General features: G+C 41.3%; 1 long non-coding RNA gene across 1 annotated transcript; it reads right to left on the minus strand.

The window, feature by feature from the left end:
* Nucleotides 1-31,272: 31,272 nt before the first annotated feature.
* On the minus strand, nucleotides 31,273-107,051 carry LOC140906228 (uncharacterized). The gene is made up of 3 exons (XR_012157048.1): nucleotides 106,820-107,051; nucleotides 32,583-32,671; nucleotides 31,273-31,344 (listed from the first exon to the last, which is right to left on the minus strand). It is a non-coding gene; the product is annotated as an uncharacterized lncRNA (long non-coding RNA).
* Nucleotides 107,052-144,179: the final 37,128 nt, after the last annotated feature.

A 144,179-nucleotide genomic window follows, 5' to 3' on the forward strand; every position in this document is an offset into this window, starting at 1 on the left:
TCCTGATGAAATGCCTGACACTCTCCTAACATCAGTGAGTGCAGGATCTAGCCATCAAAGGACGTTTCAGCCCTAACTCAGACTACCGTTGTAGATAATGAATGAATACTTTTACCCACATGCCTCCCAGCAATTTAGCCAACCCTAAGCATTCAAAATCGTATCAGGCTCAAATAAGTCATGAGATTGGCTTATCAATCAGGAGACTCTCAGCATGTAATGAAATCTGGGCATGGGGTTTTGGGGGTGGTTTTTTTTTCTTTGGTCTTTTGACCATTTAGGTCATACATTGGTCACATTTTCAAGTTTTCCTGCACAATCATAACAAATGCCAAGATTCAGAAAGTTCAGCAACTCCTTTTCTGGATAAATTTGGAGTTAAGAAGATGGAAATACCTGGGATGTGTGTTAAGAATGAAGCCAAAGCATCTGCTATGACAGGCATGTTATCAGGCAACTAGAGGAACATGGAAAAGGGGCTGACCAAAAGAATTCCTCTCTTGAACAGGTTTCAGAGTAACAGCTATGTTAGTCTGTATTCACAAAAAGAAAAGGAGTACTTGTGGCACCTTAGAGACTAACCAATTTATTTGAGCATGAGCTTTCGTGAGCTACAGTTCACTTCATCGGATGCATCTCTTCTCTTGAACAGTACTTCTAGAGAGGAATAACTTATGAGACTTAACAGAGAGGACATACAAAGAGCAGCTTAGGATAGACAAGGATGGCTGAGCCTCATTTATGCCCTAAGAAACGTGTGACAGCACAGAAAGGGATTCAGATGAGGGCTAGAAACTTACAATTATTATTATTAAAGCTGAGATTCTCTTGTCATTACTTGGCTTCAGAAGCTTAAGCTTAAGAAAATCATGACCTACAGTGAGAGTGATTTTTAGTCCCGTATACTCTCATCACGCCTTGAAATACACTCATACCACAAACACAGAGCACCATGGTTGGTAAAGATGTAGCAACAGGATCCTCCCTTGCAGCATTCAGCCCATCACTAATCATTTGAGATGAAGCACTGAGAAGACAAATGAAATACTATGACATATCCTGCGATATATTTTGCCCATTATTCTCTCGCCCATTTCAACGGGAAAAATTAAAACAAAATTTTCCTGCTTAATTCTTAAGAATTAAAAGATTAAATCCTGCCTTTAAGGGTGCTGCTAAGGCCAAACTCATACCTCAGCTGTGTGCTGATGATGCCCACAGTAGTCTGACTGTCAATTCTGCACAGGACTGAAGTAAATTGTAGTTGAGGGTGCTGAGCACCTTACAGGACTGGGGCCTTTATGAATAAAATACGGTTTTGAGGTCTGCTTCCATTGAAAGCAAAAGGAAAAATGCCTGCTCTTTACATTGAGGTAAATAGGACCAGGCTTTGGCCAATAGGCCAAGAATTTGAAAAGTGACTCATGATTTTGGTTGTCAAACTTGAAGCACTTTAAAGAAGCATGATTTCCAGGAAATGTTGAACTTCCGTCTTCTTAAAATCACTGGGCATCCGACATTGAAGGCACTCCAAATCACCGCCTTTGTTTCTAGTGGCAGGATTCTATCTGGTGCTCCAATTCTGTAGTGAGGGAATGAAATTAGCAGATGTAGCAGCAATCAGAAAGGTGTCTCTTCTGTCAAGAAGGGTTTTTTTTGGTTGGGTTTAGAGAGAAAAGAAAATGGTGGGGTTTAACAAATGAGATAGGACAGGAGGACAGCATCTACAAAGGTGCATACAAAAACCACTTGTGTTTGGACAAGAGATGGTAGAAAGCACTTGGCACAATAGCTCATTTCTTTTAACAGACTGGTTTGATCAGAGAAGATTCCAGTCTGTCAGATGAAAAAAATATGGTCCATGTGCCTTAAAATACCCGCTGATAACCTATTCTACATCTGAATGGGAATGATCAACAAACAGTACATCTACACTGGAGGTGGAGGTATAATTTCCATCTCAAGTAGACATACCCATTATAGCTCTGATTGAGCTAGTGTGCTCAAATTAGAAGTGTTGCTGCAGCAACTGGAAAAATACACCTTCAGCTTCCGGGTAAACATATCCACAGAGATAGGCTCATGCTGTAAAGTTCTTGGCCAAAGCACAACTTTTCTAAAGTTTGGTGGGGTTTTCGGTTTGTTTGTTTTTTAAGCTGAGGTTTGGCTTGAATCCATCTCTACAACTCAACTAGAAAAGATCTGAAGGGGAGATTAAAATTACAAGTTAAAAATGCAATAGTCTATATGAACTCCCGAGAAGTACTGTACATTTTGTGAAAAATCAAATTAAAGTGTTCACATGCTATAATTACAGCTATAAAGTTTACAGAGACCATTTGTTCGCTCAGCCAGTATTTTCTTCTTGTGTGTAAAAATATCATTGAAATTTAGCAGAAATTCTTCTAAAGTAACTTTCATTATTTATTAATATAATCTGATGTCAGTATATAATTAGAACTGCTGACGGATTGGCTATTGTATGACACTTCCCTATAATTAGTTCATCGCTGCAAACGTTTTTAGAATGCACCTCCCATCCCTAGTGGGAGGGGCACTGAACATATTAAAAACATGATGAAGTACAATTAGACCATTGTAATAAAAACACGCTCTTAAAATACAGAAGCAATGAGAAGGTTTCTAAGGGGGCAGGGGAGGGTCAAAGGAAAAGGAGCATGATTGTGTGGTTAAGGAATTGGACTTAGACTCAGGTGAGCTGGGTTCAATTACCCATCCAAACTTCCTGTGTAACCAAGGGCAAGTCACTTAATTTTTTTGCTTCAGTTCCCTACCTGTAAAATGATGATTCTTTTTCTGTTTAGACTAAGCTGCCAGGCAGGGACTGTCTTACCATATGTTTGTATGGCACCTCGTGTAATGGGGCCCTGATGATGGCAAGAGCCTCCTTGCACTCCTGTAATACAAATAATGAAGGCAATAAATACAAACCAGCAGGTAGTTATATTCCACACTAGAGAAGGGGAAGTTTTAAGGTGTATTCTGTAACCCTTCTGCCCGTCAGAGTTGGCAGCAACAAGGGCCGGGTTCAATATCTAGGGGTTCCATTCCAATAATACAATGCAAACCGGCTCGAGCCCCCACCCAGTGACCTGGGACAAATATATACCACCCCCGCTGGGCGCCTCCAAGAGGCAATACTTCCCCTCTCGCAAGCACATAGTCTGAGTGTAGCAAAAGTCTTTTAATAACAGAGAGAAACAATGTGGCATTATGTTGGGGAAACACCACCAACCGGATTCATAACACAACCCATGAGCAAAAACAACCCCACCCCAGGCAAATTGGGGCATGCCCTTTTCCCTTTGGTTCTTGAGTCCAGCAACCCCAAAAGTCCAATGCCCCAAAAGTCTCTGTCCCTGGTCAGGGCAGCCCCAGAGTTCGAAAGTTTATCGGCGGAGCTTTACCTCCCAACCTGGGTGGAAATGGGACGGGGGTAAGAGGCACCTTACGTGATCTGAAGCTGACCACCCCATAGCTCCATAGCGGCGCTCCGCTCCGCTCCGCCAGCTGCCCCACAAAACTCCTTCGCGCAGCTGCACTCCGCTCCACCAGCCGCCCCACGAACTCCTTCGCTCAGCTGCGCTCTGCTCCGCCAGCCGCCCCACGAACTCCTTCGCTCAGCTGTCCTCCGCTCCGCCAGCCGCCCCACGAACTCCTTCGCTCAGCTGCGCTCCGCTCCGCCAGCCGCCCCACGAACTCCTTCGCTCAGCTGCGCTCCGCTCCGCCAGCCGCCCCATGAACTCCTTCGCTCAGCTGCGCTCCGCTCCGCCAGCCACCCCACGAACTCCTTCGCTCAGCTGCGCTCTGCTCCGCCAGCCGCCCCACGAACTCCTTCGCTCAGCTGTCCTCCGCTCCGCCAGCCGCCCCACGAACTCCTTCGCTCAGCTGCGCTCCGCTCCGCCAGCCGCCCCACGAACTCCTTCGCTCAGCTGCGCTCCGCTCCGCCAGCCGCCCCACGAACTCCTTCGCTCAGCTGCGCTCCGCTCCGCCAGCCACCCCACGAACTCCTTCACTCAGCTCCACGGCCCACAAGCAGCTCCTGCCATCCACACACTGCTCCGTGTCGAACTGCTTCACCAGCCATCCCGCAAACTGCTCCACAATATATCTTCAGGCTCCCCCACTACTTAACACAACACTCAGTGATTTCAGCTCTTAGGTGAATTCAGCTTATAGTAGGGGAGCCCCAGTGCTGGTGCACTGTCAGCCCAAAGTGAGCTCAGCAGCCTATAACTAGACTTCTAATGAAATCAAAATTAGCTCTGATATTCCACAGTGGAGAGAGGAGGAAGTGCAATCAGCATGTAAGGCCCTCACTAAGGGGCCCATGCCACCAAGTATTAATACTTGTCCCCAGCCTCTCTCCATTCACACAGTTTTGGAACCCATGACCCTTGCCTAGTGAGTGCTACTTAGTTGATGGTGAATCCCTCCATCATAACAAAAGGCCACGTACAGTTCCAAGCACAGTTCCCATAATCAGGGTAATAACAATTTATTCTTCCTGCCCCAATAACAGAGACACTGGGGATCCCACAGCAGCCAAAGTGACCATTTGGGCAGCTATGGTCTCATTCTAGGCGTGGTGGGTGTGCCTATGCAAATGAGATTGGCCCCTGAAGTTCTTTTCCACAACTTGCCACACCTCACCCCCAGATGTCAGGGTGGAGCTCATCCTGACACTGCTTACAATTCTAAAACTGGAAAAAGACAAATCAACTGAGAGAAAGGGGAAGATGAACTAATGAAATAATACCATTTTAAGCTAAGCTAAGCACAGGACTCTTATGTGTTGGTATATTACAGAATAAGAAGAACAATAAAAGAATAAATAATCTCTTACACTTAAATAACACTTTTTATCCTCACTCAAATGGATAAATATCATCAGCATCTCATTTTTACAATGCGGAAACTGAGGCACAGTGCTGTTCAGTGACTGCACTGCAAAGATAGCCCAGTGAGTGAATGGCAGAGTCAGGAATAGGACCCCAGTCATTATCCAGTCTTGCAGTTCTCATTCACTCATAACTCTCCATGGATCTCAATGGGGAAAGCAATAATGAAGGAGTGCAGAATTGGTCACGTAATAGAGACAACTTGTTTTCATCTCTTACATGTGTTATATATGACGTCTTGCCATGCATATTTTTAAATAGGGCAAGGAGAAATGAATAGACAATGTATGATCCTTGCTGATGTCATTAACTATGGCCAATTCCTGGTGCATGAGGTGTTGATTGAAGTTTTGCAAGAACATTAAGATGCTGGTGCAGGGCAGCAAAACTTTCCTCTTTCCAGATGGAGCATTGTTAATATTCTGGATTTGTGGCATTGCACTATTTTGAAACAAATAAAATGAAGCAGTAAAAAGGAAGTTTGTTTGCCATATGGCTGTTTATTTCTCTGTGCTCCAGCCTTACTGTGAAATATATGGCTCCTCAATATGGGACACAAACACCAGGTGTGCTTAACATAATGCACCTAGCCCAACACAAGCCAACCTCCTTTTTGATTACATTGAACATGTGGCACCATGACTTAAGGGATATTTTACTGCATTTGGGTATGGGAAACATTTGACAGCCAGAAGGAGAATATGAGGAAGAGATACATTAAGGATTTAATACAAGCTCAAAAGGAAAAGCAGTAGGTGGGAAAGCTAAGAAGACAAGCCATGCGGCTGTTTATTCAACATTTTTTAGATTGGTGTTAAAATTTTCATCTGAATTTAGTGCTCATGAAATATGTCATCCTGACAGTCCAGGAAAGTGAAGCCTCTGTTTATAAAAAGGAAAAGGTGCAACACACCCAGCATCATTGCAAGCTTCCCACCCACCCCCAATGCATTTTAATAGATATGAACTTCAGAGCAGTTGTGCCAGACAGGACTAGACAGAGCATAGAAACATTTTAGATACACCCCTTAGATTTAGGGCTGCTACAAGGGGAGAGGGGTGCCATCAACCCAGCTATATTTGCTCTATGCAGTCCAAGCAAGGTCCTAGGCTACAGGTATTTTACAGTGGGGAGAGCTGTTGAATTTATGCCTCTGGAGTGGTGTAGAAGGACCAATTGGGCTACTTTTAAATTGGGTCCGAAATCCTCAATGACATGGTTGTCCTGCCTGGAGCTAGGTATAGTTTGTTGGCATTGCTTTCTCTTCTTTCTCTTCAATGTACTGCTTCCTCCTGTCATTAAGATATAAAACACCAACGGTTTTTATCTCATGAGTAACCACCTGAAAGATAGTTTTAAAAAAAGAGGGTAAAAACCTAGTAAATTTAGCAAGATGCAGGAAAAAAACGTGTTTTGGTTACTGAATTCCTCCTTAGTTTAAGATAAAGAATTAAGTGCAACTGGATAGCACAGGTTGTTAGTAATGGGTTACAAACCCACAGTTCCAGTCCAGCAGAGACTGCTAATACTGATTGTTTAATTACTCTTTGGTGTCCTCATGTGAAAGAATTTAACATTCCTCTGTCCAGGTTCTTAGACATCACAGAAGTTATCAAGCAACATTAATTGTCATGCCTTGTCTGCATACTCAGATGGCCAGAAACTGAATAATCCATGGAAACAGCCCTACGGGTCAGAGCTGTGAAACATGGGCAGTGTAGATTGAGTGAAGCTTGCTTTCCTACTACCAATGATGCACTTATTCTGAGGATATATAGAGAACATCACGCATCAACGTGATTATTCTGGTACTTTTTTAACAGCACTATGTTCACTTAAAATAAACAAACATTTAGGAGCAAAGTCACCAGTATAAAATAATATCCTTTAAAGACTTTTACAATCTGTTGAATGGCCTCAAATGCAGCCAACATGGAGAAATAGAAACAGATGGGTCCCAGCAAAAATATAATGAAAAAAATTGATTTCTTCCTGCAGAGATTGTTGTGATTGAGGCCCAATGTCAATGCAATCCTGCAGAATTGACTATGCAGGAGATTCTAGGGATGCATGAAGAGTAACTAAAAGAGAATGAGACAGAAGCATACCCACTTTAAATTAAGGATAAGGAGGGAGAAGTCTACCTCATGCTATGTAGCTATGCTGCATATAGGCCCCGATCAAGCAAAGCAATTAAGCGTGCTTTTAAATGTAAATACATACATAATCCCATTCAATTCACTGGGACTACACATGTGCTAAAAGTTGAGCACATGCTTAATTGCATTCTTGGTTAGGGGCCATAATTATATTGTGTGTGGAAGAGGAGATGATAATTTTGGATGGCTTTCTCAGGAAAACCTTTAGTTAACATACGTTTAACACACCCTGGAGTCATACAGGAATGTAATTTTTCTCCTCATAAAACCATAACCAGTACAAACTCATTTAATCGTTGGCAGGACAGAAAGTGCTGAAATGCTGTATGTCTTAATATGGTACTGTACTAGTATATTTTTTACTCTTGTGGTATACTCTGGGAAATCCATTGTGTAATGCCATCACAGATTAATCAAAACACACATTAGGTATGGAACTCTACCTATTTTACTGGATGAGATAAGGAATGTAGAAATCCTATAAACAAAAGAGTTTTTAAAAATCAGAATCATTCAAAAGAAGCTCAGGTAACTCCTTACCTAGGGAAACACATGCTTGGATGATGGAAGTATAAAAATAAAAGTCAATTCCAAAAAGATGTGGCGGCTATTTTAGTATCAGGTGCATGTAATCTAAAATGGACACTCTCAATTGTTTGATTATTCTGATCTATCTGCTGAAGCAGGCAGAAGCATGTCTAAACTCAGCTCGTGGAGTGGGTGAAGGTGAGACAAGGAGACAGGCTTGGTGAATCCATGGCAATGCAGACCTGCTGGCCATTCTCTTCCCCCAAAAGGCACTACAAACATCACCAAAATATTTATTACTCCAATAGGAGCAATAGTTATCCTGTATCAGCTACAAGAGTGCTTGGTGAATGCGGGTACAGATGGGACCACACATAGAGTGGAGACTGGGGGCCAGATCCTCAACTGGTGTAAATCAGCACTGTACCATTGGCTTCAGTTCAGCTACAGTGGGCTCTAAGACTGAAGTAGGAACCAGGAAGTGGCTCTGCTGAGGTTGGCTGGATTCTCAAGGCTAGATCCTCGGCTGGTGTAACATGATGTAGCTTCACTGAAGTCATTGAAGAAATATGGATTTACACCTGCTGAAATTCTGGCCCTATGTCCCCTCCCCACCCACATTCTCCAAGCATGGCTATTAAGTTATAACTGGCCCATGGTAGCTAGTTGCTTCTCTGATTAATAAATATTTTGTCACATATGATGGACAGCATTCATATAACTCACAGAATGTTGGAGAGAGCAATATGGACAATACTACATAGATTCTGATAAAAAAATAATTCTCAGAATGAAATAAACAGTCAGAAATATTTTGAATTACATAAACAAACAAACCAAACAAACAAAAGAACCAGCCAACTCTCATATCAATTTTGTAGGAATGTGTTAAGCTGATATTAAATGAAAAAGCAAAGTAGAACAAGATAAGTACAGTGGGGGTCCCTAATGTGTGCTTGCACTGTAGGAAAATGATCATTTACCATAAGGTAGACAATGAGGGTCTAACCTACTTGCCGTGGTAAACTGTAATTTTCCTGCAGCATGAACACACATTGAGTTGGATTCTCTGTAAGAGAATGGTAAAAATACATCATGCAAAATAAAAAAAATAAAATAAATACCTTCCAGTACAATGAACTCCTAGGGTTTACAAAGCAAGGATTTAGAGAACTATGTCAGTCAGGAAGCACTAACTTTAATGGTTGCATTCTGTTATTCTTACTCACACCAACTAGTATCTTGCGAGACAAGAGGTCCTGCTGGCTTTAAGGGGACAAGGACTATTCAAGGTGAAGAAACTGGCCCAAAACAATTAAACAAATACTATAAGACCAAACCAGTCCCTAAGAGGAAGACACCCCCAAACTTTGTGAAAGTTGTTCTCCTGATGGGAACTTTGTACCTCAAAGCTATTTCTAGTAATACAACTGGAAGTACCCCATACAAAACCCTTTAAGACTAGATTGTTCCTTTATGCACAGGACTGACCAAGAGGGAGTATGTAAGCAGAGGCACTCCAGGAGCAGCATTGTACCTTAGAGACATCTCTCTGAGGACCAGCTACCTCCCAGCTTTCCTGTTGCTCAGGGCAGGATGCATGTAGGAGGGAAGGCTGATCTATTGCAGCAGCAAAGTTATGACATACTTATTGAACACAAGAACAGCCATGCTGAGTCAGACCAAAAGTCCATCCATCCTTTCTTCCAACAGTGGCCAATGCCAGTGCGCCAGAGGGAATGAACAGAACAGATAATCATCAAGTGGTCCATCCCCTGTCATCCATTCCCAGCTTCTGGCAAACAGAGGCTAGGGACACCATCCCTGTCCATCCTGGCTATGGACCTATCCTCCATGAATTTAGCTAGTTCTTTTTTTTAACCCTGTTATAGTCTTGGCCTTCACAACATCCTACGACAATGATTTTCACCGGTTGACTGTGTGTTGTGTGAAGAAATACTTCCTTTTGTTTGTTTTAAACCTGATGCCTATTAATTTCATTTGGTGACCCCTAGTTCTTGTATTATGAGAAGGAGTAAATAACACTTCCTTATTTACTTTCTCCATACCAGTCCTGATTTTATAGACCTCTATCATATCCCCCCTTAGTCAACTCTTTTCCAAGCTCCAAAGTCCCAGTCTTATTAATTTTTCCTCCTATGGAAGCCATTCCATACCCCTAATAATTTTTGTTGCCCTTTTCTGTATCCTATTCTGTATTCTGTATCTATATTCCAATATATCTTATTTGAGATGGGGTGACCAGACCTCAGATCAGATCTGTGGTTCAGCTGTGCTGGCCCTCCCCACACAGTGAAGAAAGAATGAGTGTGCAACACCTGCTCCCATGTACTTAGACACAAAGTTCAGGTAGCCCATAAAGGGGTATAAGTGGGTTCTTACTCCCTATTATGGCCTTCATAGGTGTGCAGTCCAAGTCCCCATTCAACTCTTACTCACTATATTGTATACTGGAAAAGTGCTTTTTAAAGTTTCTTACAACATTCTGTGTTATTTATTCACCGATTATAAAAAGCAGCAATAAGTGTATTCAAAACAAACTTGAGTGAGTTGATTAAAATTTGGAGACTACTGTACATTTCAATACATTTTCAGTAGGAGCCTCCCAAATTGCCGACAAAGTTTGCCTGACCACACTTCTGCATGTGCAAACACTGATGGGTGCACACACTGCATTTGCCAGTGAAATTTGGATAGTCAGGTGTCTAACTACCCACATCTCATGTGCAAATGCATTCTGAATCCACAAATACAAGGTTTTCTAAATTCCAAACGTTGGGGTGTGGAAAACCATGTCCACCATTTTAGAAGTTCAGTTGATAAAATTGCCCCTAATCATGAATTTCCCCCCCCCGTACAGTAATAATATTGCTATATATTGTTGATCCTACTCCCATAGAAGTCAGTGACAGAACTCCCATTAATTTAAATGGTGCAGGATAAGATCCTGAATACACAGATCAATACCACCAAATACACCAGAATACACACCAAAAAGATCTGAACAAAAAAATCTAGATCTGAACAACCCTGAAACTGTGGTCTTTGAAACAGATTCAAAGTTTTGAGGATTGGGTCCATCTCTACCAATTCTCTATTAAAAGTGAGTAAAAACCCTGTAAGAATCCAGGCCATGATTCAGCAGTCACGTGCCTAAGCATATACTTAACTTTAAGCATATGTGAAGTCCCATCAATTTCAAGTCTTCATTTAGGGCTCACTTCAACAAGGTACAAGCAGTGCCTAACTTTAAGAACTGGTGCTATTTACATGGCTTAAAGTTAGGCATGGGCTTAAGACCATGATTGAATAATAACTGATTTATTCACATGCTTTAGATTTAGCTTGTACTTAAATACTTAGTTGAATTGGGCTTCAAGTGCTTTTCTGAATCTGTACCTGTGGAGTCATTGCTGGCATATCCCCTTAACACTGGGTGTGGTGCAGCAGCTTTTTCTGCTTTAGCACTGGTTACTGACAGTCACTCCAGTCCTGTGGTGGTCTTTCTTCTCATGACTCAGCCAGGGCACAGTTTCCTGAAGCCAGTGCTTAACACAACCTCTCCTGTGGTTCCCAGGCCTCTGGCTTGTCCCTAGGTCTTCCCAGCTCCATCTCTCTCTGCTGGAATGCCAGTCCCTCAGAACTGCCTCTCTGGGCTTTGCCCCTTTTCCAGAGCTCACCACAGGGATTAATTCCATCCTAGAGCCTGTCTGCCTTTCTGAGGCTCTCCCCAGCGAAAGCAAATTCACTACCTCCTTCTCAATGGGTCAGCCACTTCCTGAGCTCCCCCTCATGGCCTGGGTCACGCTGCTTCATTTGCATCACTTTTCAGGGCTCTCTCATAGGGTTTCCAAGTTTCTAATTGCACAAAACTGAACAACCTAGCCCCATCCCTTCCCTGAGACCCCACCCCAGTTCACTACATTCCCCCTCTTTCGGTGGCTTACTCTCCCCTACCCTCACTCACTTTCCCTGGGCTGGAGCAGGGGTACGGGAAGGGGTGAGGGCTCTAACTGGGGGGTGCTGGCTCTGGGGTGGGGCCAGAAATGAGGTGTTAAGGTTGTGGGAGGGGATGAGGGCTCAGCTGGGGGTGTGGGCTCTGGGGTAGGACTGGGGATGAGGGGTTTGGGGTGCAGGAGGGGACTCCAGTCTGAGGGATTGGGGCCAAGAGATTCGGAATATAGGAGGGGGCTGTGGGTTGAGGCAGGAGGTTGGAGTGTGGGAGTGGGTATGGGTTATGGGGTGGGGCCAGAGATGAAGAGTTTGGGGTACAGGAGGGGGCTCCAGGCTGGGGGGTGAGGCCAAGGGATTTGGAGTGTGGAAGTGGGCTGTGGGTTGAGCTGCAAGAGGCTGTACAGGTTCTGGGAGCGGGGTGCGGGCTCTGGGTTAGGGCTGGGGATGAGATGTTTGGAGTTCAGGAAGGAGCTCTGTGTTGGGGGGAAGCTCCGGACTGGGACAGTGGGCTTGGGGGTTGGGGCAGGCTTACCTCAGGCAGCTCCCAGTCAGCGGCACAGCTGTTCCTTCCCTCTCGGCACCCGGCATTGGCCACTGTCAGAAGACAGGATATTTGGCTAGATGGACCTTTGGTCTGACTCAGTATGGTTGTTCTTATGCAGGGCTTGCTTAAAAGATTGTATAAACCTCTCAACCAAGCTATTTGTGGCTGGGTGGTATAGTGTCAAGGTGATATATCCAATACCATGTTTCTTCATGAATGGCCAAAACTCACAACTTGTTCTGGCAGTCCAGTTCTGATAAACAAACTTCAAAGATATTCTACTGTCTGTGTAGCTGTAGTGGTTTTCATGCAAAAATCTTCCAGCCATTTGGAATGGGCATCCACCTCCACTAGAGACACCATTCCCCAAAATAATCCTGCAAAATTAACGTGCAGATCTTGCCAGGGAGCTGATGGTGTAAAGGCACACACTGTACCTGTTAGCAACCCAAACATTCCTAAGAAAGCTGCTGTATTTGTTGGTCAATACTAGCCCACTATACAAGACTTCTGGCGAGTGCCATCATTTTTACTATCCCTAGGTGACCTAAGTGGAGCTCTTCTAAAGCTCTTGTGAGCAGTCTACTAAGTAGAACACCACAAATCCCCACATCCTTGATGTATGATAAGCTCAGCTTTGTGTGTGTAAAAGAGTTGTCAGTATATTTCCAGCCCTTCAGAGTGGCTTCAGGAACATGAGCTAGTGTGGGATCCCTCGTTGCCTGATCCAGCTACAAGTCAATGGGGTGAACTCAACCTGAAACAAGTTGACAAATTTGATAGATTCTGTTGCTAGTACAGACTGTCCTTCAACAGGCACAGGCAGGTGTGGGAGAGTCCATCTGCATTTGCAAGCACCTCTGTTCCTTTGAATTCAATGTTACAGGTATAAGCAGCTAAGAAGAGAGCCCAGCATTGCATACCTGCTGCCCTTGTCATAGAAGCTCCCTTCCTCAGATGAAAGATTACTAGGGGTTAGCAGTCTGTGACAAGGATGATTTTCCTCCCATATAGATACTGTTTGACCTTCTTCATACCCCATACCAGACTTAAAGCATCCTTCTTTATTTGTGCATAGTTATGTTATGCCACTGTGAGAGATCTGGAGGCAAATGGTATGGGTCTCGCACTACCATCTGGCATGGCGTGCGATATAACCACCCCAATTCCACGTATGGAAGCATCACATGCTAACTCAATAGGCAAAGATGGGTTAAAGTGAGTAAGCACGCTGTTTGATGTGACCAATTGTTTTTGCTTTTCCAGAAAAGCTTTTTGTCACTCATGTGATCATATCCTCTTTTGACCAGTCTGCAATAAACAGTTCAGAGGCTGCAATACAGTTGCTAGGTTTGGTACAAATTGTCCATAGTAGTTTATAAATCCTAGAAATGATCTAAGTTTTGACACATTCTTTGGAGGTAGAGCTTTCAGGACTGCTTTAATCTTCTCCAGAGACTTATGTAGGCCTGGTGCATCAATAACATGCTCACAATAAGTTATTGAGTCCTTGAAAAATTCACATTTTATGTGATTGGCTCATAATCCATATTCTTCTAGATGTTTTAATACCCTTTTCAGGTTTCAAGATGTTCTTCATTACTTCCGCCAGTCACAATAATATCATCCAAATAACACTCTGTTCTTGGACTACTTTGCAAAACTTGGTCCACTGCCTGCTGCCATATAGCAGCAGCTGAAGCAATACCAAACACTAGCCTGTTGTACTGGAACAAACCCTTTTGTGTGTTGATTGTGAGGTATGCTTTAGACTATTCCTCAACTTCCATCTGTAGGTAAGCATGTGAGAAATCAATTTTGCTGAATAGTTATTCCCCTGCCAGTGCACAAAAATGTCTTCAATTTGAGGCAGTGGGTACTTTTCAACTTTCAGTAGAGGGTTTCAGTAGAGGGTTACTGCTTTTTCTAGTGTAAGTTGTGGTTCTAGAAGTAAGCATTCTCTTACACGAAGCATGGTTGTTTTCTCAATGAGCTGGTCTCTAATCATCTCATCTGCCATATTCTCAAAGTCACAAGTTCCAATCAGACTCCTCAGGGAAGCAATATACTGCATTATAGTGTCCCCTGTTTTCTGCTCACACTGGCGAAATCTGTAGCGATTAACTACTACATTCACTTTTGACACAAAAAAGTTATTTAATGCAGTGAGTGCAGTCTCATATTTATCATCTGCAAGGGGAAAAGTCTAAAGTATACACTGTCCTTCTGCTCCAAGGCAGTGGATTAGCAGAACACACTTTCTTACTTCAGAAATCTCTGTAGTACTGATTGCAAGCAGATAAGCCTCAAACATATGGATCCAGGCAGTAAAAGCAATTGGAGGCTCACCTGGGTTTTGAAGAAAGGGTAAAGATGGGTTCAGAGGCTGAAGATCCATCCTCGTCGCCAAAATGTTGTAGCAACCAGGCAAGGTACTAACAAACTTCAACAGGACTTTATTTTTAAAGTGGAAACCTCTTTATCAAGCTGCTGCTGCACCCTCGGTAGCTCTCACTCTGCCTCCTCAACTTCCCCCGCCTTTCCTGTTTTCTGTCCTTTCAGACTCCCAACAGCCAGTGCTCCCAGTTCTAATAATTACAAGCAGCATCTAAACACCACAAACATCTTTATAGATTTCCAATCCAGAGGAACCTTATATAATCATTTATGGCCCCACAGTGCCGCTCCCCCGTATTCAGTGACATATAAATCTAACAAACAGTGTTTATTGTTATACTCCACACTCACTCGCATGGCTCCAGTTGATAGGATGTTTTCTCCCATATATGTTTTTAGTAACATCAGCGTCTTCCTCACTCCCAGAGTGTCTCATATTCTCAGCGTGAGATAACAGATGCTGCAGAGCCTGTGTCCAATTCCATTTTTTTTGAGTGCTTTCCCCACCACCCAGAGTGTCAACCAGATTGCTGACACTTCACATATCCAGGCTGACTACTCCACTCTTCCAGTCTGTGTCACTACTGCCTCAGTCTACAAAACGTATGTTCATATTCCTTTTTCTATACCCTGATTTGGCCACTTCCTTATTTCTCTTAGTATGACAAACTGCTTGGATATGCTCTTTTTTTATTAAAGCCTCTGCAATATGCATCTTTAAATCAGCAATCAGAAAATGCATGGAATCCTTTCTTGCACCGACAACATGGTTCTGTCTTGCCTTGGGTCACAGATACTTTATGCAGTCCTACTTCTGTTTTAGCTCTGGTTTGCAATTCTATTGCATGCCTTGCTGCAGTCCCCATCACTACTCCAATTTCTACTGCGCGTTTAAAGGTAAAATTTGCCTCAGTGAAGAGCCTCTTCTCTATGCTTTCATTATGCAGTCAACACACAAATCTGTCTCTTAGGGCCTCATTAAGCTATTCTTAAAAGCACAGTGTTCTGCTAGTCTTTTTAACTCTGTCGCAAAGCAGGAAATAGATTCACCTTCAGGTTGATTCCTCTTATGAAACCTGAACCTTTCTGCTATAATCAGGGGCTTGGGTGCCAAGTGCTCTTGAACAATTTGCACTCTCTCTTTACAGGTTTTGCTTGCTGGCTTCTCTCTGGCAATCAGACAGCAAACTAAACTGTATGTTTTTCCTCCCATCATACTCAGTGATGCTGCTGCATGTTTTTCTGGCGGAATCTTATTTGCTCCAAAAGCCTATATATGTGGGCCAGCCCTCCATGACACTGTCAAAGGCTTCCATTTTTTCCAGCGTAGCCTGCCATTTCACCTTGCTGCTGTTAGTTTAGTATTTTGGAGTGCTTACAGTTGTAGCAGACCCTTCTCCTCCCAGGGAGCAGCAAGCAATGCCATATATGCTTCTGCTACTCTGATGCACTGAAGTAGAGCCCTGTGCAGCTGTGACGAAGTTCCTCCTCTGCCTTGGTGGGTCCTGCACTTATTGGTGGATTTGCTTGCCTCAGAGGTTCACGGCAGCCCTCAGTTTGGCCACTTTCATGGCTCAAATCTGCCGTTCACTCAGTTAGCCTCATCACTTGCCACCATAGGGAAAAGGAAGAAGTACAATCCCCGCAGTCTCTGCTGATCCACCTAGTGGATCGGGGAACAAGCCAGAGACCTTCCCCTCTGGTGGAACCCACAGTCCAGGTCAACTCCTCCGGTATCAAGTAGGGAGTTGGGGGGGATGGGGGGAACCTGGGCCTGCCCTCTACTCTGGGTTCCAGCCCAGGGCCCTGTGGATTGCAGCTGTCTACAGTGGCTCCTGTAACAGCTGCGTGACAGCTACAACTCCCTGGGCTACTTCCCCATGGCCTCCTCCCAACACCTTCTTTATTCTCACCACAGGACCTTCCTCCTGATGTCTGATAATGCTTGTATTTCTCAGTCTTCCAGTAGTATGCCTTCTCACTCTCAGCTTCTTTCACCTCTTGCTCCCAGCTCCTCGCACACACACCACAAATTGAAGTGAGCTCCATTTTAAACCCAGGTGCCCTGATTAGCCTGTCTTAATTGATTCTAGCAGCTTCTTGATTGGCTGCAGGTGTTCTAATCGGCCTGTTTGCCTTAATTGTTTCCAGAAAGTTCCTGATTGTTCTGGAACCTTCCCTGTTATCTTACCCAGGGAAAAGGGACCTACTTAACCTGGGGCTAATATATCTGCCTTCTATCACTCTCCTGTAGCCATCTGGCCTGACCCTGTCACAGCGGAAACAAATGTATATCCGTGGATGTGGAGATCTGTGGTTATAAATTGGTATCCGCAAAGCTGGAGGGCTCTACCGGGAACCACAAAGGAGCACATGTCGGCCCACTGCTCGCAGGAGCCAGTGCCCCTACGCTGGCAGCTCCTCCGGTGTGGCTGTACCGCCCCTAGTGCCTTCCACGCAGCAATCTGCATCTCCTGTCCGGGGGTGTGCACACCACTTGAACACACAAGCGTGACCAGGTGACAGCTGCTGGTGAGCCTGGTACCCACCCCAGTGGGCAGGGCTGGGGGTGGTACAGCCAAGCTGGAAGCACTGCCAGAATGGGGCACTGGCTCCTGCAAACAGTGGCACGACATGCTGCTCCTTCCTGGTTCCCGGTAGAGCCCTGCAGCTCCATGGATACCAATTTATATCCACAGATATACATTTGTATCCATGCAGGGCTCTACAAAGAAGATTCTAGAAATCCTCATCGCCAATTGCTGTGCAGAGCGGATATAGCACAAATCCCTGATTAGAAACACAGACATGTGCACATGGTTGGAGCCATGATGGTTGACTGACCTCTTGTATTGCAGAGAGAGAAGAAAAATACAGTAACTGGAATATAACAACAGATTTTACATAAGTAACTCTTAGGAAACTAGAACTGCAAACTTGTATGAACAGAATCAACTCTCTGTTCAATATATCCAAATATATGACAGCCATCTCCAGCCTTAAAGGATGGACAACCTCATTACCCTCCCTCTCTCCTGCATTTCTCTGGTTTGGGTCCTTTTCCTGAACCTCCCCTGTAACTTTCACTTCCTTCTTTTATGAAGGTCCAGCTCCGGCCCCCCTTCCGCCCCACACCCAACAAACCAAGCCTGACACACCCTCCAGGTGCAGTAAGGTAGACTAATTGATCTTTTAGACTCCTGTTAACACTTTGTTCACGTGTGGGGTAGTCGCCCCATCACAGGACCCTAGTTCTGGAGAGCTTTGAAAGTTCATGTGTGAATTCCACTGGAGAACACTGAGTTCCTGTTTTTAAAAAATATTTTTTTTTTGCTGGACAGATGGAATTTTAAAGCTCCCTGGCTGCAGCTCTTAGGGTATTTCAGAGTTTTTCCTCTCAATAAAACCAGTATGGGCAGAGACTGGCAAGCATTTCTTATTGCAGGCAAAATGTAAGCAAAGCATCTGGTTCCAAACATAACTGACATGGAAAGATCTATATAGACAAACTAACGTCTCTTTGTTGTGGTTACCTATAAAATGTTTCAAATACAAATAGGACACAACAGATTGCGAACAGATTTTCCAGATATTAAAAAAAAAAAGCCTACATATTGAAATGTACAGGATTCTCCCAGAATAAAGCCGATGGGTGAAATCTACTGCTAGCACCCTCTTGTGGTAGGACAGAAACATAGCATGTTCACAGTCACCAGTGCTTTTCAAATGAGAACAGTTATTGAATTTAGCTCATTCAGAAAAAAAAATCCAGCCCTTCCCCAATTACATAGATATCTATTAATCACAAATTATATACCGCATATTGGCCTGGAAAACTATTATTGATGGGTGTTAAAATAAGCAACAAGATGATTAATTTTGAAAGCTGGAGTTCGGGGGAGGGGTCCTATACTCTAAAAACACCTGTCTGACATGAATAACAAGTGTTCACAGATAGGGAAAATCGTAATTTAGGTTTCCTCACACATCTTCAAATAGAGTAGTTGCAATTCTCCACTATCATTATAATATAGGGGTGATTTTTAGCCAAATGTAAATTTAACAGTAACCAAGCAATGTGGAAATATCAATTGGGCCAGATCCTCTGCTGCAGTCAGTGGGAACTATTCATAAATCCTTCATTCCTGGTTTCTCTATGCCCAGGTGTATGTCATGATGTAGTGGCTCTTATAAATGAAGTAAGTATGTATCTGAAACTTTGGAATGGATTGGTGCAAACTTGGTGGCATGGCAAATTCTTTTGCTTTTTCAGACTGAGCAGAGAAGAAAACAGGTTAAGACTAGAATTGGGAAAATGTTTGGCCAAAATTTTTTTGGGGAAGGCAGACTTGGTGACACCAAAATGTCCTGCAAATGTGTCGGTTTTGCCAAATTGTTCATGTAGAAACTGCCCCCTCCACCCCAACTGAAAAAAAAAAGTTGAAATAATCTGTTTTGAAAGAGTCAGAACTAAACATTTCCAATTTTTGGTTTGAAAGAGTTTCTAAATGAAATTTTTTCTTCAAATTTATGTGAGGGTTGTCTTTTTTTCTTTTTTTTTTTAAATCGACCACTCAATATCTAAACACAATATTTCGTCTTGGGTTGAATAAAACTTTTGTTTGACTCAAAACATTTTTTTTAAAATTTGATTCACCAAAATATTTGGTTTTGGGTTGACCCAAAACTTTTTTTTTAATTTATTGGAACTGCAGATGAACCAAAAATCCATTATTCACCCAGCCCTAGCTAAAAGAAAAATAGGAGCTGTAATAAAAGAACATTCAGCATTCAGCCATAACAGGGAAGTTTTAGACTGGCCAAAAGCAAAGACTAAGAATGACTATGTTACCCTGTACTATCACCCCAAGTTTCCAAACCTTCCACAACTGAACCCTGGAAATAAGGAGTTCATAAATGTTAAATTAGAAAGATTTTGCTCTGTGATGCCAGCCATGGCTGTGACCTAAAGCAAAAATATACAATACCTTTCAGTTAGATAGTCTGTCACTCTCATTCTCTTTGATGCTCTTCCTTCACTTTCAGGAAGAGAGCACAGGGAGTTCAGGTTGGAGGCCTGCTCCCCTGTTGTCCCTCATTCTATAGGCACTGACAACCAGATGAAACCTCAAGTTGCACACAAAACACGCACACACAAAAACCCCCGTCTACTTTCATCAGTAACTTTTTCCTTTATGAAAGTTTCTATCAGAGAGCCAGTGAGCCTTATTATACAGTCATCCAGCGTTAGTCTCCGCATACTTGTTCAAGATGAAGCATTATAGAAACTCCCATGAAAGGTTTTTTCATGTGAATGAATCCTCAACCAAGTTCCTTTCTTCCTTACACTTTGTGGTGCTGTGGAACTGCATCATTCTCCATGGACACACTAGCTTCTACAGATCACAGGGCCTCTGTGGCCCCTTATAACTTTCCTGGGTTATTTGTATTATAGCAACAACATGACAGAAAGGTGAGTCAGCATTTTCATTCTATAAATGTTTAGTTGAAAAACTTGGCCATAAATATTTGCTTCAGGCTGAAACTTAGCATCCCAGTTTTACTTCTCTTTCTTCAAAATTATATATATTTAAAATTAGCCCAAGAGCTTTCTAAAATGCAGGGGTATAAAAAACCTGACATTGTGAGTATAATTACCCAAAAAAGTAACTGAATTTAGGTTTAGTGAGAGGAATCAGAAAAATGTGCCATTGAAAGCATCACCTCGGGGGATAGGAAGGCAGTTCACTCTCCTGTATCCCTCACTGAGTGCCACACAGATGGCCCCTGTATCTGAACAGAGGCCCATTTGGTTCCAGAAGGGTGCAAGACTGTGCACAGTGCAGGACTGCAGCCTTTGTTTGTTCACTGTTCACGTTCCGGATGAGCCTGTCATCCATGCTATCTAGACCTTGGAAACGGTTCCAAGAGCAAGGCTGACTTTTGTGACTTAAAGTAACATACCATAGGGTTACATGGTGTGTGGCCTGATCCCTGTCTATGATAAAGCCCCCATTGGCGTTACCAATAGGAAAAAGCTGCACTGATGGTGAATTATTTTTCCTAGTGGAGAGAGGGCTGATGTGCTTATATCATGGAGGTTAGAAAGAAATTAAACGAAATATTTAGGGATCTCGAGCGATTAAAAAATTAATTGCAATTAATCACAGGTTTAATTGCACTGTTAAACAATATTAGAATACCATTTATTTAAATGTTGGGGGGGGGTCCTATATTTTCAAATATAGGGTCAGGACTGGGGGATCTGGGATTCCGCTCCACTCAGGGCTTCAGCCTCCCTCGGGGTGAGGGCTTCAGCCCCGCTCAGGGCTCAGGCCGTCAGCCCCTCTAGGGGTGTGGGGCTTGGGGCGCAGGCTCCAGCTCCCCCACCCACTGCTCAAGCATCTGTGGTCTGGAGTTGCTCCAGTCCTCCTACAACCCAGGAAGCTGTGGGCTGGGGCTCCTCCAGCCAGTGGCAGATTAGCCACTGGGCCAACGGGGCGCGTGCCCAGGGGCCCTGGCCAATTGGGGGGCTCCAGAAAAATGGGCACCCCCACGCTCTGACCTGCTCCACCCACCCGGTGCTCCTGCTGGGGAGGGGGGAAGCCCCCATACCCCGACTCCACTCCCTTGCAGGAGTGCTGGGTGGGTGGAGTGGGGCAAGCCCTCACATCCCAACTCTGCTCCCTAGCAGGAGTGCCATAGGGGTCAAGGGGGGACTGCAGGTGGAAGGGGTAGGGAGAGGCCCCCCACTTGCTCTGGCCCAGGGACCCCCAAAATCCTAATCCACCTCTGCCTCCAGCCCCCACCCCTGCAGCCCAGGAAGCTGCAGACTGGGGCTCCTCCAGCCCCTCTGCCAGTTCCAGAGCTGTGGGCTAGGGCTGCTTCAGCTCTCCGCCACTCACAGAGCTGCTGTCTGAGGCTTCAGCCCCCTGCTGTGGATGCCTCCCATCTCACCCACAGGAATGCGATTAACACATTAATTTTGCTTTCAGTTAATCGCAGCATTAACAGCAATTAATTGACAGCCCTAAAAATATTGTTTCTGTTGTATTAAATTGTTTCATTAACTGTGATATGCTATGGCCTCAATTCAGCAAGGTACTTAAGCATGGCTTAACTTTAAGCATGCGATATGTCCCACTGAGGACAAAGGGATGACCCGTGCTTAAAGATATGCATGTGCTTAAGTACTTTGCTGAACTGAGGCCTAAATCAGGGCATAATTTACACCCTCTCTTTTATATTGCTTTCACTAATTACTAGAAATACTTTTCTCATTTCAATCATTATTCATGTGAATTTCACCCACTCTATCCTAATGGATGATCCACTTCTGAGGAATTAAAGCACCAGTCTTACTCTGGGTATGTTTACACTACAGACCACCACCTCTCCGAGCAGTGACGTTAGCTCAGCACAAGTGTTCTACACTGGTGTGGACGTTGGCATAGCTACGTCGGGCAGGGGTGTGGTTTGTTCATACTTCTGACTGATGTAGTTATGCCATATAACTTTTTAGTGTAGACCAGGCCTCTGTTCACAGAGGTAGTTTTCACTTTAACCTTTCACTTTGGTAATAGATTTTCTGAGAAATAATCAAATGCAGTAACATAGAATTTAAGAACAAAACAGAGGTGAACCTCTTCTCAACTGTACCTACCTCCACATCAACTTAAATAGATTATATAATACCATCTCATGTTTATATGAAACATTTCAAACCCAACCAGCCAAAGCTGCTTTCAAATGTAAGACTTATGGCCAGCAGCTCCAAAAATGCAAGAGTTCTCTACCCTGTCTATTGGTTAAAAGGAAAAAAACCCTACCATATTAAGCTTAGTTTGCATAGCCTACCTACCCACAATTCATTGAGTGACACTTGGGAAGTCACCATAAATGTACATGCGTTTGGATTCTGGGGGGAAGAATGGCAAAGAGTTTGTTTCTAAGTAGTCAGGACTCTGCTCAAGATTCTAAGGGCTCTTGGCTCTCCTTCCATGAGAACTTTGTTGTGAAAGGCAGTGAGATATGATACAGAAGACAGCAGTCGAGCTGAAAGGACTCTGGACAGGCCTTGCCTAGCTAGTGCCTTAATAAAGCTGAATCAATAAAATGGGTTAGATTGTGGTACCTCCAGTTGGGACTAGGCAAGCAGCTCCCTGGAGACTGACCTGAAAAACTACTGCTTGTCCAAACCATCAATGGGATTTGGTGGATAGCTGAGGAGGCATGGCTAAGGGATCATAATCTATGGGATGTTCTCGCCATCAGGGGGGAAGAGAGTTAGATGGACTACTGCCAAAGTTATAGGAAGGGGGAGAGTATTTTACTTTTCATTTGCACATATGTTCTGTTGCTGTGTTTTCCCAAGTTTGGCTATGTTCCCTTTCCCCTAATGAAAATTTGTCTTGTGCAGAGTCTTGGAGTTCCTGCAAGTGGGGATGTTCTGTTTGTTAAGATGACTCAGAGATGATGTGTTTAGTTTTCTCAGGTTTTGGGGGGTGAGGGGTTGAACTGATTTGGTGTTTGCCAAGAAAAATACTATGTGTATTGCACCCAACCCTTTTTGTTGCCAAGATCAATCTGACAGATGGGTTACACAAATGACTACAGTATAGGAATAGCTATACACACTAGAGATGGTCAGAGCCTGGAACTCCCATTCTATGGGAAATTCCAGAACTTAATTTTTCTGTTCATCCTGAATTGGAACAAAAAGATTAAATTTCAAAATTTCCCATGGAAAGAAATTGAAAAATTTTGTTTCAGAAAAACTGAAATGACATTTTGTTTTGATCTTATTGAATCATTTCATTTTGATAAGGTTGAAACCATGTAGTTTGCCTAAGGTCAAACGCATTTTGTTTAAACTGTATCAACTCAACTTTTTGTTATTATACTATAATTTATCATTCATTTATAACATCATAAAAAGTGAAAATATTTTGACTACCATGTCATGTCAAAACACAATGTTTTGAACCTATTTTGATAATTTTTCATTGAAAATGTTGACAAAATGTATATATTCCTGCATAATGTTTCAAGTTAGTCAAATGAGCATTTTCTGATTTTTTCATTATCACTCAGCTTTCACCCCACTGAAATGCAACCATCTCTGAAGAGGAACATGGCAGATAGTTAAAGACTTGAAACACTATGCATCAATTGATTGTGGGAAAAGGAAAGGAATACAATCCAACTGGGACTGCAGAGAGAATTTAAGGAGGTACAATTTAGGGAGAATTTAGAATGTAATTACCTAAATTGGAATTTGGCTGGGATACTGGGATCTCTACCCTTATTCTGGAAGATTGTAATGTGATCATTAATAACGACAAGTGGCTAGGATGACCTCAGTTTTATAGCTTATTATCTGAAAATACCACTCCATTAACACAGTGCCCCTTAGCCCTTTGAAACAGTGGGTGCATACTTCTTTAGGCTCAGATTCTGCAAAATGAGCCATAGGGGCAGATCCCTGCAAATTTTAACCAGATCACCTAGTCTAGGTTGTGATATCAGAAGGTATTTAGCCCTGAAAATATCTTTACTGGGCCATCTGTCTTTTTGATGCTTTAATAGACCCCAAGGATTTTAGAAATATGGGAGGAGTCCAGACACATAACCCAAAAAACTAGGCGATGTCTGTGAAATGCAAAACTGCAGACAAATATAAAGATGTGAATATGCTCAGTGTCTTGGAAGAAACAAAACATTGCACTTGGGTTTTCATCTGAAGATTATTCCTGAAAGCTACTTAATGAAAATTTATAAATGTTGATGTACAGAATAATGACTAGTGTTTAAAAAAAATCCAAAGGATAGCGCAGGAAACTAAGTTGGGGGTGGGGGGGAAGAGGGGGAAAATTACTTCTGTTTTGCAGAGAGCATTATGTAGCCAAGGCAATTTTATTAACATGGTGGGATAAAATACAAAGGGGGCTTCCTAATCTCAAAGACTTCAAAACAGACTTTTTTTAGAGACAATATCAATATCAAAGCCAGTTGTCTCTACTATTAAAATGTTCTCTGCTCTTCATTAGTCACAAACAATCCCCTCGACTCACAAAAAGGTACTCACTAAATTAAAAGCTTTTATGTAACACTCCAACAACAGTTGAATGACTCCAGAGTTAAAAGGGAACTCTGATGTTTGCCAGTATTCAGAGTGGTACCCAATTGCTTTCATTTTTACAACAGAGTTTCACTTAAGTTGTTTATTCATTTGTAGACCTATTGCTGGGCTGATTAGGAATGACCAGTTAATGAAATGCTCAATCTTTTCTGGTTTCTGTGGGCAGCAACCAAAGCCCTGATTCTGCAATATGGAGACAATGGGTCCATCCACATGGAACTCTTGTGGGATTGAAGCCCAAATTTTCTCTTTGTGCCTGGGCAGGATCTGGGATCTAGATCTCAGAGTGGTGGGTACTCCCTATACGGCAGTATATTGTTATTATCTTCAACTGTTAAAACTATGACCAGAATGGATCTCATCATTCACCCCCTCCCTCATGCCCTTTGAACTGCACTACGTGCTCCTTGGTTGCAGCGAAGGATTGGGATCGTACACCACTGCAGTCCATGGGAGCATCTCAACTTACTTGAATAGGAGGAAGATTACTTGCTATGGTATTTGGCTTGGGGATGGCATGATGAAAATACCACACAATGTGATAGTCATCATATTACGGCATTTGACTCTATCAGGGAGTGGGGGTATTTGTCTGAAACAGTAGCTACTGTATAGAGAGTTTCTAGGGCATGCTTTGTTCACAGGTTTCAGAGGAACAGCCGTGTTAGTCTGTATTCGCAAAAAGAAAAGGAGTACTTGTGGCACCTTAGAGACTAACCAATTTATTTGAGCATGAGCTTTCGTGAGCTACAGCTCACTTCATCAGATGTTTACCGTGGAAACTGCAGCAGACTTTATATACACACAGAAATCATGAAACAATACCTCCTCCCACCCCACTGTCCTGCTGGTAATAGCTTATCTAAAGTGATCAACAGGTGGGCCATTTCCAGCACAAATCCAGGTTTTCTCACCCTCCACCCCCCCACACAAATTCACTCTCCTGCTGGTGCTAGCCCATCCAAAGTGACAACTCTTTACATAATCAAGTCGGGCTATTTCCTGCATAGATCAAGGTTTTCTCACATCCCCCCCACCCCCATACACACACAAACTCACTCTCCTGCTGGTAATAGCTCATCTAAACTGACCATTCTCCAGGTTTAAATCCAAGTTAAACCAGAACATCTGGGGGGGGGGGGGGGTAGGAAAAAACAAGAGGAAACAGGCTACCTTGCATAATGACTTAGCCACTCCCAGTCTCTATTTAAGCCTAAATTAATAGTATCCAATTTGCAAATGAATTCCAATTCAGCAGTTTCTCGCTGGAGTCTGGATTTGAAGTTTTTTTGTTTTAAGATAGCGACCTTCATGTCTGTGATTGCGTGACCAGAGAGATTGAAGTGTTCTCCGACTGGTTTATGAATGTTATAATTCTTGACATCTGATTTGTGTCCATTTATTCTTTTACGTAGAGACTGTCCAGTTTGACCAATGTACATGGCAGAGGGGCATTGCTGGCACATGATGGCATAGATCACATTGGTGGATGTGCAGGTGAACGAGCCTCTGATAGTGTGGCTGATGTTATTAGGCCCTGTGATGGTGTCCCCTGAATAGATATGTGGGCACAATTGGCAACGGGCTTTGTTGCAAGGATAAGTTCCTGGGTTAGTGGTTCTGTTGTGTGGTATGTGGTTGTTGGTGAGTATTTGCTTCAGGTTGCGGGGCTGTCTGTAGGCAAGGACTGGCCTGTCTCCCAAGACTTGTGAGAGTGTTGGGTCATCCTTTAGGATAGGTTGTAGATCCTTAATAATGCGTTGGAGGGGTTTTAGTTGGGGGCTGAAGGTGACGGCTAGTGGCGTTCTGTTATTTTCTTTGTTAGGCCTGTCCTGTAGTAGGTAACTTCTGGGAACTCTTCTGGCTCTATCAATCTGTTTCTTTGCTTCTGCAGGTGGGTATTTTAGTTGTAAGAAAGCTTGACAGAGATCTTGTAGGTGTTTGTCTCTGTCTGAGGGGTTGGAGCAAATGCGGTTGTATCGCAGAGCTTGGCTGTAGACGATGGATCGTGTGGTGTGGTCAGGGTGAAAGCTGGAGGCATGCAGGTAGGAATAGCGGTCAGTAGGTTTACGGTATAGGGTGGTGTTTATGTGGCCATTGTTTATTAGCACTGTAGTGTCCAGGAAGTGGATCTCTTGTGTGGACTGGACCAGGCTGAGGTTGGTGGTGGGATGGAAATTGTTGAAATCATGGTGGAATTCCTCAAGGGCTTCTTTTCCATGGGTCCAGATGATGAAGATGTCATCAATATAGCGCAAGTAGAGTAGGGGCTTTAGGGGACGAGAGCTGAGGAAGCGTTGTTCTAAATCAGCCATAAAAATGTTGGCGTACTGTGGGGCCATGCGGGTACCCATAGCAGTGCCGCTGATCTGAAGGTATACATTGTCCCCAAATGTGAAATAGTTATGGGTAAGGACAAAGTCACAAAGTTCAGCCACCAGGTTAGCCGTGACATTATCGGGGATAGTGTTCTTGACGGCTTGTAGTCCATCTTTGTGTGGAATGTTGGTGTAGAGGGCTTCTACATCCATAGTAGCCAGGATGGTGTTATCAGGAAGATCACCGATGGATTGAAGTTTCCTCAGGAAGTCAGTGGTGTCTCGAAGGTAGCTGGGAGTGCTGGTAGCGTAGGGCCTGAGGAGGGAGTCTACATAGCCAGACAATCCTGCTGTCAGGGTGCCAATGCCTGAGATGATGGGGCGCCCAGGATTTCCAGGTTTATGGATCTTGGGTAGTAGATAGAATATCCCAGGTCGGGGTTCCAGGGGTGTGTCTGTGCGGATTTGATCTTGTGCTTTTTCAGGAAGTTTCTTGAGCAAATGCTGTAGTTGCTTTTGGTAACTCTCAGTGGGATCATAGGGTAATGGCTTGTAGAAACTCGTGTTGGAGAGCTGCCGAGCAGCCTCTTGTTCATATTCCGACCTATTCATGATGACAACAGCACCTCCTTTGTCAGCCTTTTTGATTATGATGTCAGAGTTGTTTCTGAGGCTGTGGATGGCATTGCGTTCCGCATGGCTGAGGTTATGGGGCAAGTGATGCTGCTTTTCCACAATTTCAGCCCGTGCACGTCGGCGGAAGCACTCTATGTAGAAGTCCAGTCTGCTGTTTCGACCTTCAGGAGGAGTCCATCTAGAATCCCTCTTTCTGTAGTGTTGGCAGGGAGACCTCTGTGGATTAGTATGTTGTTCAGAGGTATTTTGGAAATATTCCTTGAGACGGAGACGTCGAAAATAGGATTCTAGGTCACCACAGAACTGTATCATGTTCGTGGGGGTGGAGGGGCAGAAGGAGAGGCCCCGAGATAGAACAGCTGCTTCTGCTGGGCTGAGAGTATAGTTGGATAGGTTAACAATATTGCTAGGTGGGGTGAGGGAACCATTGCTGTGGCCCCTTGTAGCATGTAGTAGTTTAGAAAGTTTAGTGTCTTTTTTCTTTTGTAGAGAAGCAAAGTGTGCGTTGTAAATGGCTTGTCTAGTTTTAGTAAAATCCAGCCACGAGGAAGTTTGTGTGGAAGGTTGGTTCTTTATGAGAGTATCCATTTTTGAGAGCTCATTCTTAATCTTTCCCTGTTTGCTGTAGAGGATCTTGATCTTTCTTACAACTACAATACCCACCTACAGAAGTAAAGAAACAGATTGATAGAGCCAGAAGAGTTCCCAGAAGTTACCTACTACAGGACAGGCCTAACAAAGAAAATAACAGAACGCCACTAGCCGTCACCTTCAGCCCCCAACTAAAACCCCTCCAACGCATTATTAAGGATCTACAACCTATCCTAAAGGATGACCCAACACTCTCACAAGTCTTGGGAGACAGGCCAGTCCTTGCCTACAGACAGCCCCGCAACCTGAAGCAAATACTCACCAACAACCACATACCACACAACAGAACCACTAACCCAGGAACTTATCCTTGCAACAAAGCCCGTTGCCAATTGTGCCCACATATCTATTCAGGGGACACCATCACAGGGCCTAATAACATCAGCCACACTATCAGAGGCTCGTTCACCTGCACATCCACCAATGTGATCTATGCCATCATGTGCCAGCAATGCCCCTCTGCCATGTACATTGGTCAAACTGGACAGTCTCTACGTAAAAGAATAAATGGACACAAATCAGATGTCAAGAATTATAACATTCATAAACCAGTCGGAGAACACTTCAATCTCTCTGGTCACGCAATCACAGACATGAAGGTCGCTATCTTAAAACAAAAAAACTTCAAATCCAGACTCCAGCGAGAAACTGCTGAATTGGAATTCATTTGCAAATTGGATACTATTAATTTAGGCTTAAATAGAGACTGGGAGTGGCTAAGTCATTATGCAAGGTAGCCTGTTTCCTCTTGTTTTTTCCTACCCCCCCCCCCCCAGATGTTCTGGTTTAACTTGGATTTAAACCTGGAGAATGGTCAGTTTAGATGAGCTATTACCAGCAGGAGAGTGAGTTTGTGTGTGTATGGGGGTGGGGGGGATGTGAGAAAACCTTGATCTATGCAGGAAATAGCCCGACTTGATTATGTAAAGAGTTGTCACTTTGGATGGGCTAGCACCAGCAGGAGAGTGAATTTGTGTGGGGGGGTGGAGGGTGAGAAAACCTGGATTTGTGCTGGAAATGGCCCACCTGTTGATCACTTTAGATAAGCTATTACCAGCAGGACAGTGGGGTGGGAGGAGGTATTGTTTCATGATTTCTGTGTGTATATAAAGTCTGCTGCAGTTTCCACGGTAAACATCTGATGAAGTGAGCTGTAGCTCACGAAAGCTCATGCTCAAATAAATTGGTTAGTCTCTAAGGTGCCACAAGTACTCCTTTTCTTTGTTCACAGTGAGTCATTTGTCTTATTTCTTGGGGCTAGGATTTGTGGGGTGGAGGTTAACCCTAACCCAAACCCTGACTTTCATTTCAGTGACTGGTATTTCCATTTTGTGTTAGTCTTGTGGTGCTTGGGTCCTATTGTCGGTTTGTTTTGTAGCACTGCAGATACTGTAACAGTGACATCTAAATTGCAGGAATGGAAGTCAGGACTCCTAAGTTCTCTCCCTGCTCTGCCACCAATTTACTGTGACTCTGGGTAAGCTACATCACTTGGTGCCTCAGTTTCCCCATGCATAGAAGGAGGATAATAAAGGACGGTGTGAGCTGATTTAATATTAGTAATGCAAGACCCCGTTGTTAGCCCAGATGTTCCGACGTGCCCTGGCCAGATTCCTGTGTGTGTAACACATCCTTCCTGTCTAAATTCACTCTGCAGTTTCAAATGCTTGGATCAGATTCTCAGATGGTGGAAATTAAAGTCATGGAGCTACACTGATTAGTACAAGCTGAGGGTCTGGCCCGATATTCTTCCTCTAGTCCTGTCCTAAACAGTTGTGCCAAAATTCCCATTCACTTCAATTGTGCCAGTATTCCATCTAGAGTCCTACAAGGGTTCTGGGATCTTGCAGGTCCCGGCGGACCCACTGCCATAATAGCAGGAGCCAGTAAAATGTACTTTGTTGCGGGCAGAACTCGGTGGGCAAAGAAACAGACTGTGGTAATTTGCGGGAAAACATGAAGATTTAGTCAATTTGTCATAAATAGAATGTCAGCAATGTAAAGCAAGTTTCTTTTTTTTTAAATAAGGGTTTTAATACTTAAATTTAAGAAAGGGATAGAAAGAGATTTGATAGCTATTATAACAGGAGTTAAAGTATTTTTACATGGTTTAAGCAAGATTCGTTTTATTCTTTTAGTGGTAAAATTTGTGTCTGAATTCCATTTATATATATATATATATATATATATATATATAATATTTTAACCGTCCATTTTTATTTTATTTTATTTTATTTTATTTTTGTAGCATGGGGGAATCTGTCTTGCAGGATTTGTGGGACCAAAGGTTTTTGTGGGTGGGAGTAGGATAAAAATTAAAGAAACAATGTGGGATCGGGTGGGAGTGGATATTGCAGGGCGGGACAGGAGCTGGATTTAAAAAAAAAAAAAAAAGTCCCACGCAGGACTCGAATTCCATCCACTGTATATGTACAGACCCAAAGGACTAAATTCAGAGGGGCGTCTAAGATAGTGCAGCTTACACATTTATCTAGCTCCCAAAGAGAAACATACACGGCATAGCAATTCTTTTTATTTTTTCTCTTTGTATTAAGAATATGTACTGATGTTGTGGAACTATTGCCTCGAGTTGTGAATGATATATGAAATGAGAGCCCCTAAGCTAGTGTACAGACAGAGAATACAGACAGTGCTTTGCTGGCAATGCCAGGCTACAGTTATATTCAGCTTGTTGTGTCCTAGATCACTTCGAACCATGAATTAATATACGAAGACCTGTTACTAAGGTAAAAAACTAACCAACTTTATTAAACACTTCCACGTTGACTGGGTGTTTCTGTAGAATGGTCTGCATCTCCAAACTGGAGCAGGAACTAGATTCTTACTGTGTATTTGTACACCATGAGTTCTAGTAGTTGTATAATTGGATCCTGATCTTAGTTAGGACATCTAGGTGATACAACAATATAAATAATAATAAAAGTATCCTATCCCTGTAAACCCTGGGGCTTGGAGATAAACTCAGACAGTTTCCCCATTGAGGTTGTCTGTACTTTGTTTCTTTCAAGTTGCTGCTCAGGAATTTGGATGGGATTTTACCTGGAGATTTCCCTGTTTTGTGAGAAAAAAAGAGAGAAAGAGAGAGAGAGAGAGAGAGAGAGAGAGCGAGAGAGAGCGTAGTTTAGTGGCTAGAGCAGTGAACTGCAGGTCAAGAGAACTGGGCTCTATTCCCAGCCCTACCACTGACCTGCTGGGTGACTGTGGGCACGTCACTTCCCCTCTTTTTCCCCTGTCACTCTGTCCATCTTGTCTATTCACACTGTCTGCTCTTTGGGAGAGGGGCTGCCTCTTACAATACATTTATACAGAACCTAACACAAGGTGTCTTTGCACTCTGCTGGGACTTACAAGTGCTGTGGTAACACAAATAATTAATAACAACCTCTTGATTAAAAAAAATACTTCCCAAAATTATAACTTATTGCCACAACTGAAGACATTCGTAAAACATTAGGGGAACTGCCTGTAACGTGGGGGAGAGAAGGAGAGAACTGGAGTAGCTTGAGAGGCAAGCTTACAATGCTCTCTTCCGATGTTTTTCTACTGCAAATTCCCACAAACATTGCAGATGAACCCTCCCATCGTTTGGGTGGTTAAGTATTGCTGGAGTAGCAAAATCACCCCTGCTTCCTCCTACCCTGCAGTATTCAGTATCTGACAATACTCCAGTTGGTTCAGGCTATCTTGAGGTCTAATGAACATATCAAAGAAATAGCTCAGTGCTCCCCATATTTCCAAAAAGCATATGTTAAACAATGTAGGTAAAGAGAAACTGTAACAGGATTCACTTGTCCTAACAGTCCATCTGTTTTCTACTCCCTGCTGAGCAAATCTCTTTTCCTGGTTCCCTTTCAGGTGCACTCTTACCTTACGTAACGCTTTTTTTATTGGAGGTGCATGCTGTGACCCTGTCAGAATTGCTACAGCAGGGGTGACCTCAGTAATGACCATCCACAGCCTGCCAAGCTGAGTTGGTCAGTGTTAGCTGATTAAACTTTTAACAACATCCCCTGTGCGATAAAGGGCAAAATGACAACTTTGCCCATCGTCAAGGTGTCTGTATAATAAACTAATTAGTAAACTACACAGTCTGTGGAGCTTTTAATGAGTGCTATCGTCTGGCCTCTGTAATAAAAACCCAGTCTGCCCCCTTTTGGGATTCAATTAAGGCACAGACTGTCATATGCTTGGCCTAGCTGATCAATGAATCCATTCCGACCTCTGTCGGAGCTGTTTGCAAGGTCAGTGGCAGTAGTGAGGAAAGCCAGCTTGGTAATGGGGAGACATACCCAACGGCACCCGACAGGCACCAAAATCAGTTGTTAATGTCCTCCTGGTCATTTGACATCAGCAGAAGTTTCTCTCACTCAAAGGTTAGCTGAAAGAGAAGACAGCAATAATAAAAAAAAAGTATGGGTAGGTATATTGGTATTTCTAAGCAGAAAGGTCCCTCTGTTATTTAAAATCATCCTTAATTCTTTAACATCTGCTTATACCTAAGATAACTGTTTTTTTTCCCATGCAGCACAATATCCCATCAGGTGTTTTCTCTCTCAAATATGTTTACTGATTTGCTCCAGATGTAAAAATAAACACAAATCAAAAGTGAAGGGGTGACTCTTACTTAAACATACACACACACTTTTCAGTTCTTTGCATATGAATAATACTTAGCACTTTGTATCCAAAAGGTATTATGAACACTAAATTAACCCTCATGACACTGCAGCAAAACAAGTAATTTCATCCTTATTTTATGGATGGAAAACTGAGGCAGACCTCCTGTCTAGGCATGTAGGAGTAGATAGGGGCTATCATCCCATTTATTCCCCTATGCATAGTATAGCTCCTCCCCTCATCCCCACATGCACTGGCCAGTGTAGTTGAGATAATGCTGAGGGCATTGCAATTTGCTGCTGGTATAGGCCAGTGGCCAGTAACTACACTCACCCCAGAGCAATGAGGAAGCAGAGTAGGGATTATGACCCCAGAGGGTGTGTCTGAGTCACAATGCCTCCCAAGGCTATTGCTGGGAAAGTGCAGGTTATGCAACATCCCTGGAATAGGGCTATGTCTAAAGTCCCAAGTTAGCTCTATAGAAAACATTTGAGACTTGAAGAAGTTGGAATTAGATCTGCGATTAGAGGAGCTCCTGCTCTCCAGGTACACTGTTAGTGCTGAAACAATTATAAATGATCATTTGGAGGTTTTGTATATTTTTCAAAGTTTTAATTAAGGTTTTCAAAATGATTGTATTTCAAAAATGTTTAAAACAGGTTTTTTTAAAAGGTGATATGTATATAAAAGTAATGGTTTAGTGAAGGTAAGTCAGGAGCTTCTGTTCTCCCTTTCTCATAAAACAAGAAAAAAGGGGACAGTTAGGGAAATTAAAGAAAAGGAGTACTTGTGGCACCTCAGAGACTAACAAATTTATTTGAGCATAAGCTTTAGCTCACAAAAGCTTATACTCAAATAAATTTGTTAGTCTCTAAGGTGCCACAAGTACTCCTTTTCTTTTTGCGGATACAGACTAGCACGGCTGCAACTCTGAAACCAGAAATTAAAGACTGGTACATTCAAAACCGATTAAAGGAAATACTTCCCCCCCTTGGTGCCTAATTAGACTGTGGAACTCATTGCCACAGGATGTCACTGAGGCCAATACCTAGTAAGATTCTGAAACAGAATGGATGTTTATATGGATTATAAGAATATCCAGAATTACAACTCTAAATGCAAACAACACATTGTGGAAGGGATAAAAATCTCATGCTTCAGGGTTTAAATCAATCTATAGCTCATTGGGATTATGCTGAGACCTTCATGGTGAACAACTACACACATTTACCTACTATTGGTATCTTGTACCTTCCTGTTTGAACTCTGGCACTGGCCACTGTTGAAGACAGAGCATGGGTCTGAACCACTATGCCAGTATGGCAAATCTTATCTTCCTAAATGGATGTGCAGAGAGAAACAGAGGACTTGACAAGTCATAGTCTCATATGTGGATGTCAATAATTTTGGATGTGGAATAGGGACCAGATGCTATTCCTGTTGAAGTCAATAGGAATTTTAACATTATATCAGACCCCAAATTAACTGTTTAAATACAATTTGAAGATGGGTCCTAGTACACAAAGGATAGATCCCCTGGCAGAAGAGTAGACTAAATTTAGTAGGAGTCTATGCCAATTGGCATTCCTCATTTTTGTGATAAACATGCAATAGAATGCACTTTGTATTTACTACCTTTCTAGGGCAACTGTTTCTTTAAATGTGCAACAATTTTCATTTTTTTATAAAAAACTAGAAATGTTCATATACTGAACTTCACTCTTTACATGTTCCAATCTGGATATAAACTATATAAGACAAATCCTGCTCTTTGTGGTAAAGAGGCACTTCTCACTGACTTCCTATACTGTACCTGCACTGCAGTAGGACAGGATATCTACCGAGAACACAAGAATGGTAATTGGAAGACTCTTGTGCCTGCCATTGGTCCACAGTCTGAAGGGAAAGGGGCTCACAACCTTAGCTAGCACATAAAGAGTGGGGAAGAGTACACATGCTGGCAAGAGGAACACATTACTGCATTTGCAAGGAGCCTCACATAGTTATTATGTTCAAGCAATCCCGAACTTTTTCCTAGCCACTCTGTTCTGCACCAGCAGGATAGATCTGGTAACCAGTGTATACCTGGCTCCAGTGTTTTCTCCATCTTCCAGGTTTAGCTCTGGCAATTAATGGCATAATTTAGCCCCACAAAGTGTTTGGAAGTGCAATATATACATACACACAGGGTCACTGAAGAGGAAATTTATAAGAGAAAACAATTTCACAGAGGAAGATGTACTAAAAAGTAGGGCTGGTCAATTTTTTTGGCATATCATAATTCAAAGGGAGGGGGAGGCCAAACGTTCAACTAAATTTTTCCAGGGTTTTGACCATTCTGAGTCCATCAATTTTTAAAAGCTTTACATTGACCATTTCAAAATTTCAAATCCAAAACCAGGATTTTTTTTTTTATTACAAGGTTTCCATCCCCATTTTAAAGCTAGTTTTACTAAAAGTAATATGGTGAAATCTAGACCTAGATTTCAAATACCTCAAGTGTATGAGTGTCAAGGGGTTTGGTTCAGGCTCATCTCTATAGTTTACCATGCATCCCAATCTCTAATCCCCCCCCCCTTGAAATCTGTCCACTTTTCCTCATGGTGGTGCTCATTACCATGCCTCCTCTTAACATGGTTATTTGGTTACAAATATTTATTCCTTTCCATGCTATGGCTGTTCTCATGTGACAGGAATGCACATGACACAGACATGTTTTATATTTTGATAGTTCCTAGCATGTATCACTGTTTACTTGAAGTAAACCTGAAGGCTGTGGGACATTTTCTATTCAGTTATACCAATGCAACCCCACCAATTTCAAGACCCATGTTTAACTACCATGAGTGGCCAAATAGGTTTTGTGCCTGGGTGAGTAAACTTCTATGACAATTTTGCCAGGACAGGAAGCAGGGAAAAGTATAGGAAGATGTAACAAGATGTTATTTTCCAAGATCTTGTACCAAGATACAGAACAGATTTTGCTGGCTCATGCTGGCAACTAGATCAAGTATGTCCTATTAGCCATAAGGTGCACTAAAGTACCTAGAAACATCCAAACTTAGGAGCAAACTCTGCTAGGAAACTTATTTTTATTTAAGATAATAATAACAAAAGCCCCAGAGATAGGGGACTATATCTAGTCTATGTGTACTGTGCTGTGTTAGAGCAAGGTGAGAATGCCACTTACTTAAAGTAGATTATCATGTTCCCCACATCACATTATTGGCTGTAAAAAGAATTATTGAAAATAGGGGACAGAAAGTTGTGTGTGTGGTGAGAACCTATTTCCTCGATTAAAGCAGCATTCTGAATATTTTAAAGGGGTCTACCCTCTGACTCTGCTTAAAGTATTTAAAGAGGCTGGTTGTGGGAAGAAAGTCATGGAAAAAATAGCATACTTATGTGTTATGTCCTTAATTCCTGCCAAACATGAAAAATTGTTATGAAAATTCATCAGCCCAGGCACAAAACCTGCTCTCTCATTCTTCCCAAGGAGATGCCAATAGTGTAAAATCTACTGTTAGTTTTTAGCTCATCAGAAACATTCCTTGCCTCAGGTTAGTTGGTGGGTAGAATTTCACAAGGCTACACACTCAACCTCTGCCCAAATTCAAGTACATGTTTTGGTACATAAACTCAGAAATATAGAACTATTCAGGAATAAATCACAGAAATATTGCACATATGTTTGTTGGGCAATATAAAACGGTTTCTATGGAGGTCATTAAGCAATGCCATTGCACTGAAGAAGGTCATATTGCAAGCCAATCCACAACCTCTGGTCCACCCACAAGTGGAAGTGGATAGAAGATTTTGAGAGCACTGAAAATCTCCACAGTGCTTCATCATTATTTAGTGTAGTGTTTCTTCCCCAGTCTCATGAACTCCAGGCTCCTATTTACACCTATGGGGCCACCAGGTGGACCATCAAGTGATGATAAAAAACATTTAATTTAAGCTCTCTCTTCCTCCATCCTCTACAATAATGGAAGATATGAGGAAGCATGTAAATCTTGGCAAGCCTTGATTCTTTAGGGTCTAAACAGTGGGCACAGCAGCACGACTTTATGATCTAAATTCTTAATTATACTATTACTCCTTTATGTTGCTTTGGCTGAGAAAGGATGTGATTCTTGGGAAGGCCTTGTGGGAGTACACCCAGTATAAGGAGAGTGGGCATCCCCAGCTGGCATCATGGTGGGCTTTCTACTCCTCCTCCATTGTAGGAGATATGAGTCCTTTTCCTTTCCAACCTTAGTTTTTCTCTTTCCTATCTCTCTCTCCTTTTTCCTTTTGTCTAGTAAGAATCTGGTTTAGACAGCCAAGACTGCATATTTTGCAACACTGCTGTATGCCTGTGACCAGAAAGAGGCAGTTAAAAACAATACCCTAAATAGCCCAGTTCTGGTACAAGTTTCCCAGGTCTCAGAGTAGCTGGGAAAACAATTGCTGTGTCTGTGTTTTTACAGCAGTGAGGTTGCAAGTGAGAGTCAACACCAGACACAGAAGATATATTTTCTATCTTTGCTATTCTTTTCCCCTCCCTTTTTTGTATTTTTGTCTTGTTTTGGCTTCTGGGAAACAGGATCAGATTTTAACAACAACACAATAACAAGAGTTCCAGCCCAACTCAACTAACTTCTTCCCTTTTCCTCAAAAGGCCTTTAAATTACCATCTTTGATACCATCTAAGAGACTATGAAACAAGGAGGGGGAAGGGGCAGGTACATCTAAAAACTCTCTCTCGCTAAAGGAAAAGGGAATATGGGATCATGGGGCCACAGAAATATAGGGCTGGAAGGGACCTCAAGAGGTCATTTAGCCAAGCCCTGTGCACTGAGACAGGACTAAGTATCTGATCCCAGTAGATGATCCCTGACCCGTGTTCGTCTAACTTATTCTTTAAAACTTCCAGTGATGGAGATTCCACAACTTTTGTTGGAAGCCTATTCCAGATATAAAACTACTCTTTAAATTAGAAAGATTTTCTTAATATCTAATCTAAATCCTTCTTGCTGCAGATTACAGCCATTACTTCTTGTTCTAAACTTCAGTGGACCTGGAGAACAATTGATCACAGTCCTCTTTATAAAAGCACTTAATATATTTGAAGACTGGTATCAGATCCCCACTCAGTGTTCTTTTCTCAAGACTAAACATGTCCAGTTTTTTTAACCTTTCCTCAGGGGTTAAGTTTTCTAAACCTCTTATCGTTTGGTTGCTTTCCTCTGAACTCTCTCCAATCTTTTCTAAAATGTGGTGCCGAGAATTGGACACAGTACTCCAGCTGAGGCCCCAATACTCCCAAACAGAGTGGGACAGTTACCTACCATGTCTAACAATCCAGAATTAGATTAGCCTTTTGTGCAACTGCATCACATTGTGGTCCTTCTCAGCCCTCCTAACCAGTTATTCCCCATTTTGTAGTTGTGCATTTGATTTTTCCTTCCGAAGTGAAGTACTTTGCACTTATTTTTTATTGAATCTAATCTTGTTCATTTCAGACCAGTTCTCCAATTTGTCAAGGTTGTTTTGAATTCTAATCCTCCAAAGTGCTTGCAACCGCTCCCAGCTTTTGTCATTTGCAAATTTTATAAGGATATTCTCTACTCCATTATTCAAGTAATTAATGAGATATACTGAATATTGGACCCAGGACTGACCCCTGTGAGTCTCCACTAGATATGTCTCACCCAGATTGACAGTGAACCATTGATAACCACTCTTTGAGTATGGTCTTTCATCCAGTTGGGCACCTGCCTTATAGCAATTTCATCTAGACCACACTTCCCTCATTTATTTTTGAGAATACCATGTGGCACTATGTTAAAAGCCTTACTAAAGTCAAGATATATTCTGACTACTGCTTCCCACCTGTCCAGTAGGCCAGTAACCCTGTCAAAGAAGAAAATTAGGTTGGTTTGTCATGGTTAGTTCTTACAATTCCACGCTATCTGATCCTTATAACCCTATTATCCTCTAGGTGCTTACATATTGATTATTTAATAATTTGTTCCAGTATCTTTCCAGGTATCAAAGTGACGCTGACTGTCTAGAATTCCCCAGGTACTCTTTGGTTCCTTTTTTAAAGATAGGTACTATGCTTGCCCTTCTCCAGTCTTCCGGGTCCTCATCCCTCCTCCAGGAGTTCTCCAAAATAATTGCTAACATTTCCAATATAGCTTCAGATAGTTACTTTTGCCTGCATTCCTTCCCCCTCATTGATAATATTTATTGTGTTGAGTATCTGGTCACCATTAACCTTTTTAATAAAGACTGAAGGAAAATAGGCATTAAACACCTCAGCTTTGTGATGACATCAGTTATTAGCTCTCCTTCCCTGCTAAATAGAAGACCTACATTTCCCTTTATTTTTCTCTTGCTCCTAATGTATTTAAAGAACCTCTTATTACTACCTTTTCTGTCCCTTGCTAGGTGTAAATTATTTTGTGCCTTAGCCTTTCTGATTGTGTCCCAACATGTTGTTAAAATGAAAGCCTTATTTAATACTTTACATTGCTAATCCTTAAATTGTTTTTTCCCTTCTTTTCTGTATCTAAAAGGTCAAAAGGATTTTTAATGGTGTATTTGCTAGGGTAATAAGGAGGTGGAGGTCTCTGTAAACCAAATGACAAACCCTCTTTAAAACTGTTTAATGTTGGATGGTGACATGGTCCTGTCAACACCTTTGATTCTTTGGGCCTGTATATTCCATCTAAATTAATACAACAGTTTAGAAATATCCTTTGTGAGAGTGTATGTGTGTGTGTGTGTGTAAGTAATCAGTTGAAAATATCTGCTCAATGTGTAGCAACAGTCAAAAAAGCTAACACAATGTTAGGAACCGTTAGGAAAGGGATAGATAGTAAGAGAGAAAATATCATAATGCCACTATGTAAAGCCATGGTATGCCACACCTTGAATGCTGCATGCAGTTCTGGTCTCCCCATCTCAAAGAAAAAAAAAAGATATATTAGAACTGGAAAAGGACAACAAAAATGATTAGGGGTATGGAACAGCTTCCATATGAGGAGAGATTAAAAAGGCTGGGACTTTTCAGCTTGGGAAAGAGACAACTAAATGAGGATCTGATAGAGGTCTATAAAGTCATAAATGGTGTGGAGAAAGTGTTGTTTACTCCTTCACATAACACAAGAATCAGGGGTCACCCAATGAAATTTATAGGCAGAATGTTTAAAACAAACAAAAGGAAGTATGTCTTCACACAGTGCACAGTCAACCTGTGGAACTCATTGCCAGGGGATGCTCTAAAGAGAAAAAAAATAACTGGGTTTAAAAAAGAATTAGATACGTTCATAAGTCCATCAATGGCTAGTAGCCGAGATGGTCAGGGATGCAACCCCATGCTCTGGGTGTCCTAAGCCTCTAACTGCCAGAAACTGGGAGTGGATGACAGGGGATGGATCATGTGATAATTGCCCTGTTTTGTTCATTCCCTCTGAAGCATCTGACATTGGCCACTATTAGAAGAGAGGATACTGGGCAAATGGACAATTGGTTTGACCCAGTATGGCCGTTCTTATGTTCTGTGTTATCACCAAAATGCTTTATGAGAATTAACTAAATCAATATCACAGTGCCCCTATACTGAAGTGAGCTGAATATTGCCATGTTCAGATAGTGAAAATTCTGCCATTATTATCTTTATCTCCATTTTTTGTGTACTCGGGTTAAGGCACCTGGGCCCAGAGCCTCAAAGTTACTTCAGAGCCCAACTCCCATTGATTTTAGTGGGAGTTAAGTGGCTAGATACCTTTCAGGTTCCAATTGCTGTTATTTTTGTCTTCCCTTACTCTTTTCCTCCTATTGTGTAGTGCACTCACTTAAGGCATCTAGTCTCAGGCCCCTGTCCTGCAATATGCAGGCCGATCATTGGTGCCTCCATTGAGTTCAGCGGGACTCCCAGCAGGCACAATGACCTTCCCAGACAGAGCCAGTTGCAGGATCAGAGCCGTAAACCCCGATTACGGAAAGCATCCCATTTAACTCAATGGGACGTACGAAATGGTAAGTGCAGTCCTGAATAGGTTTAAGTGCTTTCCTGCACTGGGGCCTCAGTATGTAAACTCTGTGGAGTAGGGAAGATGCCTATGTGGTTGTATAGACAATGAGCCCCAGATTGGGCATTTGGGTGGTACCAGAAGAGAAATCATACAGATAATAAAATGTACCTCACAGGCAAAACTACCTAGGGCTTTTTGTCAATCACAGGTGACCTGCCACTGGGCAGGAAGATAACAGGTGAGCAGAAGGGAAAGACCAAGTTTTTGTATGAACGTAAGCAGGTCAAGTTTGTTTGAATCTCTGAGGAGTAGTTTACTGCAGAACTAAGCCCCATTTCAGGAAAACATTTAAGCACATGCTTAAATCCATCCTTATCCAGTTAAGCATATGTTTAAGTGCTTTCCTGAATTCAGGGAGATGATTGCTCTTTTCAAATTCTCCCAACTCCCGTTTTTGTCTCTAGTTGCTCCTGCTTTCTTCTCAACATGCTCTGGAGGCCTTTATCTTATTTGTCAATGTTTGATACTAAAATAAAAAGGTGTTAATCTTTGCAATGACCTTTCTGCTTTATTTCTACTAGAAAAGGGATGTTGTATCTTTTGTAAGTAACTTCAAGGTGAGATATTCTGCAGCTTTCAAACGTATGCTTTTATCCAGTTAATCATTGTGCATTACCTACTTTCATCAATGGTCGGAAGCTTAATTCCAGGATTACTCATCCACACGAAAAACCAAATAGAAAAATCAGAAGTATAGACCCAAACAATAGAACTTTTATACCAGGATAATTAGAAAAGGAACCTACTACCCAGGATTATAATTAGTGACTAACATATTAAATGACCTTTAACATTTACCTTAAGCCCCGGATTTCTAGAAAACCAGCAAGGTTATGAATGCCATATTAGTAATCTTTAATCTTTATTACTGCTGTGGACAGAATTTTAATGATTTTTAAATAGGCAGCGGTCACTAACATATCCCTATTAAAATAAAAAAAATCTCATAAAAAATTAAATGGATTAAGACTTCAAATGTACCATCATCAAAAGTATTATCTAATTATGGAGTTCAGTGAACAGGCCAAGTGAAATGGTTGGTAATATTAGTTACTTACCACATGGGAATGCCCAGGATTTATGCACAAATAGATTCTGCTTCTGTTGCAACATAGTAATTAAGAATTTGTCAGGGAAATTTGACCCTCTAGGGTAGAAATTACTTTGTAAAATAAGAATGGCAGAGCACTAGTCTCCTTGCTGCACATAATTTAACTTGATTATTTATACATCAAAGGGAGTCTGCAGTGACTGCAGTATAATATTTAAGTAGAGGGATATTAGAGAAAGAAGCATCTAGTGAAATCTTTTTTCCCAAATCTCCGTGAGAAAATAGAGGAAATTTTCATAAAGCATTTCATTTTGCATATAAATTGGTGCCTAGATTGTGCCTGTGAATTTACTGCTGTCAAATTTAATTTTTCTTTAATTCTTCAGGCCCAGATGTGAAAGGCTCTGTGTGCAGGATGCAATTTTCAATGCTTACAGGTAGCACCCAGATCAATAATGTGTCTTTATGAGAAATTACCGTTAATGTTATTGAGTATGCATTTTGCTTTATAGGATAATAAGGTAATATGAAATGCCAATTCATTCATTAGGAAAGAGCTAAGTGCTTAAATGAAATGGGTGACAGGTCTGAAAAAAGATGTAGTTGTGGGCAGGAAGTCAAGAATGGATTTTTAATGATCTAATACCAAAAGGTTTTAACCACTTATTTGCATTTGCTTCCTATAAACAATATTAACTTTAAAATAAAGCCCTTTGAATATTTAAATTGCAGTAAGCAATTCTACTTGCAAAGACTATTAAGAGATGTTAGATTTCCGGGAAGCTTTCAGGTTAGTGTTTTTTTAGAAACAATGAAATGAACTATTATCTGATATAAAAATTAAAACATGAATTTAAATTGACAGGGATACAGTGAGGCAAAATCAAAAGTTTACTTTGTGAAAAATTATTTAAATACAGTGTATTAAACATTTTGCACTCCCAGCTCAGTAATCTAAAGCAATAATCAACATTAAATTAGGATCCCGATGAACTGTTGAGGATAGAAATTGGAGCCTGTTCAAACCCAAACACCATGAGTTTTCTTTGGCAACATACTGCTGCCTTTTTAGACTCCTGTACTGTAATCCTTCATAAACCCAGGAATCAACTGTTCTCAACAGTAAGAGTAAAGCTTTTCTGAGAGAGTTTTCTCAGGGGCTAGTCTGAGGCTGTGGAATGATTTCCCTAAAGAAATAGGGTCATCACAAACCTCAGCACCTTTGGCTCCAAGGGCAAGGCACATTGCTTTGACCTTGCCTTCTCTAATATACACATAGCAACAGGTACATATTTTAAAACCAACCAACCAACCATCATATATTTCCAAAACAAGACACTCCACTGTGTACGCTTCTTCTGGGGAGAGGATGAGAGACCAAGCATCATGAGACAGATGTGTAATCACTTTGCTTAACATACTACTGAAAGGTACTCAGATATTACAGTAAAAAGAAAAGGAGTACTTGTGGCACCTTAGAGACTAACCAATTTATTTGAGCATGAGCTTTCGTGAGCTCACGAAAGCTCATGCTCAAATAAATTGGTTAGTCTCTAAGGTGCCACAAGTACTCCTTTTCTTTTTGCGAATACAGACTAACACAGCTGTTCCTCTGAAACCAGATATTACAGTGATTACTGAAGTATAACAACCTATATAGAACATAGAGTGAAGTTCATTAATCTTTTGGGAGACTTCAATGGGACCCTATTCTCAGTTGAGCCCAAACTCAGCTTTCAGTCTCTAGTTTTGCATGGTTTTCACTAAGTAGTGTTTCTCTTTGTTGGATCCCAGAAGTGCAACTCAGTGGGTAAAAACTGTGCCAGAAGGCAATAAGGCCCAGATCCTCAAAGGTATTTACACCCACCCGCACACCCCTCTTTGAGGATCTGGGCCCAGAGGATCTGGTCCAATGCACACTCAAGTCAATATTAGTTCTTTCATTTACTTCAATGAATACTGGATCAGACCTTGAAAGAATTAACACTGGGTGTCTCACTGTACTTAGAAGGAGTGCTGACTGTTCTGTATCACTTCTGGGTTATCTTTATTTAACCAGTTACCTTGTTAGAATCCTGCTCTTGCTGCTCCTTACTGTACCACAGCACTAGACAAGCCTCCATAAAGCAAACAAATTGTGTACAAACCCCTGGAACCTAAAAATGCAAAGTATCACCCAACCCTATTTATGAAATGCATAAATAGAAAATAGTCTTTGGAGAAAATAGTAGAACCCATATGTTCCAGAATTACTCCTAATTTAAAGCATTCTTTAAATGGATAGAAATTTTGTGTTCTAAAACTTTAGGCTGAGCTTTTCAAAGCTGCCCAAGGGGTTTGGATGCCTGTTTTCCATTATAAGTAAGGATCTCTTGGGCAGCTTTGAAAATATCACCTTACAGTTTACAATGGATGGCATTAAAACTCAATATTTGCCATCCCACAAGAATATAGTAAGATACCATAGTTATCGGAGGCACCTTGAGATGGATGAGCTTGGATGCCCAGCATTTTAATGGCTCACACTGTAAAAACAAAAGACAGCTACTAGAAGGACCATTAAACCTTGATTTGTATTTCAACTTTTCCTTTCCATGTCTGTGCCTGAAGTTTCTTCTTCTTTTTTTAACTTCTAAGTAGGACACTTCTGACTTTCTACAACTCAAACTATAAAGAGAGGACTTTCTCTGACATTGTTTGAGAATAGGCTGTACTTTTTTTTTAAGGAGCCTTCCATTGATTTTTAGCCTTCAGAAAACAATGGTGCCTTCAGTTGCATAATCTCACAAGCTGCAGTAAAAGGAGAGTGCCCCCATTTCTAGAGCAAAGCGTGTACCTGAAGTAGATAGCAGTAGATAGTGGATAGTCTCACCAAAGTAGATAGTGGATAGTCTCAACAAAGTCACAATGGCCAAAGGAAAGCTTTGGAGTATCTCAGCTGAAATCCCTCTCTTTGGGAGGTTGAAGGTGGAGGAGGAACTGTACTATTATTAATCTATATTACAGTAGTGCCTAACAGACCCAACTGAGTTTGAGGCACCATTAAAACAGGAATGGATAAACTGATTCAGATATGTGTGAAAACAGAATTAGCCTTTTCACCCCCCGGGTTTGGTAATCTAGACAGCTTTCCGTAATGACCATCTACAGAACTCCTGTTAAATTTACAAAGGGGAGTGGAGGGAGGAAACGGTAGAAAATTGAATAACTATTAAATAACACACTACTTATATACCTGCCTCATTGCCATGATGTCCTATTTTGTCGAATGTAAGCGTGTACTCAGTATGCTTAAACTGCCAATTCATACCTCATCTTATTCTTCTTGTGCTGCCATCTTCCCTAAGCTCCCTTTAGTGTTCTTTTGTAGCATTGCCTTTACTCCTCCTGCACTGTACTGAGGAAACCTTTTACCATTTTGCAGCACTCAGGAATAGATCAACTTGCCTGGGTTAACATACAAAGTGACACAAAGCCAGCCATTCAAGGATAAGGGGAAGCCTCTGAATAGGAGATCTGCAGAGAAACTACTCACTTTCGAGAGACAAAGATGACCAGTTTATAGTCCTGTGTCCACCAAAGAGGAATGACATAAAACTCCCAGCTCAGACATGAAAAATAAGGAAGTTGTCAACTAATAGCTAACTTGCTACAGTAGTTGTTTAGGTAACCTCCATGGATATTTCTGCTAGGCCACTTCCTGAAGGAAAACTGCCATTTCCAGCAGTAACTTCTACATTGTAAGTGTTCCAAAGACAAAGGGACCCTGGAGAAGCAACTGAGAGTTCCCAGCCAGCTCCCACTCTGACCTTTCATCTACAGCCTCCAGAGCATTTTAACTTCCAAAATCAGAGAGGTACTTAAAGTTGACTGATCATTTTGACAGAAGGGCAATGTACTTATATACAAACACTCACAGGTATTACAGGTGAGATAATGCCATCAGCCTTTCAGATTTGTTAGAACCGATATCAGAGTAGAAAAATTAGTAACTTAGATGCAAGTATAATAAAATCAAAAGGGTTTCAAAGGGGAGATGTGGTATATGTTTTGAGTAAGCACGCTTGCTATATTTGTAGCTGCACCTATAGCAACAGACATCATGAGAAGAGGTCTCTAATTTGTCTGACTGTTCCTAGGTACTGCCTATAGTACTTGGGCAAATTGCTTAACTTAGAAAAAGAACTACAGAACTACTGTTTCTCCTTCTTCATGGACCTTATCATTCTCTGCTCTCTTTCCTGATCTCACTGCTAGGCCATCACTCACCTGTCCTCTGTCTCTTCATAGTGGCACTGCTGTTGCATCAAAAGCATTTTCCTCTGCTGCTCCAGGCATCTGGACCATGCTTTCTGAGACGAGCACATTGACAATTTATATAGACCCTAGATCTCATAATTTCACTCTCCCTCTACCCCTTCTTTATTTACAATCAAAACATTTCTGAGCTACAGTTTATATAGTGTATACATGCTGTGTAACATGCACATTGTTAGTGAAGGCCAAATCTTGTGATCTTTTACATCTGCAAATAGTTTCTTTGAAATTAAAGGAACTTAGAACCTGATCCAAAGCCCAGTGAAGTCAGTGGGTATCTTTCCATAGACTTCTATGAACTTTAGATCAGGCTCTTAATAAGCTGTGCTCACATGCATCCATATGAGGATCTAGCTAAAAATCTGCAGGCTGGAGAAAGGCCTGCATCGGTCACTGGTGGTCCATGGACTGCAGTAGGAGAATCACTGAGATAAGATACTATTCACTGCTTACCCCAAATTTCTGTGTAGCATTGCTGTAGAATGTTAAACAGCTGCTGTGTTCCACAAAAGGTAGCTGCAGTTTAATGATTCCTTTTACTAATCTATAAAGTGCTTTGGGATCCATCTGAATAAATGAATTTCCATAGAATGTAAATGACCATTATAATTACTTATAATTTGCCTGAGCAATGTAACCCAGAACACAGATTCTCTGTTGATTTATCTCTGAAATAATATACATTCAGTTCAACCATGCATCTCAGTCATGTCAGGAAAAGTAGAGCACAATCTATTATATTAGTCAAATGAACAGTATATATACTATTTCCGGACTGAACAGCAAGTTATCACAAAAGTGAAAGTTGCTTTTTCCAGTTCCCTTCCACACTTGGTTTCACCAGTCATTTAGTGCTATAGGGACAGATTTTCGAACTAATAAGCACACTGTTGCATATGCAAATTCTAATTGCTCTTTTGTTTTATCATTACTGGTCAAGACTAGAAGTGGAAGTGTCAAAAGTCTGTGGTATTTGCATATATAAAGCAGGAAATATAAGCAAAATCAAACTAGAGTTGGCTGAAAACTGTAGAAACAATGTTCATGGATATTCAATTGAATTTTGAATGGCTGTTCAGTTTAAACTTTATACTGCTCCTATTTTTGCTATTTGCAAGCTTCCACACAAATCTGTGATTGCTAGCATGATCGGTTAGCAAACAGCTACTCATAATGGGTAAAATTCTCTTCTGCATAGAGAGCTAGCACAACAAAAGTTCCACTTAAGCCCTCAACATAGGTCTTAAGTGGAATTTATGCATGCATCAGCCTTATTCTGGCACTCTGTAGCAGGGTGAATTTCACCCCAGATGAAAACTCATATTTGCAGATGAAGTAGTGTGTTTGTGCATGACAAAGAGAATTGTTTGTCACTATTTGTTCTTCTGTTTAAAAGTTTACACTCATTCAGTGAAGGAGTAGATCAATACCATTCAACTTAGGTGACCAAGCACATACTGCCAATGCTCCAGCATGGAAGCTGAACAATAATAGTGAATGAGCAGGTAAAAGTGACAAAGAAAATACTTCTTAACTCTGCTCTGGATATACTCTCACGAACAGCTCCTGTATCACAATACAGATTAGCAAGTGGCATGTACTCCATACATGGAGTTGGGGCATACATAAACCTGTGTGTATCTGGCACATCGGTGTTTGGTTTTCATTTATTAGCTAGCTGCTTTTGAATGATTAATGAATTGTAACATAAATCTCTCCCCCCTGAATAATATAGACAGTGATAGGAGCACCCAGTGTACCAGAGCAATCCAGCCTTCCCCCCCCACACACACACACAAATGCTGGGACCCCAAGTCAAGATGGCTCAAAAAATTCTCTTCAGTCTTAAGGAGGAGATGGACAGAAAGGAGAGTTCTTGCCTCATCAACAAAACTTAGCACCCTTTCGCAAAAACATAGGCACCTGTTTGTCGAACTACTTGCGTGATTCTTTCACTCGACTTTGAAAGAAAGCTGCCCCTCTCACAGGCAGACTCAGAGTGACATCAGACATATTTAAAAAATAGTTCAAAGACAGATCTGGTCAGAAACTCTCCCTTTTCTCTTAGAGCCTCTATGTATAAAGGCTGTGCTCTCAGCTACGTGAACTAACATCGGCGTTATCAGTGAGTACCAACAACCGGTACAATTATTGCATTACTTATTGGTAAATTAACAGCTCTTTGTTAAGAGTTACCCATTTTTTTAAAAAAATCTGTTTCAGCCACACCTAAAATAAAGTAAAACACAAAATGAAACAGTTTCTCAGTTGTATCTGAGGGCTCGCAGCCTAACCTTCATAAGATTTAAACCCTATACTATAAATTAAATGTACATTAAATTGTAATCTTTTTAATTGGGGCCAATCCCATGCCGTGATTTCACAAGATCACGGTGGTGGGCACACTGCACAAGGCAAACAGTGAAAGAATGCAAAGAAAATTATACAAACACAACCAAGGTCAGTGTGACCTAAAGGCCGACCACCAACTAGATGGTAGAACATTGAATACAGGGATTTGACTAGGCTGGTCTTAATGGAGGGACAAGCCACAGACAGGAATGTATGGTGAGAGTGTACTGCTCCCACATCTGTAAAGGTGGGCTGAGCTAAAAGAAGATATTAAATTGTGGTGGCAAGAGGCTGAATGTGCAAACCAGGAAATGGTTCAGATCTGGACTCTCTTTCAGCCAAGCCTATATGTTTCAATTAAAAGGCATGGGGGCAGAAAGATCAAAAGTTGCCCAGTCTCTCTTATGCACTATTCAGGGCACCAGCTGTGAGGATTTGGGGGCAGTTACTGGAATTTTCACAGGAAGGCTTTGTGGCAGGATCTAAACACAAAGACAACTGAGAAAGCAGAAGGGTGGGGTCTGGTTGCAGATTTCTTTGTCATCTGGGCCAGGAGTAAGCATTAGGTGCTATAAGAAAGAGCTGGATGGAGGAAAGAGAGATGAGTTAGACAGGACAAATTTTATAGGAAAGGGATTCCTAGCAAAAGCAGGAAACCTTAAATGGTTTGGGATATTTCATTCAGATTAGATATTCAGAATTTAGCCAGTCTCTAGTGTCTAAGGGACATTATTTGTGAACAGACTTTCTCACAAGATCTTCAGTAACCTCTTTGTGTTTTGGCTGGGTGGTGCCACCGTCACCATTTTCCTTGCACAATTTTGGCACATCTACTTGATGCCAACTTGAACCCAGAAATGCAGAGACAAATGTGGAATGATTTTTTTTATTTTATTAAAAAAATAATAATAATAAAATAATCAGGTTTTGGGTCATCTCCCCTCCTTCAACCTTCTCATATTTTTTTCCATTCCTCTGCAAACGGTATCTTTTTACATCCCCCCAAGAAATGAGACACAGAGTTGGGACAGTGGTAAACATGCTGCTTGTACTCTATTACATTGAGAATGCTACCCTGGTTAGTCAAAGCTCAGCACCTCACTTAGACTGGGACAAAACATTAAAATGATCTTATCTGTCAACAGACACTCTAAAAAATTCTTCCTGATATGTTCTAAAACCTTTTTATTATAACTTCTCACCACCTGGATGTCACGATCTTGAGTTAGTCCATTTCAATGTGTATTTATTTTCTGTTAATGTTATAACTTAGATAATTCAAGAGGATGGAAAGGGTGTTTGGTTCTATCCCTAAATGTCAACCATTTAAGTGGTTTGACTTTTATTTTCTATTTGCTTTGGTCAGTGTAAATTTCTATGGGTTTTGCTGGTTGGGGGAAGGGGATTTGGAGATGTGTAGTTCTTGGTTATTAATATTTGACTTTGTTAGTGCTATCTGTTTACTGTATGGCTCCCGGAAAAAAGTACTTAAACACGTGATATGTAGGATCATTCCTTGTGCCTGAAAACTCTCTGCACTGTTTAGCCTCGGAATTGCCATTTGGATATTTTGTTTCTGTTTAACATTGGCTCAGTTTTACTTTATTATTTTATGCTTTACTACATTTAATATATTTGGGTGCTCAGGTGTATTGACAGAATGCCATATACTATGCTTTTGCTGAGCTTAAAGACAGGCTGTTATTGTGCAGCATATTACTGGAGTAGGACTTAGCTCTTTCCCTATGATCTATTTACACTTACAGGGACAGATTCTGCAAGTCATTGGAGCTCTGTCCTAGGGCACGGAGTATGCCAGTGTGGATCTAGTTGCAGGATCTGATCTTTAAAGCAGAAAGGACTGATTTTTAAACAGGCCAGTCTTGTAATCTTTAATCATAGCTCCTTTACTTTAGTAGGAATTTTGCCAGCGTAAAGACGGAGTAAGGACTCCAGGATTCAGCCCAAAGGAGAATATTGATATCAGCTTTAATATCTGGAGGTCAATACTTACACTTGACAGGGAGTGATATTTATTGCTATAGTAAAATTGCCTTATTTTATAGAGAACTGAAGCTGTTTGAAGTTTGTTGTTTTTTTAACAATACATGAAAACGTAGATTTGGGGAGTGGCGGTAATGGAGGCATTTTGTACTGTGAAAAATCAGTTTGTGGTCAACTGCTTTTTGCAATCACAAAACCATTCCTTCCTTACTTCCCCTCTCATGAAAAACGAAGAGATCTTCTCATCCCATCTTTTCATTTGGCCCATTTGCACATGATAGGTCTGGATCCAGATTCAAATGATCAAAGAGCTCCAAGGGGTTGGTTCCCGTATACTTCAAATGGGACGTTCCCCCCTTTTACTTGAGTGTTTGTTTACTGAAACAGGTGACTGAAGAAAAGAAGCACAGACATCCTCACTGCCAAGGGTCTTAGACTTCTTTGGAACTGCTGCTGTAGCTTTATTATTTCATTGGTAATGAGGACGTTGTACACTGCACAAAGTAGCGTGTAGTTATGCTGGGCAGCCACTGGGTGTCAGCATAAATGCAAAAGCACTGCAGGAATTCATTAACATGCTATGATTTAGTCTGTGGATGTTGCAACGATTCATAATGTGTTCATGACAACACTGAACAGAAGATATCAGATGGCACTTTGCTATTATGAAGAATAAATAGGTAAGTGAACACCTTTGAAACTATATAAAACTTCTAGGTCAGACGGGAGAATAAAACAAGACTCAAATCTTGTTCCTCTTTCTCCTCTCCCCTCCAGAACTGATTTTCAGTTAGCTGTTAAAAACAGATTAGCCTAATAATACAATGCTTGAGTCAACTTGTGGGGTTATTACTAGGGCTGTGTAAATTTTAGTAATGAAGACTGAAACTAGACAAAACTCATCTTTTTGCAAATCTGAAATTTGGGCCACATTCCCTGAGGTTTGCAATCCTTACCGTGAACTTGCATTAAGGTTGGTAGTTTTGACTGAGTTTCACTGGTTTATTTACACACATACGGACCAGGAATAGGTCCTACAGAGCTAGGTGCTGGGCCAAGACATAAGAGTCCTTGTGTTAACTTGAATTTCATAAATAAAAATAAATAAATCATTCAATCAATCCAAAGCTCAGGATGTTTTGTTTTGTTTGTGACACGATTAAGATAGATCTGCAATAGTGTACAGAGTGTAGATTCAGATTTAGGACCCTAACAAATATCAGGATTTTTTTATTTGGGGTTGCAGTTGTGCCTGTCTCTAAGTAAAAGGTCTGATAGCCTGTCTTCTGTCTTTAGAGTGGTGTTCTAGTCAAATCTTGGGATGGGCCAAGCTGGTTGAAATAAAGCAATGCATCCTCATGAACTCAAAGCAAACCCGGATCTTTGAGAATGTGAAATGAACATTGTAGATAAATATTTCTGAGCCCTGTAGAGATTACAGAGACCCAGAATATTGGTATCAGGATGGCAGGTTTCAGAGTAACAGCCGTGTTAGTCTGTATTCGCAAAAAGAAAAGGAGTACTTGTGGCACCTTAGAGACTAACCAATTTATTTGAGCATAAGCTATGCATCCGATGAAGTGAGCTCTAGCTCACGAAAGCTTATGCTCAAATAAATTGGTTAGTCTCTAAGGTGCCACAAGTACTCCTTTTCTTTTTGGTATCAGGATGAATGCCAAACTGCCTTTATTTCCTGTTTACACAGACCTTTATCTCCTTGTTATATAACCCCAGTGCTCCTCGGGACTAGTGGCTGAAAATCTTCACAACTAGTACGACAGGCCCCAGTGCATTTTTATGGTTTACACCAGAAATGGAAATAGTAAAATAAAGCAAGAAAGGGTATTCATGTGGCACTTGCAGCTGAGACAAAACTAGGACTGGAAAGGAGCAGACAAAATAGGTAAAATCAAAAAAGATCTCAAAGTTTTGATAATGTATTTTATTCTTTCATCCCAAAGCCAAAGCCAAACCAAAATACATTTGATAATGTATTTTATTCTTTCATCCCACAAAGTTGATAAAAACATAAATCAACACTGATGTGCAGCCACCTCTAGAACATCATGTGGCAGCTTCAAAAGGGCAAAATTCTGTGGGGAGCTAAGCTTCCTTTTAACTTGTATTGACTTGTATGAGAGCTGAGGGTAGAGAATGAATATTGGGATACATAGAGGAGTTTGTCTAGGGCACCTGCGACAACACCCTTACTCGTGGGAATTGTTCATTACTAGCAACAAAGTATTAACTCGTGTCTCATTCTGCACAGCAGTCTGATTAAAATAACAAAGAATAGGAATGTACCAATTTACTCTTTCTTTTCCCTTTCCTCTTTCCTCCTTCTCCACTGCCCTTTACAGTACAGGAGGTCATTTTAATTCTACTCAAAATTACTTTTCTACAAATGTTTGTAATTCTGACCAGAGCATCAGACTTTATTGTACAGACACCCAGTAAGCAACACTACAAAGGTTACAGGAGAGCAGCAGCTTTAACTCCGTTGTTTTGATTTGTACACAAATTGTCAGCCCAGAAGCAAACATTTTTTAACACTGAATTACGTAAAGTGTGTGATTTGGAAGGGCTTTTTTAAATCCACAGCAATTAAAATAGAATTATAAAACCTGCAGTTACTCAAGATAGTTTCTCCAAATGGCACAGTAGAAATGTTTATTATGAATTATTTGTATGACAGTAGCTTCTGGATTCCCCAATCAATGATCAGATCCACAGTGTGCTAGGTGCTGTACAAATAAGTGATAAAAAGACAACTCCTGGCCCAGAGAGCTCAAAATTAGATTAATAGATTCCAAGGCACTGGCACTCCTGTGTGTCATCTGAGGGGTCTGACACCACAAATCCACATGACCTGTCCCTCACTCCTCCCCCCCCCCCCCCAGCCACCTTCCACTCTGCCTTGGAGTGTGGTGCTCTGGCATAAGGTTCTGCAGTGCAGATACGTTAGCAGAGTCCTGCGCTCCCCACCCCACCTTGAGCAGCAGAGCTGCTATATTTGTTGTCTTGGCAATAAGTGGGCTGAGTTTGTATGTGCTCACAGGGGTAGAAAGCATAGGAGCATCATTTAACCCTTGGAATACATTGTGAACTGGTACACAGAAAACAGTAAAAGACAAACATATTCTGATGCCTACAATCAAGCAGTGTCCATAAATTAATTTTCAGCTCTAAAAAACTGACTATCTTCTATTATTGAAAAACAAGATATATTCCAATTAGGAAAGAGGACAAGAAAGAAAAGAAAGAAAGAAAGAAAAAAACCTTCACATAGTTTTGGACGGTCGGCCATCATGATATGGGACCAGGAAAGAACATCTTAGTAGCCTTCATTCCGAATGCCTTTGATTTGTCATTTTAAGTTACAGTTTTACTTTACAGAATTTCAGCACATAGCACAGTGCAGCCTGCCATGGATTTGGTCCTGGGATCAGTGCTTTATATCTCAGCAAGTGACATCAAACACTAAGGGGTACATTTTCAAAGCAATGAATGGGGATTTCACTGCATGGTTCCAACAGAAGTCAATACAGAATACATAGTTAAAACCTAAAAACTTAGTCTCTCTGCTAGACTCAGCCTCTGTGTTTTTAAAGGGTTGTACCGACACCTCATCTCTTTGTTCCTTTGCCTGGAGAAATTCCACTGCTCCAAACACACTGCATATAGTCAGATGTGGTCAAACTGGTCCCCAGGCTTCTGCCATCCTGTTGTCTTAAAGGGCTCACATTACAATGGAATTCATTCAGGTTAATGACTCTCTGGTTTCCCTGGTCTGGAAGAGATTTGTGCCAGCCTGCTACCATATGGCTGACTCCATATTCACTAAGGCATTCACTGATTCATCAATTTCTTAAAAATCAACTGGATTTCATAAGTTGTATGTGGACTGATTCCCCAAATCACTAAACTATGCATGGGTTTCCATGATCTTTTACCATCAGTTCTGGTTTTTATGATTTCATACCATTGGGACATTCCTTATGCTTAGGATGACCAAATGGAGTGCTGACAAATTCAGTGCAAAATTGGCAAAGTTTCGTTAAACTCTATTCATTGGTGAGAGAACAAAAAAAAAAAAAAATCAGAGCATGCATGCGCACACACAGAATGCAGTTTTATTTAGGTTTATAAAAGAGCTGGTCTCTGTGGAGAAATGCTGACATTTCAAAATTCGTTGTCATTCTGAATTAAAACAAAAAAACCCATAATATTTGGAAATTCCCACAAAATTTCCCATGTGATCCTGCTGCATCCAGGGCAGAGAAAAATCACATATGGTGATCTGCTACCTGCATCCACCAAAGCAGGGAGGCAAGGTATGACCTAGTGATGACGTCAGATTCTCCCTCTGGGGCAAGGATGAGAGAACAACCAACATGTGGCAGATGTGCAGTCACGTTGCTTAACACACTACCGGAAGGTGCTTCGCTACTACGGTGAACTTGGTATAAGAACCTATAATGAACAAGTTTTTAGTCCCAATTCTGTCATGGATTCAGTATGGGACCTTGGGCTAGTCACTGACTGCTTACCTATCATTATAAAATGGTTTGAGATTTTACTATGTCAAATTCTGTTTAAGTTCATATTATCGTCATCATCAGTAGTGTGCATAAAACTCTTTGGAAGTACCTCTCTACCATCTACAGACAAGAGAATAAGGGCTGTCACCAACAGCATGGTGGTGAGTGAGGGGCAAACTAACACCAATAGGTATGTATACAGCCAGTACAGCGAATGGAAGCAACTAGAGAATGGGCCCAGCTGCTGGGGGGGAAAAAAGGGTGCTGGAGCACGCCAGCCAGTGTGGATGGGCTACAGAATGGCAATAGGCTGTGGCTAAGATAAAGCAGAGCTTCAAGGCCCAAGGAAAGCAGCTGAAGGTGCAGTGCAATATATGACATACGAAGTTCTCAGGATCTAATTCAGGAAAGCACTTAAGCACATGGTAGCCATCTCTGTTCAGGAGAACAATTACGCAAATGTTAACTTTACACATGTGTAACCGCCCTAGTGAGCTGGGACCAAAATGCACAGGCCCCTTTAACTTAATTTGGTTTTCTGCAGTACTAGAACGATAGCCTGTAGCTGTGTTCTTATTGCAGCAAAGCCTCCCTAATTTGTCCTATAGACTGGGGGTAAAAATTTTAAAAGTAGTCTAAGGGTATGTCTATATTGCATTTTCAAACCTGAAGCAGTGAGTCCCAGAGCCCAGCTCTCTAGACTGAGGCTCACGATACGGCTCTAAAACATCTGCATAGACATATGGGTACGGGCTGGAGCTTGGTCTCTGAAGCCCAGGGAAAATGGTGGGCTTCAGAGCTCAAGCTCCAGCCCAAGCCACAACACCTACAGTGCTGTTGCTGGCATTGTAGCACAAGTCCAAGTCTGTAGACCCAGGCTCTCAGAGCTGCCGCGGGTTTTAAAACCACAGTGTAGCTGTACCTCAAGTCTCTTGAGAGCCTAAGTCATTTAGACACTTGTGAAAATTTTGCACTGGAAGATCCATTGTAGATGACAGAATTTGTTAAACTGAAGAACAAGCGAACACACACGTTGGCATACCATTAAAAGCAAACGAATACCAACGTTTAAAATGGAGTTACTCCTCAAAATGAATTCACAGGAAAACTTCTCATAGCGTTTCCTTGTGATGATTCACAAATAAAACTGGGCTTTGAATGAAAAACCCCCCTTTAAAGAAAATAAGAAATGTTGACATTACAGAATCATAGCGTTCTCTTCAAACACCCCTCCCCAAATAGATTAAGGGGATAACATATACTGATTTATGGCACTGAAATATAAAAATGAAGGATTGCTAAATGGTAAAATTAAAAGCTTTGTTAGTTACACTTTAATGATTTGTAATTGTAGACAGTGAGGAGTACAGATGAGGTAACACTTATGCCAAGGCCTTGCTGGCAGAAGTGTGGTCTTTTACATAGAATTACTGAGCTGCTTAAAATGATGTTATTGCTGACAGAACAAAGGTAACTTAGTGTGCTGGATGTTTTGAGGTAAAACAATAAATAACTTTTTCTGGGAAAACCCAGAGCTTGCGTGACGTAAAATGACATGATCCAGAAACTGCAAAACCGCTGCAAGCAAAATGCAGAAATTGGGTAATTGAAACTTGCACATGCATAATGTACAGGTTACAAAAAAACCAAAAGGGCTGATGTGTTAAAAGCAGGCCGGCCGACAGCAATTCTGGGCCCCAGGGCAGAAAGATCCATGGGCCGCCTAGAAAGGGATGGCTGAGGTTTGATTCGGGCAGGGTGGGCTGGAGCAGGGCCTCACACTGCTGCTGGCCCGGTGCGGTGTCACCACATGGGCACAGAGCTGGTGCAGGCACAAGCCATGGATGCGGTGCGCCGGATATTTGGGCAGTGCTGCCCCTGGGCAGGCTGGTGCCCAGCGAGCTGCTGCCAGCTGCGCTGCTGGGCGTGCTCTTCCGGCACAGCCAGGATAGGCGCCGACTCCGTGGGTGCTGTAGGGGTGGAGCATCCGTGGGAAAAAAAAAAAAAAAAAAAGGTGAGTGCTAAGCACCCACCAGCAGCCGCCCTATCAACGCCTCTCCCTCCTCCCCCTCCTCCCCAGCGCCTCCTGCCTGCTGGCCAGCCCCACTGATCAACGCCTCCCCCTCCCTCCCTCCCTCCCAGTGCCTACTGCAGATCAGCTGTTTCACAGCATCTGGAGGCCCTGGGTGTGTGTGTGTGTGGGGGGGGGGGGCGAGGAAGGAAGGGAGGGCGCAGCTTGCCTGGAGGAGGGGGTGGAACTGGGCAGGGAAGGGACGGGGCGGGAAGAGTTGGGGCAGATTGGGGGTGGGAAGAAACAGGGTTGGGGCGCGCCTTGGGGGTGGGGCTTGGGCAGAGCCAGGGGGAGCACTCCCCGGCAGATTAGAATCTCAGCGCCTCTGATGGCCAGGGCTTCCACATGCCCGCCCGGCTGCCTTCGCCACCACCAAGTGCATGCCTAGGAGCCCTGTTGCCCACCTGGGCCCTTTTAAATGCCCTGGGCCCCTGGGCAATTGCCCCTGTTGTGTCCCCATTGGCAGGCCTGCTTAAAAGCCAAATGAATAAAGATTACTTAATCTATAATGTAGCAATGTATAAAAGACCTAAGCGAACATGAGCCAAAACTGGAGAAACACTGGACCAGAAACCGAAGGATCGGACTGAAGGACCAGATCAAGGGATCGGAAAAGGTGACGACTGTTGTGGAAAGTGGAAGGACGGCTAGGTGCCCCAGAATGTGGTAACTTGGGCCCATATACCAATTGCATCTAATCTGTTATTACTTGTCTGGTGTAAATGTGTGTCCAGACATAGTAAGTGACAGTAATTCTGTCTGAAATTGTATAAATAAAGGCAATTGGGTGGACTTGTGACTCAGTTTCCCCAACACTCACAAAACCAAGGCTTCTGCATCACAAAACATTCATTTGACAAATACAGTTTAGATTTAATTATTTACACCCATACTTTACACTGCAGTATAATCGTAAATGTTCAGTAATATATTTTATAAAAGTAATTAAGTCTTAGTAACGTGAGACCTCACACAAGCACTGTGTCGGCTATTAAATCTTTGCTGAGAAATGAGAAAGAAACCATTGTTCTTAGTGTGAGAATTATAGGATATGCAGATAGGTGAAATGTAAATTAACGCAGTTTTATTATACTACTTACTGATTCAGGGAATATAATTTGAAGGATCAGGTGGTGGATTTGCATATATGTGTCTTGTTACGGAAACCAAGGGGAGATTTCTTGTAAATATCAAACAAAACCTGTTTGCAATACATTCCTGTGGCTGACAAAAAAGGGGTTTGTTAAGCATTCACAGATTCCACTTGTCAATGGTTAACAAAACAAAACCGCAACAGTTGTGCAGTAAAGTCATTTTAAACTGTGCTGTTAGTAGCCAATACTCTCTCAAGCCCTGCAGTCTTGTCAGTAGAAATTTTATAAGAAGTTGGTTCAGTGAAGGTCCTGTGCTTAAGAGAGCTCTTTGACTTCTAGTATGACCAAACACTTCATGAACTGTGCACTCCATTAGATAGACGGCCAGACATACAAACTTGTCAGAATGAACAGAATGCAGGGGGACAATACAGTTTTGTTATAAGCCTGGATACTTGACAATAGGAAGAATATCTTGTATGTTTTTTTTAATACCACTTTGTAAGTCATAGTATAGGTCATTTCTCCATGACTTATCACCTTCCCGCACAGTGTGCAGGGGTTAGAGAGACATGATCTCATTCACTGAATTTAAGAAAGAAAAACAAAAAGGATTAGAAAGGAAAAAAACAACAGTTTTTAACATTGGTAGTGTATTTTATGTTATTTATAAATAGAATAAGGGGAGGAAGTGGGGCTCTCCCCAAATCAAGCCATTTCAAGAAATACACAATTTGTCATAGCTGATCAGACACCTTGTCTTAACAATTTGCCTCCAGCTATGGCCAATACCTGATTTTACAGAGGAAGCAAAAACAGCCCTATAATCGATCTAAACCAACTTCAAAAAGGAAAAATAATCCTACATGACTTTATAGCCTGAAGTGAGGTCAAAACTCCCTTACTATTTTAGGTGGGAGTGTAACAAATGTTGAGTCCAATCTGGTATTTTTTCTTCCATTCAGTCTCTCCTGGTGAAGTCAGTGGGAATGTTGGGTTCACAATGAATGCAGGACTGGAGCTACGACGAGGGATCATGAAATTAGACTTCTTAAAAGTTCACTCAGCATTTAACTCTGTAGGCCCATCCCCTGAAAGAAATGCCATATGTTGACTAGGGGAAAGTACATTTTAAAAAATTAACTGGTTCTTTACTGATGCCTGTTGACCACCTAAGTTTTGGATTCTAGCTACAGGTCCTATAATTGAAAGCAACAGATCCTAAGCATTAGAAACTAAGAGGAATGAGTAGATGGAGTGCAGCTTGTCATCTTATTCACTGTGATTAATTTCACCCTTTTTTCTGCTTCTGAATTATCGAAACACTAGTTGCAAATTTTTATTTTTTTAGGTAGTCACAATTATTCAGTGAATAGTTGTGCAAACAAATGTTAGCCTATATTTTGTTTACAAACTGGTCACTGAGTACTTGCTATTCATTATTTGCACTGTGTGATCAGGCACCTGTGGTATGTATGTTAAGCTATGCAATATCATGTCTTAGTGGGACATGAAGGATCTTTTTCTGTTGGCATATTACTGTCAAACTGTTCCATGTGTTACCTAAAATTGTTCAGTTAAAGTCTTTTGCAAATAAAATTTGAAAAAAAAAGTTTTTTGTAATAGGCTGAAAGAACACTGCTGGTGAATATGATTACATAAATATTTTTGCTGGCATTTCTGATGCATTTGTTTTACAAAAACATTCTTGTGAATGAAAGCTGGCTTAGCTGAAAATTCCTGACAAACAATAAAATGGCTCACAAACACCAGCAACATGAATTGGTGGATTTTATTCACAAGACTAATGGTTTTTAGCTATATTCATTCATCTATATCTGCATATGCTAGTACTTTCTTCTGTCTTAAATACTTATATGACCCAATTACCATCTAAGCACCATACACTATTTAATAAATGTATTTCTCCGCCAAACCCCTGTGAGATAGGAAAGTAGTATGCCCATTATACATATGGAAAACTGAGACCCAGATTCTCAGAAGTATTTATGCGCCTAATTCCCATTGAAAGCAATCATCAGCATGAGACTCCTATAATACACTACCTCACCTCACCAATAGGTGAGAGCATGGTGCATCATAAGACATGGAGTGCTGGTCTATGCTACAAATCAATGTGAGTTCAGCACCTCAATACCTTTGAGGATCTGGGCCTAAGTGACTTGGTTAAGCAGACTTAAGGAGTCTATAGCAGTACAAGGAACTGAATGTGAGTTTCCCAAGTCCCAGGTTCGCACCTTAACAACTGGATTGTGTTTTGTCTGACAGAGTATTTTTCATTCTGTATTCGTGTAGCCCTTAGCACAGTGGGGTCCTGGCTCATGACTAGGGCTCTTATGCACTAAAGTAATGCAAAAAAAAAATGAGGTCTACCCCATACTGAACTGGAGCAAAATACTATGCAGAGCTGCAAACCTGCTGCTTGAATTAAGTGAGAAGCTAGAGGTAGCTGCAACACTTTCAAGTGTTTCAATGGTAATACATAACCTAAGATGATAAGCAAGGATGACATTAGGGTTAATTTGGGATAAAAAAACCCCATAGAAATATGTTTCAAACAGAAGATTCATGGATACGGTGAATGACTGTAAGAATAAAAACTGGAAAACAAAGTGCAATTCTACTCTGCAAAGTGACTGTTGAACAAGGTCTCTTTTTTTTCTTTAAATAGGTTCCTTTGTGCAATCAGGGTTATATCACTAGCAATTTTTAAAATGAAGATTGGATGTTTTTTCTAACAGATCTGCTCTAGAAAGTAATTTGGAGAAGTTCTATCGCCAGTGTCACGAAGGGAGACTAGACGATCACAGTGGGCCCTTCTGGCCTTAAAAAATCTATTAATATACTTAAAATAGTGAGACACAAGTCCGGACTGCCATCAGGGTTGTGAGAAGCATGTTTGTTTGTGGGCAGGGAGAGGTGAAGAGGACAGAGCATCCAGCTTTTTTCCCCCCTTCATATTTTGAACTTGTATGATGTTCTGAAGTGTCTGTGAACATAATAAGAAAAGGAGTACTTGTGGCACCTTAGAGACTAACCAATTTATTTGAGCATGAGCTTTCATGAGCTACAGCTCACTTCATTGGATGCATACTGTGGAAACTGCAGAAGACATTATATATACACAGAGATCATGAAACAATACCTCCTCCCACCCCACTCTCCTGCTGGTAATAGCTTATCTAAAGTGATCATCAAGTTGGGCCATTTCCAGCACAAATCCAGGTTCTCACCCTCCGCCCCCCCCCCAAACTCACTAACTCACTCTCCTTGGGGGGGGTGGAGGGTGAGAAAACCTGGATTTGTGCTGGAAATGGCCCAACTTGATGATCACTTTAGATAAGCTATTACCAGCAGGAGAGTGGGGTGGGAGGAGGTATTGTTTCATGGTCTCTGTGTGTATATAATGTCTTCTGTAGTTTCCACAGTATGCATCCAATGAAGTGAGCTGTAGCTCACGAAAGCTCATGCTCAAATAAATTGGTTAGTCTCTAAGGTGCCACAAGTACTCCTTTTCTTTTTGCGAATACAGACTAACACGGCTGTTACTCTGAAACCTGTGAACATAATGTATCTTTGAAAGGTTTTGATTCTAGAAACATTAGGCTCTTATTGCAATCTGTGAATGAAAACTAACTTTTAAAAAGTTGATTAAACATCAAGTGATTAAACATCAAGATTCTTGCTATGTCTGTTAAGAAATAAATTATAGCACCATGTAAAAGCCTACAGGGGAAAAGGAATGAGTTGAGCTACTGAAGAAAGGGGTAAATCTAGTAAGGGAATCACATTTCACTGGAAGCTGAAAGACTGGAATGACTAGGTGGATTCTCATTTCTAACAAGTTGTAAAGGTGATAGCTCCTAATTAAGGATGTCTAGAAAAGTTATACATTGATACTGGTTTTCCAATGGAAAATTGTGTTTTCAACTAAGCAGTTTTTCATGAAAAATATCTGTGGAAAGCAGGAAATTTTTGATTAATCAAAAAACTCAATGCCTGAAAACGCCGAAGTTTTCAGTTTGGGGCCAAACATCTGAGATATTTCCATTCAGATATGCCACCATAGTGCCCCCTGGTAGTAGTTCAGTTGCCTCATGTCCCCATTCTTCTGTATGGAGTGGGCTTGCACCTGATGCACTTCCTCTCCTCTCCCAAGACTCAAGACTATGGTGTATCATAGGAGATACAGTCGGACCAGGGAGTTAGGCCTATAGAGGAGATTTGGGAGCATGAGGCACCAAACTACAACTCCCACAAGGCACCGCAGCAGCATTTCCAAATCAAAACTTTTTTCGGTTAAAATATTTCAATTTGATTTCTCTCTCTCGCACACACAGAGAAAATTCTCGTGAAAATGAAGAAAACATTTTCCAGTCAGCTCTACTCCTAGTCACAATTCAAAAGGATGATTTGTGTTCAGGGATTTCCATATCTCAGTTTATTCACTCAACATGGTGTTTCTCAAAAGGGATGTTAAAAAACAGGCTATTGAGTGGACTGAAGTAAGGGAGAAGAGATAATTAATCTAAAGTAAAATGTAAGCATTATATATGGTTAAGTAACAAGAATAAAAGGATTCAGGCTCATTTAAAGAGCACAGAAAAGGACTTTCAGGTTCTTCAAAGTTAAATTGTCTATTGAATTAAATTTTCTTTATTGAAATGGAAGAGCAGAACATTGGCAAGTCTGGTGATTCTGCAAGTGAGACTTTTTGGTTCCACCATTGTGATTAAAATGTAATTACAATCATTTAAGTGCTTTCTTAATGCTACTGATTCTATGTTTGAAAAGAAAATTGGTAGTATATTGCATCTGAGGAGTTTGAAGATGCCATTCAAGAAGGAAGCAAAGAGCACAAAAAGAAGATCCTTGCTGTTTATGTAAACAATAAAAATAAAAAAAAGATGAGAGAATTTCTCAAATACAGTTATCCCAGACTTCAGCACATATAAACATTGCTGAGAAAGAAGCAACACTGAATACAGACTCTAAAGAACATTGTGGAAATACAAAAGTTCTTCCACAACCATCATCATCTAGTCTTATGATAGGTTGATTGAAAATGGATAATGGATGCCCCAAATACCGCACTCCTAAGGGTACTTGCTGGGTCCCTCAGGAAAATGTCTCTACATGTGCAATGGTTGAAATTTACACCAAGCATGTTAAGAACTTTGTCAAAACACAGCAGGCATTTTATCCAAGGGACTTTATAAAGAAGCACTAAACCTACAATCGCAATTGAAAGAGATTTTAGGGGGACTTGACAGATTGCAGGCTGCTGACACTACAGTTACAGTCTCACTGGAAAGCTGGCTTGATCTAATTAACAACAAAGAACTGAAACTGCACAAGAACAGTGAAAAATGACTCAGAAGGTATGGAACCTTTCCATTACTTTGCCAGCATGACTGATTCACATACAAACGTCATAGGCTGAGCCCAGAATTGGAAGCTGAAGTCAAAATATAGCTGATATGCAAGATCTAAAATTGAAGAACAAGATTTCTATCTCAAACCTATGCTTGAGGAGAGTATTTTATCATTAATCTTTGCATCAAAGTGATGCAAAATCATGGCAGAGAGCAAAATTTTGAATTCAGCCTTTCTAATTTTTCTAAGATCTACATACCTGTCCAGTAAACTAAGTGTAGTTAATTGTACTGTGTTTTTAAACTCCATTTACATTGGTTTTTCAGGTTTCAGAGTAGCAGCCATGTTAGTCTGTATTCGCAAAAAAAAAAAAAAAAAAAAAAAAAGAGGAGTACTTGTGGCACCTTAGAGACTAACAAATTTATTTGAGCATAAGCTTTCGTGAGCTACAGCTCACTTCATCGGTTTTTCAGAATCTGTTACAGTGCACTGACCAGTCAAGTTTGTAAAAGTGTATTGGTATCTGAATCCAGGTACAAATGAGTGGTAGGCCTAACTAGACACACTAGTATTGTATATTTGTTTTATTTAGAGAATGAGAAGCTTTTTGTTTTGTACAAAATGTGTGGCTTTTTTGTGGCTGAGGACTAGACATGTTTTCAAAGTGAACTGCACACTTTGTTGAGTGTTTCATTTAATAAAAGTCCTCTCATAGAATCATAGAAGATTAGGGTTGGAAAAAACCTCAGGAGGGCATCTAGTCCAACCCCCAGCTCAAAGCAGGGCCAACCCCACCTAAATCATCCCAGCCAGGGCTTTGACAAGCCTGACCTTAAAAACCTCTAAGGATGGAGATTCCACCACTTCCCTAGGTAACCCATTCCAGTGCTTCACCACCCTCCTAGTGAAATAGTGTTTCCTAATATCCAACCTAGACCTCCCACACTTCAACTTTGTTCTGTCATCTGCCACCACTGAGAACAGCCGAGCACTTGGGAACCCCCCCTTCAGGTAATTGAAGGCTGCTATCAAATCGCCCTCCTCACTCTTCTCTTCTGCAGACTAAATAAGGCCAGTTCCCTCAGCTTCTCCTCATAAGTCATGTGCCCCAGCCTCCTAATCTTTTCCGTTGCCCTCCACTGGACTCTCTCCAATTTGTCCACATCCTTTCTGTAGTGTGGGGGCCCAACACTGGACACAGTACTCCAGATGTGGCCTCACTAGTGCCGAATAGAGGGGAATAATCACATCCCTCGATCTGCTGGCAATACTCCTACTAATGCAGCCCAATATGACATTAACCTTCTTGGCAACAAGAGTACACTGTTGACTCATATCCAGCTTCTCATCTACTATAATCCCCAGGACCTTTTCTGCAGAACTCCCACTTAGCCAGTCAGTCCCCATCCCGTAACAGTGCATGGGATTCTTCTGTCCTAAGTGCAGGACTCTGCACTTGGCCTTGTTGAACCTCATCAGATTTCTTTTGGCCCAGTCCTCCAATTTGTCTAGGTCACTATCCCTATCCCCTACCCTCCAGCGTATCTACTTCTCCCTCCAGCTTAGTATCATCTGCAAATTTGCTGAGAGTGCAATCCATCCCATCATCCAGATCATTAATGAAGATGTTGAACAAACCCAGCCCCAGGACCAACCCCTGGGGCACTCCGCTTGATAGCAGTGGCCAACTAGACATCAAACTGTTGATCACTATCCGTTGAGCCCAACAATCTAGCCAGCTTTCTATACCCCTTATTGTCCATTCATCCAATCCATACTTCTTTAACTTGCTTGCCAGAATACTGTGGGAGATTGTATCAAAAGCTTTGCTAAAGTCAAGGTATATCACGTCCACCGCTTTCCCCATATCCACAGAGCCAGTTATCTCATCATAGAAGGCAATCAGATTGGTCAGGCATGACTTGCCCTTGGTGAATCCATGTTGACTGTTCCTGATCACCTTCCTCTCCTCCAAGTGCTTGAAAATGGATTCCGTGAGGACCTGCTCCATGATTTTTCCGGGGACTGAGGTGAGGCTGACTGGTCTAATTCCCTGGATTCTCCTTCTTCCCTTTTTTAAAGATGGGCACTATATTTGCCTTTTTCCAACCATCTGTGATCTCCCCCAATCACAAGTTTTCAAAGATAATGGCCAATAGCTCTGCAATCACATCAGCCAACTCCCTCAGCCCCCTCGGATGCATTGCATCCAGACCCATGGACTTGTGTATGTCCAGATTTTCTAAATAGTTCTTAACCTGTTCTTTCACCACTGAGAGCTGCTCACCTCCTCCCCATACTGTGCTGCCCAGAGCAGCAGTCTGGGAGTTTACTTTGTCTGAAGACTGAGGTAAAAAAAGCATTGAGTACTTCAGCTTTTTCCACATCATCTGTCACTAGGTTGCCCCCATTCAGTAAGGGGCCCACACTTTCCCTGGCCGCCTTCTTGTTGCTAACATACCTTTGGAAACTCTTCTTGTTACCCTTCACATCCCTTGCTAGCTGCAACTCCAATTGCGTTTTGGCCTTCCTGTTTACACCCCTGCATGCTCAAGCAATATATTTATAGTCCTCCCTAGTCATCTGTCCAAGTTTCTACTTCTTGTAAGCTTCCTTTTTGTATTTAAGCTCAACGAAGATTCCTCTGTTACGCTAAGCTGGTGGCCTGCCATATTTACTATTCTTTCTGCACATCAGGATGGTTTGTTCCTGTGCCCTCAATAAGGCTTCTTTAAAATACAGCCAGCTCTCCTGGACACCTTTCCCCATCATATTGGCATCCCAGGGGATCCTGCCCATCCTGGAGGGTGTCAAAGTCTGCTTTTCTTAAGTCCAGGGTCCATATTCTTCTGCTCTCTTTTCTTCCTTTTGTCAGGATCCTGAACTCAACCACCTCATGGTCACTGATGCCCAGGTTGCCACACACTTCTACTTCCCCTACCAATTCTTCCCAGTTTGTGAGCAGCAGGTCCGTAGGAGCCTGGCCCATAGTTGGTTCCTCCAACACTCGCACCAGGAAGTTATCCCCAACTGTGAAGTTCCCCTTGGTGTTGTTTGGACTGCAGATCTGCTAGGGCATGCCAATCCTTGACTCTGGGAGTCAGCCTTACCCTGCTCTGATGTGAGAACTCCCACTCCTGGGCTGTTCATGCACAGCCTCTGGCACGTAAGCTGCTCCTTGGATTGTGCAACTGAATGACACTAGCCAATATTTCCAGTCCCAGACACAACCCGAGGAACCTCCATCTTGCAGAGCTCAGTTATGCCCGCTGGACCCTGTAAGTTATGAGTTCATCAGTTTAACAAATAAATTGATATGTACCTGGCTTGTTATCCCAAGAGGAGTCTCTGACACGCTTCAAACCAAATGGGCTGCTTCAGGTAAAACAAACAAACAAATTTATTAGCTTTAAAGATTGACTTATAATCACTTAAAATCTAAGTATAAGTCAGATTTGGTCAAATGAAATAAAAGCAAAACACATTCTAAGCTGATCTTAAACACTTTCAATGCCCTTACAAACTCAGATGCTTCTCACCACCAGCTGGCTGGTTGCCCTTCAGCCAGGCTCTCCCCTTTGATCAGCGCTTCAGTCACTTGGTGTGGTGTCTGTAGATGTAGGGGGAAGAGAGAGGAAGAGCATGGCAAATGTCTCTCCCTTTTATCATGTCCTTTCTTCCCTCTTCACTTTGCCCACTCCTCCCCTTCAGAGTCAGGTGAGCATTACCTCATCACAGTTCCAAAGTGACCAAAGGAAGGGGGGTGACCCTCTCTTGAGCCTAACAGATCCTTTGTTGCTGCCTAGGCCAGCGTCCTTTGTTCCTGTGAGGCTGGGCTGGGTCTGTCCCATACCTGCCCTGATGAGGTGTGAACTGCCCCTCTGCTCTTGGAGAGTTTTTGCTTGGGCTTATATTAAGCCGTGAGGATAGATTTTCAGCCTCATAATTACATACATGAAATTATAACCTATAACATTACTGTAACAACAATGCTCAGTGCATCATGAGCCTTCCAAAGACACCCAATATGACAAATTTTGCATTGGATACCACACAATCATTTTATAAAGATGAACATGGGGGTGTAGGGTATTGCTCTGAGCATCACACCAACACACTCCAAAAACTTCCTGGGATTATCTGTGCACTGCTGTATTGCTCTTCCAGCAGATGCCAGTGTGATTGAAGTCCCCCATGAGAACCAGGGCCTCTGATCTGGAAACTTCTGTTAGTTGTCTGAAGAAAGTCTCGTCTCACTCATCATCTGGTCTGGTGGTCTATAGCAGACACCCATCACAACATCACCCTTGTTGCTCTTGCCTCTAAACTTAACCCAAAGACTCAACAGGCTTTTCTCCAGGTTCATACTGGAGCTCTGAGCAATCATACTGCTCTCTTACATACAGTGCAACTCCTCCACCTTTTCTCCCCTGCCTGGCCTTCCTGAACAGTTTATACCCATCCATGACAGTGCTCCAGTCACGCGAGTTACTCCATCAAGTCTCTGTTATTCCCATCACATCATAGTTCCTTGACTGTGCCAGGACTTCCAATTCTTCCTGCTCGTTTCCCAGGCTTCTTGTATTCATGTACAGGCACCTAAGCTAGCTAGCCTGTCTTGTTGTTCTTTTTTTCAGAAAAAAAATCCTTGGGCATTTATCAGATTGGGAATACTCCTTTTTAATCCTGCTAATACAGCAGAACCAGCTCATCTAGGACTGAATGAAGAAGCTGGATTCTGCTTCATGTTGGGCACCTTTGACAGCATGTTTTCAAATCTAGACCTCAATAAAACCATTGAATGCAAGGAGGTTAGCATGCTTCCACTAGTAATATTATAATGAAGCAGAAAATGGAATTATACAGGTGTCACTGGGGGCACAAATTAGCCTGTAGAACCTCATTGTTGATAGATGATTTGTAAAATGGAAAGAGCCTTTCAGAGTCCAGTTTGACTTTGTGGCACAGGCATTTGGGGTGGGGAGTTTGACTTGTAAACATTTTATACAGGGATAATTGTGAGAGAATAAACCTGCATCCTTATGCCTTTTAACAATGCCAGTTTTCAGAGTAGAATACTTTAAATGAGGCATGTGTCCCATAGAACCAGTCAACCAATGGTAAATTACATTCTAAATTAAATAAAGTACTGATAACAATGAGATACACAGCCATCTTCATTGTCAACAGAAGCCTGATTCTATTTCCACTGAAATAAATAGTTTTGTCATTGAGTGGAATAGTTCTGGGAGCAGGCCCCCATGGATCTTCAAGGCAACCTTCACGTGTTAATAGAGAGGTTTTTTACTATATATCTGGTCAGACAACCCCTATCCACTTGCAAAGATTTACCATCAGATGGAAACAATATTCAACCATGATCAACCAGATCTGGATCTGAACTAGTGTCGTAAGTGTATAACATTCCCCTGAAATGATTTAATATATCCTATGGCTACTTGCAACAGCTAAGGTTAAAAACCAAGATTGATAAACTGGATAAACAGGGCAATATGTTTGTGTTTAAGCAGTCTCCATCACCTTCTTGACATTACTGTTGATTCCTCTTTCAGAGGAGAACACAACTAGATGCATGACAAGCCACAAGAGAGGACTGCACATTTGAAATATCAATTGTAAAAACAACGATAAAGGTTTAAAGGGCTATGAAAATGTTAAGACCCCAAGACACTAAGAGCATTATTAATAGTCCCCATGGTAAAAATTAATGATTGAAATCATCACCAGAACAAAGAAACATGCAATGTGAATGAAGTGGCTGGAAAATAAACATTTAGGTATGTGAACAGAAAATCCAACTACAAGCAAAATCAGAGGCCCTATCTATACTAGGCAAAAATGTATTGAATGGAAGACCTGAAACTTACAACACATAATCAAAGTTTTGTTTGTGCTCGGATGCATCACCCTAGGTGCTTAACAAGCATTGCTTATTACCAATTGGTTGCAAAACCTGGGATGAGGCATTTAGCACCGATCTGCAGAAACCAAACCAAACTCTCCCTATCTTAGGTACTTATATGGTGCCCATTATCACTTTATTTAAGTGCCTCATGATCTCATTTATTCTCTGAACACCCTGAGAGGTAGGGAAGTGCTATTATCCCCATTTTATGGATGAGGGAACTGAGGCACAGAAATCCTAAGAGACTTGTCCAAGGTCACACAGAAATTCTGAGGTAGGGCAGGGACTTGAATCCAGGCCTCCCAAATTCTAGATTAGAACCCTAACCACAAGACCATCCCTCCTTACATTGGTACGTCACAGTGGACAAGAAAACAGTGATGTAGCTACACTGGTGCAGTTACTGCTACTATTAATTTTAAAGAAAGAGCAAATGAAGATTATGTGGACAAATTGTTTGACTTTTTTTCAGCAAAATGGAAATCTAAAAAATGTTTTGTTTGATCCAAAATGACCAGTTCTATCTCTAAATAGATACAGGTCCAAGCCAAAAATCTGGATCTGAAGAGCCTTGGACTGTGTGAAATTTTGGATCCACGTGTGCTCTTTGCAGCTCAGGCCCATTTTCAGTTTTTATTTACAATTATAAACACCAGGTAGCAGGTGAAGCAGTGTTGTAGAACAAGCTAAATACATCAAAACGAGCATTCACACACAGATTTTTTATTGCATCCAACCAGGAGGCAAGAACCATTGTGCTAGATTCACCTGCTAGTAAGTAAACTGGTGTAGCTCCACTGATTGTAATGCTGCCAGGTTTACACCAGCTGAGGATCTGGCCCACTGGGTCTATTTTACAAGAAACCTATTAAGTAACACAACTTATCAAACGTGGAGAACGCCTGCCATAAACATTGTAGCACCCACTCCCCTTCTGGCTTTGTCATCTTAAAAGGATTGGTCTCTTACACCTAGAGACAAAAAACTCTGGGGAATAAACTGAAATGAAAATCTTGAATCTGGTTCTGAACTTTTCCAAAGCTTGGGGGCTGCCAGTTAACACTGGGGCTGCATTACGAAACGTAATTTGAACCTCCTGTCTTCACAGAGTTTGGATTCTGGCCTGGTACCAAATTGTTATACATTCATCACCTATTTCAGAGTAACAGCCGTGTTAGTCTGTATTCGCAAAAAGAAAAGGAGTACTTGTGGCACCTTAGAGACTAACCAATTTATTTGAGCATAAGCTTTCGTGAGCTACAGCTCACTTCATCAGATGCATACGGATTCATCACCTAGAGAGGCCCAACCTGAAGTGGACTCAGGAATTCAATACCCTTTCCCCTGAAGTTTGGGAAAGTTCAGATATGGATTAGATCCTAGACTCAGAGACTCAGTCCTACTTCTTCTGAAGATAGATGGTGCCACAGTTCCTGGGAGGAGTTCAGGATTATTAGTTTGATTCTGAATTTTTCCCACCCCCATAAACCCATATTTGTCATGCACTGGAAATCAAGTTAATATTTATCTTCATTTCAATGGAATAATACCATTAAGGATAAACATTTTCCCTAATAATTTTACAAATTTTAAGAAAAACATAATGTAATACCCAGGGTGTCAAGCAGGAGAACCATCCTCATGCTTACAGGACATGTTTATATTGAATATGAAAGTTTAGATACGTAATAGGCAGCAGACAGCACAAGGAGTCTGGAATGACAGTCTCTTGGAAGGCAAGGTCCAAGTTCTCCCTTCAACTGCATGAGATAGTGGGGATTGGGAGAAGAGCAAAAATGTAGAGTATAGCAGGGTGATTTGCAGGAAAAATATAGCTAATGAGAAACAGCCTTCCTACTCCCTAGCCAGTGAGCAGAGATCTACTCCACCAGTGGGCTAGTATAGCTAGAAGGAGGTTGGTGAGAAGTCAGGGAACAGGTCTTCCCCTCTCATAGCAGCCTAATGCAATGGAATTTACTATTTCTCAGATTATTAATAGCCTCCTGTCTGTGGCACTAAACACTACAGGGGGTAATATCTGGGGGAATTCTGTGCCAAAAAATTAAAAATTCTACAGCAAAAAATTAAAAATTCTGCATATTTTATTTGTCAAAAATAACATAGTATAATCACACCAGTTTCAATTATTTCAGTAATTTATTTCAAAATACCAATCAGCACATATGCCTGTAACAATACAGACAATGAAAAAGATTCAGGAAATGTTTTTTGTCAAATAGATTCCTTACTATGCATATAAATATAGAACTTTGAGTAATTCATTTAAACTAAAATACAGAACCGTATTCCTCCCCCCACAGAAGTAGTGCAAAGGCTTGGGGGAGTCAGGGTAAAGGAGGAGCTGAAAGCGAGGGAAGGAGCCTGGGAGTGAACTTGGAGGGTTATTGGGTGTGGGTGGGAGAAATATTGAGCAGGTTTTTTGGGGGGAGCAGGGAGGGATTGTTAGGAAACTTCCCCATGTAGACCTGGCTGACCCCTAGCCTCTCCAATACAGTCAGCCCCTCTCCCCATGTGTCCTTGAACCTCCCATCCCCATGTGTCCCTCCACCCCCACTCAGACACCCACTCCTCCATCCCTATCTGTCCATGCATCCCATTCAGCCATCCCCATGTCCCTGCACCCCCTCAGCCAGCCCTCTGCCCCCATCCCCATGAGTTCCTGCACCCCCTCCCTGTCCCCATATATCTCCATGCCCCCACTCAGCCACCCTCCCTATCCCCCCATGTGGCCCTGCACTCCCTCCCCCGTCCTCATGTGGTCCAGCTCCTCCACTCCCATTCAGTCCCTGCCCCCGTCTGTCCTTCCCTAACAGCCCTTAGGAACCCCAGTCTGTGACCCCCTAGCCCCATGCTGTCTGTCCTCCCACATCCCCTGTCTCTTGACCTGGCCCCATAGGCACGGCACTGTCAGGCAAACAGCCTATCGGCAGCTGGGGAAGCTCCCCCTGGGAGCAGCTGCTCTGTTCTAGCACCACAGTGTCTGCTGGTGGCAAAAAGTAGAACTGCAGCAAGCTTTCCAGCAGAAGTGATTTTCTGCAGGGAAAAGAATTATGCGCGTGGCATATTAATTATGCACATGCCCAATGGCACAGAATTCTGCACAGGAATAGGGTATACATGTACAACTTGGAATGGCAGTCTTGCACAATTTTGCTGGAACTGTTATTGGGAAGAAAGGTCAGGGAGAACAACAAGACTGCATACCAATGGCCCAAGATCCACAAAACTGGACTTTGAATGTCCCATGGATCCACCATTAGGGTATTACCACTAAATTTTTCCACACTCCAACTAACTGCTCTCAACCCCCGCTCCCCCCTTGCCCCCAAAAAAACCCCAATAACACATGGACGATATGGCCACTTCTCTATTGCTTATACCTTCCATTTGGTGATTTTTTACATGTGAATGGCGGATTTGGCCTTAAGTCAACACCGCAGTTCAGTGAGAAAATTTCAGTAAATGCTGAACATCAGTGGACTGAAGGGGGTTACACTTTGCCATACACAAAGAATAAAAATACATATTTTTTCTTCATTTTAGATATATTTTGTTTCAGATTAAGGAAAAACAAGAAATAGAACTAATGATGAAATGTAATCTCTCTGTGAGGGGTTGTACACGTACGTGTGTGTTAGTTCTCAAGTGGTCTAAAAATTCAGCATAGCTGCAGTGAGCTCAGGAGGGCTGTGATAATTACCAAGGATTTGTCACTGGGGAAGGGGAGAGGGAAGAGAGAGTACAGTGACTAGTTCAGTAATATTTTCTATTTTATGATATGATACTCTAGGATACTGAAAGTGGCAGTAGGAATGGAGATCCTTTCCATTTGAAGGTACAGTACAGTTACTTTTATCTTACCTATACCTCCATCAGGTCAGAACATCTCCATCAAAGGAAATTTCAAAGGAAGACACAATTTTCCAACCCAACTCTACCTACACCACAGAGGGCTCTCAAGAGTACAAAAATGATGCAAGAAAGAAAAAAAATAGATGTCTCTTTGCATCTTGAGCGTTTGCTACAATAACAAAATGGCTACCACTGCTGCATAAGTATTTGCTGGAGTAAAAAAAAAAAAATCAGTTTCAATCCACTCTACATATGTGCTTATATCTGACAAAATTAGAGATGGGACACATCAAAAGCTTGGATCTCCAAAGCCCTAAACTTGGAAGGACTTCAGATCTCTGTCTAAACTTTCTAGTGGAAGATCATCTTTAGTCAGAACCACCACCACCAAAAACAAATGAAAAGAGAAAAAGATGGTTCTCCTGCAGGGGCAAAGAGAAAAGGGTGAACCCTCCACCTGCTGTGTCCATCAATCAAAGCAATCCAGAATTTTTAAAAAAAGCCTAAAACCACCCAAACAAACACCCTATAAAACCTAAAGTATATTTTAAAAGGTGTCTTCCACCAATACAGTGCAATTAGACATTTTAAAAGGCAGTTGATTTGTTCTTGTCAGCTATTGATATTCCTTGAGAAAACAAATCTCTATGCACAATGAATCATAGAATATCAGGGTTGGAAGGGACATCAGGAGGTCATCTAGTCCAACCCCCTGCTCAAAGCAGGACCAGTCCCCAATTTTTGCCCCCTCGAGGATTGAACTCACAACCCTGGGTTTAGCAGGCCAATGCTTGAACCACTGAGCTATGCCTCCCCCATGAGCCTGACTCTCCATCGCCTCACACTTTGCATCATCAATTACACCTGTGCAGAGTCAGCATAAAACATTACTACAGTATTTTGATTTGGTTGTATTTTACACAGGTGTGAATGACTACACAGGGTGTAATACAAGGGAGAATCAGTCTTGATTCTCCCCACCCCCAACTCTTAGTATTAGTAATTATTGACTATAGTTACCACTCAAACAATTTTGAATCACCAACCAAACAAGATCATAAAAATCTAAACCAAAACCCAAAGCACAGTCCCAGTGCCTATATATCTCCTTATAGAGGACTTCATTTCACCTAAGCAAGTTGGGAATTATTCTCCTAAGAAGACTCTGCCTGGCCTTTAAGGGATGCACAGTACAGGGGAGTAGTCTCCCCACCATTCATGGTCTATGAAAGGACAAAGCAGAGTTCCAGTCTTTCCACTCTAGAAGGGAAGGTATCACGCTCTCCCTATTCTCTTACAGGATCACGAGGCCTACACTAGAGTTGGTTGTAAATTTTCTGGTGGAATATTTTTCTGTTAGAAAATTACAAATCAAACTCGAGACATTCCACAGAAATGTGATGAGTTTGATGAAGCTTCCAATGGAAGCCAGGCAGATTCTGACACCTGCCTGGTTTCCTGCCAGAGAGCTCACCTCTGGCTCCTCAACAGCCTGCTTGCTGGAGAACCCACGCGGGCTCCCATGATCCTAGGGAGCATATTTCGTTTCAGAAACAGCAACACATTCCCCCTGCTAGAAAATTTCAGTGTTTCTGAAACTAAATATTATAGAATTTCAACTTCCAAGAAAAACGTAGATATTTTGGCTTTTCGTCTCAATTCAGGATGAATTTGTTTTCGTAGAAGTGGAATTCAGTTTCCTGGCCAGCTTATGTCTAAACCCACACCTGGTAGGTCTCCACAGATCCTGAGAAATTTGTGGGAGCCCACAGCCATATATGCAAGAGCACCTCTACCCCTGGCTCCCTCTTCTTCCGCACTCCCTTTCAGTTTGACTCCACTGGAGCTGCTCTACTAAGGCCTCCCCTCTACACAGAGCAGCCTATGAACTCATTGGGTGGAGCTCTGTGGAAAAGACAAAGCCTCAGAAATCTAAATGTTGCAGAAGGGGTGAACAATGCAAGCCCCTTCTAGCTTATCATTATCAGCCCCTGCCCTCCCCAGGGGCTGTGGACGCTGGAAGCAGTCTCTGCAGGATCTGGAGGAGGTGGGTTGGTGCTGTAGAGAGGAGAGAGATGAGCCCCTTCCATGCAGGGTGGAGAAGGAAATCCAAACATGGAGACTCTCCTTGATGTGCAAATCTTGGAAGAGACAGGCAGATAGCCATCTTTCACTTCTTCCCTAAGAAAGATTCTTTACTAGCCTTGGGTATAGTGTTTAGGTTCACATAATAAAACTAAGGCCCTGATCCTGAAAAGATTTTAGCCCGTGTCACTTTACACACAAGTAGCCCTAGTGTGCACAAGCCTTTGAGGCCTCACTTATTATCTGAAGTTCAACATAGGTATTATCTGAAGTTCAAGCACTGGTAGAGCCCCTCAGCCACAGTAAGTTCTAACCAAACTGAAACATTTGAAAATGGAAATAGCGGAGATATTAATATTTAAAACTGCACTGCTGCAGTGGACGTGTGCAATAACTTTTCAAAGAGATTTTCAGAAGGATATATATATATATATATTTAAATACTGAACACAGAGCACTTGTCCTAAATACATATTTACATGATGCACTGGAGAAACTCTTTTTAGAAACTTTCCAGTCTTCTGGGTAAACAATATCCCTTTTTAAAAATTATGAATACATGCAGTATTTAACTGATTTAACAGAATGGCTCTATTAGGTACATCAAAGTTTTTTTTTTTTTTTATAACAGCCTAGTGAATATTTACTGGTAGAGTGGAAGAGGAGACAGATTATTTAACCTGATCTTTAAAAAAAAAAATGCAATTTGTTGTTTGTTTTTTTTAAAGCCCTAAACAAGACAAACAGAAAACCCCAAGACAATGAAATACCAAGATTATTAAGCGAAATATTTAAAGGAATTCTGCTGGGGGCCAAAATGGTTTGTCAGAGTATATAATGAGGAACTTCTACATCATAAACCAATATTTTATTCTTAAAACAACAACAACAAAAAGCGCATGGTCCAGATTCTGCCCTCTGCTATGCAGATACATGGGTGAGGCTCTCCCCTCCCCCCTGGTCCCCAGAAAGAAGACAAGCAGAATTTCAACTTGGTGCTCAAGAGAATTGAACTTACTCTTATGCTAACCCAGCATGAAGGGAAAGTAGATTGAACACTATAAAGCCTAGCCAGTTTGCACATAGACTATCATCCTTACCATGTACTAACTACAGGATAGCATGTTTTGCAGTTTGTTGCATACATCAGGGACTCCTTGCATCCCTGTCCCCCCACTCCACTTCCTGTGTGCCATCTTCTCATTCAACTATTTCAGGGACTCCCTGCAACTCCACTCAATTCTCTCCATATCAAGGTCACCATTTTTCTTCTCCCCTATCAGCAGCTCTGTGTGCACCACCATTCTCACTTCCCTCCCATGCCATCCATTCCCCCTACTCCCATGGCACAGGCTTTGTGTGCCCCCAAATCCCATCTTTTCCCCATGCCAAGAGCTCTGCATGCCCCTCTGCCGGGATCCTTAAGTCTCCTCCTTGCTAAGGGTTCTGTGTGCGCCCCATTCTCTCCCCACTCCACACCAGGATCCACCATCTCTCCTCCAGCATTGGGGCTGTGTGCATGCCCCCATTCCCTCTTTCCATCACCACCATTATTATTTGTTTGGAATTTAACTCATTCAGGATATCACCATGTTAAAGTTTTGGAAGGATGAGCAGAGATGCAATGTGGTATTTTTATATCAGTTGTTTGATCTATAGACAATTGCAGAGGTGCTTGAGGCTCTGGCTGAGCTAAAGACCTGCTAGGGGCTTCATGGATTTCTCATTTTCTCCCTTTCAGTGTTCTGATTTCCCCCAGAATTAATAGGGCTTTGGCCATTGAGGCCTGGAACATTCTCTGAAGTTTTCAAATTGATTAGATGGGACATTCAGAATTTATAATGTTACACACAGAGAAATGTTACAGACTTGAATATAAGGCCTTTGCAAGCTTGGCAAACAGGGGTGCATGCTTCTTCTTTTCGAGCACCTGACCTTGCAAACGATTACACTAAAGCTTGGCCTTGCAAAATTACTTATGTGCAGGCATAATCAAGCCCCAAAGAACCAGAAGGCTGCAACCCACTGATTGTCCCTCCAGTCCAACTCCTCCTGTGTAATTCTGCTGTGACCAGCAGCATTTGTGGGTTTGCTGACCCTCACCAGCCACAATAGGTGAAGGGAAAAGGGAAAAGCTACAGAACGTTTTCTGCAACTATTTTTAAACAAATACACTTTGGCAGTGTTTACTTTCCATGTTTGTTGAAACAGCAAATTCTAAACTAATATTGCAGAATACTTGTGAATAGCAAATTCAAACTGGTACATGTGAGTATATGTACTGTAAACCTGGTTCAAGTACTGTTCTCATCCAGTGAGGAAACAATATATCGTGTGTGACCTCTGCATCCTATCCAAAAAGACTGAAATCTAAACACTGAAATCTTGCAAAGAGCTACAAGTCAGAGGCCAAAAATAGTACATAGAAATTATGTGACAAATAGCTTTTAAAAGCAAACAAACAGAGATGATTCAAACCATACCATTTTAAAGGGTTTTTAATTATTGAAAACTGAAAAAGTGTGTGTGTGTGGGGGGGGGGGTTGTTGGTAAAAAAAAATTGGTTTCTGAAAACCAGACATTTGAGTTTCACTTTTTGTGTGGAAGAACAGAAAGCATTATACTGTAAGAAAGTTAGGGATAAAATTCGAGGGAGGAGAAAAATGCCACCAAAAAATGACATGAGATGTAGAAAACCTGACCTACAATGAGAAGTTGAAAGAATTGGGCATGTATAATGTAGAGAAGAGAAGGCTGAGGAGGGACATGATAACAGTCTTCAAATACATAAAAGGCTGTTATAAAGATAATGGTTCACAATTGTTCTCCATGGCCACCCAGGGTAGAACAAGACGTTAACATCTTAGTTTGCAATAAGGGCAATTTAGGTTAGATTTTGGTAATAACTTCCTAATAATAAACACTGGGACAGGAGGCTGAGGAATCATCTTCATTGGAGATTTTAAGAACAAGTTAGACAAACGCTTGTCAGGGATGGTCTAGGTATATTTAATCCTGGTCTAGGTATACTTAAGAAGCATGGGAGGGGCTGGACAGGATGACCTCTTGAGGTCTCTTCCACCTCTACATTTCTAAGATACAAAAGATAGATTTTGAAAGAACTTTTTTATTTTTTGGTGTGGTCATAACCATACAGCTAAGGGTAGCCTAGAATTCCTCCTTACCTGTAATGGGTTAAGAAGCTCAAATAACCTGGTTGGTACCTGACCAAAAGGACCAATAGGGAAAGATGATACTTTCAACTCTGGGGGGATGGGAGAAGGCTTTGTTTTGTGTGTTCTCTTGGGAAGCAGAGAAGCATCAGGTCAGAAAACTCCTTCTCCTGTAAAGCATCCTAAAAGTCTCTCATATTACAAAAATTGTAAGTAAAAGCCAGGCAAGGCGTATTAGATTATCCTTTGTTCTGCCTGTGAATTTTTCCTTTGCTGGAGGGAGGTTTATTCCTGTTTTTTGTAACTTTGAAACTATGCCTAAAGGAAGTTCTGTTGTGTTTTTGAATCTTTTGTTACCTTGTAAAGTTATTTTTCATCCTGATTTTACAGAGGTGATTTTGACCTGTTTTTTTAAATAAAATCCTTCTTTTAAAGAACCTGACTGATTTCTCTATTGTCCTAAGACCTAGGGGTTTGGGTCTGTGATCACTTTGTAACCAATTGGTTAGGATATTATTCTCAAGCCTCCCCAGGAAACGGGGTATAAGGGCTTGGGGGGAATAGGAACTCCAAAAGGTCTTTTCCTTAATTCTTTGTTAAATCACTTGGTGGTGGCAGCGTACCCTCCAAGAGCTAAGAATTTGTGCCTTGGGGAAGTTTTAACTTAAGGGGGTAGAAATAAGCTTAGGGGGTCTTTCATGCGGGTCCCCACATCTGCACCCTGGAGTTCAGAGTGGGGTGGGAACCCTGACAGGTGTAAAAATCACTTAGAAAAAAAGAAGCGGTTTCTCAATTAAAAAAAAACAAACAAACCAGTTCTATAGATCATTCATAAACAGAAAAAGTTGAATAAAAAAATATTATTGCTAAATTATTTGCTCTGTTCTACCAACATCTGTTCTGCTACACACAACACAGTCTAGGTGCAAGATTTAACTCTATGACAAACCTGATCCTGCAACTGAGTTCAATAGGAATGCTTTGCAGAACAAACCCCACATAAGTTACCAACAAGGGCTGAACCCAGGGCCTTCAGCACCAAAGCACAGGTTTCTCCAACTCCAGCTACAGGTGATAGCAATAGAAGGACCTTAAGGTGGGTGGAAATGTAATTTGCATTCACAGTGTAAAAGGGGCCTTAATGTAAAATGTGAATCAGTCACTTTTCCCCTGTACAGGTTAGCTATTAGAAAGGGAAATGCCACACTTTTCCTGTGCATTTTTTGTATGGAACAATTGCATGATCGGGTCCTGTGAAAATAAAAATAATTACACTGTCTGTACTGCAGAAGAACAGGGTATTAGAGTTGGCCAACACCTGGAATTTCTGGTTCACAGGAAATTTTGACATCAGAATTTGGTTTTGGTCCATATCAGAGTGAAAACAAATATTTTGGAAATTTCCTGTTAATGGGAAATTTCTAAAACCAATTGTTTCAAAAATTTATTTTATGGCTTTTTCTTTAATTTTTGTATTAGTTTTTAAATTATTTCATAACATGACAGTGTCAATCTGTTTCATTACAATGCAAAAAGCAGAAACACTGAACCAAAAAAGATAAAGTGTCTCAATGAGTACTAAGTAACAGCTGCCCTTATTGACTTTTGAAATAGAAGTATTTCAACTTATCATCTTGTAATATGACATAATAATGTAAAAAAATATTCAGAACAAAATTTCAGAACTCCCCAAAACAAAAGTTTTCCAAATTCCCCCCATTTAGAATTTTTATTCCTACATTAATATTTGTTAAAAATCAATAGTTTTTGAAATGTTGTGATTTTGACAAAAATGGCATTTTAATCACAAAAACATGTTAATATAACATTACTCACCATCTATACACAGTAAGGTGGTGCATGAGTCAGAAATAAAATTTCTCTTTTGCTTGGCCTTCTGGGTACTTTTGGTATTGCTTTAATGGTGAACAGCAGCCCCACAAAAAATGAGTTTACCTCTCTTCTGTGAAGGCTAGAGGGTTTATATTCAAAGTAACACACAGGAAGTCAGTTTAATGGATCCTACAGATTTGAAATTACTTGAGTTGGAAATGGAAAATGTGGAAAAGGGACAAGTTATTTTTCCTTTATCAGACAGAGAGAACTTAACTCTCTTACCTGTACTCAGGTCTCTTGAAAACACACTGGCTCTTTAACAGCTTGTTTCCTAAGGGTATGTCTGCATTGCAAACAACAAACCAAGCCAAAAAAGACCCACAATAGTGAGTCTCAGAACCTGGGTCACCTGTTGGGGTTGCAGGGCCCCCAACATGGGCCTAAAAATAGCAATGTAGACATTCCTGCTTCGGCCGGAGCCCGGTCTCTGAATCCCAGCAAGGGTGAGGGGGTCTTAGAGCCCAAACAGGAATGTCTACACTGCTATTTTTAGCCCCATAGCATGACCATCAGCTGACCCAGGCTCTGAGATTTGAGATTGAGTTTGTGCAGCGTAGACATGCCTTTCAGCACAACTCTCCTTCTCCTCAAATCCTCCCCAGCATGGTAGCAGAACCCTAGGAAGACTGGACTCCAGCCCACTTAGGCTGTGGTTTCAGCTCCCTGCAATCTCACCTCAGTTCTCAGGGAACTTCAGGTCCTGCTCCTTGGCAGCTTCCTGATAGTGCTGCTAACTCAGCATAGACCTCAGCCTCTCTAGCAGCCACCCCTTTCTGCCTGGGCTGCAACCTCTTAACCTAGCTGTTGCTGGTCAACCAATTAACCACAGCTGGGGAGGTAGCGACTCTGTCCATTAATTCCCTAGTGGCTGTTGCTGAATAGGGTTTATTCACCCCATCACAGGTACAGGTTTCCCAAAGAGATCTAGGACAGTTTCCAAGTTCTCAGACCCCACAACTGGAGCCAGATTTCCAAAGGAGCCCCTGGCCCCTTGAGACACTGAAACAAATATTTTCAAAATTGCTCCTTAACCAGCACCTCTTTTTATGATACTTAGGACCAGATTTCCAAAAGATCTCAACATCCAAAAAACTTTTGAAAATCTGCCTCTGATTGGTGAGGATGGTAGGATGACCTATTTTGAAAATCTATCCGGCTTTGGTGCAACAGCACATGGAAACTTGCATTTAGTTCTGGGCATATAATTAGCAGAAAGTTATTGACAAACTGGATGGAGTTCAGAGAAGAGAAATAAAAATGGCCAGGGGACTAGAGAAATTTACATATGAGGAAAGATAAAAAGAGCTAAATATGTATGGTTCAACTAGGAGGTAATTAAAGGAGGATATATGCTAAAATCCATATGTATCCTTAGTCTTGTGTCAAGGATGGAGAGGAATGATATAGGGTGGGAGACAGGGGTTTAACTAGCAGTAATTAGATATAGACAAGCAAGAGAAAATTTAAGCTAAATTAATACCAAGAAAAATCTTCCTGACAGTGAGATCTGTAGGACTGCAGAACAAGTCCCCAAAGGGACGTGGAATGTACAGCATCCAATGGGTGGAAGTCCCATTGCTTGGGACATTTAAAACTAGTCCAAAGATGTGCTGCAGGGGGCTCTTGGGAGCCCCTTGTTACAAGTCTGCAACTCAAATGAAGAGAGATTTGGTGATTACTCTGCCTCTGATGGAGTGTACACCTCCCCTTGGAAACTGCTAAAGCAGCTGTGAGGGAGATGACATTGATCCCTGGAGATCATCAAATGAAGTGCAAACTTTTAGGATGTTGTGCCAAGTGTTGCACATTTTAAAAAGAATTTCCTATGGAGGACACTCCCATGCAAGTTCTTCATCACCAACCAATTCCTGTCACACAACTTATAACTGTACTACGTTATCAAGTCACTTTTCAGGTACACAATACAAGCAGATGCAGGGTGTTCCTTAGCAGCAGAACCAAGAGCATGGATGAGGGCAGAATTTGGGGGTCCTTGCACAGTCTGAGTATTGCAGAGCTCAGATCCTATAGTACCTCTCTCCTTGCATTTGAAGATGAGCCAGGCCTGCCTCATTCCCTGAAAACGTAGAACCCACTGGTCAGTCCATAGAGGATATGGGGCTGTCACAGCTATATGCAATCAATGGGATTTAGACTCCTAAAGCACTTTTGAAAATGAGATTTAGGCTCCTCGATCATCTAAGTATTGTGATGCTAAGTGCAGCAACTCCTAAATATCTTTAAAAATCTGGGTATTAGAGAATGCCTGTGAAAAACTGAGTCTAATTTTAGGTGTCCATTTTGAGACATCTTAGATATCTTAAATTGGACACTCTGAAAATGATGCACCCAAAGTCTGGTTTGAAAATTTGACTAAACACATTTTCATGGAAAATATGTCTGTTTTCTGTGGAAAAGTTCAATTTTTTGTTGAAAAACAGAATGCCCAGAAATGGAAATATTTAAACCAAACCCAAAATATTTTTATTTGGAAATGCCACTGTGATGCTCTATGGGACTTGCAGTTCAGTTGCCATATGTCCCCATTGTCCTCTCTGAGCCAAGCTCCCCAGCCAGATTACATCTGCCATGATGCACCATAGCTGGGGACTGTCATGATGCTCTGCATCTTCTCCATACAGGAGGTGAGATCATAGTGTATCATGGAAAATGTAATCCTACAGGGAGTCTGGCCTATAAAGGAGAATGGGAGCTTGAAGTACCCAAACTACAAATCCCAAGAGGCACTGCCGCACCATTTCCAAATTGAAAATTTTCAGTGAATTTTTCTAGTTTTCAAAGTTCCACGAAAAATATAATTTTTCCATGGAAAAAAATATTTTTGACCAGCCCCAACATTAACTTATGTGTGTCTCAGTTTGTTCATCTGCAATATGGGGATAATAACAATGTTCTGATTATTTCATTAATTTTTGTAAAGAGCTTTGAGATCTTTTGATGGAAACTATACGAATCAGAGACAGAAGTGTATCTCCATACATCCAATGAGGTAATTAGAAACAGCTATGTTCCTTCATACTCTAGTCTTCATGTGAATATGTTCAACAAGCAGAATTCACGTCTTATTACATTTTCTTAGTTCTTTTTTACTCAGTCCTTCATCTTGATGGTAAATACTGCATGAAACACTGTTGCTATTATTGCAATTCATTGAAAGTTATTATGTATCCTTCATTATTTAAATGCCAAATATACATGATTTAAAGAATACTATCACAGATATATTTCTGGTCATTTCATTTTCAAGTGTTCAGATTTTAAACATGTCAAGGAATGAACTCATTTGAGAAAACCACTGAAAAATGAAGCATTCCAAAGTCAAAAGTGATTGTGTGAGGAATTAGGGTTATTAGGCTTAATTCTGTCACTTTAAATGCAGTAATATGTAGTTACTTTGGTTCTCCTTACAAAAAGAAAGCACTACATTCTGAATATAAATTATATTTCAGGCTTATAAAACCTTGGAATAAAAAGTTCCTGAATAGTCATCTAATCAAATAAGCTTTGTTTGGGCACTAGAGAACTGCTGTGTGTTTAGGTGGGATGGTCGGTTTGTATGTGTGTGTGTCATATAGACAGATAGATAGATATTAATATCAGAGAGAGAGAAAGTTATATATAGATAATTTTACAAACACTAATTACTTTATGAATATACTCACGCCTATGAGGTAAGTAAGCATTATTAGCCCCAGTTAACAGCTAGAGAATCTAAGGCCGAAATGTTAAGTGATTTGACTAAGGCCACAGAGGAAGTTATTATCAGCACTAGGATTACAACATAACAGTCTCTTGTCCTAGTCCATTAGACAAGAGCACCACTGCTTCTCCTGCTTTTGAACTGTGCACCTCCTTGTGACCAGAAACCATACTGGCTGCTCAGCATGCAGTTGGCTCGTAGGGAGAACGTGGAACCTCTAGTGCTCTAAGTACAACCGGAACAGCACTGCTTTTTCATAGCCAACAACTGATATAGGGTCCTTTTAAATTAATAGAGAGATCTGTCCCCAAAAGCCACCCATGGGCAGCTTTTATCTGTAATCAGCATCAACCTTTCAGTTCTAGAGGTTGGTTTTCATAGGTTTGTATTACTTAACATTTTAAGGCTAACTTTGCAAAGAAATGGGCTAGAACCATTTTTTTTAAATGGAAGCCAAGATTCTCTTTTACCTTTCTAATCCTTATCTTAGGCTTGCTCATGTACATGGGCTCTCAAAGGACAGCTCCAAATGGAGATAATATTTTTTTTTACCTGCCTCTCAGGCTCTTAGGCTCCAGTCCTGCAAGAAGCTACACACATGTGGACCGTGCACTCGTGTGGTGTTCCCATGAAGTCAGTGAGGGTCTATGTGGATATAGGAGTCTGCCTGTGCAAAGCTCATTGGAGGTTCAGGGTCTTAGGGCTTGTCTACATGGTGGAGTAATGGGCTCTATGGGGGGAGGGAGAGTGATTTCGAAAGTGCACTAATGTGTTGCACATTAATTGGTCTGTGGAGCCCCTGTTGGTGCACAGTAACGGTTCTCTAGTGCACTTGAACATAGTGCTGGTTGAAACAAGTACCCCCAATGAAAAGTATGATGATGATGATTATTGCACTAGACTAGATTAACGTATTTAAAATAATGAAGAGCTAAATCAGACTCTCAATGGGCTCCAGATGCAATATTCAGATCTGGATCCAGATTTCAGACACTGAGTGCTTGGATGCAAGATTTTGATTTAACCTGTTTTAGAGGTAGGGAGCATTTTCCAAATCTGGATCTCGTTCCAGATTCACATTTATAACATCCCAGAGTGTGGGGTGCAGCATATGTCATAAGAATGTACATAGATTAGAGAACAGATAAGAGCAAGAGTGGGTTCAGGAATTTGTGGATGATGAGTTTTCATTCAACTCTCTCTCTTACAGTGGCTAAATTGATAACTTTTTCTTCTTCTTCTAGACTTAGTCCCATCTATGAGAGGTCGGTTCTTTGAAGACTTCTTCTCCATTCCAGTGCCACCAACATATCAGTTCCTCGGAAACTCTGCAACTAATCATTTCCTTTTGTATAACATCCATCCATCTAGTTTTGGGTCTTGTCTTACCCTCCACTTATAAATGTAACACTCTGTTTCCTGTATATTCTTCCATTCTTCCTTTCATGGGCCCAAACCATCTAAGCCTGGATTCCTTCAGCTATTCTACAATTGGTACCACTGTCACACTTCCCTTAATTCATGTATTCTGAACATGGTTCATCTTTGTAACTCCAAGCATCCATCTTAACAGTTTAATTTCCACTGTCATGATCTGCTCCTATCTCTTCTTCAGTGCCCAGCATTCAGAGTCATAAGAAAGTGCAAGCCTGATTACCGTCTTGTAGATTTTACTTTTACTAATAGGCATTCTCCTGTTGCAGATCACTCCACTCACTTCTTTCCATTTAATCCATGACTTTCCTGGTCTGCTTATAAGTTCATTGTTGGGTTCACCATTATTCTATATTATTGAACCTAGGTACCTGAACTTCTGCATCTTTGGTAGTGGCTGGCCCCTCAGATTCAGAGACTTGTCGTCTTTCTTCAAGACATAGTCGAATCTACATATGATATACTCTGATCTATTTCTACTGATTTTCATGCCATTTCTTTCAAGTATGTACCTCTATCCTGCTAAATCTTCTTCCTTTTCCCTCCTCCACACGAGCACTACGTCATCTGCAAAAAGCATGTACCGGGTCTCACTCGCTGAATGTTTTCTGTGAGTGCATCTAGGACCAATGTGAATGAAAAGGGGCGTAGTGCTAAGCCCCCTAGTACTTCGACTCTTACTAGAAACTGTTAATTTTCTCCACAAAGTCTTCTAACGGTGGTAACAGCACTCTTATACACATCCTGGATGAGTCTGATATAGCGTTCAGATATCTGTTTCATTCTCATACTCTGTCAAATGACTTTTTCTCAGAAAATGGTCATAAGCTTTCTCAACATCAATGAATACTATGCATAGGGTTTTCCTCTTTTCTCTATATTTTTTCCACAAGCAATTTTAATGTGAAGATTGCATCCATTGTTGATTTCCCTGGCAAGAATCCAGACCGATTGTCACTGACCTTAACTTCTCTTTGTAGTCTCTTATCAATAATTTTCTCCCAGATCTTCATAATGTGTCTCATGAGTTTAATACTGCAATAGTTACTACAGTCTTGTATGTCTCATTTTCTCTTAAATGTTGGTACTAATGTGTTCTTTCTCCAGGCATCTTCTCAGACCTTATGATGAAATTAAATAGTTGTGTTAACATGTACATATTTTCACGCCTACTTGCCCCAGGCACATCCATACGTCTGCTGGTATCAGGACTAAGAGGTTTCTTATTTATCATGTTGTTCAGTGCTTCTCCAACTTTTAGCACTGGTGCCTGCAAACCCTGATTTGATTTTATCAGATGGCATGATTCACTTGGATTCTCTTGATTCATAAGCCTTTCAAAGCAATCTGGCGTTTTCATTGGTTAACGTATTTCCACTTTCACTTTTAATGACTTTGATCCCACCAGTGTTTTTAGTTCTCTTATCACAGGTCTTTGCCAGGCTAAAATGATAACTAATAAAAGGAAATCTCTCTCACAAAATATAGCCAACCTGTGAAACTAACTGCTGCAGGAGGACATCAAATCAGATACTCGTGGCTGGATTTTAAAAAGGGCTGGATACATTTCATGACCAAACGACATCTGTACAGTCATCCAAGCTAAGATAATGGTGATGAAATGTCATGCTTGAGAGTGTAAAATGATTGCTATATAGTTTGGGAAGGAAATTTTCTTCCCAGGTACAAGATTGTGGCAGGTTTTTGTTTGTTTTTTTCTTGCCTTTCTCTGAAGACTTAAAGGCAAGATCCTGGATCTCAAGGATTGGTAATCTAGTCTGGTAAATCCTCTTTTCTTAAATATAAATAAGCACTTAAATTAGACATTTTATTTCTGGGAATCAAAATCTCTCTCTCTCCTCTAAGTGGTCTCACATTCAGGTAAAACAACTGAAGCAAATCTTAGCGGCTGACAGGTTTACTAATTCACCCTTCTGACCCTAACAGTTTAGAGACAGTGAGCTTGCAAGTGAGCCTGGAAAAGTCTGAATCCAATCTTTGATGCAATAACCTGTATTTACCTGAACATCTGGCTTCATTTAATTAGAAAACAAAACAAATAAATACAAGTGATCTACTTCAGGTAAGTCGCAACCTAAGGATAATTTTGACCATTCTCTCTCATTTCCATCAGCACAATTTCCTCTATAGAAGTTTAGCAAGCAGTTAATTAAATTGGGGAGTATCTATAGCTATCTAAAATTTTCAGTGCTATCTTGAGGCAGATTTAATTCACTGGCAACAGCAAGGATAGAACGGCTGCTGAAACACTTAAAACCTCATTACCACATATCCCCTCTTCACCCAGAGAGCCCACAGTCTGTCCATTATTGTCCTGCCTGTACTTTCTGTGGGATTTTGCAAAGAAAAGGTTCAAAGAGCAAGACTTTCATGCTCCCCTTTCCATGTCAAACACTTTCAACTCCTGATTTCAAAGTACCACTCGGTTGCTGTTCAAAGGCCTTTGGACTCATAGGGGGGTGAGATTGGAGTAAAAGGTTGCACTACAAAGCCCATTGCATTCAGAGAAATATCCAGCTTGGAGATACAAATAGTAATATAAACTCAAGAACCTATCAATAAAACTGCCAATATATGAAAGGAGGGACAGGAAAATTCTAAATGGCCTTTTTTCTCTCCTCTCTCCAAACTGGAATCATGCTGTTATTGGTTTGGATGAAAGCCTAATTGATATTTTGATGTGTTACTTTTCCTTATGTTTCTGTTATGACCAGGGGACCATAGAAGCAAGCGAGAGAAAGCCAAATCCCAATAAGTTAGATAAGAATACCTAAAGAAGTTCCTACCAACATCTAAAAAAACCTGCCTAGCTCTAGTTGAGTATTCATCTACCTCCCCTTCTCTCTCTGTATCCTTTTTATCTGCCTGCCCACAAGATTTGGAACACCATTAATTGGTCCTCAGGGAGGCTGACAGGCCTGTGCTTTTATGACTCGCTTCTTTGTATTGTACACATGTGGGCATCTCTCAGGAGATAAACAAAGGGAAAAATGTGTTGAAAAGGGGGCAGAATTTGTATAGGTCTAAACACAGAACAGACCACCTTCTCAGTTTACTGTTAATGCTCTATTTTACATGAATAAATCCATTCCCCCTTTATCCTCCCCCCGCCCCAAGTCTGCTTCACTTAATCTGAATTTCCTGATTGCTACAGGCTCATCTTCTAAGGAATTCTACCTGCTATTTGAAATAAAACATTCAAACTCCTTTTTTGGTCCCGCTTTCCACTCCCCCCCCCCTCCAACAAAAGACAGAGGTGGACTTATGGGAAGATAAAAAGAATAGTTGATCATAAGAGCTAACCTGGAGCCAACACCTTGGTCTTTCGTCCCTTCAGCAGTTTCTAAACTCTAAGTACCTGCAGCTAATCCTTGGTTTTGGATATGCCGAGACTGGGACACTTTTTGGAACAGCTTTCACTGCTTAGGAAAAATAAGTCCATCACCAAACAAAGAGTTTATCTTTTATATCTTCTATTAAGGCAATAATCTCATTAAAATGCGAATTAGAACCCTTTACTGATGAGCTAAGAATGCCATATTTGTAAGAATTTCCACTGGGCATTTCTACTTGCCAGAAAAATGTGTGTGTGAAATTGTTTCCCATAGCTGAACATTTGCAAATAAATTCAAAACCAAATCCTATGTGATGTACTCACATGAAATACATGAGTAAGGAGAGCAAGATTTGTCCATCCTAGACCTCAAAGGCACAAAAGAATAAGTCTTACAGGCTATTACCTCAAATATTCCTTTAACCAAAGCAAATAGTTATAAAAAGTGGTTATGAAAAGGATTTGAGAATCATAATGGCTAACTTCTATTCTTGTTCTAACTACTGACACACCCTGTGACAAGAGTATGCCTACGCAGCAAGTGTTGTGGATGGGCGAGCGCCAGCCTACCCAAACTAGCTTGAATCCAGCTCGCATGGATTACAGTAACAGTAAAACCAGTGTGGGCTTGAAAGCCGAGTATGTATCCAGGGTCTATGCTAGTCCTGTACAGCCTATGTTTTTGCTGTGTAGATATACCAGAACACAAGTCATTTAAGGCAACATTTTAAAAAATGTCTAGCTGACCTAGGATGCACTAAGGGACAGATTTTAAAAGATATTTAGGTGCCTAAAGATGTAAATAAGCTTCTCGTTGGATTTTCAAAAGCACCTAGGTGTGTAACTCCCTCTGTATTTTTGGGCACCTAAATAATTTGAAAATCTGGCTCCGTCGAGAATAGGACTTAGGCTCCTACATCACTTAGACACTTTTAAAAATTTTACCCATAACCTCGGTGTGCCTCAATTTTAACCACCTCTCCATGGATTATGTGTGTGTGTGTGTGTGTGGGGGAATTAATAAATAATTTACCATGCCTTGACACTCTCAAACAAAAGGTGCTGTCTCTTTGATAACATTTATAATGTCCCCCACAAGGCAGATTTTTTTTCAGATTGGGTTAAGTTTCCTTGAGAATGGATGTTAAAATTCCTTGAGGATGCTGGCCTTTGAGTGAATGCTCACCTTTAAGAAGCACATAGTTGAGTGGGGGAGAGTTATATTCGCTCAAAGGGCAACATCTTGGATAAGAAGGGCATCCCAATGAGCTGAGATCCTTTGTAGAGGCTCCCAGGATTAGACATTCCTTCAGGAGGACATGTTGAGAGAGTCAGGCTCTTCAGTGAGAACAGGTCCCAGCCAGAGCAAGTTCTTTGAAGGGACATGTCAAAGATTTGAAAATCTTTACTGACAGCCACAACTTCTTAATCATTGCCAATGTCTTTTGTTTGAGAACAAACTGACTGGAACTGATTTAGCACCAGGCTTAACCATGGCTGTGGACCCCCAGTAGTGGAAGATCCACCCAGAGGGGAGTTACAGTGTTGGAAGGCACCATAATTCCCACTCTGTTAGGACCCTGAAGCAAAACAGTACAGCCCCCAAGGTGGGTTGGGTTGGCTTGGGAAGGGAAGCATATCTTTAGGACTTGTCTCCACAGTTTTTGTAGCACTATAAATATATGGGTTTAGAAACCAAAATAGTTAAAGTGGTACAAACACCCTAGTATGGATGCATTTATACTGTATAAAAGGCAGCTTCTACAAGCAAGGCTTACCCCTGGCAGAATCTCTATGGAGGAGAGTAATACAAAGACAGCCTGACCTCTGCCAGAAATGAATGCCCCCTGCAGTGCAGCTCTTTTGGTACAGGGAGGTGCAAACTGCCCTTTTCCCAGTTAAACTGAAATGTTCATAAAGTGCTAAATACATGGCCAAATTCAGGCCCCTATTTAGCACCAGACACAGATGCACACTCACACTGCTACAGAACTTAGTCAGACCACCTACTGCCAACACAAAGGACACAACACGTATTATTCTTTCCGGTGACAGGGGTCATATGCATTAGAAATGTTCTGGGTAACTCAGAGGAGTTGAAGTCTAAACTACATGCAGGCTACACCGCAGATTCCAGGTGTTTCCCAAGAATCCCCCTCTGCAGCTCTGGGCACGGAGGACTTGCAGGCTGAAATCTGCAGGTCCCAAGGAATCACAGAATCATAGGCTTAGAAGGGACCATCTTGTCTAACCCCTTGCCAAGATGCCAGATTTGTTGTGGTTAAACCATCCAAGACAGATGGCTATCCATCCTCCTTTTGAAAACCTCCAGTGAAGGAGCTTCCACAACCTTCCTGGTCAGTCTGGTCCATTGTCCTAATGTTTTTACAAACAGGAGAGCAAAAGTTTCTACCTAGGGTCGCATCCTGTCCATGAATTTTTGGCCATGTGCCCATGGGGCAATCATTTTAATATTGGACTACAATTGTTCAGGTAGGAGGCCTCACTATAGCAGCTATTGGAATCTGACTCTTCTAACATTATGCATCATTTTTCAATAAGACAGGACAGCTGGCTTCAGCTTTCTTCTTTTTAATTCCCAAAATATAGTGTTGCACTAAAAGGAGTCATTTTTCCAAGTCCCCTCCCCCACACACTTAGGAGATGCTTCCTGTAGAATTCTGAGTACATTGCAATATTGAAAATCAATATTTTTGACATTCTGAACAAAATGTAACATTCTCTTTGAATAGTTAATTCAGTGTTCTATTGGTCAAAAAGTGTCCTTATAAAATAGGCCCCTTCTTACTCAACATATCGCCAAGTGTCTGTGACATAGCTATTTGTATAACTTTGTTGACAATAAGGGCCTGAATCTCCACAGCCCTGCATGGTGTGAAGTCAATTAATTAATGCAAAGCGGGTACCAAAATGCTATCATTTTCACTGGGTAAGATTTTAAACCTTCTTTGCAGAGGTGTAAACTACTCCACAAAGTGCAATGGAGAAGCAGGCCCTATGATAATTTATCTTCTTCTGGTATCCTTGGTGCAGCTGTGGAAGAATGAGCAGAGGGATTTTTTTCTGCCTCATGGATCATCAACAAAATTGTCAACTACTATAAATTCCAGTGGCAGAAACTTCAATACTGGTGAAGATGTACAAGGCTGAAGGGACATAGCACAAGTTGCAGATCCATCTCCAGTAGAATTTTCAGGAGTGGTGAGCTAAGGGGGAAAAAAAAGACTGACTTTCAATTGAGAGGGAAAATGTGGAAGCCCACAAAAGAAGGGATGCAATGTATTAGCTATGCAGGTCTTTATGTGAGGTTGCCCTATAGTGTTGGCTCTTGGAGAAGATAAGGGATCTACTACTTCTACTGGCACTCAATTTAAGGGGCAGCTTATTTTGGGGGGGAACAATAGGTTTTTAATCTCAGTTTGTGGGTGCATGTAATGGGGGAAAGGGGAACTGGGGATTCATCTAATAACTCTATCAGTTGGCTGGAAATGGATCCATTACATAAATCCTAATAGGAGTCAAGTAGATATGGTTTAAATTTCTCTCTCTCTCTCTTTTTTGTGGACAAAAAATGGCCTTTCAATCAAACTGAAAAATTTTCATGTAAAATATTCAGTTCAGCTGACTTTTTTTTAACTGAAAACCACCATTTTGTTTTTAGTTACTTATTTTGCCAAAGATATTTTTAAAACACAGAAAGTTTCAGGTTTTCTCTTTTGGCATTTTATTAAAATAAAAGTTGCGTACGAAATTTAGAAGAACCCTTTTTTTAGATAAAAAATTTCCCACAAAAAAGAACTGGCACTTTTTTCTACCAGTCTAGTGCTGAGCCCCTCCTCAGAATCAATTGCATTGCAGGCTGCTTGTCACAGGGGAGGCGGCACTCAGCAAAATCAGGCCCATAAACTGCACTTTACACATATTTTATCCCTAGCTTTTCAAGGCATATTGCCTATAGTTATAGTCAATGCTAAATTGCTTATGTTGCTATAAAATTGGTCAGTCATGGATGCTGAGGAGAAATGTTCCTAATAGCTGGTATCTAGAGATATACTAGACAGACCATTTTTTAATTCAGGTAGCATGCTAGTCAATGGAAACAGCCCAAGCACTTGTTTTTAAGACATTTTAGACAGCTACTGATAGAGTGAACCCGTTCATTTAACCCCACCCTTTCAAACAGCAAGTCCATACCCACATCACAAGGGGAAAAATATATATTTTTAAAACATTCCAAGCTAATTTTTAAATATCTTTGTCTCTACGTCTTTTTGCAAAAGTCTTCTTAAGATGGGGCAGTTACATCAGCAGTTTCACCTGCACTAAAATAGCCTCATTCTGCCTGATTTATACCCCATTAAATCCTACTGCCCTCAGCGGGATTGCATGGAGTGTAAGTCAGGGCAGAGTTTGACCCAGAATGTTAAATACTAGAGTATCACAGTTATAGGCTTATTGCCATTATTATTGCTCCCTGTGGTTATTTATTTATTTTGTATCTCAGAGCTGTATAGTTAAACTCTGTGCTTCTCGTGACACAGGAGGAAATAAAAGCACAAATAGAAAGAAAATGGATTGAGCTGGAAACTGTCTGACCCTGTTTCTATGCCAAAAGTTTTGAAAGACTGTAGAAATAGAGGACGGGATTTTCAAAACCTCAAGAGTTATTTAGGAACACAAGTTCCATTGATTTTCAATGGAATTTGTGCTCTTAAGTCACTTAGACCTATATTTATAAAGGTACGTAGGCCTTTTGTTGCAATACCTAACTGATTTAGGAGCCTGACCCTCATTTTCAAAAGGGATTTAGGCACTTGGTAGGAGTTATATTCCTGTCAATGGGTTTTTTAGATACTTAGGAGCCAAAAACCACCTGACAGTTGGTGGGATTTAAACTCCTAAAGTCCTAAATCCCTTTTGAAAATGAGGTCAGGCTCCTAAATCAGTTAATATTGCAACACTGAGCACAGCAATGCCTAAGTACCTTTATAAATCTAGGCCTTAGGAGTTTTAAAAACATCTACCCAGAATCTTTTGAATCTCTCTTTATCTATTTGAAATATGTTCCAAAAGTCCACGAGTGAAATCTTGGTCCCCTGCCAGGGCAGCTTTGCCTATGGGTTAGCATCAGGTGCAGGCCAAGGGTCTGGAAGTGAATTACCAGGAATCAGGCCAGGTTAGAAAACCAGGAGATCACAATAAAGAAACAAACCAAAGATCAAAAGTCAGCAACCAAGAGTCAAGATAGCAGGAGGTCAGGATCAGAAGGCAGAAACAGGTAAAAACCAGACCAGACCAGCAGTTCATGGCAGGCTGAAGCCCAGTTGAACAGACAACTTCCTGTTTCTGCCTCTGGCTTGAATAGGGGCTGTGGACCAAAGAGAAGCCTTGGAGCTCTCCCAGTCAGAGTGTAGGGTGGGGCTTGTGTGCCAGTTGGGCTTCAGGGACCCTGCACCAAGCTACTGGGTGAGGATTGGTTAATCAGGATTTCACCCCAGATTAACCTCTAACAATGAATAACTCATAACCTACATCAAAGTTTAACATTGTGTGCCAGGGAATATGTATAAGAAGAAGGAGGGTGTCAATTCTCTCCTCCTGACTGATGCACAGTGTAGAGTGCCTCTGAACAAAATGGAAATGAGTTACTAAAGCCACCCCAAGTGGTGTACTATCTTTACCTTCAAAAAATTCCATTGTGCACCATTGAGACAAATCCTGCTACTGTTTTTTTTCGCAGTATGATGTGATGATATTCATGACACTGATGAAAGACAAAAAGAAAAGGAGTACTTGTGGCACCTTAGAGACTAACCAATTTATTTGAGCATAAGCTTTCATGAGCTACAGCTCACTTCATCGGATGCATACTGTGGAAACCGCAGAAGACATTATATACACAGAGACCATGAAACAATACCTCCTCCCACCCCACTCTCCTGCTGGTAATAGCTTATCTAAAGTGATCACTCTCCTTACAATGTGTATGACAACCAAGCTGGGCCATTTCCAGCACAAATCCAGGTTTTCTCACCCTCCGCCCCTCCACACACAAACTCACTCTCCTGCTGGTAATAGCCCATCCAAAGTGACCACTCTCTTTACAATGTGTATGATAATCAAGGTGGGCCATTTCCAGCACAAATCCATGTTTTCTCACCCTCCACCCCCATACACACACAAACTCACTCTCCTGCTGGTAATAGCTCATCCAAACTGACCACTCTCCTTACAATGTGTATGATAATCAAGGTGGGCCATTTCCAGCATAAATCCAAGTTTAACCAGAACGTCGGGAGGGGGGAGGGAGGGAGGAAAAAACAAGGGGAAATAGGCTACCTTGCATAATGACGTAGCCACTCCCAGTCTCTATTTAAGCCTAAATTAATAGTATCCAATTTGCAAATGAATTCCAATTCAGCAGTTTCTCGCTGGAGTCTGGATTTGAAGATTTTTTGTTTTAAGATAGCGACCTTCATGTCTGTAATTGCATGACCAGAGAGATTGAAGTGTTCTCCGACTGGTTTATGAATGTTATAATTCTTGACATCTGATTTGTGTCCATTTATTCTTTTATGTAGAGACTGTCCAGTTTGACCAATGTACATGGCAGAGGGGCATTGCTGGCACATGATGGCATGTATCACATTGGTGGATGTGCAGGTGAACAAGCCTCTGATAGTGTGGCTGATGTTATTAGGCCCTGTGATGGTGTCCCCTGAATAGATACGTGGGCACAGTTGGCAATGGGCTTTGTTGCAAGGATAGGTTCCTGGGTTAGTGGTTCTGTTGTGTAGTATGTGGTTGTTGGTGAGTATTTGCTTCAGGTTGGGGGGCTGTCTGTAGGCAAGGACTGGCCTGTCTCCCAAGATTTGTGAGAGTGTTGGGTCATCCTTCAGGATAGGTTGTAGGTCCTTAATAATGCGGTGGAGGGGTTTTAGTTGGGGGCTGAAGGTGACGGCTAGTGGCGTTCTGTTATTTTCTTTGTTAGGCCTGTCCTGTAGTAGGTGACTTCTGGGAACTCTTCTGGCTCTATCAATCTGTTTCTTCACTTCCGCAGGTGGGTATTGTAGTTGTAAGAATGCTTGATAGAGATCTTGTAGGTGTTTGTCTCTGTCTGAGGGGTTGGAGCAAATGCGGTTGTATCGCAGAGCTTGGCTGTAGACAATGGATCGTGTGGTGTAGTCAGGGTGAAAGCTGGAGGCATGTAGGTAGGAATAGCGGTCAGTAGGTTTCCGGTATAGGGTGGTGTTTATGAGAGTGGTCACTTTGGATAAGCTATTACCAGCAGGAGAGTGAGTTTGTGTGTGTGGTTTTTGGAAAAAAGGGGGGCGGGGGTGAGAAAACCTGGATTTGTGCTGGAAATGGCCCACCTTGATTATCATACACATTGTAAAGAGAGTGGTCACTTTGGATGGGCTATTACCAGCAGGAGAGTGAGTTTGTGTGTGTGTGTGTGGGGGGGGCAGAGGGTGAGAAAACCTGGATTTGTGCTGGAAATGGCCCAACTTGATTGTCATACACATTGTAAGGAGAGTGATCACTTTAGATAAGCTATTACCAGCAGGAGAGTGGGGTGGGAGGAGGTATTGTTTCATGGTCTCTGGGTATATAATGTCTTCTGCAGTTTCCACAGTATGCATCCGATGAAGTGAGCTGTAGCTCACGAAAGCTTATGCTCAAATAAATTGGTTAGTCTCTAAGGTGCCACAAGTCCTCCTTTTCTTTTTGTGAATACAGACTAACACGGCTGTTACTGATGAAAGACAGTGAGCCCAATTTTCAAACTTGAGTGCCTAACTGGACATCTGAGATTTGTTACCCAGTTTCACATGTGAGTGCTCAGATACATATTTAGAAGAAATAGACTCATACTGAAAACATTCCAAAGTTGTTTAAATTACAACCATCCTCAAAGCTCAGGAAAGTTCAGGTCTGGAGCTTTAGACTTTCCCTCTCTGGAGAGTGCCTATCAGAATGTTTTAACGTAGGCACCGCAGTTTGAAAATTGGAGTAACAGAGCACAACGCAGAAGGGATGCATGAGATGATGCATCTCACCTTCAGCTAGACTCCCCTAGATCTACTTAAAAGCACGGCCATTCTATCCACGTGTGATGAAATCTACAATGGTTTAATTTATGGGCGGAAGAGGTGGAAGAATGTGTGAGAATGTGCAAGTTATAATGGAATGTGGGATACAGGGCCGGCTATACCATTTTTGCCGCCCCAAGCAGGACGTCTGAAGACAGAAGCTGCCACCAAATTGCCGCCGCAGCACAGCCTGCAGAGTGAAGTTGCCGCTGAATTGCCGTCGTGGCAGCCTGAGGAAAGAGGCTGCCACGGAAAGACGAGACACCGCCCTGCCGGCACACGGACTGCCGCCCCTTTCACAGTGCCGCCCCCAAGCACCTGCTTGGAACGCTGGTGCCTGGAGCCGGCCCTGGTGGGATACAGTGACTTATGCCTTCTTCAGGCTCCTCAGCATGTAAATTAGATTGACCTGCAGTCACAGAGTTTGTCTACACTGCAATGTAAGCCCAGGGTTCAATCTCAGGCTCAAGCCTAACCCCCTTTCTGTCTACCCAAAATCATGCTGAATTAGGGTCACAGGACCCCAGGGGGGTTGAGGGTCCTTGCCTGGGTCAAGCTGGGACTCAGGGTTCAAGACTATTGCTTTGCAGCATAGACACAGCCCCACTGGATTCTTGCTTTGAGAGTCCACCAGAAGTATCCCACAATGCCACAGGCCAACTTACTTTGTCTTCTGGAGAGTCAAGTTTGGTGAACAGTCAAGTTTTTCCACACTGCACCATGAACAAAGGGCTAGAGCAACCACATTTTGGGAGGGTGCTAGCAAATCTGGGATATGGTTGGCTGGACTCAGGTTTGTGTACTGCAGCGTGGATGCTAGAGCCCCAGGTTTGGGCCCAGTTAGAAAATTCTTAACTTAGGGTTGACAATCAATGTAGATGCTCACGCCCCAGGTTCTCTAATCCAGAGTCCACAGACTTGAGTTCCACTTACCTTAAGCTTATACTGCAGTGTAGACATACTCATTGAGTCACAGAATTTAAAGTCAGAAGTGACCACCAGACCATCTAATCTGACTTCCTGCATATGACAAGCCACTAAACACCACCCAGTCACACTCACAACAAGCCAACAACCAGAATTAGACCAAAGTATTACAGCCCTCAGGAGACTAAACCATTGTGTGACACAGGCAGAGAACAGGAGGGACCGAGGTGCATTAACACCCGAAGCCCCTCCAATGGCAGGAAAATGATTACATGAGATATATTCTGATGATCCTAGCAAGTGATCCACAGCCCATGCTACAGATGAAGGCAAGACTTACTTACATGTAAGTATAAGGGGTATAAATTAGAGTTGGCCAAAACATTTTTTTGATGGAAATTGGTTTGTCAGCTAACCAAATTTATTTTGCAGAAAGTATTTGCTTTCATTGGAAAACCACCTCAAGTCAAAACTTAACATTTTTTGTTTTTGTTTTCTTATGAAAAGTCAAAACTTACAACTGTTTAAAATCCATTTTTCAAACAGTTCTAGAGTAAATAGCTCTAGGGGTTCTGTCAGAATGTTAGGGAGTCTAAATTCATAGATTCCAAGGCCAGAAGGGACCATTTCATAATTTAATCTGACCTCCTGTACAACACAGGCCACAGAACTTCCCCCAAATAATTCCTAGAGCAGAGCTTTTTAAAAAAATCCACTTTATGTATCACTTCTCAATTTGGCCCACAGTGTCTGGAAATTATTCTTCCCTAAAATTACACTTTTAACTTATGTTAAAAGTTTAACATAAGGCTCCAGTTTGTTTTAGCCAACAGTAAATAGACAACAGAATTGGAAATAGACACGGAAAATATTTCTCCTATTAGGTGTTACTAATTCAGCTTCTACAAAACTCTTTTGTAGGTCCAAATAAAGAAAGCCTGCTCTTTCTTTTGGTGACATCCACTAATCAGGATCTAGTCTGCCTTACCACAGTTACAAGAAATTTATAATTCTTCCTAAGCATTTCCACAGAAACAAATTTCATGTGTGTGGGGGTGGAGGGTGGGAGGGGAATAACCTTGGGAAAACCACAATTATAAACAGCTGCAGCATGCATTAAATGTAATTATGATTGATTCCTATAAATAATTCTTTGTGTAAATTTCCATTTAAACTGGATTTGCTATTTGGGTGCAATGGACAATTCTGCATTAAGTGATTATCTCTTTTTATTATTATTAAAAATACCTATTCTGTTCACATGGGAGGGAAGATTAGGAAAGAAGACTTAATGTACCAACATGAACTGCTGAAAATCATGCTCTCTCACTATGAGTGGCTTCTCATTCTGGCCTCAATGTAAGTGTTTGTGTCTAAACGATAAAGGAGGATTAAAATGAAGGGTGTAGTTAATTCAGGGAAAAGGGCATACCATGCAAAAGTATTGTCAGCAAAACCTCATAATTCTATTTCAACAAAATAGTAAGCATAAAACAACAGATAATATTTGATGAGTCACTATGGCGCAGTTGACTATATTAATAGGACTTGACTTTTGTTCTGTTAAGTGGAGGAAGTGCTGAGCACTGAACAGTTTCTCTTTTTCTAATGCTAACTTAAATGCCTTCTCACTCTTTTTGTTTTTTTAGAATCAACATAAGGTACAGCTGTGATTCTGGCAAACCTGGTCAGGCCCAGAACCACAGGTCAATTCACTTGTATTAGTGTAGATCAAAACAATTGTTAATGTTTATGTGTGTATTCAGATTTAAACTTCACAAAAACTAATAGGTCCTGTGTTTAAACTTCATGAAAACTAATTGGTCGTTACTTGTATTGTTCTTGCTTATCTATTTCTGTTATAATGTAACAACAAACATTTATGTTATGTATACCTTGTAACTAAATTACCCATCAAAGAAATCTTATGAAATGCTAATGAAGGACTTAAGGACTTAAACAGAAAATGCTAATTTCAAAGCAAGTGGCCATTTTGTATATGGTCCAAGGTCAAAAGACTAAATACATTCCTCACTCACTGTTATCAAAGGGAAAGCCCAGGTGGGTAGAGAGATTGCCAGCTTGTTTTCTGTTAGAAGAAGATATAAATATAGGTTCAAAGTAAGATCCGGTCTCTCTGGACTGTTTGGATTCTAGCAGGGCAGAATAACTGAACGAGAAGACAGAGATCCCCAGAGTTATTCTGGGTAGCCCTGAAAGACTTTCAGGAAACTGGCAGCTTATCGTATCATTAGAGTTACAAACTGTGATTTACCTGTTAATATATTTTACCCACTTTAACCCCTCAATAACTTTCATTCTTTTTTTTTATCTAATAAACCTGCAGTTCATTTACTACAGAATTGGCTGCCAGCATCGTCTTTGGTGTAAGATCTGGAGTACCAATTGATCTGGGGTGAGTGAGTGGTATGTTGGGACTGATTGGGAGAAACCTAATGTGGTGTGATTTTAGGTTTGAGTAACCTTTTATCACAAAGTTCAGTTTGTCTGGGTGGTAAGATAGACTGGAGAGTAGGGGACTGACTGTGACTCCATGGTAAGACTGGTATAGTGATCCAAGAGTTCACATTTGTTACTGGGTTGGTGAAATCTAATTATAGAACATACCACCAGTTTGGGGTGTCTGCCCTTGTTTTCTGACAGGCTGCCCTAAAATAGGCACTCATGGTTGTGAGCTATTCCAGACAGTTTGACAACCCCCACATAAAAAAAACCCTTGAATTACTTTTCAGGCTCATTCTGCTCTATCTTTCAGCAAAATTACCAGTAAGTAAATGATCATGTACATTAATTCACTTGACTAATTCAACATCTCAGATTTCATTTTACTGCTGTTTTTAAGGTTTTCTTTCTGTTGACTGTGTATAGCATGCAGCAATAATGATGGCAGAGTACTGATACTTGCCTCTGTGTTTAATGAATGCCTAATTAAAATAGCAAAGAAAATCCTGCCTTCATAAAGGCCAATCCTGCTGCCATTAAAGTCAATTGGAGCTTGACCACACACCAAAATGGGAGAAAGATAGGGCTATAACATATGAGTTGATACTACAAGGTACTGAGGACCCTCTACTCTCACTTGCTTGGTTGTGGGAGGATTAGACATTCAGCAGCACTTTGCATGAGCCCACATGTCAGGAGGGTTGTCTTTAACCCTGTATTTGTTACAGCTTAAAAACCTGTGTGCCCTTGGTTCAGTCCTCCATAGTAATAGTAATATCCAGCTCTGCATTCAGTTTAGCCGAGCTCTTAAACATGTGCTTAAATGTATGCTTCAATGCAACTGAAATCAATGGCACATGCTTATAGTTAAGCACCTGCTTAAGTGCTTTCCTGAATCAGGTCCACAATGTATACATTTCACACACCACCTCATTAATCTCCATTTTAATTAAGATTTCTCCAACTCAGCTATGTAGTTCAAATTTTTAAATGAAACAAATACATGAATAAAACACATTAAATTAGCAAATGCATATTTAGGAATAAAAATAGCTGCTACATATCAGTTTTGTAACACAGAATTAGAAATATAAGAATATACTTTTCTCTTCAATAGCATTACAAATATTTAAATCTTCAATAGAGCTGAAAGCTTATGTAGCATGTTTTATCTATTGATCTCAGAGAGTTTTACAAGCTGGAGCAAGCATTATCATTAGAACTGTGTGAATAACAATTTTGAAAAATAAAAAATAACGTTTTGGATTGAAGCAAAAACATTTTCCCCCAAAATGTTCAGTTTAACATTTCAGATGTATTTAAAAAATCAAATTGAAGGAACTTTTGAAACAAAATGTCACTTGGAAACAAAAAATCAAAAAGATGTGTTTCAACATTTTTGTAATTTTTTAACACAAAGAATTTTGGGAAAATTGTACAAACTTGCATAATAGATTGGTGTCACTGAATCTGCATTTTTCACTGAAAAGAAGTTCAGCTGAAAATTTTCCCCGGCTTTAATTATGAGCCATATTTCTACATATGGGGAAATTGAGGCACAGCTAGATAGGAAAAAATTCAAAATGTACCTAAGTGACTTAGAAGCTTAAATCCCTTTAAAAATTGTACCTAAGTGACCTTCCCAAGTTCACAAAATTTGTCAGTATTACTGGAATAGAACTCAGAATTCGTAATATCTAGACCTTTGATTCAATGTTTCTTTTGAAAAAAATATTTATTTCACACAGAATTGAAAAATTGCTCCGTCTTTTAGCATTAGATGTATTGGCATTTCCTTCTATTACCTAGTTTGTGTGGCTATGCTATTAACAGGTTTCAGAGTAGCAGCCGTGTTAGTCTGTATCCGCAAAAAGAACAGGAGGACTTGTGGCACCTTAGAGACTAACACATTTATTAGAGCATAAGCTTGCGTGGGCTACAGCCCACTTCATTGGATGCTATTAACCTAATTCAGGATCAAATGTTGCCCACTTTACTTGCATAACCTCAGTGAAACTGCTTATGTGCATAAGATGATCATCTGACCCTCCATGTGTATTATTTTTACAGAATGCAGGATGGATAATTAGTATTTCAGAATTTAAAAGCCATTTGGTGAAGAAGAAAAACCTTATTTACACCAAACAAATGTAAAGTGAGTTATATAACAACTCCTCTGCTGCAAGGTCTACATACTATACAAAACACAGGGCACTGCTGTTCAGGCTATACACAATACTGATTGATATGCTTGCATGCCTTTCAACCCAAAACACATAGTTAAAGCAAATTTAACTCCTGGGGCTAAATCTCTCAAGCAGCTTCTAAACTTCAGTACAGTATTATTTTTGCATACTTAACCAGTATTTCGGTATGGAAATCATGTGGAGATACACAGATCAGGTAGATACAGATTCAGAGGTTGTTTTAATCATTTTGACCATAAAAGACATCTCTTTATTTTTTTCCTAATGACTAGATTTCTGGGACATTTTTAAAATGACTAACACGTATTTTTAAATGACTCTGCAATAAATAAATAAATAACCTGTATATTTTCTGCGAAAACTTCCTTACGTCAATCAAGTGAATAAACATTAGCAAGAGAAAAACATATTAAGAGTCATTTTTCCCTTGTTCTACACTGGGTTGCCTCTTTCACACTATATATCAGGAAGAAAGTAATTCACCTCTCAAAACAAAATATTAAACAACAAAATACAACTATGATGTACTTCTGCACAATACAGTCTAATTTCCGTAAAATGTCTGCAGGGTTTTTCACATTCAAATTTCTCTTACTAAAAATGTTTATGGAAATAGGTCATTATGCACATTACTAATAGAAAGCAATTTGTTGCTTTTAAAGGAGCTTTTATATTAATAATAGTGATAAACACATATTTATCAAGTATCCTAAATATAAACAATGTATATGCTGGTGTGCATGGTACCTCCTCACATATATAGCAGAGAAGATTAAATAAGCTAATTATACAGGACCCAATCCTGCTTCCTTTGATGCCAAAGGGAGTGGGACTGGGCTCTGATCCTGTAAATGTATCTAACTCTATGCACCTGAATAGGTTCCTCAGGACTACTCACATGTCTAAGGCTATGTCTACACTACAAAACTTTTAGCGACATGGCTGTGTTGCTACAGCCATGCTGCTAAAAGTCGCACAGTGTAGCTGCTGTTTGTCAGCTCTCCTGCCGACAAAAAACTTCCACCCCAAAAGTGCAACATTTGCGTTGTCGGTAGGAGAATGCTCCTGCCAACAAAGTGCTGTTCACACAATCGCTTAGGCAATTCGGGGGAGGGGGGGCGGGAAAGGGGTCAATTTGCCCAGGGGCCTGGGTGATTTAAAAGGGCCCAGGGACCCCCGGATAGTGCCACAGCCATGGTAGAGGCGGCTGAACCCTGGGCTTAGGGAGGCTAGCCCCTGGCCAGGACCATCCTTGCTGCCCATGGCCCTGTCTCTCCGCGAGAGGCCCACCCCCCTCCTGGCACGGCAGCCAGTCGTCTCGCCCCCCCCCCACCCCGCCCACACACCTCTAGGCTGCTCGAGTGCTGCCAGTCCTGGAACGCCAGGCAGCTGAGCGGGCATCACCCACACACATACACCCCCGGAATGCCGGGAGGGTGAAAGAACGCCAGTAGGGTGAGTGGGTGGCACAGCCCCCCAGCCCTGGAATGCTGGGCAGCTTCCATTAGCCACCCCAGCCCCAATCTGGGGCCCCAGCCATGCGGGGAAGAGCCCCCAGCAGAACAGCCCGGGAAGTAGAAAGGGGCCTGGGTGTGAAGCATGGGCAGGGCCATGCAAAGCTGTTGGGGGGCACAGCCTCCCCCTGCCTTCCATACCTGCCACCCATGTGGGGTGGTACCAGCGGTGGTGAAGGTAGCCAGGCAGGCATGTGGAAGCCCTGGCCATGCCGGCAGAGTGTGCCCAGCAGTGCAGCTGGCAGCAGCTTGCTGCGTACCAGCCAGTGCAGGTGCAGCACCACCCAAAAACCTGAGCCATCCCTTTCTAGGGGACCCATTGACTGTTCTTCCTGGGTCCTGGAATTGCTCTCGGCAGGCCCGCTGGCGCTTGGCATCGGCAAAACTTTTGTCTTTCGGGGGGGTGGGGGGTGTTTGTTTTTTTTTTAACACCTCTGAAAGACAAAAGTTTTGTCATTCCAATGCCAGTGTAGATATAGCCTAAGTGTTGATGGGGTTAGGACTGTGGTTTCTGTTTTCAAAAGAGACTGAGAGCTTGTCTCTCTCACCAACAGAAGTTGCTCCAATAAAATATATTACCTCATCCATTGTGTCTCTCAGGAATAATAAAACAGATCATTTAGGGCCTGAACCCGAGCAGCCCTGCTTAGCTTCAGCAGGGCCCTGTGCAGGGGCATGGGCCTACGCATGCGGAGCTGCTTTCTTTATCCGAGCTTTAGAGTTCAATCCAGCAATCCCTTACTCTATGAGAAGCCCTTTGTTCACGGAAGCAGTCCCATAGAAGTGAATGGGGAATGAGAACTACTTGTGTGAGTAAAGTTGACAGGATCAGGCTTTTAGATTGCAACCCTCCCCCCCCCGTTGTTGTTTTTTTTTTTTTGTTAACAATGCAGAGCCCACTGTCAGCACTTAGCAATAAATAATAATAATAATAATGATGATGACTGATTTACCAGTAACTTAAATTCCAAGTAACTAAAGGGGTGCAGAGTGGCAGTTATTCTGAATACTACATGGCAGCTATTTGAAGCAGTAAAATGCCAGATTTAAAATGTTAGGTTTACTAAAAGACATCACAAAGTACGTTTATACAATAGACAGAATCAATTCTCCTAAAAGCCACACTTAACCACCACATTAGACCACCTAGAATGTGCAAATAAAATGAGCTGGTTTAGAAAGATGCGTGGATTTGTGCAGTCTCTTGCTCAGTTGTCAGTAAAGCTGAAGAAAATGTAAAACATCTATCCAATTATTTCAGTTAATATACAAGCATTAGGCATTCAAATTCCTAATTAAGAGACAACATGCCCTGTCAGGCATCTGCATGGGCTACTGAACATTGCCTAGATTGTTCCATAATTATCCCAGCTTAATAGCTCTAAAAATGTAAGCAATGTGCATCCATTGAGGAAATGCACCACTTATCACATGAGAGGGAACAGTACACAGAACATACTCTGCTGACATGTATTTGCACTGCAGGTTTTTAGTGGAACATGGTTTAATCAACAGAGAGCAGCCTCAGCCTGGTGGCTGACTATCTACAGGCAAAAAGGAAATGTAGCCTAGATATCAAAATATATTTCTATGACACAGAGTCAAGCACACACAACTCAATTGTCGGGAGTGCTCCATTTCAGATTCAAGCATCAATTAAGCACTGAAGATAGGAGAAAACATTATGTGTGAATATATTTTTGGATCTATTTCAATATGGTATGTTTCAAACCTCATTTGTTTTTGTTTTTAAAAATATGCTACAGTCTGGTCATGTTGTCACGGAAACTGATTTTTGCCATCATCTGTGATTGCTGTACTTTCAATATCATTTCTTTCTTTTCAGAGTTGATGACTCTGTGTGAACTGAACAGAGCTGTCCATGAACACTGATGTCATGGAATCTAGATGTTTACTCCTCAAGCTTTATCTGGTAAGGCTGATCAAAAAAAGGAAGTATTTTCTGCCCAGAATTTTGAAAGAAACCAAAAATACGTATTTTGTTACAACATTTTTCATGGATCTATTTTTCTTTTTTGAGAAAAATGAATTTTGGTTCATTTCAAAACATCATGAAATAGTTTAAATGTTGAGGGTTTTCCACCACTTCCCCCCTTCAGAGGAGCAGAATAAAGGAAGAGAAGGGAGAGGTAGAAAGACAAAAACCCTGATACTGAAAACCTGCCCCAAAATTGTTTTTTTAATTGAATAACTGTAATGTTGAGCAAACAAGAATTCCCTGCAAACATTTGTGTTTTGGTTGAAAAGCCATTTTTCATTGCAAAAATTATTTATTTGTTTACTTACTAGTTCTGTTGCCTGGTACACAAACGAAACAGCTTGGTAGAAATGCTGGTTGCAGGAGAACAGCTTGGAGTCCAAAGAACTTCTGCATTCCTATCCTGTGGCTGTAGATGAGGCAAAGAAACAGGCCAAGGTATCTGAGATCCCTTGAGAAGATTTGAGGTTTTTTGGGCTGCTGTATCGTCAGCACAATTGGCTGGAAAATAAGGAGAAAAAAATTACAAAAATATTTCAATTTCCCCCCATTTTTCTTCTAAATAAAACTTCGATGATGCTGAGGATATTTGCACATCTCCTTTTTATGAACCCCAGATTCTTCAAATTCATTATTTTCCCTAGGGAATCATTTCCAAATGGCACAAGTTAGAGTAGCCTCAAGATAGACATTCAGGCCTGGGATACAGCCTGGGCTCTGAACCCTGCTCTCCCACTGCCGGTGTTCAGAGCCTAGGGCCCAGTCCAAGCAGGAACATCTACACTGCTATTTTTAAACTTGTAGCGCAAGCCCCATGAGTCTGAATTAGTTGACCTGGGATCTGAGACACTGCCGCAGATCTTTTTTTCCCTTGTAGACGTACCCAAATTTAGGAATACATGCCCAATAAAAAGACGCGTGCTCCGAAGTTACTTGGGCACTTTTGAAAATCCCACCCAACGTCTAGAATTATTTTTTAAAAATGACTAAATATTCTTTTTTTTTAAAGGAGGAATTTCTCCCATCCCTCCAGATAATACTAGTGCAGGATTAGACTTTGGGTTCCCTGGCCTTCCTTCCTTTAAGCAATGACGAGAGATACGCTATGTCACAGCGAGCCTGCTTGCTATGGTTCAGTGACAGACTTGGAGCAGTCCTGTGATACAGCAACAGTAACCACAACAGTCCCAGGGCTTTCCCACTTAGACAAATAGTTAAACTCTTAATGGCAAAGCCACAGGACTGTCCTCATTTGAGCCGTAGGATCAGTGGACTGCTTCATGGACAGTGCTCTAATTGCTCATTAATATTGAAGACTAGGGTAATTACTCTAGCAAAATCCCATGGCACTTACTTTTTGCCAATTTTTCTCTTCTGGTTCGTAATAGAGAAGTGGCCTCTCAGCCGCAAGAGGCACACCATGAACCGGGAGAGCGAGCACTCTGCCTGGCAGAAAAAGCATTCCACAATTTCTCTCAGGCAAGCCCATGAAAGGAGAGGGGGAAAACCCACTGTACACAACATGCAACTTTCCAATGTATACATTAAACCCTGTTTACCCCTGCAAAATGTGTAACTGAGCAAAAACTAAACTCAATGAGCAAAGGCAGCAGAGTCCTGGACTTTAATTTTCACATGAAAAATATGTATAATCAGTTACCTCACTTTCCAATTACACATATCTAGTTTTTGTAATAATTTGTCAACTATGCTAATTAGGCTGCCACTTGCCTCATTGAAAACAACAAAAACAAAAATAACTTTCCCCCTAAACCTACTAAATAACAATATGTAAATCCTCCAAATTGTCCATAAGAGAGAGTGCCAAGGCCAGAGGTAGGAAAAAAGTGTTTCAGAAAGAACCTGAAATTAGAGTCTTTTTTATCTCCGGTCTAGGCCCTGATCCAGCAAAGCACTTAAGCGTGTTAAGAGCTCCATTCATTTCTATAGGACAACTCACATGGTTAAGTGCTTGGGTAGATCAGTACTCTAGAGTACATAATACAATGATTTGTACTTTACAAATGCTACAGCTAGAGAGATGTTATAGGCCTCAGTCTTGTAAAGACTTATGCATGTGAGTAGGCCAACTGAATTCAGTGGAACTACTCGTGTGTATATTCAGTTCTGTGTAAATCTCTACAAGATTGAAGCTATAACAAAAGACCCTACAGGACCAAGTCACACCCACCACAATCTTGTGTTACCCATATTCTGCAACTTTTGTTAAAAAAAAGTAGGAAAAAATAACACTTTATTTTATTTTAAAAGGTACAATAGTACATTTGATCATAACTCAACCAGCCAAGACCCAAATGTGGGATGCAACATGTAACAAAGATCCAAAGTGAAGAACTCACAAAAAAGCATTTATACAGGAAACTGAACATGCTGTGAGATTCATTCCCTTAGCATAAACAAGTTTCCATAACCTCTGTTCCACAAGTCTTAATTTCTACTACAAAAGGTTTTTAAGAAATAAAAGTGAAAGGGAAGAGTTTTATGTGGAATGTGGGTAACCTTGGAACTAAAATGAGTAACATCACTCAAAATGAGGATCATTTGATAGAAATGACATTGATCCTGAAAAATGCAGAATATCACAGCTGACATTTAAGTATTTCTCTACATTATATTGTTAACTGAGTACATAGTCCAAAGAGGAAGAGTTTTTTTTAAACAAAAGATTATTTAGATTCTTATTTGAATCCAAGTAAACCCCAGTTTTATGAAGATCTCAGGAGATGCCCCAAACTTTAATCAAATCAGGCATTCACAAGATGAAGGGAAATAGCACAATACTCTATCATCAAACAGGCAGACTCAGACTCTTTTGGGTTTAAAAAAGTTTTGTAAAATTAGACTTCATCCAAAGGGGGGTGTTTACCTATATTGCTGTTTTGAAACACAAGGCTTGGCTTGTTAAACACTCACATGTACTGACTCAGCATTTACAAAACCGTGTGCCCTTAAGTAGAGTGAGAGGTATTTCTTATAATGAGTAATTCTGTCATGAAACACAGGAGTATAAATCAATTTATTAGAGATCATCTGCATGTATAACTGTGAAAAGGACCTCAGGGCAAAAATACAAGGCTGCTGTAATTTCTACTTTGGGAAACGGTATATAAAATATCTTCAGGCATCATAAATTTAGATGGCTTACTGGAAAACATTGATAATTTTCCCAGCACAGGGGTTGGAGTTGTAAAAAAAAAAATCTCGCTAGGCAATTTTCATATATTTCCAAAAATGTGTCTGTTTCTGGTAAACATAATGCCTGTTAGGTTTGGTAAAAAAAATAAGGAAGAAAAGAAATAATTTGTCTTTTTTTTCAACCCATGCCCCAATGCAGTGGCTGCTCTACACAAAAGGACGTTATAGACACCCCTCATTCCATGCCCTCATGTCCCAGGTTTGTGTGTTTTGCTGAATTGAGGCCCTACTCAGCACATTATTCTCACTGAATATGGTTGATACACATGCCTTGTAATCTAACACATTTTACATTACCCACCCCGCCCCTATGACTCAATAACTTGCTCATTTTTCACTAGAGTCCTTTAAAAAGTATTGACTATGAGCCCATCTCTCAAAAGCTATGCACTGCTAGATACAGAGCTACTTCCTGGCCTTCCCCATCAGCTCCCATTTGCTTGTGACAGGAAATCATGTATATCTTCCCCCTGCAGGCAAGGGCAGTTTATATCTCATGGCGGTGGTATGCTGCATATACAATGGGGTCCTTACCTCAGCTGGCATCTACTTGCGACTGTAATACGAATAATTAATAGTTATATTCTGTGTAATTTGTAGATGTAAATAAGTATGTCTTACTAAGTATGGCCACTCTATAGTTTAGATATACATGATAATATTGAGATATTGAGAATTTATACAGCACCAACCACTGTGCTATGTGCATGCAAAATTATGTTAAAATATTTAGTTTGCCTGAAAACATCAAGAAGCCAGAAAATAGGGAGTTAATTCTCAAACTCCGTCTTTTATGCATCCTGTTGTGTCTCAGTATTGCAGAGGTCTGTTAACAGTGGGAGATTTTTTTTTATGGTGAATGTGCTACAATCAAGAAGCACCCTGGGACATGTTAAGGATCACATTTTAGCCTTAAGTCTAAATTTTCTTTGCTTTTCCTAGTTTAAATCTAATACCATTTTAACACCAGAGTTTTTTATGGGAAACTATTTCCTTTGATTTTTAATTGGGTATATATAGTGATGCAAGTGTGTGTGTGTGTGTATACACACGCACACAGCAAAACATATATATATATATATATATATATATATATATATATATATATATATATATATATATATGCCTGCTTGAACTGCATCGCTATATTAAAAGTTGACGTTGGCTCTTCTAAATACATAATGAGAGAATTTTAAAACACCCTTGTTCTTTACTGAAATCACCGAAACAGATTTTTCTGGGAATAACTCTGAAAACAGAACTTGTTTCCAGCAAACTAAGGCCCTGGTACTACAAGGAATTCCATGCAGGCAGGGCCTTGTGCCTGCTTGGAACTGTGTGGATCATGGTCCAAACATATATGGGCCAACTTATTCCATCATCAATAGCTCCTGAAAGGATTCTTCCAGAATGAAATTTGTGAGAGTGATAGAAAGTATCAGTTCAATCAGCATGTATCAGTTCAATCAGTAACCTGCAACGTTATAATCAGATGTATTAGTTAGAAGATAGATACAATGGAGTCACACGTTGGTCATGAACTTACCATTGTCTAATGCAGTGATGTGAACAAAGGAAAGTCTTGTGGTTAAAGTACAGATCTAGGACTCAGGAGACCTTGAGGAAGAATCCTGAGTCTATTGAAGTTAGTGGAATGATTTCAACCCAAGGGTCTATTTCTGGCCATGCCCCATTTTCTCCATCTGAAAAATAGTTTGTTAATTCACTACCTCAGAGGACATATACTGAGGTCTAGATCTTCAACTAGTTTACATTCATCGACTTAAATCTTTAATGTTTGTAAAGTGCTTTGAGGTCATAGAATAGAAAGTGCAATAGGAAAAAGAAAAAAATAATTATATGCTCAGCCTTACAGACAAAGTTGTTGACGTTTGTTTATATGGTAAATCTGATACCATATAATCAGTATATAGCAATGAGATCTAAATATCATTTTTATTGACCAAAGACTGATGCACTGTAGATAAACAGTGTTACTAGTCAAATTTTATTTTGCTTCTGTATGTCACGGAAAGACATGTGCTTTCCTCTATTACAGCATATATTATTTAAATATGTAAGTGTTCATTGCATAAGACTGGTTTCAGAGTAGCAGCCGTGTTAGTCTGTATCCGCAAAAAGAAAAGGAGTACTTGTGCCTCCTTAGAGACTAACAAATTTATTTGAGCATAAGCTTTTGTGAGCTACAGCTCTCTTCATTGGATGCATAAGACTGTTTCTCTTATAATATATAGGTGTCACATTAACATCATGCATGAGCGATACAGCAAAACATACATTGAAAATGCTTGCTGGATATTTTCAAGTACAACTGTGAGAGGTGAACCCCCATAAAACAAACTGAAGAACAAATTTTTATATTTTCTCTTCTGTTTTTAAGCAAGACTTTAAAATAATGTTTGCATAAGTCAATGGAGGAATTCGAGCAGGTCAATCAAGGGAGCCGTAGGAAAACAAAACACATAACCCAATATTCAGCACTTCAGCAGAGGAAAATGTGGTCATGCTGGGTATAATAGCACAAAGGTCCCTGTTTGTAATTAAGGTGAAGCTACCCTCTTGGGTCCTCCAGCAATCCTCTGGCCTGATCTGTTGAACTATGTACTGCATGTGTATAGAACTTCTGATAATATCAATTGAGACATTACATGATTGTACATGGAGCAAGAGCCAAATATCAGAGTCAATACCCTGAGAGGAGAACTTCATTTTGCACTTGTATCCCAGAAAAATCAGGCCAATTGCTATTTCTTTTTATACTTTGTTTTTAAAGAAGTAGCAGTTGTACTTTATTAAGGTATTTTGAAGGATTAATAGATGTTTTAATAAATTGCTAATCAATTGTTAGATACTGCTACATCACAATAGGTTGTTTAGAAGAACCTGGCTTATAACCCTCTGTAGAAACGTCTACTGATGTGTTTATCTGTGACACATACTTCTCACGTCTGCAACATCCTTATTAGAGCTGTGCAAGCAATGGATTTTTTAGCTGCTGACTGTTCAGGGGAAAAAAAATGTTTTGGGTGAAATTGAAAACAAGATTTTTGACAAATCAAAAAGTTGAAAAAATTCTGCATTATGTCAGTTGCTAAATGTTTCACTTCAATTTTGACCATTTAAAAAGATTGATTGTTTTAGATTTAATAAAACTGAAGGAAGTAAGTTGTTTGGAACTGCAAAATCAAAATGTTAAAAATGAAACATTTCAACTCTTTGGAATTTTTTTTTTATTCAATTTGACATGAACAGTTCAACAAAACTAGACTAAATTTGTGAAATGTTTCAGTATCACTGAATCTACATTTTTTTGGTGAAAAATTTTGGCTGAAAGATTAGGCCTATCACTAATCCTTACAACATCCATTAAACATTTATTAACCCTTTGTAAATGAGACCAGAATGTAAAGTGTGACCCAAATATCTTTAGTATTTTCATGCAGGTGAGCACCCGATATCTTAAAAAAATCACACTTATTCTATGGATAGGCTTGGCAGAATTCAGGGTTTTTTTTAAATATGTTGACAAATAATATCAATGTTTGTTTTAAAGAATTTTTCACTATATACATTTTCACAGTTTTGTGAAATTATGGGTGGGTCAGCCAATAATTATTTAATGACAATAAATGTTGAGATTCAAAAAGTTAAAGCTTTATAAACTTTAAAACACAAATTGTCAATATCATATGTCAATACGTACTAAGTAAATATCCGCCGCTAAAGCTAGCATTACAATACACTTTATACACTTTAAGGTAGGGCAATAATAAGTTCTCAAGCAGCATTTTTCTTACTTTGCCTATTTGTAAATTTTGATGATTATCAATGGAAGTATGTTTTCAACGGTTTGTGTGTGTACAGTGAAATCAACATTTACTGCTAAAAATATAGTCCTCCCAAGCCTGTCTATATGGATTTCCAACCCTGAAGGTGGAACACCATTGAACAACACTGGATTTTCTTTAAGAGTCCCTTCCTTCAGGAACAATGACATTTGAAAGCTCATGGTTCCACTCTTCCCCACAAAGTGCATCCAACTCTAATTTGAGCTTCCCCCGTGATTCTACAATATGCCATTATTCCACAAAAGCTTAAATGCTTCTGAAGTTGGCAAATTTTGTCCTGAATTAAGAGGGTTAAAAAGGCTTGGTTTTACAGGACAGGATATGGGCATGGCTTTCAGCAAGCCTAGACTGGGGCTGGAACGGGTTTCCCATTAGCCCATACCTGACAGTATTAATCTACCCATTATAGCTGAAAGTGCCAGCGACTGGGACATGGGGGTCAGAGCTGGAGTCAGTTACCAGGAATCAGAGCCCAGGAATCAGAGTCGGAGGCCAGACGCCAGAACCAAGGGTCAGAGCCAAAGTCAGGAAATGGAGCGAGAGTCAGAACTGGGCTTCCTGGAGTGAGGCAAGGCTGGGTCCAACGCTGTAACAAGGCAGGAGCTATTGCAGCTATAGGTAAATGCTTTGAACAGCCATTGAACTGTTGAGCCATTGCTGCTGCTTGCTGCTGCCTCTTCCAAGCAATCAGGCAGTGTAGCCTCTTATACAGCCCCCTATATGACAGCTGTGCTCATTAAGTTGTCTGGAGCCGGGCTCTGCTGCAGGGGCTGCCTTCAAATTGGATCTGTTTCCGGCCCTCATTCCTGACACAGTACAGAGGGACTGGGAAGAATATTTCCTGATCCTGATGCTACTAAGCTTAGGTGTGATCGAGACAAGAAACTCTGTCCTGAAAGGATTCTTCCTTAGCTTGAGGTGGCACCAAGTCTTCTTCTCCCTGAAAAGGAAAAAGCAGACAACTAAATATGTTGCGGGCACCCAGAGACAACTGGCTGGGCCATGGATGAGGGAGGATCAGGAGACAGTTCTCCACTTCTCCCTGTAAGGGAAAGGAGACGGGTCAAGAAGGGATTTCTCCCACCTTTCCTATGACAATCAAAGGAGTTCTTTCTCTGCATGGGAAGTTACCTACATGGGAGGTGTAGGGGGAGTGTGTATGTATGGGGTGTTTTCCCCCCTCCTCACCAGTTCAGAAGAATGGAAAGGGGAAAGGAAAAATATCCACAGAGGCCAGGGAAAGGGTGCTTGTAGAGCTATAGGAGAATGTGTTTTTCTCTTGCCTTCCCTGTTTAGCAGGGAGGAAGATGATATGGTGCAGCCCAGTAGTGGAAGTAGGAAATGACAAGAAGAAGCTGGGAGAGAGGTAGGTCATGAATCATGGTTACTCCATGGTCCCTTTTCACCATCACACAACCACTCCTAAAATTAATAGCTCCCATTACCTTCCCTTCCAGACACAGAGCCAGCTCTGCACTACCCCTGCAGAAGCCCTCCCCTGCACAGCAGGAGCTGTTCCAGGGTGGGTTGCAGGAGGGAGGGAATGTATCGAAGGAGTCCAGAGGTGCGTTTGGGGTGGCTCTGTCCCCTGTCTATGGAAGGCCCATAGGAACAATGGCAGCTGGGACGCAACTTGCGAACTGGCCCCTGGTAGCTCTGGAATCAGGGCAAACCACCTCTCCTCTGCCCCAGTGCTGGCCCTAACGCAGGTGCAGGGATGAATTGGGCCTATTGTATCTATCGCATGGACCCCTGCTGCTGTGCGCCGTGACAGTCCATAAGTGACATTTTCCCAGGGCTTCAATAGAATATGAAACTCGGATGGGTGGAGAGTGTTCTTAATATCCAACTAAGATGCTCAGGGGGAGTGGTGTTGAAATTAAGCAAAACTCATCTGCAGTTATTGTTAAATTATTAAATTTCACTACACTAATCCACAGTTTTGTATGTGTGTGAGAGGCTGGAAATATTCATTAAAATAGGATAATGTTTAAAATTCCAGTACATTACCATTGACATTTTGCCTTCCAAACAGTCTCAGGTAATGAAGGTCAATACAAGCAAACATTCTGTCTATGGACCTTTGTTAGAGGTTTACTGTGCTTGGACTTCACAGCAGGGGACTGTCAGACAGAGTGTTTTCCTCTGTGCTGCTTCTCTGTAAATACTAGCTGCAGCTGGCTCCAGCATATGGTATAGTATGAAGATAATTTTTGGGGTCCACTGTCTCAATCACTATTTAGTGATTAATTACTGCAGGCTGGTGTCAGGGTGAGACATTCAAGGCTTTGGGCAAAAGTCTTAACTATAAAAAATGACAGCAGGCAGAGTTTTGCCAAAAGAATAACTTTTCACCACTAGTTCAGATGATTCATGCTGCTTTTTGATCCATTTGTAAACAATAAAATGGGAAAAGAGAAAATTGATCAAATAGTAAATGCCAACAATAAAACGGATGGTGCTCACAGACAGGATTGTAAGGTGTGTGATCAGACCACAGATCATGGCAATAATGAGGTCTGTAGGAACCCAGTAGTGACTTCTGTGCTAACTTCCATCTGAGACTCTCAAAGCTCAACAAGCATTAATGAATTAAGCCTCAGAGCAATGTGGTGAGGAAAGTAAATATCATCCCTATATTACAGATGGGGAACAAAGGCTCAGGGAGTCTGTGACTCACCCAAGGCAATACAGGGAGTCTGCTTCAGAGTGAGGAATAGAATCCAGAAGTCCTCCGGTCTTAGGCCCGGACCTGGTGTCCACTCTATCTGCTCCTCTACATCTCGCCCTCTCAGGATTCCTTCTGCTTAAGGTGAATCCCTGAGTTGTGTATAGTCATGTCCTTTGCAGCATCTGGTGTAGAGGATGCCAGGGAACAGAAGACATAGTCAAGGCACCATTATGCTCATGTTAACAAAGCAGCCCTTTGGGTGCATTGGCAGTCGGACGTATGTTAAAGCAGCCTGACTATGGCTTACACTGGTGGCAAGACTAGTTTCCAGATGGCCTTAATATCAGAGGAATGTAAAGATGGTATAAAGCTATCTTTGCCTCCCTGTGCACTCCTAGACTGAGCACAACTCAGCCAGACCACAGAATTTGGGTCCCAGCACTTTAACATCATGATCATCCATCCTCCCTCCATTTACAGGATATCAACTTTAAGCTGACATAACTAAAGCATAATGGATCAAAGCTGTTAATAGAGGCTTGCGTTTGATGTTTGTATTTTAGAGATCTTAAAAAGTCCATTTCAGTATTATTTGTGTGTCAAAACTGCAAATAATCAATTTTTTTTAAATAAAATATTTGTTAGCCTCCACCAACAAAAGGAAGAATTAACATTTCACTTCTGTTGTGTATTGTTGTAAATTACAAATGACTGGCCTGAGTCCCCATTGCCCTGCACATTGGGTAGTCTTTTATACAAGCACAAAATAGCTGTAAGATACCATTCTTATTTAGTATAATTTTACACCCAGTTTTCACTGGTGTAAATGACTATACAAAGTACAGAGCAGCAGAGAGTCAGACCCTCCACCTCTAAATTCCTCTACCTTGCATGAAATAGGAAGAGCATTCACTTTTAAAATGGGATACTCCACCTTATGCAACATGGAGCTTTGTCTTATCGTCGCCTGATCTCAGCAGAACTCAAAATGGCCTCATCTTCTGGCACAGGAATATAGAGCTGGTTGGAAACTAGGAAGTATTTTCCATGAAAATTTTGAAACATTCAAATTTGTTCATATTGTGTGGAAATTTTCTGCATTTTCAAAGAAAAACTGAACACCAAAAGATTTTCGTGTGTTGAAAACAGAAAAGGTTTCAGCTTCCAGAAATAAATTGGTTTTTAATATTTTTGTTAAAATTAATAAATTAGAAAACCGAAAGAAACAAAAACATTTCTGTAAAAATTTTTCTTTTGAAAAAAACACCACTTTTCTTCAATTTTGTTTTTCACCAGCTCTAGTGGAATTTATTGTCCCATGAAAGCATTTTGTTATTGTAAATTAAATATCTTTTTTAGAAGTCAGTGGCTAAACAAAATTATTTTTCTCCAGTTTGTGTATTATACGGTATGCAAAGGATTTATCTGACGATAAAAAAAACTAAGCTTTATTTTGTATACTATCTTTAATTCTTTTATGTTTATAGGAAGAGAATGCTGCTAAGTGAGAAACGGTAGAGAATTAATAGGCAGCTTACCCAGCTTGTGCAAGTGGCAATAAATGCAACATTGTTCGCCAGTTTACAAGGGCTTGTCTACATGGGGACACTCAGGAGAGTTATTCCAAATTAACTAAAGGGGTGAATTTAAAGTGGATTAGTTAAACTGCATTAAATCCTTAAGCAGACACACTCATTCAGAAATAAAATGGCCTAGATTTGGTTTAGTGTAATTCACTTTTGTGATTCTTTCCTGTGATTGGTGAACCAAAAGAGGTTTAAAGAATCTGAATGAATAATCACCCAGAACTTTGGATGCTTATTCAAACCTTATCCAAACCTCTTAATTGCATAAAAAGGGCTATATTCTTTCTTCACACTCATGCAGTGTCACTGAATTTAAATGTGGTGGCTTGGATAGAATTCATCACAGTTTGGAATTAGGATTTTTGGTCTTTCCTTCTTCCAGCTGGGCTGGAAATACCATGAGAACAACTCCTCCCGTCCATCTCTCTTCGGTTTCATCCTAGGGTTGCCAACTTTCTAATCGCAGAAAACCAAACACACTTGCCCCGCCCTACCCCTTCCCCACTCCTTCTCTGAGGCCCCAACCCCGCTCACTCCATCCCCCATCCCTCTGTCGCTCTCCCTCACTCACTCATTTTCACTGGGGATTGGGGTGCGGGAAGGGGCTCCTGGATGCTGCAGGGGATTGGGATGTGGGAAGGGGTGAAGGCCCTGGCTGGGAGTGTGGGCTCTGGGATAAGGGTTTTGGGATGCAGGAGGGGGCTCTGGGCTGCAGCTGAGGGGTTTAGAGTTAGGTGGGGAGGGCTCCAGCTGGGGTGCGGGCTCTGGGGTGGGGATGGGGATGAGATGTTTGGGTGCAGGAGGGGGCCAAGCTGGGGCAGAGGGTTGGAGTTCGGGGGGTGGGGGGAGTGAGGGCTCTGGCTGGGGGGGTGGGATTTGGGGTAGAGCCAGGGATGAGGGCTTTGGGATGCAAGAGGGGTTGAGGGGTGCAGGCTTCGGTTTACCTCAGGTGGCTCCTGGGAAGGCCAGCATGTCCCTCTGGCTCTGCGCACTGCCCCCACCCACAGGCACTGCCCCCGTAGCTCTCTTTGGCCAGGGTTCCTGGCCAATGGGAGCTGCAGAGCCATGTAGGGAGGGACATGTTGTTTCCATGAGCTGTGCGGAGCCAGATAGGGAGCCTGCCTGCACCACCAACTGGACTTTTAACAGCTCAGTCAGCAGTGCTGACCATAACTGCCAGGGTCCCTTTTGGAGTGGGTATTCCCATTGAAAACTGGACATCTGGCAACCCTATTTCATCCAGGAAAAAGAAAGAGCCAGTACTTGTGGATAATAAAAAAATAAATAATAATAATAAGAATCCAAACTTTCTGAAAATCCCAGAAAGGCTGAGTTTGAGATGAAGGCTCAGGTCAATTTTTATTTTACCCCAAACAAGTTTGCCCATTTCTAATTCTAACATTAGAAATAATATGCAATAAAAGCAGTATCTAGAAACCAACTGCCATTATTTTTTTCTTCAATATTTTAAAATCTGTTCAGAAGACTGAAAAAAAGTATGCCCAAGAAGAAATTGTAAGGTCTAAATATTTTCATTAAGTACAATCAAAAACAATTAAAGGGCTCAATTTGAAAACCTGGGCAAATAAAAGCTAAGTGCTCAAGTCATACAAGCGACTGCTCAAAATGGGCACTTAAGTTCCCAGATAACCTTTTTAGACACTATGCCCCCACATCCTCCACTCAGTTCCATGCGGAAGGAACTGTGTAAGCTCTCACCACGCCCAGTGACGTTACCAGGGTTTTACATGAGTAGGCAGCCAATTTCAGGATTTGGGCCTTGTAAGCCAGTCTACAGACTCACCAGCGAGGAAGGAAAAGTACATGTGTCTGTTACAGGTCATTTCTCATCCCTTTCCTCAGGGCTTCCTTCATTTCCAAAAAACACAAAACCAGAACAAGTCAGCTCAGAGTACAAATTAATAAAACCACTTGAGGCTTTTCCAGTTTCAGCCAGCTGGGAAGAAAGAGGACATACCTTCCTCTTATCTACCAGTTTCCCCTTTCCTTTTAGAACCTTGCCCAGCAATGTGACTGGCAGGAACCCATGGAGCCAGAGTGTCTTTACATCTTATCACAGGTCCAAATGTTGATTTAACCCTCCAAATGCAGGATTTGGGCATCTAATGTGATTGCACAAGTTTGAAAACTGGGGTCCAAAAACATCAGGAAATTGCAGATAATTTGCTGCAGAACTGAAAACACCACAATGTATTTTGAAGAAGTCTTTCTGTAGACTTTTTCTCTTCTCAGTCCCCTAGGACAGTGGTCACCAAGCTTTTTGGATCACGCACCCCCAGCTCTAGGGAAGCAAAAAAAAGAAGAAGAAGAAGAGCTGCCGCCGAAGACGGAGCGGGTAGAGCCGAGCTGCCGCCGGCATGCTGCCGAAGACGGAGCGGGGAGAGCCGAGCTGCCGCCGGCATGCTGCTGAAGACGGAGCGGGGAGAGCCGAGCTGCCGCCGGCATGCCGCCGAAGAATCAAAGGTCCAGGAGCACTGTTGCCACCGTGCTGACGGCACTCCTCCTGCCGCATACCCCCAGGGATGGTCTTGTGCACCCCACTTTGGAGACTACTGCCCTGGGAAGCTATACACCTATATTAGGATGACAAGATGTCCCGATTTTAAAGGGACAGTCCTGATCTGGCGGGCTTTTTCTTATATAGGCACCTATTACCTCCCACCCCCGTCCCAATTTTTCACACTTGTTATCTGGTCACCCTAACCTACATTCTGAATAGTTCAGTGCTGTAGCCTCTGTAGCCTTCTAGACTATTTTTCATACATATTTGTTTTCCGTGGAAAACATGCTTGTAATCTTTGTTTGAAATGTATTGTTTTATCCCACTCTTACTACACTCTAAAGAGGTTTATCTCCTTTTTCAGACTGCAATTATGGGTGTTGGGGTGGATTGAGAGATTTGGTTTCATGTAATTCTAGCATTTGTTTGATTACTATCTTGTTGGCAAATTTCTGCTATTACTATGGACCAGTGATGCATTATTTTAGTTTTTCTTTAATATTTTTCAGATGATAACTTCTCCCCAAACGTGTCTGCCTACAGCTAAATCCCTAGTCTAGGTATTGGTGAGTTCTCATCAGCAAACCGCACTCTGAAATCTGTCCCCTTCAGTCTATTCAAAATGCTGCTCCCAAAATCTTGTTCCTTTCTTGCCATTGTAATCAGGTTGCACCCCCACCACCTTTTGAATCTATGACTTCTCCTCACTTTTTGCAACAAAGAGTTAAATATCACATCTTCATGGCACTTCTCAACAATACCCCTATCTACATCTTAGTCCTCATTTCCTTCTGTTCCTTCTCACACTGCTTGTTCTCCATGCCTTTTCCAGATGGTTCAGTAATCTAGAACTCCTGCTTTCAGGGTCAGTGCCAGTAATGAGCAGGGAAAAGGTAGAAGTGTGAACTGACTTTAGGAGTTCAGTTGGAGGAAGCTAGAGTTGTTGAACTAAAGACATGCACCCCCAACTGCAGGCTTATGACCCCTTTGATGTTATGGGGTACTTCCATTCTTTTTAACTTATTTGTTATCATACAGAATTATCATAAGTAAACCAGCAAAATACATTTGTTCACTAAAGGAATCAAAGGAGAACTATTAATTAAAATGCATGCACTTACTGACTTTTATCCAGAAGGCGACTGATATCAATGGGAGTTCTGAATGTGTCAAAAGAAGGCTATGATTCAAACAGGGATGAACAGTCAGATAAACAGACAGATTCCTAGATAAATCTCCACAGATGTAAATTGGCATAGCTCCACTGGTTTCAGTAAACCTACTCAGATTTACACTAGCACCAGATCTGGCCCATCTTAAATTTTCACACAAAAATTAAATTTAACACCAAACATACATGTGGCAAATTGCCGGTACAATTATGATGGGTCCCACACTTCCTCTTCTTGGGGGGGGGTGTTCAGGGTGCAGTTTCCTGCCCCAGAACTAGGGTGTCTACTGTCCCACTAGTAACCCAGAGAAGGGTAGTGGAGAGGGAGGACCTGGGCCTGCTCTCTACTCCGGGTCCCAGCCCAGGTGCCCTAGGGATAGTGGTAACCCACTTGAACTAATGCTTCCCTCCCCTGGGCTACTTCCCTCTCCTGCTCTTCAGCTTGTGGGGCTTCCTACCCTCTCTTTCTGCACAAGCCAGGTGTCTCTTTACCTAGGTCTTGGTCTTCTAGCCAGCCATAGCACTTCTCCAAACTAAACTCTGCTCTGCTCTGCTCTGCTCCAACTCCTTCAAACAATTCCCATTCCCATTCCCTGCTCCTGCTCCTGCTGGTCTGATTGAAGCAAGGGGGTTTTATCATGTGACTGGCTTCAGGTGCTCTAATTGGCTTCAGGTTCTTTAATTATCTATAGCAAACTTTCTTCCCTCTACAGGGAATAAGAAATAAAACATAGCAGTGCCGCTGATTTGAAGGTATACATTGTCCCCAAATGTGAAATAGTTATGGGTAAGGACAAAGTCACAAAGTTCAGCCACCAGGTTTGCCGTGACATTATCAGGGATAGTGTTCCTGATGGCTTGTAGTCCATCTTTGTGTGGAACGTTGGTGTAGAGGGCTTCTACATCCATAGTGGCCAGGATGGTGTTATCAGGAAGATCACCAATGGATTGTAGTTTCCTCAGGAAGTCAGTGGTGTCTCGAAGGTAGCTGGGAGTGCTGGTAGCATAGGGCCTGAGGAGGGAGTCTACATAGCCAGACAATCCTGCTGTCAGGGTGCCAATGCCTGAGATGACGGGGAGCCCAGGATTCCAGGTTTATGGATCTTGGGTAGCAGATAGAATACTCCAGGTCGGGGTTCCAGGGGTGAGTCTGTGCGGATTTGTTCTTTTGCTTTTTCAGGGAGTTTCTTGAGCAGATGGTGTAGTTTCTTTTGGTAACCCTCGTGGGATCAGAGGGTAATGGCTTGTAGAAAGTGTGTTGGAGAGCTGCCGAGCAGCCTCTTGTTCATATTCCGACCTATTCATGATGACAACCGCACCTCCTTTGTCAGCCTTTGACTATGATGTCAGAGTTGTTTCTGAGGCTGTGGATGGCATTGTGTTCCACACAGCTGAGGTTATGGTGCAAGTGATGCTGCTTTTCCACAATTTCAGCCCTTCTAGTACTCTCCTGCTGCCCTCTGGCCATGCTGTATCACAATGCATAATATCCTATTCCCTCTTTACTCTTACTTTTCATTTTCACATGTGTCTCAGCACATTTTGGTATTGGACAGGCTTAGAAACAGAAGGGCAGAAATACTTCAAGAAAGGTTAAGTTCTTCTTAAACTTCCTGCCCAGTCTTGTAGGTAAGAGAGATTCTGATAAGCTTTGGGTAAGCACCAGACTTTTTGATGTTATCTAAACTGCCAAATGTTTTGAGGCTGGCCCATCATTACTCTAAAGTTGGCACTTTTAATCTAACCATAGCAGGTACAAAATGTACCCAACCTACACCAAGGACCTAAACAGGCTCTCTGATCTCATTTGGTTGATCTGGCATATTTATATCCCAAATTTTATGAGGCTTGAACATTCAAAGTAGTAGTGTTATGATGAGTTAACACCATTGCGTAGATTGTTCACCAGCCAAATAGCAAAAATTTCCTAATGTCATTTTATGAGACTTATAAGACATTAAACTAAATATGATTGCTGCTCCATAAAACAGCAGAACAGTTTCCCATATTCTGTATGTATGCAAGTACAATATCCCATCTCAGCCTCCAGTGCACATAGTAAGTTACCCTTACAGTTTGGATTGAATAACTATTATTGGTTAACATGCTCCTAAATCTTTGCATTTCGTGTAACTAAGAGGCTTTCAAAAGAGAAAGATGCAAGACTGTCTTGTTTAAAAGCTTTTTCTCCTTTTGCATAAAGTAGAATGCTTGTCCAGTTGAAATATGTATTTCAAAGTGAAGCAGTGAGGAGCACATTATTTTCAAAACTGAGGGAGTATGTGGGCCATTTTCTCTAAATGTCAAAGGAGTTTCAGAAGCATCTCCTCTTAAACATAAAAAAAAAGACATTCATTGGGATCTTGAACTGCAGCCTAGGAGCACTCTATGCAGCTAAGGCCACGTCTACACTACAAGCTTTTGTCAACTCATGCTATGTCGGCATAAAGCCGCTGCAGTCAGTATATTGTTCATGCACGTGCATATCTGGCTCCTTGCACTGGCACAGCATGTACTCACCAGAAATGCTTGTGCTGATTCACAATGCAGTGCACAATGGGTTGTTATCCCAGTGTGCAACTTGCCATCATCCGGTGCACTGTCTTTTGGGAAATTTTTGCAATTCATGGTGGGGCAGAAACAATTCATGAAGGGTTGGCTGGAAGCTAGAGGTAAAGTTCCCGTCATGCAACTTTCTCCTTCCCAGAATTAACCCATATACCAAATGTTCGTGCCTTTTTTAAAAATCCCACTAATCCATGAAGCCCTTCTCTCTGTCCACCATCTTTGACAGAAGCATGGAGACTGCAGAGCTCTGCGTTATTGTCATGGGTTTTGCAAGCACTGGATGAATGATCCTCCAATATTTAGAGAGCCTCAAGAAGAACTGCAGCAATGGGGTGAGGGGGGACAACAATTTCACGGAGGATAGATTGCTGCGGGATATAGGAAAAATCAATTCAAGGTTGTTGGTGGCATTCATAGAGCAGCTGCCAATGGTGGAGTGCCAGTTCTGGGTCCAAAAGACAAGCACTGACTGGTGAGTTTGCATCATACTGCAGTTTGGATGATGAGCAGTGGCTACAGAACTTTCAGATGAGAAAGGCCACATTCCTGGATCTGTGTGCTGAGCTTGCCCCTGCCATCCAGTGCAGGGACACCAGAATGAGAGCTACATTGACAGCTGAGAAGTGAGTGGTCATTCCTCTGTGGCAGCCTGCAAAGTCGGATTGCTAAAGGCAGTGGGGGATTATTTTGCAGTTGGAAAAGCCACAGTGGAGACCATTATCATGCAAACGTGCAGGGCCATTTTTGAGAATCAGGGTCCAAACACCCTAAGGGATAAGCAGGGTGTTTGAACCCCAAAGAATAAGCAATCGAATCAACTGGTTATATACAATGTTATTGTGTATAAATATATGTCAAGTAAGGTCTTTTATGAAAGTGTGTAATGTTCTGAACTTGATGGTCATTAGGAATTACGTCGTAAACAGATCATGTATGTATATATGTGTAGAACATGGTAATTATAAGTAGGTTGCAACTACAGCATCATCTCACAGCAGTGTGGGGAGGCAATCAGGCAGAGAGAGGCATCTCCAGGCTAGTTATTTACATGAAACTAACTCTACATACCCAGCATTTCGACAGGTTTCAGAGTAACAGCCGTGTTAGTCTGTGTTCGCAAAAAGAAAAGGAGTACTTGTGGCACCTTAGAGACTAACCAATTTATTTGAGCATAAGCTTTCGTGAGCTACAGCTCACTTCATCGGATGCATTGTACAGCCCAGGGAAAGACAATGATGGACCATTACAGTTAATGGATGGACAGGACGCTGAAACTGAAAAGAAACCTCCCTCTCCCGCTTCCCCCCCACACACCCCTGCTCTTGGGAAACTAAGGCAATAGGGTGTTTTCCCCTGCTCTGTGGTCACCATGAATTACCATAGTCTAAGAGAAAGAAAAGAACTGCAAACCCTGTTACAAGGGACAGGATTTGAAGTGACACCTCTCCAGAAACCGAGTACCAGTAGCTAAGCAGGGTGCTGTCCGTGAAACACTGAATCCCCTTTAGGATAGAGGGGAAGCTGGGATCTCTTCAGAAGCAATAGGCAACTTGTATTAGAGAAGGGAATTTAGCTAATATAGAAGTGTAAAGTCTGAGGTTGTGTCTTTATGTTTTAATTAATGTGTAACTTGTCTGCGTTTGCTTTTTCTTACTATTTTATCCTTGAATCTGTGATTTTTCAATCACATAAACTTTGTTAATTTTTACCCTAATCTGGTCTCTGTTGTGCAATTTGGGTTGGGTGTGCAGCCCCGAGTGGACTGAAACTGAGGGGCAGGTTTCACTCCTTTGGGAGTGACAAGCCAGAAGGGAAAAGCTCATGTGTCTGGTAGTTCAGAACTTGGGGGATGGATCTGGGGAGACTTGGGACCAGAAGGGCTGTTGAGGTCACCATGTAAGGGACTCGACAGGTGGAAGTCAGTGTGAGACCTTTACGCTTATGGGCTGGCCACTGGTGTCATAGCAGCATAGCATTAAGGGACCCAAAGTTATAAGTCTGGCCGTGGCAGAACCCCTTACTGGTCTGGGTGACAACATCACACTATTAATCATCTCCTGCTGTGCAGGACAATGACTTTCATTAGTGTGCAGAATGCAGTGGGTGGATTTGCAGCAAAGGGGTTCCCAAAGTGTAGTGGTGCTATAGGCGATATGCACATCCCTATTTTGGCATCAGACAACCTTGTCATAGAATCCAGCAGCAGAAATGGCTACTTTCCTATCATTATGCAAGAATTGGTGGATCACCAGGGACACTTCACCAACATTAGTGTTGGCTGGTCAGGGAAAGTCCGTGATGATCACATTTTTAAAAACACAGGACTGTTCAGAAAGATGCAACCAGGGACTTTCTTTCCTGACTGGTGGACTACCATTAGTGATTTCAAAATCCAGGAGTGATCCTGGAGGTCCCAGCCTACTCCTTGCTCCCCGGCTCATGAAACTGTACACTGGTCACCTCAACAGCACTAAGGAAAGAGTCAACTATCCGCTCAGCAAGTGCAGAATGGCAGTTGAATGTACTTTTGGTAGATTGAAGGGATGCTGGTGTTGTTTACTCAGAAGATTGGATCTCTGTGAGAAAAATATCCTAATGGTTATAGCTGCCTATTGTGTCATGCATAACATCTGTGAAACTAAGAGGGAAGAGTTGCTGCCAGAGTGGAGGGTGGAGGTGGAGTGGCTATCTGCTGAGTTTGAACAGCCAAACACAAGCAATATTAAAAAAAAACCTCAGTGCAGAGGTATACAGCTGATGGAAGCCTATAAATTCAATGATACATCTGTGTGTTTATCTGTAGCTGCTGTTGTTGCGGGGTTTCCCTCCACACCTGTGGAACACCTGACCAGGATAAGGGGGAGAAAGAAGAAGACTAGGGAGGACAAATTCTCAGAGATCCTGCAAGACAGTGCTGCATTGGACTGTGAACAGAGGGCATGGAGGGTGAATATTTTGGACAGGACGGAAACAAAAAGAGTGGACAGGAGAAAGTCCTAGCAGAAAAAGGAGTGGAAGATGCACCAGGACATAATGGGGCTTCTCCAGCAGCTAACACAGATGCTCCAAAGCTTGTATGTCGCTAGCATGTTTATTGTAATGATGTCTGCGGACGTCATCACAGACTGGCATGAGAAAGTGTCCTCCTGTGGAGGAAGAAATAATACTCCAATCCCCAGAAACCTTAGGGAGATATTGCAGAGTACCTCCCTGGAAGTTTCATTGAGATCTCTCAGGATGAGTCAAAGGACATCCCTATGTCCTAAACAAACTGCTCTGCATGCACAACTCTACCTTTTTTAATTGTACCACTATCTCTTCTAGTATGAATAAATTAACGAGAAGTCAATAGCTGTGTCCTTCTCAGTGTGGGGTCAAGTGCCATCTGTATATTTAAATGTTGTAATGGAAAAGGCATCCACACACTTCCCTAAGATTCCTTCCCCTGCATTGGGCTTGCTGGTACTCAGCTGTTGGGACTGGCTAGACTGCAGTGGAGTCTTGAACAAGTCCTGGCTAGCAGCATAGCTGGATCCCCAGTCTCTTGTCCCCCATTCTCCTCTTTGCTATTCACGGCATCTCAGGCTCCTTGGAAGTATCCACAGTGCTGTACAGGGTGCTGGTGGGATCTCCTCCAAGTATGGCACGCAGCTCATTGCAAAAGTGGCAAGTCTGCTGCTCAGCACTAGATTGACTCCTTGGCCCTCAGTATGCCTGCCGCAGTTCCTTCACTTTCACACAGCACTGCTGCTGATCCTGCTTTACCCCTTCTCCAGCATCCTCCATGAAATCTGTGCTCGTAGATGTCCAAGTTTCTATAACTGCTCTATAGCTGTGCCTGCACAGCCTCTTCTCTTCACAGGCCCAGGAGATCCAATACTTCCTGTCTGCTTCAGGCAGGAGAGTGTCTAGAACGTGTAAATGGCATGATCAGCTGGGCAGTTGTATGCAACAACGGAGAGTTGTTAGGTGTGCTCTCCAAGCTGGGCAATCAGGAAAAGGCACTAAAATATGGGGTATTTTAAAGGAAGGAGAGAGTGGCTTCCGGTTTCCACAACTCCTGGGCAGTAGAATTCACAACTGTGACCAGAGTGGTCAGTGTTGGGCATTCTGGGACAACTGCCGGAAGATTGTTAGGGTCAAGATAGGTCAGGCAGCATCTACACTTGCACTGCATCGAGCACAGTATGTTGACCATGGCTGAATGCCTTTCAGGTAGGTGATGTTACCATGTCACTGTAACAGGGTGCTTATATCGGCAGGAGACAAATTTGAGTGGAGACACATGCACAACTAGGTTGATGTAAGGCATCTTACATTGACTGAACTTTCTAGTGTAAACCAGACCTAAGGAGGAGTGCAAAGTGGCTTTGAGACACCTTTGATAGCCCCATCCCCCTTTCCTACATCCCAGGGTCCTCTATCCTGGGCCAGTTCTTCAGTGCAAGTTTGAAGAGCCTCAAAGCCGCTCTTTTTGAACCGGGGGGGGGGGGGGTCAATGACCCCCAAGGAGATGTACTGGCAGCTGGGAATCACCACAATGCAAGGATGCCCTGGCCACATCCTTTTCCTTTAGCCATGCCTCCTAAACAGGCCAAAAGGAGGGTGATGGTGTAAGAACCGCTATGGCAGCTGTACACAACTAGACGTCTATGCCTGCACACTGCATCATCCTTAGTGTCAATTAAGCCAGCTTTATGGCAGCTTTGCACCAGCAGAGCAGTGCAAAAGTGCCCTAATGCACCACAGGACCTGGACCTGAAATTACAAATTGCAGTGAAGGGATGCTACAAGGAATTACTGCTAAAAGGGGTAAGATATAAACCATTGCCCACTCATCATTTAATCAGCTTCCAGTTTTTCCAAATTCTCCAAAGCCTTCTTATTTCATGTTCAAAGTATCAGCTTGTGCAGCTTCCCACAGTGAAATTACTTTGGCTCTTAGTGACTATATTCCATCATATCATGAGTGGTCTTTCTTTGAAAACAATTACATATAAGAAAAGAAGACAGCATCTAAAATAATAGATGAATGTTACCATTGGGCTATCACTTTTTTAGTTTGTCTTCTCCTTTCTTATACCAGTGGCAAAATTGTTCACCTTTGGTTTATGTTTTTTTCTTTCACCTAAAGTGATGTAACAGAATTAGAGAGGGTTCATAGGAGGCTGACAAGGATGATTAGGGGCATTGGAAAAAACATTTCTATGGAGAGAATTTGAAAAGAACAGGATTGTTTACCTCAGAAAAGGGAAAAATAAGAGGGGATGTGCTAAAAGGATATACAATAATAAATGGTAAAGAGAAGGGAGATCAGGATTTCTTTTGTTCCTGTATGATGACGCAAAACAAGTGGACATTCAATTAAATTAAAAGGTGGAAAATTCAAGCCTGAGAAAAATAGATACTTTCACGCACAATGGATAACTGGACAGTGGAAAAAACTGCCATAGACTATTGTTGTGGTCCAGAATCTTAGCAAGATTGCAAGAAGGATTGGATGTTTGTATGAATTATAAGAATATCCAGAGTTATAGAGCTGATGCTAACAAAAAGTGTATCAGAAGGGAAATAAAACTTTATCTCTCAAGCCTTAAGACAACTTTAGCTATTAGAGATTAGGATAATACCATAAGGGGAGGGTGGGGCATATATTAACTTATGCCTGTCTACTGCAGAATTTCTTGCACTTTCCTCTGAAGCATCTAGTACTGGCCACTGTTGCAGACAGGAAAACGATCTAGACAGACCATAGGTATGACCCAGTAAATCTTAATTCTTAGACCATGCAGGAGATGACTAGCTTATTATGGAGCCATGACTGTCGTCCTATAGCAGAGTTGCAACCTAGCTTTCATTATAGCTGCCACTTTCCAACATCTCCTTCACCCTGCATGAAAATTGTTATGCTTGGTCTCAGGCTAAGTGTTAATTATTTTTGTTGGGGGGTGAGACGGGGAGAGTAGGACTCTGACACAAACTGGCCATGCCTTTTTTGAATTAAGGCCCGGAACATCCAACATAAAATGATTGCAGTTATTTTTCACTCAGCTCTATTGAGGTATGTATTTAGGTCTTTTTAGATTTCTTTATTGCAATAAGTGCTATGTCCTTCCCTTTTCTTCTTTCTTTCATCTACATTTCCCATCCATTCTGTTCCCAACAATTTGTTTGTCACATGGCTACCTGCTTCTCTGCTTCCACAGCTACATAGAGTTGTTACCTCATTCGCTTATCCCCTGAACCTCACTCCTGAGTAAGACCAGCCCCTATTGGTGGTCCGCTCATTAAGGATGGCTCCTGTGTAGTCACTTCATTCAATGTGGCAGCATCCCCTACAGGAGTAGCTAGGCTGCTCTTCTTTCTAGTTTCCCTCTGTATTTTTAAGGCCCTCCTGTTGTTCTTTGCAAATCTGGAGGCCTATTAAAGATAATGAAAGTAACAGGAGCCAGTAACAAGTGACCTGAGAGCTTTCCATGGTCCATCAGCATGTAGTTCATGGAGCACCTGTTGGGAATGGCTGATTTAAGGTTATCATAACTACCCCTCATTGCATTTTCCATGTAACGTGTATCCAACAAGATAGATAATGAGTAACGTGGAGCATTTACCAGACAATGGAAGAGCTGAATACTATGTATTTGAGGGCAGAAGGATACACAAGTTTTTAATAAGTGGGAGTCTGAGTGAAAAGGGAAGAGCCCGGCATATGAAAATCACCAATTAATGAATGCACAAGTTAGACAATTTCTGAAAAAGTCAGGTGTGCAAGTCAAAGTAATAATTCATACAGCCACTTATCTTGGCAGCATTACAGAGGTAACATTTTTACAAGGTTAAGCTGTCTTTGAACTTTTCTATAATATATTAGGTGCAAACGGCCTTTTATTCCGTATCAGGCACATGTGTCTTTTTGCTCTCGCTATCTGTTTTTTTTAAATGCATCAAATTATGACCACTGCTAGAAAAAAAAATCCTTCTCCTACATCCCATCTAGAGTATCTCAAGGTATTAATGCCACTAGGCATTGTTACACACCTGCAGCCTTTTTAGAAGCTCCCCTCTGAAATAAGATGGCTTAGAGCAACCAGTACTGTTGAGTGATCATATGCATCAGTAGCTCTTTCTTTGGGGCATGGAAATTAATTATTCGTAGCATAGCATGTGAAAACTGAGACTTGGAGACACTTCTTGCATCAGCCCCATAGGCTTGTAGAAGTGTTGTTGACCTGACAAGACTCTCAATAAAATGTATTTGAAAATAAAATAAGCTGTCATTGATTGTCTTCTGTGGGCAGCCCCAGAGCTGTTTATAGAGGCTAATGCCTAGTGATAATGTAAGAGTAGAGAGAGCCTGTCAGACAGGATGGGGGAAGTGTACTGGGAATAGGATATGGTGCATTTTATCTTGAGGCTTCTGTTTCAAATGCAGCCTAGGACTGAAAGTCATTACTTACTTAAAGTTTGTTTGGTGCCCTATGTGCAATGAATTGGTGGTCTCAGTCCAGACCACAATGAGCAACCATCCCCATCACACCATCACACACAGCAACATCACCCTTAACACTGAATGGCAGAGCAGCTTGGTTGACAGTCCCAACAGAAAAGCCAAGAATGATATGAATATGTGCTATGTAAGTGCCATTTCCTTTATATCACCCTTGCTATTGCAGGAGAGACACACACTGTACTCTCTCAGGATGGCTTTCATTTTCTTCTTTCCCTTAATCTAAAACAAAAGTATGTGGCTGCTCACTACATATGAAAAAAGCACAGCACTAGAGGCTAAACTTCTCTGACACCTAGAGATGATTGCCCAGTTCAGGATGGAAGTGCTCTGGCACAGCAGCATGGACAAGTCAGAGTAAGGAGGGCAGGGTGCTCACTCCATGTTTAGCCCATGAATTCAGGTAGAATTTCAGGGCTCCCAACTCAGCACCTTTCGTCAGTACTAAGGCCCAAATCCTCAAAGCCTAACTCCCTGTGAGTTTGATCCTGACCCAGTGAAATCAATGGGAGCTTTACCATTGACTTCAGTGGGCACAGGATCAATTCCTAAACTCACTTGATATTAATACTCTGCAAAAACAAAAGTGTCACGGTTTTCAGCAAACACCCAATATTTTCTGCACAGATTTTTGAGATATACCGACCTATGATACAGCTCCTGCTGAAGTCAATGGGCATTTTTCCATTGACTTCAAATGAAGTAGTGTTGAGCCCCAAAGTTGCTGCATCTTGAGCATCATCAGGAACACCCTGGATTTATACCATCATACAGCTCTGTCACATTGCATAATGACTTCCACCAGCTCCTGTGAGGTACACTTTGGGCCTGATCCAAAGCCCACTGAAATCAAAGGCAGTCTTTCCATTGACTCTAATGGGCTTTGGATGAGGCCTCTTGAAAGTAACAGCCTTTTGTTGGCAAACTCTACCTGAAGGGTGCTGTGTTCAGATCTACGCAGTCCCCTTTTGCAGAACCACCAAAGTAAAGGGAATCCCATTGCAATGTTGAAATCTACAGGGGGCGTAGAGCTGGTCAGACCCTCAATGGATACATGAACACTATTCAGACAATCCATTTGCCCTATGGCATTAGAAGTCACATAAAAATAAAGACGCAATGCAAATCAATTACATGGATACTGAGCCCTCAAAGCAGAATTATTAACACTCTGAATTAAATGCAATTTAAGTGAATATTAATGATTTTCTTCAATTAGTGGTTACATATGAACAGGACAGGAGCCTCATGTGCTTTCTAAAGCTGGCTGATTGCCTTAAAAAGAAACCTACTCAATTGCTGTCCTTTTTATAAAGCCTTCACCACACCCTTTGTTCTGAGAGTAAATGTTTTGCTTGATAATCTTGCTTTTTTCACTAAATAAAAGTTGCTGCATCAAGTTTTAATATAATTTTAAAATATGCCCTTGTGGAAGTTGCCATAAATGTCGACATTTTCAGCAGCAGGGATTTACAGTGACACTTTGAATTTTTATGGCCCTATAAAAGTCCACAGTCATTATGTTAGCTACAGCTACCTTTTCACCAAAATATAAGAAACGCTACGTAAGGCCTGCAGTTCTACACTTCCAGGGCGCTGAATGAAGCAAACACACATATTAATGAATGTTTACAACCTCCAGAAATTAGGGCAGAGGACACCCTCTGATTATTTAGCGTCTCAATCTCTTTATATTTAAAATGTAATCATCTGAAAGGACAAATATTTTTCTTTTTCTTTTTGATTCCTTCCAAATATGGACTAATTGGACTCTACAACAGGCACTCATAGACCCTGAAAATACAGTCTTGATTGAACCATTATTCTGCCTGGCAGCAATCCCACATAAAGTACCCCCTACATAGATTATTCCTCCTAAGAGAACAAATAATTTACATAGGTGTGAGAGTAGGAGGAGTTGTTTGGGGAGGGCATATGACCCTGATCCAGCTTCAGTGAAGTCAGTAGAAAGATTTCTATTGACTTCTGTGGGAGCTGGATCGGGCCAAAACTATATGCACATACAGGCCAAGCCATGAAGTACTATGCCTGCCTTGGATAATGTTAAAATGTCTACTCTGCTTCGTCTGAGGGAAGCCAGGAAGGGCAGTCAACTTTCCACCCCACAGCATCTCTATGATTTTCTTTTCAAAAGCCTGTGAGCAGTGCTTCACCATCAGAATTTAGCTCATAGTGATCATATTTTTTTAAACAGGTTGTATTTATACATAAGAGCCCTGTGAATATTAACTGTGATGGGAAATTAAAATGATCCAAAGGTATATTTTAAAATGCCCTGAATTCCTGGACACATGGGCTGTCACGGTTCCTCCCCCACTCTGAACTCTAGGGTACAGATGTGGGGACCTGCATGAAAAACCTCCTAAGCTTATCTTTACCAGCTTAGGTCAAAACTTCCCCAAGGTACAAAATATTACACCTTGGACTGGCCGCTACCACCACCAAACTAATACTGGTTACTGGGGAAGAGCTGTTTGGACGCGTCCTTCCCCCCAAAATACTTCCCAAAACCTTGCACCCCACTTCCTGGACAAGGTTTGGTAAAAAGCCTCACCAATTTGCTTAGGTGACTACAGATCCAGACCTTTGGATCTTAAGAACACTGAACAATCCTCCCAACACTTGCACCCCCCTTTCCTGGGAAATGTTGGATAAAAAGCCTCACCAATTTGCATAGGTGACCACAGACCCAAACCCTTGGATCTGAGAACAATGAAAAAGCATTCAGTGTTTTACAAGAAGACTTTTAATAAAAAATAGAAGTAAATAGAAATAAAGAAATCCCCCCTGTAAAATCAGGATGGTAGATATCTTACAGGGTAATTAGATTCAAAAACATAGAGAACCCCTCTAGGCAAAACCTTAAGTTACAAAAAAAGATACACAGACAGAAATAGTTATTCTATTCAGCACAATTCTTTTCTCAGCCATTTAAAGAAATCATAATCTAACACATACCTAGCTAGATTACTTACTAAAAGTTCTAAGACTCCATTCCTGTTCTGTCCCTGGCCAAGACGACTACCGACAGACACAGACCCTTTGTTTCTCTCCCTCCTCCCAGCTTTTGAAAGTATCTTGTCTCCTCATTGGTCATTTTGGTCAGGTGCCAGCGAGGTTACCTTTAGCTTCTTAACCCTTTACAGGTGAGAGGAGCTTTCCCCTGGCCAGGAGGGATTTCAAAGGGGTTTACCCTTCCCTTTATATTTATGACATGGGCTCCTATTCAAATCCCCTTCCAACCAATGGAAGTATTTCAATAGACGTCAGTGACCTTTGGATCATGCCCATAGGGCCAAGTCTCAACCTCAGTGGGTGGTTTGCCTGAGCATGGGCAGATTAAGGACTTCAGAAGTTGGCCCATGAATATTAATACAGCATTTAATGAAAACTTTCCAAAGACTCTCTCTATTAAAGCTGTGAAAAAACTAAACAGCTCAATAAGTCTGTTCCTGAATGTCACAAAAGCAAAAATATCCAGCCTAATGAAAACTTTGGGCCCAATCCAGCAGTTGATGCACACTCAAAATTTCCATTGAATTAAATATGAGTTACATGTACACAGGGACTGCCGCAGTCTGTTCTAATTAGTGTGAAAATGTCAACTCCCACTATACAGTGCCAGCTTCCAGACAACAAGCCAGTTAACCCTTTCAGTGGAAAGGGGTCTGGTAAATGTTCCAGAAATGTTCAGGCAGCAAACTTCTGCTGCTCTAGTCAAATGTAACAAGGACTAAGGCATCTTCCCAGTCCACTGTTCTCACTGGAATGTTATTGGCACACAACAAACCCAGCGAAAGGCCACCAGCAAAAGGATTAAACTAAAAGTTAAAAGTAAATGTATTTGAAAACCAAGGAAAGATTTTCCTAGATGGGTGCCTAAAGTTAGGCTTCCAAGTCTAATTAGGCACTTAAACCAGAAGCCTAATTTTGAAAGCACTAAACACCCTGCAGCTGTCATTGGCCCCAATGGGTGCCCAGTAATCTGAAAAATCAAGCCACTTAATTTAGGGCCTTAATTCAATAGTCCATTCTTATTAAACAAAGCACTGATTAAGATAATGTCATGGAGAAAACGCTTATAAAGTTTGTGGATGATACTAAACTGGGAGGGGTTGCAAGTGCTTTGAAGGATAGGATTAAAATTCAAAATAATCTGGACAAACTGGAGAAATGGTCTGAAGTAAATAGGATGAAATTCAACATGGACAAATGCAAAGTACTCCACTAAGAAAGGAACAATCAGTTGCACACATGCAAAATGGGAAATGACTGCCTAGGAAGGAGTGCTGCGGAACGGGATCTCGTGGTCATAGTTGATCGCAAACTAAATAGGAATGAACAGTGTAAAACTGTTGCGCAGAAAAAAAAAAAAGCAAACATCATTCTGGGATGTATTAGTTGGCGTGTTATAAGCAAGACATGAGAAGTAATTCTTCTGCTCTGCTCCATGTTGATTAGGCCTCAACTGGATTATCGTGTCCAGTTCTGGGTGCCACATTTCAGGAAAGATGTGAACAAATTGGAAAAAGCTCAGAAAAAAGCAATGAAAAGATTAAAGGTCTAGAAGACATGACCTATGCGGAAAGACTGAAAACGTTAGGTTTAATCTGGAGAAGAAAAGACAGAGGGGGGACATGATAACAGTTTTCAAGTACATAAGAAGTTGTTACAAGGAGGAGGGAGAAAAATTGTACTTCTTAACCTCTGAGGATAGGACAAGAAGCCATGGGTTTAAGTTGCAGCAAGGGTGGTTTAGGTTGCACATTAGGAAAAACTTCCTAACTGTCAGGGTGGTTAAGCACTGGAATAAATTGCCTAGGGAGGTTGTGGAATCTCCATAATGGAGATTTTTATGAGCAGGTTAGACAAACAACTGTAAGGGATAGTCTAGATCAGTGCTTCTCAAGCTGTCTGATGTGGGGGACCGGCATTTTTTTTCCCAATGTGCGTGCAGACCAGCAGCCAATGGCTCGCAGACTGGCACCGGTCCGCGGACCACCACTTTGAATAGCACTGGTCTAGATAATACTTAGTCCTGCCATGAGTGCGGGGGACTGAACTAGATGACTCATCTCTACCCAAGCTGTAATACCACCTAGGCATTTTCAGAGATATCTATTTACCTCCCAAGGCCCAAGTTTGGGTTTCTCTCTTTCCCCTTCAGGAACTGATTATTTAAAAATGTTAGTAGGGCCATGAGTGCACTTTCCTGTTGCACTCCTGTTAGAGATATTATCAACTGCTAAAGGGGAAAAGCCTCTGAACTCAGGTCTCAGGTCGTAAAAAGCAGTTACATTTACTTTTAACAATTTAATTCCATGAAGACTGTTTCAGAATTTATTTCCATTAATAGTATTTTAAAATGTTAAAACCCACAGAGAAAGAGACGCAAATTGTGACTTTGTAAAGTGCAGTAGCACATTGAAAAGTTATTGTTAAACTTATAGAGTGAGCTTCTAAATTGAGGACTGCAAGGGCAAATTCTTGTAAAGGGCACTCTTAGAAATGAAAAGATTATTTCCCCCAACTGCTCTTAGAAAATATGCTTTCTGTCTGCTGGAAACTTTTAAACCACATCAACAAGCTTAAAAACTATCTTCTTTTTATGCAAACTATGGGCTCAATTCTGGAATTCCTTACTTGAGAGACTAGAACTAAAGATTTTGAAAGGATTATTTAGATGAGAACGGGATTGCAGGACTGTGTTTTATCTATAAACATTTCAGTAAGTTTTAATGAGTTCAAAATCCAGACGTTGGCCTTACCAAGAGCAATGAGAAATTCTTGAAAAATAAGCTGGAAATGTCCATTTAAAACAAAAGCGTGAAAGTATTATGTAAAATAAACATTTCTAAAAGAGCTTTCTATCAAATATGTGGCTTATACTGAATACAACGGTGTTTGGCTGCACTTGTTTTGAATGATTAACTCATGAGTAATAAAGCACTGCGTGAGTAAAGAAGCCATTCCAAAATCATGCCAACAAAATGGTTATTCAGTTATTCTCTGAGGGCCCGATTCTGTGAAATCATCCCTCCTATTTGAGTGCACTCAGCATCTCGGAGGATGCATACAACCTCTCCCATGAGTAGGATCTATATTTCTAAAGAATTCTAAAGAGAAAAAAAAGTTCAGAAATGGCTCTCTGTTTTACCAACTCCACAGTTGTCCAGAGATCTCATAGCAAAAGCTCCTGTTTGGCAGAGATTTCCCAGCCGGATGTCCACTTTGGCGATGCAGAGTAGAACTCCAGGAATGATTACAGCTCCAATCTGAGTGCAGGACAAAACACGGAATTCTCAAGTTTGTTGGAAATTACCTTTTTTTTTCATATATATATACACACACATATATGTGTTGTCTTATACTGAAGCTCCCACAATGCACATATACATCCAGGATCTGAGAAAATGGTAATCTGTGCTATTCTGATTACAAAGGTTGTGAAAGATTTCCAGAATAACTTTGCAGACATAACAACATAGGTGGATATTTTCAAAAGCTCCCATGGAATTTAGAAGCACAAGTCCTATTGACTTTCAGTAGGATATAGGCTCCTAAATCCCTTAAGCACTTTGGAAAATCTCCCCCTTACTATTGCAAACTCTTTGATTCAATGATTTTGATATTCATTATGTATTTGCACAATGACTAGTACAAGGGAATAGTACAAGGGACTAGTACAAGGTGCTTTTGCAAAATAAATAATAAAAATGAGTACAATATCCATGGTTGTTTTACTCTGTACTTATAGAAATATAAGGAGAGGGAGATAGTATTTTTAGACAGAATTGACCACAGACTAATATCTATGATGCTGGGATAGGTAAACAGGAAGTGGAAAACCTAAAGTTACAAATATAAAGTGTTTTTCTACTGTGAAAAGTAGCTATCTGAAAATGGTAGCTTTTTAACAGATCCACTTGTGTGTAATCAGTGTGTAATATGCTGACTTTACTGAAAAACTTAAATTTATACAACACACTGCACTGCAGAGCCAAAATAACTTAGAGAGAGAGCGATGGAAATGGAGATGGAGAGAGATGCTAACTGCATTGTCAGCAGAATTGTTGATTAAATTCCAACTGCAAGATCGAATTCTGACCTCAGTTACAGCTGTACATTGTCACTGAAGACAATGTGGTTGCACAACTGTAACTGGATAGAACTTAGCCTCTGGAATCTTTATTACGAATGATGATGCACAAGTGAACACAGCTTGACTCTCAGATCTTGGCTTGAGTTTTCAGGCCTCTCAATTAGCAAAACTTTCCTAATATTTGTAATATGAGGAAATTCAAAATGGAGTATGTCACGGTTCCTCCCCCACTCTGAACTCTAGGGTACAGATGTGGGGACCTGCATGAAAAACCTCCTAAGCTTATCTTTACCAGCTTAGGTCAAAACTTCCCCAAGGTACAAAATATTACCCCCGTTATCCTTGGACTGGCCGCTACCACCACCAAACTAATACTGGTTACTGGGGAAGAGCTGTTTGGACGCATCCTTCCCCCCAAAATACTTCCCAAAACCTTGCACCCCACTTCCTGGACAAGGTTTGGTAAAAAGCCTCACCAATTTGCTTAGGTGACTACAGACCCAGACCCTTGGATCTTAAGAACAATGAACAATCCTCCCAACACTTGCACCCCCCCTTTCCTGGGAAATGTTGGATAAAAAGCCTCACCAATTTGCATAGGTGACCACAGACCCAAACCCTTGGATCTGAGAACAATGAAAAAGCATTCAGTGTTTTACAAGAAGACTTTTAATAAAAAATAGAAGTAAATAGAAATAAAGAAATCCCCCCTGTAAAATCAGGATGGTAGATATCTTACAGGGTAATTAGATTCAAAAACATAGAGAACCCCTCTAGGCAAAACCTTAAGTTACAAAAAAGATACACAGACAGAAATAGTTATTCTATTCAGCACAATTCTTTTCTCAGCCATTTAAAGAAATCATAATCTAACACATACCTAGCTAGATTACTTACTAAAAGTTCTAAGACTCCATTCCTGTTCTGTCCCTGTCCAAGACGACTACAGACAGACCCAGACCCTTTGTTTCTCTCCCTCCTCCCAGCTTTTGAAAGTATCTTGTCTCCTCATTGGTCATTTTGGTCAGGTGCCAGCGAGGTTACCTTTAGCTTCTTAACCCTTTACAGGTGAGAGGAGCTTTCCCCTGGCCAGGAGGGATTTCAAAGGGGTTTACCCTTCCCTTTATATTTATGACAGAGTCACTAAGAATTTAACATGTAGCCATATACTACTATGTTTATGTAGTGATTTTTTAGAATACAATCACATTTAAAGGTTGGGGGGGTTGGGTTTTTGTGGTTTTGTTTTGTTTTTATTTTTGTAAAGCCCATACGGTAGATTCGTCATGTATTCTGTCATCGTGGAGTTATTCTGAAGGCCATCTGAACCCACACACAATATGCTCATAGACAGAGTATTACAGTGTCACTCTTGAAATATGAAGGTACAAGGCTCTGGTTGTCCCTTACAAAAATAATTATAAAATTCTTTTGGTCTAAGAGGTTCAAACATGGTGAAACTGACTCAGGTTCAGTAAGAAAAGATTAAGTTCCTTCACCCGAAACTTGACCCAGAAAGAGTCTTGTTTGTGGACTGAAACAGTTTGGAAAATTTTATTTTATTTTAAAGTTAATTTTTCATTTTCACATTCCTCTGATCTTCCTGTTTCTGGTACGGGCTGGAAAGGTATTTTCCAAAGTACAGTTGCTGTGTTTTTGAGTTGATCAGAAGCAAGAACTAATGTACAGCTGAAGAAAAATTGTTTTCTCAAGATTTCCTGATCAGGTTAGCAGACCTAAGAGAAAAGCAGAGCAGCCAGAGTTTAATTCTTATCCATGGTTTAAACACAGGGATGGGGGTGGGCTCCCCAAAGCTAGTGATGGGCACGTCTTCAGATCTGGTCCACAGCCATTGTCATAGTCCGTGTACTATAATAATGGCACACTGCATGTCAGTATATGAAGACTATGGCTAGTGAACGTGTACAATAGGAACAACCAGCCACATCCTTGTTATGCAGTCTGTCCATCTACAATCTCCTTATAGAATCAGTGTCACACACAATCTGGCTCTCTGGAAAGCGGAACTCCAGCAAAACAATTTCAGTTCATTTTTGAATGCGTGTCACTCCACTTCAGCTGAATTGAATTGAACCTCCAGACCTTTGGATTTCTGCTCATTCCTAAGAACCTAAGGAAGATATTCAATTCTAGACAGAATTGCATCAAATTTTGTTCTAAGATCATTGCAGGAACTGGCCTCAGTGGGATTGCATGTTTATAACCAAAAGCCCTTATTTTTTAAACCTTTAAGCCTAATTTAAAAAAAAATTAATTTAAATTTAATTACAGATGTTGGTTCACAAATACAAATCTATTAACCAGAGAATCCGTTAAAGCAGTGCAATCTGTTACCTGTTAACCAGTAATATATATAAGAAATCCAGATGAAAAGATTCATTTGGCAATACTTTAAAAAAAAAAGAGAGAGAGAGAGAGTTCATGTCCAGTATTATCTTTGTCTTAAAATCAAATAACTGCCTCCAGATAGCATAATTAAAAATTAAAAACTCCTTAATCCCAGCACAAGTTAGTATGATATGGACAGACATAATTACATAGTGAAAATTGTCTAAGCTCTGCTAACTCCAATATTAAGATATTTCATAGGAACATGGCAAAAAACAATGTCACATTATTTCTCCAATTCATTAATAAGCATGTTTTTGCACACTGTTCTTCATGGTGTATTAACTTGTGACGGGGTCAGGGCTACATTAAATTATAGAATAAATTATTATAGTTAACAGTGCTATTTGACAGTTTTTTAGGTACCTGCTGCTCTTAACCTTGTTCTGCATAGATTATTTTTAAACAGTGCAATATGTAAAAAAAAAAAAAAAGGGCTTCTTCTTAGATCTGAACCCTTTCTATCTCAATTTCCACCAACTCCCCACCCTCCTCCATAATGCAGGGTGTGATGTAGGATAAATATAATAAACTACACAAATTTAGTTAATCTAATATTAAATTTACCAATAAACAAGCTCTGAAGTGAAGAAACCTGGAAGTCAAGGGTGAATGTACAACCTTAACTTTGTTCCCTCATGTGTATCTATTTCTGACAGTATCTGATCTCAGTTTCTTTGGATTAAAATGTTTTAAATGAGATGAGAATCTGGTTCAGAGTTTTCAGTTACAGGATCATTTACTATTTCTTAACTAAAATACCATACAATTGTTTTCCCACTGGGGTAGGGCTCAATGCCCTAAGTTCTCCCATTGAATTAAATGGGAGTTGAGGCCCTTCGGCACTTACCAAGACTAGGTTCTTCGATGCATATGAGTAATATCCGGTGCGGCATTTTTTGGCAAGGTCTCTTCTCCACCATAATCAAACCAAGATGAGTGTGGGGCCAGAGGGCATGCACCCCATCTTGACTTTAAACCTCAGCCCCTCCCTCCTTACTTTCTTAGTGTGTCACTGCACCAGGCCCTTCACTCTGCCAGTGAATCTAGTCTTGATGCCCATCTGACCACTTCTCAGAACTGTCTCTGTGCTTCCTTCCATGCTGACCCTTATACCTAGAAAATCTGCTCTGAACTGATCTTCCTAGGCCACTTCCCTGTCCTTCAAATCACTCCTCAAGATAAACTTGTATATATACTACTCTATACTGGGAAGCCTATGGGAAATTAGCCAACTTCCAATGGCTATACTGAGGATCTGTTTGGGAAGAGGAACTTAGTTGCATGTTTTACCTTTTTTTTCTTACTCTTCATTTGTTGTTTGTCTTATTGTGAGCTCTTTGGAGCAGGAACTGTCTTTCACTATGTGTATGTACCATATTTTTAGAATGTGGCACCTATTTTGGCTGGGTCTTCTAAGTGCTACTGTAATACAAATTATAAAGCAACAACAATTGATCTAATGAGATACAATTTAGTAGAATATGGATGGATACAAACCCCAACTGATAGCAGTACAAATGTTTTTGGGGCTTCCATAACAACTCTGTATTTCAGGTTGTGTTGGACTATAGCAGGACTAAAATTCTTCCATTTTAGATAGTCATCGGGTTACACTACTATCTTCCTGATCAGAAAAAGGATATCAAGTTTATCATGTGGAGAGAGATCAATCAAGTCTAGCATGAAAACTAATTGGTGATTCCAACTGCCTGTCTAAAAAGTGGTCGAATATAATTTGGGATCAAGGTTTAAAGAAGCAATTTGTTATACCGTTGCTTCCTGGAACAGTTAGTTCTAGAGAATACAAGAAACTATTTTTGACTTAATCTCAAGTGACACAGAGAAGATGGTTCAAGAAGTAACTTGTGGCACTCATCACGACACCACTAAGTAATACAAATGATGGCAAAATTAAATTCAACATCAAGGAAATAATGATGTCAAAAACTAGCACTATGACAGTAAACTCTAGCAAGTGAGATTTCAAAAAGCATCGCAGTCAGTCAAAAAGACCCTCAATTTACAAGTAAGGAAATTAAAATCCTTAGGCTCACCATAATGAATACTTAAGTATCACATTACAGTCACAGAAGGCATGCGTGCCCATAAACTAAAAAGTAAGCAAGAGGAGGGGGGAAAAATCAGGTACTGTGAAATAGTGACATTTGAGATGTTATTTGATCCAGGCAGGCATCCTTCAGGCAATGGAAACTGAGCCCAGGTCTTTTCCAGTAAGTGTTTATAGATGGCACTAAATCTCATCATCCTCTCTGAATTCAATTAACATACAAGATTTTAAAAACGGACGAGGAATTTTCTTGCTGATGAAAATGAAGGGTTGACTGCCCTGGTGATAGAAATCCAATGTTTTTAAACCGTACAAGTATGTTGTGGACAGTGACAGTGCAGGCTTCCCCACTCCAGTGCGCCAACATGCCTGAAACCTGCTTTGGTGCTAAGGCAGTTTCGCCTCAATAGCCCATTCAGTCCTTGACCTCTCTCCGTAGGTGGTCACCAATGAATCAGCCCACACCATGTGTAACTGTCTTTTATGATGTGGACACCTGTCCATGAAGAACTAAATTAATACTACCAAACTCTTTTCATGTAGACCATTGAACAGAATGCCTACAGTGGTAACTATTGACTCAGTAGCGGTTTTGGAGAAAAGATGAAAGACACCCCAACTACAAGGTTTTCTAGTTATACTGCAAGGACTATGTTCCTGAACACAAAACAAGCCCACCTGCTCTCTAATTTCTTATTAGCACAGTGAGGATTCTGGGTTTTTTTTTCCCAATATGATACAATGAAGTAAATTGTTATCCTGCCATGGCAGGAGAAACTCATTCAATTTATGGCCATGGTTCTGCCCATGTAAGCAGCTGAATTCCAGTGCACTCTGTTTTCATATCCACTGTTGCCTATATTCATCACATTTGATTTGCAGGCTATCTGAAATACCTTTAATCAATAGTTATATTACTGAGGCCAAAGGAATCAAAATGTTAGTTACTGGCTTTC

The sequence above is a fragment of the Lepidochelys kempii genome, chromosome 1, assembly GCF_965140265.1.
Source record: "Lepidochelys kempii isolate rLepKem1 chromosome 1, rLepKem1.hap2, whole genome shotgun sequence".
NCBI classification, from domain to species: domain Eukaryota; kingdom Metazoa; phylum Chordata; order Testudines; family Cheloniidae; genus Lepidochelys; species Lepidochelys kempii.